Source organism: Coffea arabica, chromosome 7c, assembly GCF_036785885.1.
Source record: "Coffea arabica cultivar ET-39 chromosome 7c, Coffea Arabica ET-39 HiFi, whole genome shotgun sequence".
In the NCBI taxonomy this organism is placed as follows: Eukaryota; Viridiplantae; Streptophyta; class Magnoliopsida; order Gentianales; family Rubiaceae; genus Coffea; species Coffea arabica.
In genome coordinates, this window is record NC_092322.1 from 11,656,839 (window position 1) to 11,801,017 (window position 144,179).

Consider the following 144,179-nt stretch of genomic DNA (forward strand, 5'->3'; position numbering starts at 1 on the left):
AACAAACAAAGACATACAATGGTAACAGTGCAGATATCTCAAGAGGAGTGGATAGAGTACAGTGAAGCATACAAAGATTCGGAGAAGATGAGCACAGAAGAAATAGCAGCTAACCTAACTCAGAGGACAGAAGTGGAGGATGCAGAGTTGATTAAAGTGAGTATTGCTACTCATAGGAGACCGAATACTAATGCGGTTGGCATAGGTGTGACTGCTATGATCGAAGGGGATATCATAGATACAAACTCAAACATTTATAATAGATACAAGTTATGACTTTTCTCCCCAATTCATATCATAGAGTAGGCTTTTGATTTTCTAAAATTTAAAGTTCTTAACTTTAAAAAAAGCATCAAGGTTTTAACTTGATAACTATTAACTACTTTTTAAGTTAGAATATATAATTATTTTTTATTTAATATAATTTTATTAAGAAAAATAGAAACAAGAATAATATTTTTTTGTAGAAAAGGAACTAATTTGTTTTTTTCTTTAAAGCTTTAGTAACAATTAGTTAAATGCAAGAAAAAAAATAAATTATTAAAGGCACTAATTGGCTTTTTCCTTAAAGCTTTAGTAACAATTAGCTAAATGTTAAAAAATTATTATATAGTAAAAAAAAAAGAAATTTTTTATGTAAGGAAATGTTAGTCGGAAACAATTCTAATTTTTAATGAATTCTTCAACCATCCAAACAAAGAATTTGGAATTCCAAATGAATTCTGTATCAATTCTATGCATTTCCCAAACAAAAGAATTCCAATGTTTTAGAATTCCAATTCATAGAATTCTAATTCTATAGAATTCCAATTCCAATTCTGTGGATATTTCACGATTCACATCAAACGCATTCAACCAAACTTCTCATTAATCCTACTTATCCAATAATAATAATAATAATAAAAGCCTCGTTGAATCACAGACACACGATCCCAAAATATAATTCAAAGCTGATTGTTCTCCAAGAATGGTTTCTAAAGAGTATAAATCCCAACTTTGTAGCTTACTAGTGCATTTCCTTCTGTTACTGCTTTCACCTAACACAAGATCTTGCGCTTTAAAAAATGAAGAAGAATATGCTTGACATAGAGGGACGAACCAGGAATTCCAATTTTTGGGGTCGATTTCCAATTTTGATATATTTGGTAATAACAATTGTAAAAGCATCTACTATATTAGCAAAGAATCTTGTTTCTTTCCTTTGCTTCACTTAATCTTGTTTAATCTAACATGGTTCTTTGTGTTACCACACTTAGACATGTCAATGGATAGGATTTGGATTGATCCTTTGATCCAAATTCAGACCCATTAAATTTAGTTAAGCTCAGATACAAACCCAGATCCTTATGGATTTGAAAATTAGGTTGAAACCTAGACGCTCCTGGATCTAGCTATCCAATGTGTATCCATTATATTTTTGTAAACATACTAAAATAAAAATATATAGATTTAAAAAATATATCTATATAAACACCATCCAATTTTTATTTTCAAATAATAAAATTAATATTCAAAAAATTGAATGCAATATTATAGACTCAAAAAACTAATTACTATCGACTTCTTCTATTTATTTTTGAAAATTTTATTGTATCTACATCAAATCTTTCATTTATTTACCTTTATTTTTTCTCCTTTTTCTGAAAAAATTTGTGCTAATTACAATGACAACTAGAATTAGGTTGAAAAAAGAAACAATCATGAAGTCTTATTGTATTTAATCCAATAACCATAGAATATTAGAATATTTTATAAATTTACTAATATATATACATACACGCACATACATATATAATTTAATTATATATACATGGGTCTGGGTAGAGTCTGATATGAATTTTAATTTGGATATGGATCATAAAAAATCAGATCCTATTGAAATCCATGATTTTTTTACAGGATCTGAGTTTGGGCACGATCTAGGTTTCAGAAATTAAATTCAAATCTTACCCAAATAAATTAGATCTGCATTGGATTTGAGTAAGATTTGATTCATTGACATGCCTAGGCGTAATGGTGTGTCTTTCCACGTCATGCACTCGCGCAAAGCACACTAGCACCTCATCCACAGCTCTTCTCCCTCAAAATTTAAAAAAAAAAAAAAAATCATGTTTTTCCAGCAGTCAATTGAACTATTGAGCCCTTGACAAAATGAAAATGTTGGCCATAGTATGGATAGTAAATTTGCAAGCGTTTCGACTGAATTGTGCGATCCTCAATGTTGGTCTTGGTCTCATTTTTTTACAATTTTTTTTTTTTTTTTTTACTTCTTTTGGAGAGTCATCACTCTGTAAGGTGTATTTTGTCACTGTATGTTTGATTTCTTCCTGTCAAAACCTCAACTGATTTTGTCACTGTATGCACTGGGATTGATCACCCACCCGTCTAAAAACTCAAAGATATATATTGGCTTTGTGTTTTAGCACGCTCAAACTAATTTCTTGAATGCCCCGGTAAATGTGAACCCAAGCCAAAACCTCGCACGGCACTAGAAGCGGAGCAGCCAGAGAAGGAACCATAATAAATTGCTGACGTCTTCTTAATGGTCTAATACTTCCAACTAAAACAAATTTTGCTGCTCTCTCCCATCCCGCCCGCTCTCCCTCTCTCGCAATCAATCTTGGCCATTTTTATTTCCTTGAAATACGCAGAAGATCATCAACTTCAACATTAATGGCAGCAGCAACCTCGCTGTACTAATCCTATGCGACAACAAAAGCAGATCGACTATTGCTGTTAATTTGTTGATCCATATGCTTACGTCATCTTTTGCCCCCCTTATCGCTTCGATATCTCAGAGTATAACATCAAGAGTCAAAGATTTAATTTTAAGTTATAATTCTGGGATCAGCAAAGATGGAGGCCGATGAACCTTCAAATCCAAGTATCTTGCATTCGTTACCAGATGACATCATCAGTTTTTGTATCTTGACTTGTCTACCAGTGAAGACCCTCATAAGACTGACTTGCGTCTGTAAGGCATGGCGGAATCTCATAAACTCAGATCCAGAATTCATCAAGTCTCATCTGCAACAATCTCTCCAAAACAAGGCACCCCGCAAAATCTACATGCGCAATTGGATCACCTGTTGCCCCTGCCATCCAACCATGCCTAATTTGGACGCTCCAAGATTCGCGAATCCTGATAATCAACGGACAATTATTCATCAACGCGACGAATTCATGTATCTTGGGATTCAAATGTACGTCGTAGGCAGCTCTAATGGGCTGCTATGTATTCTCCAGGATTGCTGTTGTAGCAGGGACTCGATACTATATCTTTGGAACCGGGCTTTAGGGCAATTCAAGTTGTTACCCAGAAGCATATGCACAGGTTATTGGACTATTGCTGTAGGCTTTGGCTACGACCCAGGAACGGACGATTATATAGTGGCAAAAGCATGCAGGCTGAAAGTAGTACCAGAAGGGTATGTCAGCTACAAGGTTGGGATCTATACCCTAAGAAACCTTTCCTGGAAAACTATAACCTTTGATACTGTTCCCGGAGCGCCCAGACGGATTGAGCGTTATGATCGTGTAGGTGTGATTCATGAAGGATTCCTTTATTGGATAAGCGGGACTGACGAGGAAGGGTGCATTTGGTTGAACGCGTTTGATATGAAACGAGAAATATTTCAAGTGATTACGGTTCCAAGTTACGTTCCCGTTAACTCATACCGGAGGCTTAGATTGTTTAGGGGGTGTGTTTCCGTAAGTGGTTTCACATCAGGAGAATTTGAGCTTTGGGCAATGAAAGAAGAAGGTTCTTGGGTAAAACAATTTGTGATCACAAGAAACTCGGATATGGTTATCTGGCCTCATCTTAGCACAACTGATGTCACATCAGGTGGGAAGATTCTGGCATTTCAAGCACATCATACAGCAGCAATACGTAAAGAATCAGGACGTCTGGTTTTGTATGATCCAGATAGCCAAATGATTGAGGATGCCATCAGTGGGGTGGCTTATCATGATATCAAACCTTCTTGGCTTTGGTTCAAGTACTTTGTAGTGGATAATTATGTGGAGAGTTTAGTTCGTGTTATACCAGATGGTGAACGGAAAATTTCTAAAGAGTCCCAAGAGATCATTGATTCCTATGCCAACGGAGAAGAAGAAAAGACCAAGAAGAATTCAAGAAAATTATTCGGCTGCTTCGTGTGTAGGGATTAGATAATTACAAAATTATGTGTTGCAACAAGTGGTTGTTATGATATTTAGCTTCCTTGCATTATATATTCACCGTTGTTCATAGCGAAGGTCTAGATTTTAATTATCACCGGTTTAATTATATGGCACAATGAAACTGTTGACTACTTGATTGTTTATTTTGCCCAATCCAAGAAGCAGCTTCTTCTGTTGCTTCCGGTCCATGCCATGACTCGACAATCTTGATCTATATAACAACACGATCTTGACCTGTATTTTTTGACGGGTAGAAAGCTCTTTTTTAGGTTATTGGAGATTGGAAATCAGTATGGTTTTCAATTCTTGGGTTGAGTTCTTTGGTATATAATAGCGTTATGTTAAATAACGTATTCAACTTAGTAGGGAAAATACAATATTATTTCCCAATATTTTTGGACTGTGGACTGACTTGGTCCTTAATATATCAGTTCAAATAAATGTAGTCACCAAAGTATTAATTTTGATAAAGCTGGTCTCCAATATTTTGATCAAACAAGCGTAGTTTAATTCAGCCAAATTAGTTTGTATAGATTTTACGATTATACAATTACTCGCAACAATGAAATGGCATAGAAATTTGATGAAAAGCGTTAAAATTTTAGGAAAAAAAAATTGTAAAGAGTAACAAAATTATAAAATAAGTATCCATTCTGTATTCCTAGTAATTCTCATCCAGATTTTGCAACATTTATGCGAGTAATTAGAGGTGACAATTTTCATCCATATCCATTTAACCATCCATATCCGTCTCTCATTCAAATGGTTTTGGATTACTAAAGAAATTTAGATAAATATTGATGAACATCTGCGTAAAACCAATTGGTTTGATGGTTTCAAGTGGATAATCCATCTAAATCCATTTAAGAAAGTAATAAAACAAATCCAGGTACTCGTTGCTCGCCAGAAAACTATCTCAATCACAAATTTTTCCCATCCAAGAATTCAATGAAAGTCAAATATCTCAATAGATTCCGTCTTTCTTCCTTTTTATCACTGAACATTCTCTGGTTCTGAGCCGCGTAGGCAATCTAGCCCAACACCAACATGATTTTAGATTGCCATTGGAAGAATAAATTCTTCTGTTCACTTTGTCCGGCTCTTCGGAGTTACCTCCATTTTCGCTCCTGCATAATTTTCTTTTCTTTTTCTTTTTTGAAAAAAAAGTTTAAATTTTGGCATTTTCTTCACAAAATCCTTCTTAATTTTTCCTAAAATTATCAAATTTAAAGATTATTTTCTTACTAAAATGGAAAGGAGAAGGAGAATTTTGTTCAAATTTAAGGATTAGATACTCTACAAGCTTTAATTCCTCTTTCTTCAGCCAAAAGAGAAAAAGATAGGCAAGAAATAGAAATCAAAAAATAGAGAAAAAATAGAAAAATGAAATGATAGAATTAGTTATGTATTAGTTAAATGGATTTTAATGGACAATTGGATCTCTATTATCCATTTGGATCCAATCCACATACACCATTTATTTTATGGATTTAAGAGGATTGAATCATTGAATCCATGATCCATTTATATGAAATCAATTATGATCCATATATCCATTTTTTATACCTCTACGAGTAATCATTTAGTTCTCTATATTTATCATTCAATGTCCTTGTCACAATATTTTTTAGTAATTCACATCCACATTTTCGCGACAATTATGCAAATGATTTTTTAAGTCTCATTATCATTTTGTCTTAAGTCGATGCAAGCAATATTTGCCTTTCTCGTGATAAAAAGTCATAATTAAGTTGCAACCAAAAATGAAGAGAAACGAAAAGGAAAGCTTAACATGGACCCTATTCAACTAATTTCTTCTCTTGAACTACATTGTTAGATTTAGGCCTTATTTGATAATTCAATTTAACATTTAAATCTAATGAGTTAAGATCTTAACATATTCAAATGCATTTAATAATCAAGAGTAAAATATCTGAGTTAATTAAGTGGCACTGAATTTTTTAGACAAAACTCGCTTCAAAAAATAAGTGATAAGTTATTTACTTATCACTTAATGTGATGATATACAGTCAAATGTATCAGATTTGATACTTAACAATTCAGTAAATCAATAAATTCATATTTCAAATTTTAGATTTTAGATTTCAGATTTTAATTTTTAAATTTCAATTTTATCAAATACACCCTTAGAATCTGCAGCAGCAAACACACAAAATCGCAGAAAGTAAAAGAAAGGAGAAAACATAGTGCCTACGAAGCTAGTATTAACATTTGAGACAGTCAGGCCACAAGGCAGCTGCCTATTGGAATATAGATCAGTCCATATCTATAAATTCGTTCACCAAGATTTGGCTTTGCAGCCAAGTAACACCAAGAATACCAAAAAGATTTATTTTTAAATCTTTATGTAACCTTTGCACTATACAGTAGTTCTATGTAATTCGTGTTTTAAGTGATGAACAAGTAGGCAAGAAATAATTTTCAGAGTGCTTATCAATGATAGCGAGAGAACATATAAACTACAACAAACTAAACATGTAAGCCTTGAAATTGATGCAAGTAATGGAGAGATCCTCATTAAACAGTACGTACTAGCTTTCTCTTTTGTTACTTTTTGCAAATGCTGTTTTCTTTAAGCAGGATGACTAAGCAGAACCATTCACCTAATTAAGCTAATCTAAATTAATTAAGCACCTTATTAGTGCTTTACAACCCCTAATCTACAAGGCCTCCAGAGCAAATCCAAGTGCAAACAAGTCATAATCAAGAGATTGACATCCACCTTCTTTGCAACCACATGAATAATCCCACCTCCTCCTCCTCAACCTGTCATTATTTTGACTCCATTCGTTAGTCATCTCTGGAACTCCAATTTTCACCTCTACCGGCACTGAGGGGGGCTTGACATCTTGATGCAAGCGTGGATTCTTTGAATTCATCCTAGCCCATGTCTCGACTTCAATGTTTGGTGATTCGAAAACATTTTCCAATGGAATTTCAGCTCTCCCCATGATTTTTGATCCACCAGTAAGTCTTTCAAGAACTGATTTAATGCTTCTCAACTCAAAGACAATACTGCCTTGCCTTAATGAGTTGATGGCATCTTCAGTTCCTAGGCACTCTAACGAAAAGAATTCATCCCAAAACAAATCAGATTCGGATGAGATTTTTTTGCTATTGAGTTGGACTCTTCTTGTGTTGTTTCCTGTTGGAAGACAGCATCTGACAAACCAGTCTCCTGAAGACTTGAACTCAAAATTTTTGGCTCTTATGATGCTTACTTCACACACAAGACTTGAGAGACATTGAGAAGAAGCATCCATTTTCACGGTGAGAACTGTATGAGAAGGACAGAGACTGGGTTAGACGATAATGATTAAGGAGTGATGTTTTGATGAAGAGAAGCTTTGGTTTGGTGAACTATTTATAGCTCCCATCATGATTCATGCATGAACTTCATTTCATTATTGGGAGAGGAGAAGGATGGTGGCATGACTTTTTCCTTTTTTTTTTTTTTTTTGTTAAATGTGGTATAAATTTTTTTTTTTTTTAATGAAATTACAACTTGCTTTATCCTCAATAATCGAGAAAGATAGCCACGGGCCCAATAAGATTTAGTTGCAACAAGCAATATGAAGAAATCTGGTGTGTTATTAGATGGCATCAAGTGAATCTACACGTGATTTGGTGAAAGATTAACTGTTGGATTAAATATAAGCTCTTCAGATTCTTGAAAGGCTATATGTTTTTCTCCTCCCATAAACGACTGTTGGATGAAGATTGAGTTAAAACACTTAGATAAATCAATTTAGTGGGTTGATCACTTGACCATTCAGATTTCAGTCCATGCATTAAACATATAAAATATTATTTTAAAAAATGACTTAGAATAATATTATAGTATTTTTTATGATATGATGTATGTGAAATTAAAAAAATAATTAAAAAAAAACTGTGTTTATGATACAAGTAAGATAATATTTGTGATTTTTTTTCCTCAAAATAGACTGTCCAAACGGATCCACTCAACAAACCAGTGCCTCCGAACCTAGGATTAAGATTTGAGACAGTCGGGCCAAAAAGCAACTTATTGGAATATAGATCAGTGCATATCTACGACAAAGAATCCCAACAAACAAACTAGTTCACTAAGATTTGGCTTTACAGCTAAGTACCCACGGGAAACTATAAAGTTTCCTTTTTTAATCTTTATATATGTACCCCCCATTTGTACACTAGAATATATATAGTTCTATAGTTTGTGTCTTTTAAAGTGATGAACAAGTTGGCAGGAAATAATTTTCAGAGTGATAGCTAGAGAACTTATAAAATAGGACAAATTGAACATGCAAGTCTTGAAAACAATGCCCAGTGGAGAGATCCTCATCCAGAAAAAGAATCAGTTTTATACGTTAAGCATTTCAACTGTGCCCAATATAATGCTTATCTGAACTATATATAAGCCTGAGATTAAAGGAATCCCACCACGTACAATTTAAGTATATTTTAGCTCAAAAAATTCAAATATATGTTAATATGTACGTAGGTTTTCCCTTTTGTTAATTTTTGTAAATGCTGTGTTCATTCAGCTTAGAAACTCTTTCCTTCATATCAAATAAGAGTACTAATACTTCCCATTAAATCAGGAAAAAACTTTTAATTAACTACTATATTGTACTGCAATGAATCCTTTATTTATTTATTTATTTTTTTTTTTGCAGCCAAGTTTGATTCACTTATCCTCTTGCTGGTTGTTGAGCCTACATCTCCAGAGCACTACTGATCTAGTTGTCGAGAATTTGAAACAAAATAGTTATTGCGAGTCTTTTTTTTTTTTTTTTGTGCTGTTTTCCATGTAATTTAATTACTAAAAGTGCCTCCAGCTAATATGTAAATTTTTTTTTTTTCATTTTCTACCAAACAAAATGGAACTATATTACGAGTTCTCCAACTATAAACGCTTCTCAGGTCTCGCACCCTTCTTTAGTTTGGCTTGTACTATGGGGATAATTATGAACTTCCACGTTAGTAGATATACCAATCGGAAATAATAATTTAGAAGGGGAAAAAATGGAAAAGGAAAAAAAAAGTAGGGACTAGAACAATTGAAGAAAAGTTGGATTCACAATTTCTTCAAAACGACTTACAAAAGCTGCCTACTGAAAACATACAATTGTCAGCAAAACTCCTGTGCTAAGTAAGTGCACATATTAGTATTATGAATGACTACGTAGAACTAATCCATTAAGCTAATCTAAAATTAATTAAGCACCTTAGTGCTTTACAGCCGTTAATCTACAAGGCCTCTAGAGCAAATCCAAGTGCAAAGTAGTCATAATCAACATAATCAAGAGATTGACATCCACCGTCTTTGCAACCACATGAATGATCCCACCTCCTTTCGTTAGTCATCTCTGGGACTCCAACTTTCACCTTGACCTGCACTGAGGGGGGCTTGACATCTTGATGCAAGCATGGATTCTTTGAATTCATCCGAACCCATGTCTCAATTTCCATGTTTGGTGATTCAAAAACATTTTTCCAGGGAATTTCAGCTCTTCCCAAGATTTTTGATCCACCGATAAGTCTTCCAAGAATTGGTTTAGTGCTTCTCCATCTCAACTCAAAGGCAACGTTCCCTTGCCTCAAGGAGTTGATGGCATCTTCAGTTCCTTGGCACTGCAGTGAAAAAAATTCATCCCAAAACAAATCAGATTTGGATGAGATTTCTTTGGTATTGAGTTGGACTCTTGTGTTGTTTCCTGCTGAAAGATAGCATCTCACAAACAAGTGTCCTGAAGACTTGAACTCAATATTTTTAGCTCTTATGATGCTTAACTCGCATTTAAGGCTAGAGGAACATTGAAAAGAAGCATCCATCATCAGTGTGTGTAGTATGTGTGAGTGACAAAGACAACAAGAGACAAAAATTGAGGATTAAATCTTCGATGAGGAGAAGCAATGTTTTGGTGGGCTATTTATGGTTGCATCATGCATGGACTTTCTTGATCTGGACGGTAGGGTGAACAAGGGAAAGTGATAGATAACCTTTCGATGGAATAATAGAGAAATGTTTCCACAGGCCAATAAGATTTAGTTGCCATAGGCATTATCAAATTTGTTGTATTATATATATGCATGAACCGAATCTACATGTGATTCTGTGAAAGATTAATTAAATATAAGCTCTTCAGATTCTTGAAAGGCTATGTACATATCCTATAAGCGACTAGTGGATGAAGATTGAGTTTGAAATGCTTGGACGGTACAATTTAAAGTACCTACTTGCTAAACCATTTCCATCCCTGCTATCTCACAGGCAGATCCTTTCAAGGAAAAGATACTAATAAAGTAAGAGATGCATTCATAATGCAAGAGATTGGGTCGATCAACAACCCAAAGAAATTCAAGACAAACAATCTGTCTAGAGGTCTAAAATATGCAACAGCTGTAGAACTGTGTGTGTGCATGTCTGTAATGTCCACGTAGATGAGTGTGCCTGGTGGCTACTTGTTTAACTAAGAAAAGTAGCCTAGTTCCTTCAATCAGGCTCAATCTGGAACACTTTTCACGCCTTGCAACCAAAATACAAGAAGATAACTGAGGTTCACGACTCGAGACCAATGGTAACAATCGAAAACTAAAGTATTTCATAGCTAAAATAAAAAAATTAAAGAAATTGGCAAATAGATGACACTTATCTTCCCCATTACTTATATTGATAGGGGCTCATCAAAATGATTAGTCGTCAAATTCAACTAATTTCTTCTCTTGAACTACGTTAGTAGATTTAGGCCTTATTTTATAATTTAATTCAACATTTAAGTCTAATAAGTTAAGATCTTAACATATTCAAATGCGTTTAATAATCAAGAGTAAAATATCTGAATTAATTAAGTGGTACTAAATTTTTTAACCAAAACTCGTTTCAAAAATTAAGTGATAAGTTATTCACTTATCATTTAATGTGATATACAGTCAAATATATCAGATTAGTGCTTAACAATTCAGTAAATCAATAGATTCAAATTTTAAATTTTAATTTTTAAATTTTAATTTTATCAAATACACCCTTAGAATCTGCAGCAGCAAACACACAGAATCGCAAAAAGGAAATGAAAGGAGAAAACATAGTGCCTACGAAGCTAGTATTAACATTTGAGACAGTCAGGCCAAAAGGCAGCTGCCTATTGGAATATAGATCAGCCCATATCTATAAATTCGTTCACTAAGATTTGGCTTTGCAGCCAAGTAACACCAAGATAAATCTTTCTGTAACCTTTGCACTATACAATAGTTCTATTCAATTCGTGTTTAAAGGGATAAACAAGTAGGCAGGAAACAATTTTCAGAGTGCTTATCAATGATAGCGAGAGAACATATAAACTGCAACAAATTAAACATGTATGCCTTGAAATTGATGCAAGTAATGGAGCGATCCTCATCTAGAAAAAGAATTAGTTTTACATGTTAACTAGTGGGAATACCCGTGCTACGCACGGTGCTGGCATTATTGAAAAAAATAAAAATAAAATAATGAACAAATACATTTGTCCTATATTTCGGGGCACTTTCACTATAAATAAAATGTAGTAAGCCCTATATTTGTACTTATTTGTTTGAGAGTACATGACATTAGGCTTTAGGCTTCCCGTTTAATTAGGAAAAAATAATATAGTAAGTTGATTAGAACGGGCATTATGCATGCCAAAAACAAATGTACCGTAAGATGCTTTAGGTCCCATTTTGGGCCTACGGTGTTTTTACTAAAGAAGGACAAAGCCAATCTAATGTGTTTGGTGAACAACATTTTTTGAATTTATTAGGAGTAGAGTTTTTAGCCAATAAAACATTTATAGAATAAACTCAAGATTAGTGTTTTTAGAGCAATTTTTGTGTTGCAATAAATAAAAATTGAAATTTATAAATTATCAAATAAAAAATACTCATATAAGTGTACACCCAAACAATATGATAAATAATTAATAAATACTTGTGATGAAATTTGTATTAATTAAATATTTTTTAATAAAGTACAGCAACCTTAAACGGTCCTTAGCATGCAAGTAGTTGATAGGTGTTTGGCCTACCTACCGGGCTTTCACATGCACACTCTTCCAGTACATGATTCCATTTCAGTTTCCACTATTTGGTCCTTGTTCTTTTTTTCGTTATCTATATGCGCAGACTCTTTGAGAAGCAGCACAAGGTCCTTTGAACTTCCGCTTCAGGTTTAAATCTAATTCCACTTAGTTTGAGATGGCGGTGCTGAATATATTGTGCTCATTCATTTTTCAAATGGTACTAATTGGTTATGCTAATCTGTTGAAGATCCTTGTTGGCTGAAATCATTCAGCTGCAAAACTTGATGGACTTTTGTGAATTATTGATCATAACATCAAAAGCTGTTAATAGCCTTTCAGATCAGTTTCACACATAAATGTTCTTCTATGAGTGGTATGGAAAACTCCAGTTTTACTTCCCTCTCAGGTTGCTTGGTTTTATAAAATGCATTTTCATGATGTCAATCATTCAGTAGGTTTTGAAAGGAATTAAGGTTTTGCGTGGGAATTATTACGGATCTTGCTGTTGCTTTTCCAAAAAAACTTTACTTATATCGTTTGTTTGGCAAAAAAAAGTTATGCATTCATTTAATTAAAAAGCCGTCTTTCTCTGACAGTATTTAAGTTAATGAACTTATCGGTGTTCATCTGCTTGTCAAATCATACTCTGATTCGGAACTTCAACATGATCAAGAGTAGTCGCGATTAATGTTGTGAAAACTTTGGAATTACCTCCTGTTATACTCGAAAGCAATTTTAGACTCACTAACATTGGAGCATTTTCTGTCCTATTTGCACTCATCGTATCTAGACAAAGGAAATCCTCTCGATTTGGAAAACCTGAGTTACGAACAGATGGCGAATAATTCTGCTGCGCAAATGGTGAACAATTTTTTTTCTAAACCACAATTATTGGTAAAGCTTTAAAATCAAAATTTCACCTTTGTTACAGAATTAAGGGAGAAGATCTTGTTTGCATTAAGGATATCTTTTCAAAGAGTCAAAAATGTATGAAATATTGTGCACAAAAAAGAAAGAATGAAACAAAGACCAAAACATAGCCTAACAAACAGTAAAGCGCCAAAATATGAGTCAGGATTATTTCCTTTATGCAGTTAGTTTCCTGATCTCTGGTATTCGATATAATTATGACCCTAGGGTTTTTTTCATGTATTTATCGTTAGGCTTTTGGCATCACTGCTGAACATAATCCAAACTTAGAAGGACACGTTTTTCCTAATCCAGTGGATGCAAGTGGCTATATGGTGATGTTGTGGTATAAGAATGGGTCTTTGACACGTGAAGGTACTAAGATGATTTTGAACTTAGTGGAGCACATTTCAGATATTTAATATCATGATGATAACTTTTGCAAATATTCGAAATTGTTGTGTTGAGAAATCTTGGGAAGTTTTCAATAAACTGCTGCAGCAAACACCACCCAAAAAATAAAGAAAGTAAAACATGAAGGCTGACAAAAACATGAAGGAGAAAAAATAAAGAAAATAAAAGACCAAATCACCTTAAAAGAAAAGCAAAACATGACAAAAAGGAGGGGCAGAGGGGACCGACTCGAAAAATTAAGCTGGCAAGAATATATTTCCAGTTCTCTGCAAGAAGGTTGATTTCCGTTGAAGTCTCTGCACATAATCTCTTCTATAATTGCTAAAAAAAAAAGCAAAATCAATAGATTTACAAAATCAATAGAGAACCAAAAACAAAAAAGAAAGTGAGAGAGAGAGTGGGGGAATTCACTCGATCAATAAAAAGGTTGAAAAAAATTATAGACATATTATAGTATTGGAAATAATCAAAAAACAAATATTATAGTATTGGGAATAATATTTGAAATGCCAAAATTACAATGGAAATGCCAATATTTAAAGAATACACAGTATCGAAATTTTTAATTTGATGTGAACGATGTTTTAATCGGTGTAGCCGGAATTTTGTCCTTCGAATTTCATTTGAAATTTCTCTTTCATCAGCGCAAAATTGTTGAAGCTTTTCCAACTGGTGTGTGGAATCCTTGCGGTGTATATTTCATTTTTTAAGCAAATGTTTCCTCATTTGCAATCTTGCGAGTTTGAAACTTAGTTGTTGTTGAAATGCTTGTAGGCAGGGCATATTCTATGATGAAACTAAGTTAAAGACTAAGATTGACACCACAAGAAAGATGAAAAAGATAATAGGTTCTTGTTTTGGTTAATCAAAAAATATGAATGAACATGCAAGAAAATTGAATGAGAATTCTATGTTTGGATGGAGGAGTTTTAATTGGGGTGCAATTCTTAAATTGCAGTGGACTCTTACTTGGAATGGGAAACATGGGAAGAAACGTGGAGGGAAACGTGGGATGATAATTAGAGGATTTGTAGGAGTGGTTGTAGGATGAGTTAAGAGATAGTGGGAATATTTTAAATTTCAATTTGATAAACGTGGGATGATGATGAGAGGATTTGTAGGAATGGTTGTAGGATGAGTTAAGAGATAGTGGGAATATTTTAAATTTCAATTTGATTGGTAATAGGATTGGTTATCCACTACTTTTTATGTATTAAAATAAATACAAAATTCTAGAAAAAAGAATGAGAAATTTAGAAACCATTGAGATCAAGGGTTTCTGCTAAAAACCCCTTCCTGAATACATATAGATATGGATTATTTCAAGTGGAACCCAACAATTATCTGAACTATAATCTTCAGACTAAAGGAAGCCCAGGTAGTCAGGTACAATATAAGATCTTAGTACGTACTAGCTTTCTCTTTTGTTACTTTTGCAAATGCTGTTTTCTTTCAGATTGCAAAATCTTTCCTTCATATCAATAGAAGTACTAATAGTTCACACTTAAAACCAAAAAACACTATAATGAATTATATTAATTGTGCTGCAATGAACCTTTTTTTTTGCAGCCAGGTTTAATTCGCTTTTTCTTTTGCTAGTTGTTGAGCCCACATCTCCAGAGTCCAGAGTACAATTGTCAAGAATATTAAACAAAATAGTTATTTCAAGTCATTTTGATTGGCTGTTTTTCACGTAATTTACTAAAAGTGATAGATCGCCTGCCTCCAGCTAATGTATAAAATTTCATTTTCTTAACAAACAAAAGTGCACGATCTCATGAGTTCTCCAGCTATAATTAATTCTTAAATCTAGCACCCTTTACTTGGTTTCTATTATTGGGATAATTAGGAACTTCCAATATAGCAATTTGATACGTAATTTGCAAGGGTAAAAGAAAAGAAAAGTAGCAGTACGGATTAGTACAATTGTTTGTATTCCCAATTTCATTGAAAAGGACTTGAGAAGTTGCCTCCTAAAAACATACAATACAATTGTTAGCAAAACTCCTGTGCCAAGTGCACATATTAGTAATACCAGTTTAGCCATAATTTTAAGAAGAATGACTAAGCAGAACCAGTCACCTAAGCTAATTGATAAGAGTATATTTTACGTATTTTTAGTATGCTTTATTGGTTAGTTTTGGTGTGTTTTATTTAGTTTTATAAATAATTAATTAAAATTCTAGTGAAAATATGTATTTTGTGATTAAAATGTGAAAAATGCATTTCTATAAATTTTTATGGTAAAAATTTCATATTTTACAGGTTTAATGATTCAATCATCAAATGGAGACCATTGAGAAGATATTTGGATGATTGATGATGATTTAGAGTGATGAAAATAAAATATGAAGTGTAAAACGAGAGATGCAATTTGAGGACAAAAGAATCAAACAAAAGTCAGCTTTGGTATCTGTTGGTATTTTAACTATATCTTGGGTTACATATATTGGATTGAGATGATCTTTATACCATTTTGAAGCTAAGAGACGTATCTACATTTGGTATGGAGATGTCAAAGTCCAATTCAACCGTTTTCGTAGTCCAAAAGTTGAAATACCGAAATTCAATTCAGCTGTCCAAAGTTGAAAACAAAGCTCTGACCAGTCTTTAGTATTTTGGTCATATCTTGGTTTAGAGAGCCCTAAATGGGATGATTCTTGAGGCATTGGAAAGCTAACTCAAAGGGGTACAACTTCTATGTTTTACACAAGAGCTAGTTCGGCTTTTATCATCAAGTAAATAGCAGTTGAAATAATATTAAATGCACAGAAGCGAAAACGTGGCTCAGTGAAAACGTGGCATGAAGCCGCGTTGCCTCAAGTCGCGTATTCCTTAATTGCGGCTGCAACTTGCTCAGAAATTGTGTTTTATTCGCACAAACTTTTTGGTCCATTTTTCCTGCAAGAATATCGATGGAAACAGCCCAAGACAGTTGCAAAAGAAGCTTTACAACTCATTCTAGCTTGTTTATGGGCTCAGGACATGATTTAACACCTTGTTTCTTGCAAGAAATTTCTCTATAAATAGCTGCCCTGGAGAACCATTTTGATAACTTTGGAAGGCTAGAAAGAACTCCACAAAAATGTAGTCTTCACTAGTTTTTCTTGATTCATTAGTATAGTATAGGTAGAGCAGTTTTTTCTTCTTGCATTTGTATCTAGATTTGGATGAAAATTGAAGGAGCAAATATGGAGAGTTAGAGGTCATGTGACAAGGGTGACATCTTTCCTATCACTTTTTCTTTTGTATTTGATTTCATGATTAGCTATAATACAAGTTTGGCTTTGTTTTTTCTTCATGTTTTTCTAAAGTTCATGCCTAGAGTATGGATGAACTTTAATTTCTATATCTTGTTTATGATGTTTACTTAGTTATTTAGTGATATTATTTTGAACAAGTTATTTATCACTTTTGCTTTTTTAATCATGATTAACTGACCATTAGTTGTGATTATCTAAAGGTGTTAAGTTTGCAATGAAAATTGGAATTTAACACTAGTTCAAAGAAGTGATAAACCTAGGAAGTACACTCACGAGAATAGAGGTACACCTATATGGCTTTAGTGACTTATTTCATGTAATTTTATAGAAGAAATAAGCTTGTAATTAATTTACAACCACGAGAGTAGGTATGATTTAGTTACAAGTATAGTTGATTCACTACGAGAGTAGGTTTCACATACATAAGGAAATTACGCCATAACTAGCAAAGATAATAGCATTCATTTAACCAGTAATCTCATTTGTAAGAGTTGCGAGAAATTCCATATCTCTAGGATCTTTCTAGTGTTAATTTTCATTACTTTTATATTTATGGTAGTTTAGATAATAAAGGAGTTTGAAAATCACCGGCAATTGCAATATTCCTTGTGGGGTCGACCCTTAATACTCTATACTCGATCACGATTCGTATATTTGCTATAAATCGCGTGTGGGGTATTTAGGAGTTTATAAATGTAAAACTTGATTATGAATGAACTAATTGTATATGTATACCCCGTGCACGTCACTAATCTAAATTAATTAAGCACCTTATTAATGCTTTACAACCCCTAATCTACAAGGCCTCCAGAGCAAATCCAAGTGCAAACAAGTCGTAATCAACATAATCAAGAGATTGACATCCACCTTCTTTGCAACCACATGAATAATATCACCTTCTCCTCCTCAACCTGTCATTATTTTGACTCCATTCGTTAATCATCTCTAGAACTCCAATTTTCACCTTTACCTGCACTGAGGGGGCCTGACATCTTGATGCAAGCGTGGATTCTTTGAATTCATCCTAACCCATGTCTCGACTTCCATCTCTGGTGATTCGAAAACATTTTCCTATGGAATTTCAGCTCTCCCCATAATTTTTGGTCCTCCAGTAAGTCTTTCAAGAACTGATTTAATGCTTCTCAACTCAAAGACAATACTGCCTTGCCTTAATGAGTTGATGGCATCTTCAGTTCCTAGGCACTCTAATGAAAAGAATTCATCCCAAAACAAATCAGATTCGGATGAAATTTTTTGCTATTCAGTTGGACTCTTCTTGTGTTGTTTCCTGCTGGAAGATAGCATCTGACAAACAAGTCTCCTAAAGACTTGAACTCTATAATTTTGGCTCTTATGATGCTTACTTCACACACAAGACTTGAGAAACATTGAGAAGAAGCATCCATTTTCATTGTGAGAACTGTATGAGAGAGACAGAGACTGGATTAGACGATAATAATTAAGGAGTGATGTTTTGATGAAGAGAAGCTTTGGTTCGGTGAACTATTTATAGTTCCCATCATGCATGAACTTCATTTCATTATTGGGAGAGGAGAAGGATGGTGACATAACTTTTTCCTTTTTTTTTTGTTAAATGTGGTATATATTTTTTTATGAAATTACAACTTGCTTTATCTTCAATAATCGAGAAAGATAGCCACAGGCCCAATAAGATTTAGTTGCAACAAGCAATATGAAATTTGGGGTGTTATTATATGGCATCAAGTGAATCTACACGTGCTTTTGTGAAAGATTACCTGTTAGATTAAATATAAACTCTTCAAATTCTTGAAAGGCTTTGTTTATCTCCTCCTATAAATGACTGTTGGATGAAGATTGAGTTAAAACACTTAGATAAAACAATTTAGTGGGTTGATCACTTGACCATTCAGATTTCAGTCCATGCATTAAACATATAAAATATGCACTTTTTCATGGGGTTATTTTTCAAAAAAACAAAAAAATTCATGGTTTGTTGCTTGCTTTCCTATCTTTACTCTTTAGTAGTTACTGTGGTACAAGACACACATGTCCCCTGATAATTGGAGCTCATTTAATTGTTTGATTCTCGCACCTTAATCTTATTGCCTGCCTTGGTACATCGGGAATGATTGGAGGGATTAAAAATTAAAGCAAGAATTCCTCTTCACCACTTTTCTTTCTCTTTTTTCTTTTCATCTCAAGATCATAATAGCTAGATTGACAGGATATACCATGATCGTTCAAAGCAGCAATTCACTGTAAATAAATTAATTAATTGCACAGAAGAGAAGAATCAGATTAAGAAACTATAGAACCATGCAAGTATAGGTTATAGATAGTCCCGTTTCACTTGAGAAGAACTTTTGCTAGGAGTTGGGGAGTGGGGGGATATTTGTCGAGGAACGAGAATTTTGATTTCTTGTTAAAGCACTTCACCTGGGCTGAATATTTTGTTTTCTACTTGCTACGCGACAAAATTAGTTAAATTTCACTTTAGACCCTTCAACAATAGACATACTTTTACTTTGGTCCTTTAATTTTATTGTTTAGACACTTTTTTCCCTAGAGAATATTAGCTGCATGCCATTGTAATTTCAAGCTTACTTTAATACACATTGCCCACATACCATGGAATATATATATATAAATAAATAAATAAATATATATATATATATATATATATAGACACACACACAAACACATAGAGGTTTCTTGTGATACCTTTTTTTTAATATAAAACAAGTCAAATTTGAAGACAATTTAAAAAATACAAAAAAAAAAAGAAAATTCTTGAGATAAGAAAATTGCCATTAGCACTAATAGTCTCCAATAATTAGCAATTAGTAAACCACTTAGTACACTAGGGGACAAAGAAACAGGTTAAAAAAAAAAAGTCACTTCGAAACTCATGCAAACGTCGCGAATCCTATCTTTCCTTTTGTCGAACATATGTTCTACTAGATGTTATGATCAAAACTAGAAGGGGAATGCCTACGTATCGTGCGGGTGTTTGGTGCCTGTGGTTAAAAAAGATTTTACGGTAGTTCAAGTGAATATCAAAAAACTCACGCACATTGAATAACACAATGAAATAATAAAAATATCTAATATATACTGGGAGATGGAGAACGAAATCATGCATGCTATCTTGCTCAATTCATATATTTTGAAATAAACACTTGTATATGAGCTTTTCATTAACAAGACTAAACGAACTTTAAATAGATACCCAAACGATTCAGATAATGGCAATAAATAAAGTGATTATCCATTTAAAGATGAATCTACACAACATTCTTGTTGATGAAAGTAGCCAACTATGGTGGAGGCTTTTTTATCATAGTAGCCAACATTCTTGTTGATCGAAACCTATTCCAACAAAACCACACCATTTAAATTATATAGAACAACCAACTTTGTGGGGAAACAATAATATCAACATTAAATTGTGCTAACAGAGTATCCAATTTTGGAATGAAAGCATTTAGCTAACAATAGAAATTGCGATTTTACAAAGCAAATCACACCATTAAAAAAAAGAATGAAACCTCACCTCAAGTTCGACCACCAAGAATAACTTCACCAGAGAACCATATTGAAATCCAGAGTACAATGGCAATACAAATAAGTATTTACCAGAAGACAAAAGGAACATAACAGAAGAATGTGAAGGGGCAGACATTTGAAAAATTGAAGTTGAAATTAATGCTCAATCATAAATTCCTTAATAAACCAAATTGTCCTTGCTTTAATTGAGATGAAAATGACGTTTGAAGTTCTTCAAGTTATAATAGCAAAGTAATAGTAATAATTGATACAAACTAAAATGAATGTCTTTACAAGGACATTTAAGTAATTACACCAATAAAGAAGCTATTATGGGTTGTATCCATTATAGAAAAGATGATCAAATAATCTCACATTCCCAAACTATCCAAACATTTGAACAAATCATCACTACATCGTTTACAATACAAGGACATTTCAGTAAACACAATAATACACATGCTATCTAAAGTAGTACCCAATATTATAACTATTTTCAAAACAACCTCACAATCCGGCACCCCGCACCCGAATCAAGCTCCGTTTCCTGCTCTGCTGCCTGCTAGTTGCAAGCGTATGCTTGGGGTCCGGTTGACGATGGAGCAATGGTTAAAGTGGGATCTCTCTAGGGGAGAGGTGGCTTTTTGGTGGGACAACTGGAGTGGTTTGGGTCCTTTGGCATGGCGGTATCCTGATTTGGCGTCAAATGCGATGGTTTCGGATTTTTTAAAGGACAATGGGAATCCTTGGCTTTAGCGGGGTTTCCCTCGGAGATTATAGAGGCGGTACAGGGGTCTTTCTTTTGTTTTGGATCAGATCCGGATGCTTTGGTCTGGAGCTTGGATCCCTCAGGGGTTTTTACCTTGAGGTCTGCTTATCAGCTTGTTCGTCCGGCTCGGGCTCGCTCCTGGGTGTGTTCGTATATTTGGCAATCGTCCGTTCCACGGAAATTTTCCTTCTTCATGTGGCGTTTACTAAATGGCCATCTGCCAGTGAATGATGTGCTGCAGAAATTCCAGATTCATGGTCCATCTAAGTGTCAATGTTGCTTGCCGGCCCAAGGTGAAACGTTGCAACATGTGTTCTCTACTGGTCTCTTGGCGGGTGAGACTTGGAGGTTCTTTGAGCGCTCCTTAGGAGTGTCTGTATGAGGTGTGTCTGTTAGGTCTCGATGTTCTGATTGGTGGATGTTCCCTGTTAAAGGGAGGGCGCTCCGCTGGGTGTCCCGGATTCTTCCAGTCCTTATTCTATGGTTCTTATGGCGTGCCAGGAATGCATCCAGGTTTGAAGGTGCAAGGTTTCTGGGGTGTAGGTTCGGGTGTCTATCTGTTCCGAATTGTAAAGTTTAGCTCAAATCCACTTTCCAGGGATGGCGCGTTTGCCTTGCCAGTGGGAGGGGTTCCTAGAGGGCTTTTCATTGGCCAGAAGGGTGTTAGTAGCTAAGGTGGTGAGGTGTACTTTCCCTGTGGAGGGTTTTTTTAAGCTTAACACTGACGGTTGTTCTACGGTCGGTGGCAGTGGGGGCGGTGGGGTGATTAGGGATTCGAGGGGAAAACTCATTATTGCTTTTGCGGATTCTTTTGGCTCTCTGAATTCCCTGCAGGCTGAGGCTCGGGCTCTCTTGTTAGGGCTTCAGCTGGGGTGCAGCTTAGGGATTTCGCAGATGTTGGTTGAATCTGATTGCTTGGTCTTAGTCAATTGTTTAAAGGGGGTTTGGGGGGTTCCTGCGGTGATTCGGCCAGTTGTTCGTGCTGTTCGTCTGCTTGCTTCTGCTGGCCATCAGTTTGGTCATTGCTTCCGGGAGGGGAACATGGTGGCGGACTCGTTTGCAACGTTTGGGGTGGAGTGTGGCTCTCGATCTATTTTCACGTCAGCGTCTCAGTTGCCCCTGCGCTCCAGGGGGCTCTTAGCTCTGGACATGCAGAATTTCTATAGTTTTCGTTTTTCTCTTAGGATGTAGGGCTCTGGATGATTCCTTGGCGTTGTGTTCTGGTTTCTTTTTTTGATGAATAAAACAGATTATTACTAAAAAAAAAACAAATAATATACTGGCCATTCCTACTATTAAAAAAAAAAAAAAAAACCTCACAATCCCAAAAAACCCTACTCTTGCGGTTGAAATTCAAATCCATTCTTTGATCCAAACTCATTCTTATATAGTATAAGGATGTCATTGCTGCTTATAAGATTAGTTTATGATCCATTTTCAAATATTTATGCTCTGCTGAATATGTCGCACTCCCCATTTAATGTGCCTTGACATCCTTTGTAGTTTGTACAATTTCAATATATCTACAAAAATCGATTAACCCCTGTCAGACTTACTTCCATTGTCCCTATCACACCATTTTGTTGCAATTCTCCCAAGTACTTTGCACAATTAGGATGCTTCAATCAAAGTTATTTGATACTTCTTTCTCAATCCCTTTGCCACCATCACACTTCTTCCATGGCCCTTGTCTCTCTCTCTCTCTCACACACACACACATATATATATATACAGGTAATTTCACCAATATTTCGCGACAATTATGTGAATAACTTTTTTGAAGTTTCTAAATCGATGCAAGTTTCTAAGGATAAAAATCCAAAATTGCGACCAAGAAAGAAGTGAAACAAGAAGGAAAGCTTAACATGGACCACATGTAAACTAATTTTTTCTCAAGAACTGCATTGCTAGACCTGGAATTTGCAGTAGCACCACACAAAATCACAGAAAATCAAAATAATAGTAGTACTTTTTGTGATGTGATATTATTTGAAAAAAATATTTAGAAAAATATTATAGTATTTTTTATGATATGATGTATGTGAAATTAAAAAATAGTTAAAAAATTGTGTTTATGATACAAATAAGATAATATTTGTAATTTTTTTTCTCAAAATATACTGTCCAAACGGACCCAACAAACTAGTGCCTCCGAACCTAGTACTAAGATTTGAGACAGTCGGGCCAAAAAGCAACTTATTGGAATATAAATCAGTGCATATCTACGACAAAGAATCCCAACAAACTACTTCACTGAGATTTGGCTTTACAGCTAAGTACCCACAGGAAACTGTAAAGTTTCCTTCTTTAATCTTTATATATGTACCCCCATTTGTACACTAGAATATAGTTCTATAGTTTGTCTTTTAAAGTGATGAACAAGTTGGCAGGAAATAATTTCAGACTGATAGCGAGAGAACTTATAAAATAGGACAAATTGAACAAGCAAGTCTTGAAAACAATGCCCAATGGAGAGATCCTCATCCAGAAAAAGAATCAGGGGCTGCTTGGTTAAAAGGTTTGGGAATCAAATAATGGAATGAACCCCTTATTTGTTGCTTGGGTTAAGTCTATTGGAATGCAATTTCTGGAATCATTTCTAAAAAATCGGACTTTCACCATTCCTGAGTAAATTGGGAGGTTTTGGACAAAACCCTAAACTCATTCCCGAGCAAAAACATTTATGACGAACCTACCCTCTTTTTTTCTTCATTACACGCCGCATCTTCTGTTCTTTTTCTTCATCAGATTTTCTACCTCTTCTACTTCACCGGTTGGACAACCATAAAGATCAGTGGCTTTCGACTCTCCTTGGACAACGAATTCTAGAGTTGAAGAGTCTTCTACTAGGGTGAATTCCTTGATCCCAGGTCAGTGGATTACAAACTCCCTTGCCTCTGCAATTTTCTTTTCGTATGCAAGCTTTTCTCTTTCTTCTTCTCTGTTTTTTTCAGACTACTCACTGGGTAGCTGAAAATAAAGAAGAAAAGAAGGGAATCTGATACAATAACACTAACTGGACCAAAATGCTATGCTCTGGACCCATCACCTTCTCACTTTTATTCCACTCACGCTACACAATCTGTCAGTTTTGCAAAAAAATCTTCCTTCCATGAATTCATATTCTTTTGTCACAAAATCCAATAAGAAATTATTTCCATTGGTGAGAATAATACATGTTTTTAATCCATGTATTTTGTTGTAATACATGTATTTTAATTCACTTACTTCAACAAATACATTATTTTGTTTTTTTTTGGTGAGATAAATGTTAATGTCACTAGATTTGTCATTTTTATGTTTTTAATGTGTTTTCTTGGATTACGCATTCAATGGAGGTCAATCAATTCTTGATCTTTTGGTTATTTGATCCGTGAATACTGGTATAGTTTGGGTGGGTTTCTACATGCCCTGTACCTGTTTGTAAAATTGTCTGCTTGAATAGCTTTCAGTTTCATAGTTATTCGTACATATTTCAAGTTTCAACTATCAATTTCGTTTGTTTATGCTTATTTATATCTATACATCATTGTGTTTACGGATGTATGATGCATGTCTAGGCCCTTTTAATAAGATCAATTGATGTTTAATGCATTTGAAGATTTTGATGCCGTAATCTAGTTTGGTGAATACTTACGTTTGGTTGTCATATTGTTATGTAGACAAAGATGCCATGTTTGCCTATTGAAAACAGAAGACGCAAAAAATATCGAGGGCAAAGCCAGATTTTATCAGGAATGATAATGGTTGTTAATGCACTGTTTATGATGTGGTACCAGTTAATATTCATTCATCTCAAAAGTAGAAGACGCCAAATAAAATCAAAAGAAGAAAAAGTCACTGAGCGCATGCAACACTTATTCAATTTGACTAGGGAGAGTGATGCTTATTGTATTAGCGAACTTCGTATGGATAGACGAACATTTGGGATATTATGTGAAATGATTAGAGACACTGGAGGTTTGAAAGCTACAAGAAACATGTCAATAGAAGAAATTGTTGCCATGTTTGTATATGTTTTGGCTCACCACAAGAAAAGTAGAACAATTTGTGGTCTATTTTGGAGAAGTAGAGAAACGGTGAGTCGTCAATTTAATCTTTGCCTCCTAGCAGTTTTGAAATTGCATACTATATTATTTAAGAAGCCTGAGCCTATTACCGAAGATTGCACAGATGAGAGATGGAAATGTTTTAAGGTAATTCAAACATTAAAATACAATCATTTAATAAAATGTATGTTTTCATCTAAACTATCCAATATAGACATTTTAACTCATTTATATTTTTTATTTTTGTTAAAATAGAATTTTTTAGGTGCCTTAGATGGGACATTAATAGATGTGACACCACCCACCGAACAAAAATCAAGATACCGAACAAGAAAAGGAAGTATCGCAACGAATGTATTAGGGATTTGTTCTCCTAATATGCAATTTATCTATGTCTTGCCTGGTTGGGAAGGTTCGACACATGATGGTCGTGTGCTTCGAAATGCTATCTCTAGACCAAATGGTCTTAGAGTCCCACAAGGTAAACATATATTGCAATATTCAATACCATTCAATCAATTTTTTTTCGAAAATAAGGTAGTCTAGTATTAATTTGTATATGATTGAATTTTGAAGGTTGTTATTACTTGGTGGATGCTGGATATTGTAATGCTGATGGATTTCTTGCCCCTTATCGAGGGCAAAGATATCACCTTAATGAATTCAATGGTTATCGACCACAAAGACCAGAGGAATATTTCAACATGAAACATTCTAAAGCTAGAAATATCATAGAAAGATGTTTTGGATTGCAAAAAGGAAGGTGGAAGATTCTAGCATCCCCTTCATTTTTTCCAATTCAAACACAAGTGCGAATAATTATGGCATGTTGTCTGCTGCACAACTTGATAAGGAAGTTCATGACTTTTGATCCACAAGAATTACTGCAAAGTGAAGAAAATGAAAGTGAAGATGAAGACAGTGATGAAGAAGTAGAGTACATATCCACTATTTTGCCAAGTGATCAATGGGCAAATTTTAGAAATAATTTAGCACATGAAATGTTTGACAATTGGAGGGCTGGACTTAGTATTTAGCTATGAATGGATGTTTAGATCTTAGACTCATTAAATTTGGATTGACATTTGATGTACTCTTGTAGTGGATTTGTGAATTAGATTGACACTTGATGTATGTTCTTTTAAATTTAGATTGACTTTTAATTGTATGTTCTTTTATGTGTTTTGTTATATTATAAATTTCAGTTATATGCTATTGTGTATCAAAATTAATTGATATATATGGGTTGACTTCTAAATGATAAGATGGAGAATGATGAAATTGTACGTTGAAGAGGGAAAAATAAATGTTTTTGGACTGGTGAAGAGGTAAAAGTGCTCATAGAATCATTGCAAGAGTTGGCTTGTGATCCAATGTGGAAATCAGATGGAGGATTTAAAAATAATTATATGAGCGAATTGCTTAAAATTATCTTGCGTAAGCAACCTACTTTTACCAAACAAGTCAGCCCACATATTGAATCAAAAGTTAAGTGGCTGAAAAATAGGTTCCATGCAATTGTTGAAATGTGCAAAGAAAGTGGTTGTAGTTGGAATGATGCTGAGAAAAAGATTTCTTGTGAAAAACAGTAGTATGATGATTGGTGCAAGGTAAGAAATTGATTACTTTTTACATTCTGATATGTTCTTTTTCAACCTTTTATTAAGATTATCATTTATCTTTCTATTCTATCTCTAGACTCATAAGGATGCGAAGGGACTTTGCGATGTCAAATTTCCATATTTAGGAGATCTTGAAATTGTATATGGAAGAGACAGAGCCACTGGAAATGTTGCTGAAGATTTTGCACAAGCTGTCCAAGATATGGAAGATGTCCAAAATTTGGAGGAAGGAGATGAAGGGCTTGATGCTATATCAAACTCGGATAATGATAAGGTAGAAGAAGATGAAGTAAATTCTATGGAGCAATCAACTCAACCAAGCTCAACAAGCACAAGAAATTCCAAGAAACAAAAGAAACAATCCCCTCCCATTGCAAATGTGTCAAAAAAAAATGAAATCTGCATCAACAACAAGGGGTGATCTTGATGCATCATTGCAACTTCTCACCAGCAAATTTGGAGATTTCGTGGAGGGAATTCAAGCTAATTTCACAACTATGGCAGCAGCCATGTCAAATGAGGATAAACGTGAGCAATTGGTCTCCGATAGAAGAGATCAAGTTGTTGCTGAGTTAATGAAACTTGCTTTACCGAGTGGAGATGTAATGAATGCAGCCGACATACTTTCGGAGCAGATTTCCAAGCTTCATGTGTTCTACAATCTTCCTGCAGAAATGAAACGACAATATGTAATTAACCTCCTTTATCCTCCATCTACTCGCTGAAGTAAAATTATTGTTAGCTGGAAAGTGATGATTTGATGGCAATTTTTTTTGTTATGGTGATTGTTAGATGGTTATATGATTAGTCTTTTGGAGATTGTGGACATTGAGTGGCACTCTCGACTGGATTAGACAATTGATTTGTATTTGGTATGGTTAGTTTTTGTGATTTGAGTTTCCTTCTTTTGTTCATATATGTAAGGAGAGATCTATTTCATATCATTATCTAATGTAGGAACCACAAACGACTTGTTAATGGAATAAATTTCGAAAAAGAAAGAGTTTTTAAACTAACTTCCTAAAGGCTGGCAATTTTTGAGTCTCTTCCCAAAGGATGAAAAACACATTCAAGAAATGCGTTCTTCCAAATAAAAATGCAACTTTCAAATACGTTATTTTAATTTTCGTAAATTTGTTTAAATATAAAAAATTGGTTAAATAGCGTATTAAATGCAAAACCTGCTAATTTTCCATAAAGAGCTGGTATCTTATGAGTAATTTCTTTTTTTTTTTTAACTTTCACGTATTTAATTTATGTTAAATACGAAACATACTAGTTTTCCTTTGGGCGCTATTTAATCAATTTTTTCCATAAAGAGTTTGTATGTTTTCCATAAAGAGTTGGTACAAAACATACTACAAAACCTGCCAGTTTCCCTTAAAGAGCTGGTATTTTATGGGCAATTTTTTTTTTTTAACTTTCACATATTTAATTTATGTTAAATACAAAACATACTAGTTTTCCTTTGGGCACTATTTAATCAATTTTTCCCATAAAGCTGGTACAAAACCTGCCAGTTTCCTATCAAGAGCTAGTATCTTATGGGCTATTTAACCAATTTTTCATATTTAAAAAAATTTCTAAAACATAAAATAACGTATTTGAAAGTTGCGTTTTTATTTGGAAAAACACATTCCTTGGATGCATTTTTCACCTTTTGGAAAGAGACTCAAAAATCGTCACCTTTTGGGTGATTGTTTAAAAACTCCTTTTTTTGGGAATTTACTCCTTGTTAATGCAGCCACTATATTTAGTTTCTGGTATTAATTTTTTTATTATTTATGATTTTCTTATGTTTTATCAAAAAGTTAATAACTATTGTAGTTACAATTATGAAAATGTTAATTTGTCGTATGTGTAATTCTTTTGTTTTAGAAGAATTGTTATATCAGGGGTAAATTTGGAATTTAATTGCATTTAATTCCGAAACACTCATCAAACCAAGTATCAGGAATTGGAATAATGCTAATTCCAATGTGTGAACCAAGTAAGATATTGGAATGAAAAGTTTTAATTCCAAAACCAGAGTCTATGATTCCAATTACAATTCCAATTCCTAAGCTTGAACCAAGCGCCCCCTCAGTTTTATACGTTAAGTATTTCAACAGTGCCCAATAATGCTTATCTGAACTATATATAAGCCTGAGATTAAAGGAATCCCACATACAATTTAAGTATATGTTAGCTCAAAAAATTGAAATATATGTTAGTATGTAGGTTTTCCCTTTTGTTAATTTTTGTAAATGCTGTGTTCATTCAGCTTAGAAACTCTTTCCTTCATATCAAATAAGAGTACTAATACTTCCCATTAAATCAGGAAAAAAACTTTTAATTAACTACTATATTGTACTGCAATGAATCCTTTATTTATTTATTTTTTGCAACCAAGTTTGATTCACTTATCCTCTTGTTGGTTGTTGAGCCTACATCTCCAGAGTACTACTGATCTAGTTGTTGAAATTTTGAAATAAAGTAGTCATTGCAAGTCTTTTTTTTTTTTTTTTTTGCTGTTTTTCATGTAATTTACTAAAAGTGCCTCCAGCTAATATGTAAATTTTTTTTCCATTTTCTACCGAACAAAATGGAACTATATCAAACGGCAGCCTTGAAAGTTATCTGGAACTATCCACTTATCCCCCTGAGGGAGCACCTGAAGTAGTATTTTCTACCCCACCCAAAAACCAAGAACAATCCATGCCCAAACTCTACGGCAGAAAACATTAGTGGATATAACACTGACTTTTCAAACCCATGTTCTGTTTGTTTTGTTATGAAATCCACGAAAGCATGACAAGTATGAATACTCCAGAAAGCTATCCCCAATATCCGGAGAGCATCACCCCATACAGAACCATCCCCAGCATACCCTAGCGGGATGCATTTGCACCGTCGTCTAAACTCAACTCCTTCACTTCTAGCCAGTAGATGATAGCTAAAGATTGACCAAGCGCATCCTGCCAAAGCTCTCAGGAACCAGGGCTGGTATCCGCCTGTTTTCCCAATACACGGCGAATATTTCTGCTCCTAATCCCAAAGTGGCCAGGCCAAGCTGAAAGACGAAGAAGTATATGTTCAGGCCAGCGATATATATTACTACTAAAAGATAAAAAGAATCTATTATTACTAAAAGAAAAAATGAATCCCCAGCGGTCTTGAAGAAAATCCCAAAAAAGAAGAAAGAAGAAAAAGAACCATGATTCATCAAAGCTTGGATATACTCAAGCCAATTATAGATATTACTACTAAAAGATAAAAAGAAACCTGAGCGGTCTTGAAAGAAAATCCAAAAAAAAAAAGAAAAGAAGAAAAAGAATCAAGAGTTTGTCTTCAAAACAAAAAAGAAAAAAAGACCTGTTAGCTACTAGCCATGTATTTCAAACCCTAAATGACTTGTTAGCTTAAAAGTAAGCTCAACAATATATATATATATATATATATATATATATATATATATATATATATAAACCTATGAAAACACCGGCAAGTCACACCAAGTACCATTGTTCATCAAAGTTTGGAAAAATAGACCATAGTAGCTGCTCCTCGGGTTTAGAACAAACTCTATGTGTTGGAGTTTTTTCAACTTTTAAAATTTTACATTAATTATTTAGAAAAGGTAGTGGTGAAACCTGAGGAAGATGGCGTTTCTTACACTTCATCGCCAAATTTTTTTTTTTTTTGCTCTCTTTTTCTCTTTCACTCCAACTTTCTATGCCTGATTTTTTTTTCTTTTCTTGCTCTTTTTGAAAGCGAGGCCTAGCCTATATGCAATAATAAACTAGACTTAGAGTTGGAACGGTTAGTTTTATAGAACCACTTGGTACGCTGAAATAATTTACTAAAAGGTTTACATGCCAAAAAAAATGTAAATCGTACGTAATACTAATTATAGCCTCCGGCTGCCTGCTCCTAAGTGGTATACACTATTATATAGGCTTAGCATGGTAGTAGAAAATCGTTTTGTTTCATGTTATAACAATAAAAAATAATAATTAAACTCTGCTATATCGTTTCACCCAGAAGAAAGTTCTTATTCTCAAGAGGATATAATCGTTATAAATTTGACATGTAAATACTTGTTTATGCAACTAGTACCTATTTATTATACATGATTACCAAATATAAAGCTGATGCTGATTTTGAAGAAGAAAACCTGAAATACCACATTAACTCGTGTTTTTCTTTTGAATCGTTATGCATATTACATTGCATTGCCTGCATTTATCCGCAATCAAAGCGACAAATAAAGTAGGACAGGGGTTCTTAATGTCACGGGCTACTTGTTTTCCTACAAGCCACCATACCGTATGGCACTAGCATATGTTCAAAACTTAAGCTATGAATGATTGACTAGTTCAGTTTTAACACAAAATGCGCGAAAGTAATGCAGAAGCACAAGAGTAGTAGGCAAAGATGGAAGTATGTGTGGCAAAAAAAATCTTATATTACACAAAGTTTCTTGTACAAGGTTGCCAAGATTACTACAAATGGACAGGACTTTACCCTAAAAACTTTACCCTAAAAACGTGTACACAAGTCTTTACTTATTCACAAAGTCCTAAACTATTTTACAAGGCTCTTGGATAGCCTAAAACGTTTCACAAATTTTTAACATGTACTACATAATTCTAACAATTTGTGGCACAACCTCCATGCCTTAGTCAAGCCTACAAGGCTTGGCACAAAGTTGGGGAATTGAGGTGTGGGTCTACTAATGGTTCCAACTTTTTTGCCATGACTACTTTGTACAGTGTTGCGGAATTTGGCCGACTGGGCATGGTCACTCACGCGCGGATGGGTGCGATCCGTGTCACTAAGATATAGTGATTGTTTTTTTTTTTTCCCTTTTTGTTTCAGCCATTCAGGAGTTAAATATTTCATTGCACCCTGTACATAATTCTGTTTTTTTTTGTCATTTTATGTTCTAAAAGCGTGATCTAACAAGATGGCCTAAACTAAATATAGTATGACTTTAGAAGAGAGCCAACAGATGAAAAAGCAAAAAAAAAAATGAATTTAGTGTCTCACCATTGGCAAACAAACTTAAAAAATTAGCAATAAAGTGATTCCACTTTTGTTTGTATTTGTATTTGTTAAGTATTTCAACTGTGCCCAATAATGCTTATCTGAACTATATATAAGCCTGAGATTAAAGGAATCCCACGTACAATTTAAGTATATGTTAGCTCAAAATATTGAAATATATGTTAGTTTGTAGATTTTCCCTTTTGTTAATTTTTGTAAATGATGTGTTCATTCAGCTTAGAAACTCTTTCCTTCATATCAAATAATAGTACTAATACTTCCCATTAAATCAGGAAAAAATTTTAATTAACTACTATATTGTACTGCAATGAATCCTTTATTTATTTATTTTTTTGCAGCCAAGTTTGATTCACTTATCCTCTTGCTGGTTGTTGAGCCTACATCTCCAGAGTACTACTGATCTAGTTGTCGAGAATTTGAAACAAAATAGTTATTGCTAGTCTTCTTTTTTTTTTTTGCTATTTTCCATGTAATTTAATTACTAAAAGTGCCTCCAGCTAATATGTAAATTTTTTTTTTCATTTTCTACCAAACAAAATGGAACTATATTACGAGTTCTCCAACTATAAACACTTCTCAGGTCTCTCACCCTTCTTTAGTTTGGCTTGTATTATGGGGATAAATATGAACTTCCACGTTAGTAGATATACCAATCGGAAATAATAATTTAGAAGGGGAAAAAATGGAAAAGGGGAAAAAAAAGTAGGGACTAGAAAAATTGAAGAGAAGTTGGATTCGCAATTTCTTCAAAACGACTTACAAAAGCTGCCTACTGAAAACATACAATTGTCAGCAAAACTCCTGTGCTAAGTAAGTGCACATATTAGTATTATGAATGACTACGTAGAACTAATCCATTAAGCTAATCTAAAATTAATTAAGCACCTTAGTGCTTGACAGCCGTTAATCTACAAGGCCTCTAGAGCAAATCCAAGTGCAAAGTAGTCATAATCAACATAATCAAGAGATTGACATCCACCGTCTTTGCAACCACATGAATCATCCCACCTCCTTTCGTTAGTCATCTCTGGAACTCCAACTTTCACCTTGACCTGCACTGAGGGGGGCTTGACATCTTGATGCAAGCATGGATTCTTTGAATTCATCCGAACCCATGTCTCAATTTCCATGTTTGGTGATTCAAAAACATTTTTCCAGGGAATTTCAGCTCTTCCCAAGATTTTTGATCCACCGATAAGTCTTCCAAGAATTGGTTTAGTGCTTCTCCATCTCAACTCAAAGGCAACGTTCCCTTGCCTCAAGGAGTTGATGGCATCTTCAGTTCCTTGGCACTGCAGTGAAAAAAATTCATCCCAAAACAAATCAGATTTGGATGAGATTTCTTTGGTATTGAGTTGGACTCTTGTGTTGTTTCCTGCTGAAAGATAGCATCTCACAAACAAGTGTCCTGAAGACTTGAACTCAATATTTTTAGCTCTTATGATGCTTAACTCGCATTTAAGGCTAGAAGAACATTGAAAAGAAGCATCCATCATCAGTGTGTGTGGTATGTGTGAGGGACAAAGACAACAAGAGACAAAAACTGAGGGTTAAAGCTTCGATGAGGAGAAGCAATGTTTTGGTGGGCTATTTATGGTTGCATCATGCATGGACTTTCTTGATCTGGACAGTAGGGTGAACAAGGGAAAGTGATATATAACCTTTCGATGGAATAATAGAGAAATGTTTCCACAGGCCAATAAGATTTAGTTGCCATAGGCATTATCAAATTTGTTGTATTATTATATGCATGAAGCGAATCTACATGTGATTCTGTGAAAGATTAATTAAATATAAGCTCTTCAGATTCTTGAAAGGCTATGTATATATCCTAAAAGCGACTAGTGGATGAAGATTGAGTTGGAAATGCTTGGACGGTACAGTTTAGTGGATTGATCATTCGATCAATCCACTAGTCGCAAGTTGCAAGTTGCAACTTGAACATTCGATCCACGAATTTAACAAGTAGACAAAACACATTTTCATGGGCTGCTGCTACTTTCTGTCCTGTCGATCTTTGCTAGTTAATATGGTACACGACACATGTCCCCAGATAATTGGAACTTGTTCAATTGTTTGATTGTCCTTCCTTGCTATCTTGCTATTATCCTGAGTACCTCAGGAATGATCAGATTGATTGAGGCAAGAATTGCTCAATTCTTTTCTTTCTACCTCATGGTGTGATGGGGATCCCTGTGGGGGATTGAAAATTTGAACTTCTGCTGGTGCCACAATGATTTGATGCCATTGAATTTCAAAATTAAGCACAATTCAAAGCACCAATTTTTCAAGATAACGAAATTTCAAGCACCATTCGGCAATCGTGCCAGTAACTAGCAACTGGCAAACCACTTGTAATCCAGTGGAACAAAAGAAAGTACAAAAGAGAAACAATCACCTCGAAAGCTTTTGCAGGTATCAGGAATCCTATCTTTTTTTTTTTTTTCCCTTTTGAACATATTATATGGAATAGTTAAAATGTCATTGCAGCTTAGAAAATTAATTCGTAATTGATTCCAAGGATTTATGATATGCTGAATGTGTTGCTAATTATGTATGCGTCTCAACAACCTGGCCCACAATACGCTGGGGCAATTCCAATATTTCAATCAAAGGTAACTATTACTTCCACTTCTTTTATGAGATAATTTCAGAAGCCTCTCCTAAGGTTTTTTATAATATCACTCAACTCTTTTAATTTTTTTTTTTTTTTAAATTTCACTTACTTCCCCTGTCAATTTGAGAAGACTAAATATTCCTATCAAAAGTCACAAATCGATAATATTACCCTTGCTCTTAATAGTTTTTTAACCAAAAAAATTAAATCAAAAAATATAGATTTGAAAAAATAATAAATCGCTATCTAATAATGGTCCATATTTTTCCTTAGTAAGCTACTGCAAGGAAGCCCTGAATATCAAGGTCATCTCAGATAACAATGACCTCAGACTAAAGGAAGCCCAGGTACAATCTAACTAAATCTCAGATTCCTTCCCGTACAAACCTTTTATCTTGCTTACAATTTAAAGTACCTACTTGCTACACCATTTCCATCCCTGCTATCTCACAGGCAGATCCTTTCAAGGAAAAGATACTAATAAAGTAAGAGATGCATTCATAATGCAAGAGATTGGGTCGATCAACAACCCAAAGAAATTCAAGACAAACGATCTGTCTAGAGGTCTAAATTATGCAACAGCTGTAGAACTGTGCGTGTGCATGTCTGTAATGTCCACGTAGATGAGTGTGCCTGGGGGCCACTTGTTTAACAAAGAAAAGTAGCCTAGTTCCTTCAATCAGTCTCAATCTGGAACACTTTTCAAGCCTTGCAACCAAAATACAAGAAGATAACTAAGGTTCACAACTCGAGACCAATTGTAACAATTGAAAACTAAAGTATTTCATAGCTAAAATAAAAAAATAAAAGAAATTGGCAAATATATGACACCTATCTTCCCCATTACTTATATTGATAGGGGCTCATCAGAATGATTAGTCGTCAAATTTTTACAACCAAATGATAGACCAATCATAGCTAGTAGTAAAGCCTATGCATAATTCTTCTATGTTACAATTAATAATGAAATGCTTGTATAATTCTAAACCTAGTTTTCTAAACTCGATATCAACTAATAATACGTGTGCACTTTAAAAAACCTATTTTGCCTCGAACGAATCTGATAGGAGTACCTGTTATCTTCATGTGCACCTTTCGGGTCATCACCATGTTGTAGAAAATTTACCAACTTAGTGGAAGCATTATGAACTTGTACCAACCTCACTGGCCACGTCCATTTACAGCATTTAATCGGAACCGGCAAAGGGCAATGACAGAAAGCAACGTTCCCTCATTGCTCGATGGAACGAAGCTCCCACTTGCCCTCACCATCAATCAAACGTAATTCCCGCGAATGGAATTGTATCAATGCAGGTCGCTGCCAGCACAGAGCAGAGTACATGAAAGAGTAGTCAAAAGGAAAGGATAAAAATGAAGCTTAAAAGGAGAAATAAAAAGATGTCATCCAAAAGCAAGATCAACATATTTCCAATGAAAGTTATTAAAGCGGAATTCTAATTATTATCATAGTTAAAGGCTTATGCTGCAACCCTAGTTTAACTTCTTCAACAAGCTAATACCATTTCTTAGTCTTAGCCTGTTCCATTTGGGTAACTTTAGATCCTTGGGGATTTTCTGTTTATCCACTCTTCATTGAGCGAGGAAAAGAAAAGAATAACCACTACTCACCTGTGATGATGTAACAACTGTGATTCCCATTTCATTTGCAAGCCTATAAAGATGCTCTTCAACGTCAACACTTGTAGCACTGTAATTTGCACAGAAAATTACTATGAGATGATCACAAGTTTCTTTGTCACAAGAAAAGAATATAACAAATTCTTTCAGCTTACTTGGTGCACTCATCAAGTATTCCAAATCGTGGCTTGTGAAAAAATAAGCGTGCCTTGTAACAGAAAAAAGCAATGTCAAAAACAAAGCAATAACCCAAAAACAAGTACAGATAGACGAATCAAAAGAGGGCTTAGTGAACGTTATTAATTATGGATTAGTCCCTGTTTCAGCTCACCATGCCCAATCTCTGCTGTTCACCGAGGGATAAGATGTCTTCCCAATTCTGGTTAGCATCCCAGCCACCTTCCCTTTCCAGAAGATAGACTAGTTTAATGTTTTCGAGTATAGATTTTAAATGTTCATCCAAAATTTTAGCAGTTCCCACGAGCTTTTGACCTGGCATTCAAAATAACTATGTTATCAAGAAGCAAGAATGCAGCACGTAAGAATGAAGCTGATGACTTTAGGAGAATGATGGATAGAAGTGGCTTGAGACTTAGTATACAACATCTGGGAAGGATTTACAGGAAGGAGGTATGCATGCTATCAGCTCTTAATTTCGAGTATCCACAAGCATATTAAATGAAGCCCATCCGTCTCCTTCTGACAAAAACCTCAAGCCTAATCAATTAAAATTTAACTAGTTATGCCAACCCCATATCTAACCACAGATTGTTCTTCCTGACCTTAGTTTAAGAATTTACAAAATATACTCAAAAATAAGATTGTAGTAGCCAACATAATCAGTAAATTAACAATGTATCAGGACTAAGCAACACTAATTATCCTCCTACTTATCCTTTCAAATAAAATTTTCTCAACCCACCTCACAAGTATGGATTTTTTACTATTTGATAAAACAGTTAGAATTCAATGATATGACAGCCTCTACAAAAGCTGGCCCCAATTATTTTCTGCTAATCTAGCTTTAACTAGCACTTTTATACACATTGAACTTCCTATCATGAAATATATGATACCATAACAATACCTTCGACACATTCCTAATTTGTTCCCCACAGCCAAAGTTAATTTCTGAGTATCACATTTGGATAGGACTGTCAGACTACAAATGTATAGCTGGTTTCTGAAAACTTTTACCACCAAAGAAGCAGAAGAAATCGAACCTAAAAATGCAGGTTGGGTGGCAGGTATGGCATAGTGACCTCTGTTAACTATCACTACCAATCATACAGAATACAAGCCAAAAAGATAAGCTACTAATGTGTAGTTCAATAACTCATTCAATCACCTTTATCTATTGAGTATAAAACCCTTCTTTCTGCCTCCTCTTGTGATAGAGGATATATGATTTGATCTCTTAGGGTTCCCAAGCATGTATATGGGCGCTGAGGAACATAGAAGATACTGCAACCAGATCTAGAGTTGACCTGTTGGGTTGGTTTAACCAGCTTTCCACTAACAACCGGCCAAAGACCTCGAAGAACTCTGAAGACAGAACTTTTCCCACTTCCATTTGGACCTTCAAAAATTTTAAGAGATAGCAAGTGAATAAAACCTTCTTGGTATATACATCCAGATGTAATCACAATAGAGCAATCCACCAACCAGTAACAAGAAGGCTTTTGCCCGCCACAATGTCACAGTTCAACTGCCTAGCCATCACTTTTTGTGCTGGAGTAATTATATCTACCCCGGAGAAAGAAATGATATCATCTGACAGAGGTTCTGTCTCTAGAGATGGCAATGAAGAGCTCGAAAAAGATTGCTCTGCATGAAGACCGACTTTGTCATAAAACATTGATAATCCTTTACATAACCCAGAGACAGCAGAAATAGAATAATACAAAAATCGACCAATCCTAAGCACTTGGATTTGACAACTGGCTCATAAACCTGCCACTAAATGCTACAGCCATCTCATGGAAGTCCCTCAGTGGATAATAGCCTGATGTTTCAGACTTAAACAGCAAGGGACATCTGTTTTCAAGACATGCATGTAACAAAATAATGCCAAATAATTCATCTACTTTTATGTCATTTACATACTCAGAGCTAAAAGATTTTTTCCATTTTTTGAGGTAACTAACTTGCTTAAATATTATTCAGGGTAGAAAAAGGCTAGGTGGCATTCAATATTATCAACTGGCAAAATTAAACAAACGAACAACTCTAGCAAGATAGCACAAATGAAAATCACTACACATTTGAGAACAATCATGACAAATTTTCAAATAGTTTGCACCACATGTTCTGAATTCAACTGCTGCACTATGAGCAAGATGATGCCAAGATCATGAAAGCTGACAAAAAGAATAAACACACACCGTCTTGAGCAGTATCTAAAAGCTTTTCCAGCTCAAATATTCGATTGATGCCACCAGAAAGCTCAAGGAACTTCCTATGAAGCTCAAGAATGTCACCAAAAGCTAAAAAGCTCTGAGACACAACTGATGCTAAGAACCGCAATGCATGTGCCAACTCTCCTGTAAAATACATATGATATTATATCAAAATTCCTCCTGCATATCTAATTATAGGATTTCAAGGGTATCACCAAAATATTATCACCTTGGGTCGCAGTCAAGGCTCGGTCACCCTTGTGTTCCAGAGCGTACAACAGGCTTAATCCCCAAGTCACATTATGTGGAAGTTGCTTTGTAATAAAGTCATCCAGTACACCAAACAGCCATTTCTTCCTAAGAAGCAATGCTGAATGGTAAAGAAGTTCCCTGAATCTCGATTCAACCATCTGAGGAGGACAAGGGACATTTAAGGATCAGCAGAGGCTAGGCTACCGTGTCCAGGAAAGAACGCAGCAAGCACATCAGGCAGGAGCACATTGTGGAACAAACAACAAACAACTCTGATAAAAAGCTTTGCAAGTACCTTGAAAATTAGCAAAAAAATGATAATAGGAGGCAAAATTGAAATATTTAAACCAACTTGAGTATTTCTTAAAGGACCCCAAGTCAATAAGATTCGCCAGCTATCTCCAAGCCTACATATAGCTTCTCTAGCCACGGTGCTTCACAAAGGATGAAACTTTGACAGAAAGAAGTCGAAGGAGGCCAAACAAGGTGGTAAAGAGGTCAAAAAAGCTAACAATTAAAGTTTATAATAGCAAGATGGATAAGATGTTTTGAAAGATAACAGTTTACAAGAGAAACAGGATATCACAAAAGAAATGTTCCGTGTAAGAAAGAGAAAGTCTTCAGGTACCACTCTGTAATATAGACAAAAAGTTCTCTCAATTAGATACCCTTCAAGCACATATTCATCATACTAGTATTCACATCACACAATGACCAACTCTCATAGCGCACCAGGGAAATTTAAACTTTTAACCAGTTCTTCCCTCTTAGCATCAGATCGTTTACAGGAATAAATGAAGGAAACTGCATTCATATTAATGAAAAATTAAGCGATCAGCTAAATTTGCAAAGGCAACTCATGCATCAGGGATTCCATATTCTCACCCAAACATAAGTTGGTAAGAGGAGAATTTACATATAATTTAACCATGTTGAAACCACACACTGAACTCCAGAAAAATTAGTCTGATATAATATCAAACAAAGCAATTACCTCCTTTTCTCGAGCACCACCCCCAAAGAAAGCAACAGATTCAGCATGTGTACGAAGTCTCTCATGCATGAACCTAATGAAAAAATTCAAAATTATAATATACCTCACAATTAAAGCTAATTTATGAGAGACATGTATGTGAAAGCAGAAAATAAGTCATCGAGTGACCTGAAGGTTCCTTCCAACTGTTGCTCTTTACTTGCCAGGTCACCAAAATCAGGAGTCACAATCCTTAGGAAACCCAAACCCAATAACATATAAGCATATAGAATAGCAACTCCTCTTCTACCAGTTAATAGCTTCATTCTCCACGTGAACCTGAAACATTTCTTTAATTCATCAAGTTCTTGCAGGAACATTTCATTAATAAAGTACAATGCCTTGCATGTACTTACCACAAAATGTCGACAGTAGGCTTTACCATGCCAGTAACTAAGCCAGACAGGTCAGTCGTTAATTTCTCTAGATCTTGTGTTAATCTTTGATCTGCATCAATGTTCTTGCAGGACATGTGAAACACCTGCAAAGTTTCTTTCGAGTCATTTTCACCCACTTATGGAGCATCAAACTTCTGAACAATAAGACAGAAGCAAGCTATATAATCCCAAGATCTATGATGCATGACAGGGTAGAGACTAGAACCACACGAGCAAAGGAAGATCAGAACCTTCAACAGCTAGATAAAACCTTGACTTTGTAAAAGATCTACTGAAATGAAATATTGTTTCTTGAGCATAACAGAATAATTGCAGGCGGTAAAAAGGTTGATACCAAACTAAAAGCCATCCAACCATCATGTCTAAGTCAAATATCATCAATGATTACAGGCCATGATGTCATAATTGCTCACCCTGGCCCATTCAAAGTTTTAGAAATAGAGATAGACAGGATTGAGTAGACTTGCAGAAATGAGACCATTATGTCACATACTGATGAGTGAGTTGTTGTGTTCAAACTCAAGATGGCTCAATCCCGTAAACATGTTACCGATTAAAAGAAGCACCCCGTACGAACTTCACTCAGATACAACTAAAAGAAGAACACATCATTTTGATAGCAAAGGAAATCTGTGAGATATGTCATAATGGCAAATCAAACAGATGAAAGGGACAGAATCAAAATGCCAGCAACTTCAAAGTTTTGAGCACTGAAACTTGAAGTTTTGGCTATTTACTGAAAGTTTAATGGCGAAAGAACAGAATATGGTTGGATAAAACCTCCAAGTCCAAAAGGACATCAGTAGATGCTGGAAATTTGTTAGATAATTCTAAGTGTTGATTGGCTCAAATGAAACTGATACAGTTAACTTCGTTACCTTATAATATGCATTCTTCCTCAAGTAATTCTTTAACAAATGCTTGGTCAAGCGTATTCTCCACCCAAGAGCCAGCATTGACGTCAAGTGCCTATAGACAAAAGACACAATTCAGAAAGGCCATTACCTCTTTAAAGCTATTGACAAAATAGTTATCTTCTAGAACTCTTTACAAAATGACCAAAAAATATAGTATAAAAGTTTAGACACTGCAATATTTCTCCTTTCAAAGGGTCCCAAGTGAACGGCAAAAAGGATGGCTTGCCAGATCAAATTATTCAGTGGACTCTTCTCATAATTTAAAAAAATATACAGATTTCACCTAATGCAAAATGTGAACTCAGAGAGTAGTCCACTTACTAGAAGAGTGCACTATTGAGCATGGCATTTGTATTTCTCTTCCTCTACCGCAGCAGTACAAATGTTTGTACTATGAGGCTTAACTAAATAGGTTCTTACAGCCATTTTGCACAGATGACAAAGTATTAAAGAAAATGGGAAGCATATTTAAAGACTGAAAGTTAATAGTGTCTGCATATCCTTTCTTCTACCTATTAAAAGAAGGGTCCATTAATCCTAAGCATTTCCAGAAGGATTTCTTCAAAATAAAAATTAAAGAGCTCCCCCACCCTCTCAAGCTATTAAGAGAAAACCAAACATGAATTGCAACAATAGTATCAACATTAACCTATACCGAGCACCAAACAAGCAGGTAGAACTACTGCCCACCAAAACAAAACTAGTCAAGAGTACCAAGCCTCTTTATGTTTTATTTGACCGCCAAAAAAAAAAAAATCGAAGATTGCCCTGTCACCGACTGTAAGTTCAAAATTTACCATGAAATTATCCAGTTTTTCTTAACTAAGAAGAAAAATAGCAATTGCACGATGTGATTAGAAGCCCATAAAGGACGTAAAGATACCTTAGAGATGGTGCAATAAAAGAAGATGCTGCACTTTGGAGGATGCTGACACCAATCAACCGAATGAAGGATGCCTTATCTTGCTCCAACACATACTTGACAGTTGTCCCTGTAAATAACGGTTTCTGAAAGTTAAGTAACATGTCCTAGTCTCCCCTTTTATTGGTGCAATAACACAAAAACAGAAGACACAGAAATAAACATAGCAAAGTAGCAACAGGAGATGTGATGCAGCTAAATAGAACCAAAAAAGGAAATAATAACCATTCAAAGAGGCAATGCGATCAGAAATCCAAGTTCTAGATACCACAAGCACAGCAACTGCAAGAAGCTGTATCCCCTGTTTATCAAGCAACGTGGGAACCTACACCAGGGAAAAATTATAGAAAGATGAAAAACAAGCTGGTCAGCGAAAGCAATTAGAGAAAATATATTCATTTGTAGGATAACAATGAATAAACATATGGGAAGAGTGAATGTAAAGAAAAACTCCTCGTTGATGTCAGGCAAAAACATGCTACCATGTTTTCCAGCAAGTTCATTATAACCATCAGGAGGTCATAAGAACTGCTTGCAAAAGCAGAAAATATGAAATTAGAATAGTACAGCATTACCTAAACCAATTTAAACATTTTACTTTCAAATTTTTTGTTTTCGTTTTATTTTACAGTTCTTTTAGGGGCTAGGATCCTAGTCCGTCATTAAATGACAAGCCACAGAGATTCAGTCATTTTAAAGCAAGCTTTCCAGCTTAGCTATTAAATAAATCCTGACCAATTTCAAATCATGTTTGGAGTTTCAAGAGCTTCTTTCAAAAGAATACACACAGCAAATTTAATATTTTAACAGCATAAAATATGGGCATCCACATCCCACCAAACTCGCTAATCTGCTCTTTCATGTATCTGAGCCGGGAATAATCAATAGCTATCAGTTACACAACTTCTCAGTACATCATTGTTTTTTCCACATCAACATGCTCATCCATGTCAAATGGTGTTAGAAGCCAATATTGATGCCACATGTGCAGAGCACTTGTAGAATCCAAACCTCCAAGTCAACGCCTTTGGAAACTAACTAAATGTCGCTCTCTCCCGCACTTTTCGGATAGAAAATGTGTTTAAAGTAAATTATAGCAACTAATCTAAAGCCTACATATCAGGCTAATAACAAACTGTAGTAGCTAATACAAGGCAAGCATATCAGGCTACCAATCATCACAGCAAAACTTTTCTAACCAAATGCAGTCCATTTCCATGAAAACAATAGGTATTTCAACACGTTAAGAAACTGCAAGAGAGCAAATTCACCACACCCCTCCCCCCAATCACAAGAAAAAATAAAAAGTGAAGACATATTCCAATAACAAAGTAGCACATGATACTTTTTCATGGCAGGCAAAGAAGCTTCACTCACCAGAACTTTAGACATAGCAGCTACTCTACGAGGCAATGCTGTAGGAACAATTTGCAGTTGAGGAAAGAGAGGGAGTGGGCACTTATCCTCAATTGGAGATGCTGCTAACAGCTCAGGAAAATATGATTGAGACTTTGAATCCGAAAATGCTGAATCCTAAAAAGACAAAAAGGAAGTTAACATGGTATAAATTAAAACTCGGACCAGTAAATAATAACATACAAGAGGCTAAAACTCAAAGACCTTTCTTTTGTTGGCAAAAGCACGTTGAACTGTCATTGCATCACTTTGGCGGTCTGTTTCAGAGTGCTTCTCCTTATTGAACTCAGATTCAGCAAGAGCTGGAGAATCTGCCCTGTAGAATTCATTTAACACCGATAAGCAAAATTCTAGAAACTCACAAAACCTTGCATGGAGAAATATTTGTCAACTTTGCTACCTCTTATAGTGAACGCTCCAGCCTCCTTCACCATCCAAAGACAAGACTACATCATGGAATGCAACCAGTGCAGGACGATGTGATATTGTTATACATGATGTTCCCATGTCTTGAACTTTAGCACAGAAGCGTTCTTCCATATCAGTTGTCACAGCACTGGTACACTCATCAAGAATAGCAAATTTGGGTTTATGGTAAAAGAGTCTAGCCATTCCCAACCTTTGTTGCTCCCCTAGAGATAATTCATCACCCCAGTTTACCTCTTTCTCAGGCGGGTATCTATCCAACAGATATTCAAGATCAACCTGAAGAATGAAGAAAGATTGCACTTGATCAAAACCCAAATAAAATTCTTCAAATCAACAATTATCAGATGATTAAATAACCTTACAGAAGATCACCTCACGCATGGTTTAAACAAACTCTTACATTTTTCAGTAGATCAACCATTCCATCACGTGTCAGAGGTTCAACCTCTTGGTCTGCAGTAAGAGGATAGATTAACTGGTCTCGTAAAGTTCCGACAGCTGTGTATGGTCGTTGTGGCACATAGAAGATTTCTTTATTAAGATCAGAACCAACTCCAGGTTTAACAATATGTCCTGACACTAGCGGCCAGAGGCCTCCTAAAACTCGGAAAAGTGAGCTCTTGCCACTACCATTTGGTCCTTCATGTAAAACAATTAGGAGTTATAAATTTTAAACATAAGCAGCTCCAAATGGTAGCATTAAGAATCCCAAAATGCAAATTTTCTAAGAAGGCATGATATCACAACTAAGGAGCAGAGGAAGAAGGGATCCATCTATAACATAGAAAGTGGCTACCAAAGAGATTATCATCAACTCAAATATCCACCTATTAACTGATTCGGAAAGTATAGAAGTACAAAGTATAGAAAAGATATAATTAAAGAGGTCATTCATGTAGAATAACAGTGTGTAAAAGTCAAAATATAAGCAGACTCTAAAGGGTAACATTCAGAAGTCAGAAATGCAACTTCTCAGAAGATGCATGAAATGACGACCAAGTAGCAGAGCAAGAAGGGATCCACATAAGTTAGTAACTCACCAACATATAGAAAACCATTAGCCCAAAATTCCAAATGCTGAACTGATTTCGAGTATATGAATGTACAAATTATATAAAAGCTATCGTTTGAGTGATACAAATAAAGAAAATCCACTATCAAGCGAGCTCTAAAAGACCAATTCATTGGCAGAAAATTCCAGGACTATTCAAGCATTCTGACTGGGAGACTGAGATACCTAACCTTGCTTTTAATTATACTTGTTACAGAAAGAATAGATTTTGAGCCAGCAGTTTTTCAATGTTCATGGAGAGTGATTGAGACTACAATGGATAGGCGACATACTGGGTAATCAAGCAGCCAACAACCTTTCACTAGAAATTAAAAGAACAATCAAGAATGCAGTCTTTGCTGGCCTTCAGCAACGCTCTCTAGGACCCCAGCAGGAAGGCACATTTTAAGGGCCCTAAACCAAGCTTTCTGATACCAAGTGTAAGGAGGACCTCAGTATAAATTCATATGAAACAAAAGGATGTATCAGCATGCATTGACTAGATTTTAACTTGAATCAGACTGAAATATAGATAATTATATATGCATTCAAATGCAGACATCACATATCAAGTTTAAAACATTAAATTACTCCTAAAAATAAATTGAACTACAACGATCAAAGAAGACATAAAGCCTGATTAACATCTAGTAAAATAAGTGAAGCGAAAAGCAACAGTGATGCCTAAACAAAACTCTACAGAACAAATGCATGTTGCCTCTACCATCTAGAAGTGGGACAACAAAAAGGTAAAACATTTAAAGCCAAGGAGTCCTATTCTTTGTACCATTTGAAACATTAGCCAACTACACTATGCTTAAAGAACACAATAAGAGGAAATGCAACAGGCACTTGAAACAAAATAAAACAGTTTCATCACAAGTACCTGTTATCAAAAGATTAGATCCTGTTTCAACCTTTAGAGACAAGTCCTCCACCAACACATTACCCGTTGGAGTAACCACCTGTAAGTTTTTACGATGCTTGAGGACATAGAAAATATGATTCCGAAGCACCCAAAAAAAAGTATGTATGTACCAAAATTACCTTGACATTGTCAAACTCAATATAATTTGCTTCACTAACATAATTCTTGGTCCCATTTGTTTGCGGAGAAGATACATCACGTGGACCAAGTTCTCTAGATATAGCCATCAGTTCATAAATGCGATCTGCATACCCACTGCAAAAATTAGAGGAGCTACTCAGTACATGATTTCTTTTTCCATGATTTCCAAACACCAAAAGCACAAGCTACAACCACACCAAGTAAATAATGCAAAAGTTTCATGTCCATGACAACACTACCACATTCAGTTCCTCCCAGTTTCCCCTTCTAGACTAAAATGCAGAATATTGTACTATTACAACTAGCTTATTGTGCTCTTCAACATAACTACGACACCGTCATCAAATTCCAATTACAAATGTTGCTGGTGCATGGCAACCAATGCAGCATCATTTTGTCCCCCTTTCCCCCTTGTTTCTTTTTTTGCTTTTATTGCAACTAATGTAGTGATTGTTCTTCTATTACTATGAGTCTACCATAGGTCAACAAATGGCACTGTCAATGATAGAAGGGCTATGAGCTCATCTTGAATTTATTATGTAAGAACTTTCATACAAAAAGCAAATTTGAGAGCTGTTTTAGTTATAAAGATTCCCAACTGAGCATAGCAAAAATGCAAAAAACTTAGGCCCCATGCAATCTACAGTCCTGTGCACCCAAACGTAGCAGTAGGCCTATAAAACATGGCTCTTTTTTGAATTTTGTGAAAATGACGCCTACCTTACAAAATTTCAACAAAACATCAAAAACAATTCATTTTATACCTTAAACGGTTCAACCTTCTTGAACTTATGGAAAGAGTGCCAAGGGACTGGAACAGTGATATTATGACACTTGTATGATATCTTAGATTACTTAACATCTCTGCACGACCTAAAGTTGAAGAGTCAGGTCTTAGTTTTCCCGAAAAGAAGGGCTCAATAATCAGGATAACAGCAACAGTAGCACCAAGATACTTCAATAAGAAGTCCTGAATCATGCCAAACCACCAATGATCATGAAGGACAACACTCATATGGCGAACCAGATTCTTAAACTTCTGTTGAATATGAGAATCTTCTCTATTTTCACCACCATAAAATGCAATGCTTTCGGCATGTGTCCTCAATCGTGAATGCAGCTGCCTATACTCCCCTTCCAATTGTTGTTCTTTGGACATTAGTTTCCCAAATGCAGGTGAAAAGTTTCGTATCATCGCTCCTGCACCCAAGACATAAGCCTGGAAAGTAGCACAGAAACAGTAAACTTCTCCACTTTGGTGATAACTACAAGACTGATGTGAAAGAACACAAGCAGATGAGCTACGAAATGGCTTTAGCAGCAAAGGCATGATCAAATTATACAAGCAAAAAGAGTCTAAACATGATAATTACCAGTATCCAGAAGATGTATTTTGGGCTAGCATATGAGCACAATCGCCAAGCATAAAGTAGACCATCAGTAACAGCAATGAGATCCTCCTGTACAAGGTCACTCAACTCTGAGCAGAACCTTGGAACATCACTAGCAATTCTTTGTTCAGGGTTACTTATCCGACCATCAACATGGGATATCTTGTAGTATACCATATCCTGAAACCCACCAACAATCACAGTAAGCAGCAAAGAAATCAACCTAAGAAACTTATAAACAGGAATGTAGAGATTAAGAAATTAACAGTGAAGAACTGCTCCATTGCAGTCTTCTTGATTCAGTAAAAGATATAACTCCATCTCCTTTAGCTGGTTTGAAGGTTTCAGATAGAACCTTATGGGATTGCAAGCAAATAAAAAGAGAAAGATAAAGCAGAAGCAAAATGTAGATTCCCTGATTCTTTAATATATGCAAATACTCCTACCATCCTACATATGGCTGCATCAACAACTTTTTCCAACAAGACACTCAAGTATCTAAACAGACCATGTAAGAAAGACAAAAGTGCACACTTTTTTTTTTTTTGTGGTGAGAAGTAAACAAAACATCAGATGACAGATAGTTTATGGAGGGTGGTTACTTTAGAATGATCTGTCAACAGAACTAAGCCCACCTGAAAATATTGATCATGGATGAGCTTTGTCAGTATCTTTCTGAACCGCAAACTTAAGGTCCCTGTTATGTACTTTGAGGTAGAATGCAAAGTTGACTGAAGGAAACATAGCAAGACATTTTCAAAAATAAGACGGAAAAATGTTGGTACACGTCGAAGAAAAGCAGCACGAAATAGGAATCCTTGCACTCTCGCCAATCTGTTGCTTGCAGCAGTTCGTAAGACCTGAAATAAATTGAAGCATAACTGATGTTAAAACGCATGCACCTTTATCTCTGCTTCTAGAAGCCCAAGCTTAAAAGAGCCAACAGCAAAAATTGGAAATATTCACTTGGGTAAAAAGTTACACGTTCTTAAAGATCCAATTAAAAGTTCATAGAAGTTCCAATATACAGTTTTTCTATCAGAGAGGGAACAGATGTTGATAATGTAAATAAATGCAACCTAATTACAACACAGCCCCACAAATACATAGATGCGAGTGTATTTGCTGGAACAGGATGTTGCTAATACATATACAGGCAACTCAATTACACCAAAGACAGACAAACACATAGATGTGTCTGTATGCCTATACAAACACACATATTATGTTTTGTATTTGGAAAACATATTACTATACATAGTTATATACTGTCCCTCAGTAGAAGAACAACTCCCAGAAATGCCAACAGTGATCCACCCAGAAACAATAACAATAGCATGTTCAAAAGTAGGAAGAAAATAATTTATTGCTGGGAAGAAAAAATATATTCAAAATGCCCAGTGGTGAAATAATGATATACTGATATAGTCAAAATGAAAAGCTCACCACTGTGGTCACCAGTGCAAAAAGATCCCTTGCACCCGCTTGTCCCATGCTGGATAAAAGGATTCTAGCTAGCACATGGAGTGACCTCAATCCTCCTTTCTTTTGCCTACTCTTTTTCACAACACTAGATTTCCCATCCTTTTTCTCTGATTGAACTTCACTGTTAGTCAGTACATCATAATGACCCAAAGAACTATGCTGTTTAGTAGTTCTTCGCAAGTGCATGTATGCGGCAGCAGTCCCACCAGCGGCAACAATACCAGCTGCAACCAGTAGAGATTTCCTGTAAGAAGATGCCAAAAATGTTAAAGTTATGAAGAGCCAAAAAGGTTAAATCTGCAAAATGAATGAGCAAACCAGTAAAGCGAAGACTGCATCAACAGAGGTATTGCTTAGGAGTTACAAAGTCTGTAGTAGGTTAACTCCAGGAAACATCTCAGTGCACAGCGTAAGTTAATAACCACACTAACCATTTGCCATGTTCCTAAAATCTAAGAAGTTTTACCAATATGTCATAATTCTGATCCCATTTCCAATTCTCACAAACTAATAAATAATATTAAGAAAAATTAGTTCATCAGAAACAACAGCCAGAATCGACATTGGATTCTCACTGAACCCAACACACCACTGCTTAAGAAAATAACCATGAAGCATGCAACCAACAAAAGTACAGAAGAAATGGTGCAGTTTGGCTCACATGGAAAGAATCAGAAACAACAGACTGGTGTAGAAACCTCAAAACAACAGAAGAATCTGATTATAACAAAGAATTGCTAGAAACTGGTCAAAAAAGTATGTGACCACCAGTTATAATCTGAAAAGTTAAACTAGGAATTGCTTATTATTTTTATAAAGAGCTTCAATCCAGATGTGGCCATCATCTTTATGAGACATTGCACAACACTCAGAGATTATACAAGTTAAATATGTAAAAATCATCTCTGAAGGTAGTCAATGGTACAATAAAGACTTCCCTTTCGGACCTTTAAATACTTAATTTGACATTGCATCTGATATATGCACTAGCAGCATTTGAGAGCAAAATTACTCATGGAAGCATCTTCAAACTGTTGTGTCTATCAAGTTGCTTTTGCCCTTTCAAGCACTAAATTTTGTTTTTATATAGGGTTGCTCGAGTGCCAAGACATTCTTCCTTTACAGTAAGATGGGAGAGGGAGGATAACGTATTCACAATTGACAGAAAGAGAGTTATCTTCCAATTTCTTGTGTACCGGAAGACCCATTTTAATTCTTTAACCCTCTTCGGTAGGTATATACTTTCAAACATTTCACCTTAAACAAAGGTGCAGCAAGGAATGGTTCTACTAGACAATCCTTAAGACGCACCGTTCAAGTTTTCTTTAAAAGAAAGCTACTCAAAGAAGACCCACTAAAAATTGCGCTACCAGTGGCGAGTATAAAGGTCAAAACCTTGGGAAAAAGTTTCAATTGCCAATACAGAGCCAGTCTTTTAACTGTGAATATACCCAAGTTCAACTTTAACAGACCAATATCTGAATATACAGCTTATAAATCATTAATCCAGGGGAAAGAAATGTGGGCTGCAGTTTAAAACTTATACATCCACAAGCTTTTTATATTTTTAAAAATAATCAGGAGGCACTTAGTGTATACTCGTAAAATTATCCAGGATTTAAATGACATATTCATTTCAAAACTATAGCACCTTATACATGAGCAAACTCCTCCATCACTGCAAAGGACCATTCCAATCTGCTCGTTTGATTGTCAACAAGAAGCGTTAGCACCCTCATTCCACTACTCCTCTCACTTCTCAATTTCTTGTACCTCTTGAAGAGGTCTCTGACATTCTCAAGCTACAATCAACCTTATCTACAACATGCATAACCTAATGCATCTTTGCTCATTATGCATGTAGCCAGATTCTAGAATAACCAATTCCTGGATGCAAATTTACATCTGGCAAACCGTAATCCTCTCCCATCATGCCAAGTTTCAAGACAACCATGTATAAGGATTTAAATGGAAATTGAAACTCAAGGTCTGTGCTTTTTACTAAATGATTTTTTTGGGTAGCTATTTTACAATCAAAGCACAGAAGATGACATGAACTATTAACAGAATACGCAAGTAATTAACTTCAGATTGTTCACTAAATTGATGACGCAGTTATGGAGCAAAGCTAACCAGCGGCAGATTGAATCTGCAGAAACACAAATTATGCGCAGATCTTCATGTCTCACAACCAAACAAACACATAAAATTCTTATATTTTGGGCCTCAAGAGTAAAGTTGTAAATAAACATGTAACATTACCAAGTGGTATGCCAATCAGCACCAGGCTTACACCTCTATCAGTCAAAGTCTACTAAAAGATGTACTAATCAGGAAATTAAAGGAACAATGATGAATATAGAACCAACTTTTGAAGACTTAGAACAAAGCAAAGCTCTTCATTCACACATTCACTACCAGGATCACAAACAGTCAACATTGAATAAGAGTTCTGTGCACTAAAAATGGAATAGCACCATATTCCATACCTTCTTGAGGCCAATAGGCCTCTGCCATGCTCAGTTAACTGTAAAAGCTGAAGAGACGGCATGATTTAGAAATAGACGTTCCTCAACTACAAATTTCAGCAGCAGGGAATAGCAATATGTTGATGCCTTGGGGAATTAAAGCAAACAAAATTGATCAAAATCTGCACAATACGAACTCATGTGAGTAGTCTGGACCTGCAAAAAGAGCAATAAAAATATGTCAAAAGTTGAAGTCAGTAATTCAAGGGAACAAACATACTGGCCAAAAGAATCGATACTGACAGCAAAGAAATACATCAGCTGATACTCTAATAACAGGACTCCCAGATGACGGGTTCTGCAAGTAAATGGTGCGTGCATAATAGTGCTAATACCTACCTTTCAGAGGCCAATGATGCAAGCTGTGCTCCATCAGCTTTAGAGATTAAAGTGTATTCTTCTTAATTTCGAGCATTAAACTGGCTACCCTCTATCATAAATGTCTAAAAGCTGTCCTCAATATAAACTCTGCAAAAGCAATACAGCATTAGAACTCTCTAATTATCATTTTGAAATATTTTGATAGCTGGCATAAATCAAAAGAGAAACTGAGAACTGACAGCAATGCCGACGTACACTTCAAGGGAACAGAATATAGATGGTACACCAAGTTTATCTGATTAATTTGCTCTCAGAAAATCCAAAGTGGCGCTAATTTGTGAAAACAAGTTCAACAAAGACCTCACCCAACCAATTCAGTTAATTGGAATTCAAAATCTGAAAAAATGAGCCAGGCGAACTAAGCAGCAAAACTAAATTCAACATCTGGTTTCTTCTTCACCCAATACACGACCGTTTAGAAGAAAGAAGGAATATCTTGCAAGAAAAGTTTAATCGGCAATGCAATGTTCTACAATAATCTTACATGTTTCACGAGACAATATTTGTAGATTTAGGCACCATCTGTTTTGAAAGAATAGGAGGAAAGGAATGGAAAGGAAAAAGAGGGATAAACTTTTTGTGCTTGGAATGATTTTTGAGGAGTGAAAGCAAGGGATAAGATTACACCATTACTCAAGTTTCATTCCTGTTCAAGACTGGACAGAAATGAACGTATGTGTAACCATTTTGTTGATTAGCCTATAGTATTAATTCCTTTCCTTTCCTATCTGTCCTTTTTCCAAACAACATAGTTAGGTTTCCTTTCTTTTCCTTCCATATCCAATCCAAACAGATATACAGACACTACTTTTTTCACTTCTCTTTCCTTTTTGTTTTTGTGCTAGTATCTTTTTCTTTCCTTTCCTGGTGCCTTGACAAATTAGGGTCAATAGAGATGAAGCAGGCTCCAGACATACAATATTGGAATCCCAAAGATGCCTAGGTTTCATATCGAAACCTGAAATATGCCCTAGCTAGTTAGTGCTACCAAATTCTGAAAAATAGAGTTTATGACACAAGAACTGCTCAGCTTTCTCATGAGAGACAAGAATAGAACAGAATTCCTTAATCACAATTTGAGAGAGTCAGCAGGCAAGATTAAGCCGATTCTCTTATTAAAGTGGTAACGGGAAACGGACAAAAAATGAGGCAGGATATTTACATATCCCAGCTGATTAATTTACCCTAGAACACAAGTTGCAGGCTAAACTCATATTTCCCGAAATTTGACTTTTATTCTGAAATCTACAAGAACCCCTGTATTTGGTAGAGGCTGAAAAGCATAGAACAGTGAACCTCAACATACAGGGGTGAACACAGCATGATTAGCAGGTACATATCTCCAAAAAAATTAGACGCGTCATGTCAATACTTCATAACCAGGTAAGCTAGGTGGACGCTATACTGCTAATCGACATGATCTGACAACAACTACCACCTATTCAGTTCCAGGAGCAACTAACGGATGAAAAGGACGAAACCCACTGAATCATACACTCTTCTGTTGGAGAAGAAAACAACAGAAAGGACAGGAATACCTGAAAATTCATAGACAAGACAAACTCTATTGGGATTTTTTAGGAGATATAACCATTTTTATTGGCACTACAACAAGAACTTTGAGTAATCTCACCCAGAAGAAAATATCAAGGAAAAAGAAGACCTAAAAAGATGCATGATAAGGCGCTGGCAATTGAAAGCCTCAGAAAGTGAACCTACGTGTAACCTTCTTCACACGTTAACACATCTTGCTTGGACCTAAAAATTTCCATGGAGACAATTTATGTTTGCCAAGTTAATATTCCTATTTTACACTTGCTAAATAATTCCATACATCTGTGAAAAGTACTCCTATTTTAGCATCACAAAGGGCAGAAAAGTACCACTATGCTTGACTAGGAAAAGGGAAGAACAACTGTAGAAGTATTAGAATCTTGAACATACACGTCAGTCGATAAGATGACTAATCAAAAACCCAAAAGGCAAAAACAAAAACGGAATCAAAGATACACTGCCTGCAATTCCCACGAGCTTCTAACGTATTAAAATTCTTGAAAGCACAAAACATTTGGCATAACTGTCGGAAAACATAACAAGAAAGTCCACGAGGCGCAATAAATATGCATCCCCTCAATAAAATGAAACTTAGTCATAAATAATTCCTCCATTCTCAGAAGGCCGCTGGACGCCACGACAAAAGGGAACTTTACTACAAAATTCGTGACATAAAGTACCTATTCGCCAAGTTCTATCTGAATTTTGAGTGGTGATCATAATTTATGCTGGGCCCATATTTTTCCTTAAACCTCCAATTCCATGTGGCCAATAGTAATGAAAGTAAACAAAAATAATACTAATGAATTAGCCAGTAAGCTTCTCAAACCACTTCCCTGCCTTGCTACAAACAATTAAAACAAATTAATCAAATTCACAAAAAAAAAAGCATAAATTATTCATAAATGACAAAATTAATCAAATTCACGGATCCAAAAAATGCATCATGTAATCCTATAACGATCCTGTCCTCATATTATCTACCTTAAAAGAGCTCGTTTCAAAACTAAAAACCTGAAATTTCAATCGCCTAATCCAAAATTTAACTAAACTCCAACCCAGATTTCTCTTCAATTATTCCCGTAAATCAGTATATAAATGTCTTTCACCAAGAAAAAAAAAAAAAAACACAAATCACCCACAAAAAAATCCACAACCAAGGAAAAGGGGAAAAAAACTCACTTTTCTTAAATTTCTTGAGTTTTCTAAGCAGCAATTATTACTGTATTTAACTAGAGGCATTAATAAACACATACAAACAGATGAAGGAGCAAGAAATTCAGCTAACCTGGTGATCAATGAAGAAGCTTGGAAACGACTGCGTTTCAGCTGAGGAAGAGTAATCAATAATCATATAAGCTGCCAGGAAAACTTCCAATCAGGCAAGCAAGTGAATTGAAGATCTGCTAAGAGTTAAAATTAGAGTCCAAGGAGGAACAGTTGAGCCCTAGAATCTCATATTCCGGTTTTCATAATCTTCATACTATAGTTAATTCTAAGTAATAATGATAATAATATAATTGACTCTGCAAGAATATTTTATTTTAGTTTGTTTATTAAAATCATGAATCAAAATCGTGTGATTTGAACCGGCAGCAGGAGAAAAGGAGGAAAGAAAGAGTACCGGAATAAAATATAAACAAACTTCCCAAGAAAAATGTGGGGCAAGTCGAGAATGAAGCCAGCTAGGCTACTCGTCAAGACGGTGCAGATATTTGATGAGAAGACGGAAATGACGAATTGGGTAAAGATTTAATTAATTTTGGGGGGAGAGATTAGACAATATACTAGCAGCACGTGTCATTTTCGTTCATCTTATGTTTGACTTTTCTAAAAGTTCAACTTTGAAAAGTAAACATTTAGCATTTTCCTCGTCATTTCAATTTAATCAGCAAGTTTTTTTTTCTTTTTTTTTTTACCTTTAAACCTTTCCATTCCTACTCGAAACTCGGCGAGCAATCGGATAAAAGATTTGAATCCCGGATTTGATAGTGGAGAAGACTCTGAAAATATGATAAAATACTAATGCTGAGTAATAATAAAGATTTAACCACGCTAATGCTGAGTAATTTTTTTTTTTGCGTTGAATATTTAGTACACTTATTCTAACTGATAATGGTAAAATAGGATTTATTCTGAATGTTTTGGATTTGTTCTAAATGTTTAATTATTATAACCTGTTAAGATTGATTAGGCCAAATATTTGAAGGGTATATTTGCATAATGGAATGAGGGAGAAATTTAACACTTATGAGATGTGCAGATTTTAAGCCATCTCTCTTTTCTAGTATAAGGTTTATTTGTGATGAATGCTAGTTTTTTCACTACCAAAATAAAAGTTTCGTGTTACTATTTGATGATATTGATAAATTTTTGTAAATGTAGATGCCAAATTGAAAAGTGGTGCAAAGGCAGGACCGTCATTTTAATTTTGCTACTTCAAGGTACTTCTTTAATTTTGACATATATCTGTCCTTTTTGTGAATGATAATTGGAAAAACACTTGTTTGCCAAAATTTAACTAAGTAGTTGATTTTTCAACCCCTTTTGTTAATATTTTCAACAACTCCAAATTACGGTGTAAATATCATGATAGTTGACAAGTTATGTGGTGAATTTGGATTAATTATTTTTGACAAATTATAGGCGATTCACATCAAAGACCTCCATGATTAGGCTTCCCCTCACACTCAAAAACAATGGTTATAATAAGTACCTTGATTGCTTATTCCACAAAGGGTAATAACAAAACATTTCTTAAATTATGTCATTATCATATCAAATTCATATATTTTACCCAAAAATATCAAGTTAACTTTGTGTTAAGTTTCATAATGTAACATCTAATACCTCACCTAATGTCACTAACAATGAATGCTTTATAAAGTTTCATGCATACACTTCTATGGATAGGGATTACCATACGAAAGAAATTCTATTTATAGTAAAACTTGAAAGATGTAATAGATTACTTACTCCACGTATCTTACAATGCACATAAATCTTGTAAAATATAGTTTTGCTTTGAAATTACTTGTCAAGAGATAATTGAATTATATATTTTTTTGTTGAATAAATACAATATCATTTTATTGTTATGCATGCTAACAAAATTGCTTTAAAAGCAACAATTATATCAAGAGTAATTTGATTCTTCTGAGGGCAAAGAGGCGTACATCCTACATGTTCGGCTTGGTCGTCATTTTTTTCAAAAAACTATTCTTTTGCGTTACGAATACTTTTATTTAGTTTGTTTTATCTGCCCGATCCATATTTCTTACGCATGTCATATTACAAAAATACTATAGTAATTATTCCAAAATTTTCAAATAATCTTCTATTCAAACACGCATAAATTAAATTCTCATGATTTGTTATGAAAGAATTATGTGCCATTAGCCTGGACTTAATTGTGGAACAAAACATTTGTTTAGTAAAATGAAAAACCACCAATTGGAGCAAATAAGAATTAAGAACAGTCGGTTCTGCCGTTTTCGTTTGGTTTTGACCGTTTTTGGCATTACGGATATTCTACAGTGTTCGTCCACCTATAGAAACAAAACGAGTATCCGAGTCACCAATTTACACGTGGACAGCTTGACTCGTTTAGCGTGACGATTCGATAAAGTCAGTGACGTCGGATGCTTATGATTGGGTGAAACGGCAAAAAAGGTCTGAACGGTCCGTTAGTTACCACATCTCTGAATAACAAAAGATGTACGCAATGGGTGGTGGAATGGCGGGTGGCCCCTTTAATGCTGTCTTTTGATTACTGAAGATGATAAGAAAGAAGCTTGATTATATTAGGCAGATAGCACTAATGGCAGCTTAATATTCAACTAATTATAGAAAGTGTTTATTGTAGCTATTGATCCACCATTAATCAATACTATATCTGGACAATTAACTTTTGCCCTTCCATTCTAACAAAAAATAAAGGAACTCTTTCCCCGACAAAATTGCAAAAAATATATCTAGAAATGCTATGACATTTCCTAGTATAGTAGTTGGTATGAGTGTGTTTGGTGCCAAACCAATTTTTTGCCTAATTTTCCTCCTACAAGATTTTTAATAACTTTAACTACAATAATATTAAAAAAAAATTAAAACATACGCTTCAAAATATCAAAAAACACAAAAAAAAAATTTCCCTTTTTTCCCTTCTTCTTCTTTCTCTTCCACCTCAACTCACTATCACCTCCGCTGCCGCCCATCTCTTTTTTTTTTTCCCTTTCTTTTCTCCCTCTCTGTCCCCCTCTCCTCCTTCCTTCTCCCTCCCTCTCCTCCTCCCCTCCCCTTACGTGATATTTAGTCACGCGACCAGATCGTGTATGCAAGGAGAGAGGAGGAGAGCGGAGAGAGGGGAAAAAAAATTAAGCTGCTGCCATTGCCCTTGGCCAGCATGTGGTGAGATGAGAGAGAAGAGGAGGAGAGAAAAGAAAAAAGTTTTACATCTTAAAAAGTTTTTCTACAAATTCTACAATAAGTTACAATAAAATTTTAGACAAACACCAAAAAAACTCATTTGCCAAACGGGACCATTAATATTATTTTCAAATATAATTTTACTTAATCAAAATTATAATTATTAATTAATTTTGTATTTTTTTCATCAATATTTTTATCTTACATATATCACATCATAAAAAGTGCTAATATAATTATTTTGATTAATCTCCTTTCCAAATATTTTTTGGTCGACATGGTTTTATTGATCATTAATTTGATTCACAACTTTGAAGTATTGACGAGTTTGCACAACTGGTCACAAAACTTGTTGAAATTGTGAATTTTTGAATAGATGAAAGGTAAAAATCCAAATTGGCCAGGAGCAATGCATTTCCAATACATAAAACCTGATACACGCACACACACACGTGTGTGATTAAGGAGACTTAAAGGTTAAGTTTGTGCCTTTGGTTGTTGGACGGAGTCGTAAAACTCGTTGAAATGGTGAATTTTTTAATAGAAGAATGGTAAAAGTCCAAATTGGCCAAGAGCAATGCGTTTCCAGTACATAAAATCTGATATACATGTCTCGCCAAGGAGACTTTAAAAGTTTTTGCCTTTTTGGTAGTTAGTTGGATGGAGTCGTGAAGCCAAAGGCTCGAGAAGATATTCCCAAAGCTTTGGTCCTCATACCTTCTAGTTAGCAACTTTTTTGTAGGGTATATGGCTATGAACATTTTGCAAACTTTCGGTCATATAATCTTTAACATATTATTTTCCAGCAAAAAAAGAATTGTTGAGATGTCTTTAGGTTCTTGCAGCCTTCAAGTGCAAGTAAGTAATCTGCTGATAAAGATTGAAATGTAAGTAACTAATATGCTGATAAAGATTCCTGTCGCAATTGACCTATTAAGTGATCAGACATCTGCCAAGTAATAGTAGCGTCGTGAGGAAAATTGAAAGATACTGTAGTACAACTTAGTAGAAATTATAAATGTTTTTGTATAGCATGAAAGTAACTAATATATAATTACTACTTAATTAATGAAGAGGTGATTTCTGGCTTGAAGAGCTGTACCGGGTAACTGGAGTACTCTCCTAGGTGAGGTGCGGCTGCGCGGATATCACCTGCTCAGTTTATCGGAGACGGGGCTAAATCCCCCGATTTTTCTTCGATAATCGAGTTAGTTTAGATAATAGGAAATGAAATAATGTTCATTGGAGAAAATAGGCTCTTACCAGATCTCCCCCTTTCTTAGTGGGACATGTTGATATTTGTATGGGACAATGTGGGGGGAAGGACGGTGGGGTTTGAGTCCCTAGAAATCTGATTGAAACTGCGTATTAGTCTGACTAGACAACTCTGGGCAGTTGGACAATGTAGGGGGAAGGACGGTTGGGTCCGAGTCCTTAAAAATCTAATTGAGATAACAACGTATCATCTGACTAGACAACTCTGGGCAATGTGCAGAGTGTGCCAGAGGCTGTGTCCACTATGCAGGTGTCAGAACAATGGACAGGACCTCAGTTGTCATGTCACACACAGCACCACTTCGAGACAGTGGGTGTGGTGATCATCTCAGTCATTTGTAGGCGGTGCGTATCCGAGGTGATCAGGTCGGATAGAAGTCCTGGCTCGGTGAGACGAAGTCGAGGTGACCATTATCAGACGGATAGGCGGTAAATGGGGCTCGGCCGGATCAAGCCGAGTTGGAATGACCATCCTCAATTAACATTCTTTTGATACATATGAATCACTAGACTAGTAGCAGTATGAACAACTTTGATTTAGCATAAATATTAACTAGGACTTAATACGCAGACTATTTTCACAAGAGAAAAAAAAAGACCCAAAAAAATGAAAATATGAGAAAAAAAACCTATTCTGTTACTGATACGAATGCAAGAAGAACTTTGATAAATTATGACAGATTGGGAATCTCTTCTAATGTTTAAAGGAATCATTTTTTACCTTATATAAATCAAATCACTACAGTACATTATTCTACAAAATTTTTAAAAATAGCAATTCAAATAGGCCGATATGTATTTCGATTTGAAAGGCTAAATCATTTTTTTATTAAAATTTCATCACTATTTAATTTCGAATTAAAAAATATTTAATTTGAAATATGTCTAAAATGTTTGTTAGAGGAGGTGATCAATAAAAAAAAATTATTTTTAGGGGTCAATGTAGAATGAGGAGTGAATTTATAGATATTAAAAGAATAATTTATGTATAGAAAGAAAAAGCGCTCTTGCTTGTATCAGTAACTGTTCCATTTTCCTTTCCTGGTAAGGTTCTAGCGTTAAAAATTACAAAAGGTTCTTCCCGAAGTGTTTAATTCTCAAAATGACTATATACCAAACATAAGTATGACACCAATAATAAATTGTGATCATAAAGAATTCTAATTATCCATCTCAAGCCTTAAAAGCTTTTTACGAGATCAATGTATCACTTCCAATGATGGAACCTAAATATGTAATTTGTGGGGACGAACTTCATACAAATTTATACTTTGTAATTAATATAAAAAATTTTAAAATTTTTTTGGGGCGTGGGGGGGTGCAAAAATATTTTTGCTAAAAAAAATAGTACTCAAAACTTTTAAAATATTACAAAAAATAAAAACCTAATTTCTATGGGTCCCGGCCACTTCCATTGGTATTTGAGGAAAGACAACACTTCCATTGGCATCTAAGGAAGTTGCAAGATCGAATGTAGATCAATGTATCTTTCTTTGCAATTTTTTGAAATTTTTATAGAAAATATACAGTAGCGATTTGATATATATATATAAGTTTAAAGATGATTGAAAAATATATTTATAAAAAATATAGAGATTTTTTTGACAAAAAACCTCTTTCCAAACAAGGCAAAGGTTAGGAACAATAGAAAAATATACCATGACATCTTTAGTCATTGGCCACTAGTCTCTCTCCTTAAATGCCGTAAGCCGCCTCAACAAGGTGGCGTAGCAATACAACTTTCGACTTGTATTTTTAAGCCAGAGTCAAAGACGCGAAAAAGCTATCAAGAAAAGCATCTAATCCGAACTTGTGAGATGTCGTCGTTTCTTTGGTTTTTTTAATGAAAATTTTAACTTTTGCTTGACCACTCTCGTAGAGTTACGATTCTTTTTGCCTCATGCTAATCAAAACAAGCTGCGTAAAAAATGCCCAAATTCTTACGCAATTTGTTAGGAATAGGTATCGGGGGCTTGCCAATATTTGTGTAATTATGTTTTTAGTAAACGGCTAATAATTTTTGGGATAATTTCAGAAACCTCCTTTTGAAGGGTTTTCAATAGTTACACCACCGCGACCGGCCTTTTTTGAAATTTTCAAAATATCAAAATTATTTCTCCTAAAACTATTTATCTTGTAACAAGTTAGCCCAATTTAAAAATAAATGATTTTAGAAGAGAGAAAATGTTGCGAGAGTGCCCCTCATATATTGCATTAGTTAGATAATTTGGCATGAAAGGTAAATATTCACTTTAACAAAATCAAAGTTGGAGGGAGGGAGGGGGGGTTTGCGGGGTTATAAGTGAAGTTGATGGAAATTATAAGGCATCAACTTCATGAAACAGCAACAATTTGCAACCGTTACTTTGCATGAAACTGTACTTAATAGCAGAAACAAATAATTGGAAAGGAAAATTTGGTAGTTTATTTTCAAGAATTAGGGTGGAATCTCCGAAGTTATGGCTGGAAATCGAACGAGTGTCAATAAGAACTGGAAACACAAAATATAATAGCCCCTTCAAGCCTTAGAGGTAAATCTAGAAATTCACCAATATCGTTCAACATTAGGAACGTTATTCTCAAACTCTAGAAAATGCTACCCTAGAAAAACTGTACACCAGTAGAGAGATTTTAATAGATTTACTCAACAAATATCAGACAATTGGCTCTTTAGCGGGGTAGCCTCCTCTTGTTACCACCCCATCCTTTATAAGGAATACATCATCTCGCCAGTACTGAATATATATTTGGGGATGCATGCTCATGGTTGATGGTGGTTTCTGATCGTGAAGTAGGGAAGTTACTGGTTTGACCATTCTTTCCAAAAACATACCCAGGTGGAACGGACTAAGAAAAAGAAATTCTATTAGCTTGCTGAAAGAGGTTAAACAAGGCCAGCACAATAGACCTCTAGCTAATGATAATCAGAATTTCTTTAATAAGGTTTGGTATGTTCATCTTTATTTGGGATATGACGTTTCTTCTTCTTAAATTTTTTTGTTTGAGCTGCATTTTCATCTTTTCCTGTCAAGTACTCATTCATCTACCCTTCTACAGAGAGGGCAAGTGGGAGCTCCATTCCATTGAGAGTGAGATAACTTGAATATTGTACTATTTTGTCATTGCCCCTTGCTGGTTCTCTGATTAAATGCTGTAAATGTGCCTGAGCCAGTGCAGTTGGAACGAGTTCAAATCACTTCCATTAAGTTGGTAAACTTCCTGCAAAGGAAAAATCACCTAAATACTCTCTCACATTTTTGAAAACTCTCTTTTTGGTCCTTTACATGCAAAATAAAACAAAATGATCCCTCACATTCAAAGTGTACCATTTTGGTCCCAAATCATCATATTTCTAGCCAGTTTATTGACTAAAAAAGCATACCCCCCATCCACACGCCAATGGACGTAGGTGCAGAACGAGAATAGTAACAAGAAAACTCACATGGCGCTCATGCAGTAGTGTAATCAACTTCTTATTCTCAACTGGCGGTTATCTCATCTTTGGAGGCAAAATTACTCACAAATCGCCAAGAATTTTCCAAAACAGAAACTTTGTTCAAAAATAACATTGTATACTTCATTATTCATTCCACTGTGCAGATATCCCTTGTTAATTTCACTAATTGCAGAAGCTGTCGAAGATGGACCACTAAAGAAATCCAATGGTTGATTCGCATTTCCATAAGAATTATTCTATGTAGCATTTTTATCCTTTTTCCCCTTCTCGTTTCCAATCTATGATGACAATCGCAGGGTCGTTCATTGTGTTATTGACATCATTATTAGTCCCCTGCTGCTGCTGTTGCCATTTGAAGCTGCGAGGAGGTGAAAGATTCACTGTCAAGTTTATGAGGATACTTGGAATACCAGTTGGGGTCACAGTTGGATTGTATACTTCATTATCTCTAACCTTGTCCGCAGTAGTTAAAACAACAAGGTCTGTGTTTTTCTTCTGTTTTGTATCTTCACTGTCTTTTCGTTTTTTGTGTATGCAAGTCTTTCAATACAGTGAATCCAAAGTGAAGTATTTCCAGAAGACTTGACTTGCTACAAGAAAATCTCTAGTCTCTTGTTTATAGATCTTTCCTCGAAAAGAGAAAGAATGGTACTAGAAATAGTAATGGTAGAGTTTATGGTATTCTAAACTAGTCATTACGTATGGCACCGGCCGCCCAAAAAAAAAAAAAAACCTCCTACCCCTCTCCACATCCTTTCCATCCCAAGTGCCAAATACTCCCCTGATCACTAGGACGACCCGAGCGGTATAACAAACTGAATCTGGTTTTTCCTTAATGTGGAATAGGGCTAATCGTAGAAAACTGCCCTGCAATTAGAAACCTAATTATTGCCTAGTCGTTTGCTAACACAAGGCATGACTGTTTAAACTTCAGGACAGAAAACAGGCAAGTGCTTGGGGGACAAAAGTTGCATTTTGTAAGCTATGTATTTAGAAATGGTAAGGATTTGTGGTTAACGAAACATAATCAGTCAACATTTTATCGTTTTATAATGGATAAAACCATTAAAGCTCATGGTTAACAAAAATAGAAAGTCTAGCTATTAAAATGTGCATATGATTGCTGGTGCTAAATTATAGGACCTGGAGGTTTATCATACTTGTCTGTCCTCTCAAAATCATCCTTCCATTCAAAGTAATCCTCATCCATTTCATCCCTTCCATCATTTCTCATGTCACTTGCACTTGCTGTCTCCCACTTAAAATCATCTGACTCTTGGCCACATAATTCTCCATCTGCAGTATCACAATGCACACTCTAGATTCGATAAGTCGAGTTTAGCTCCATCTTTCTGTTTAGGTTATCAAGTTTAGTTTACTTTTTTTTTTAAATTTAAATGTTTAATTGATCTCAATTCCTGCTTATTTTTAATTTTTTTCACTTTTGTATTCAACCTTTTTCACTAAACTTGATTTCCAAGAATATATCGAGCTTAGTTTTTTCTTGTATTGTGTTTAAATCTTTCGCAAACTTGATTTCCTAAAAATGGTAGAAAGTTTTTAACATAAGCCATAATAGTAAAGTTTTTGAAAAATCACAGGCATCATATTCGGGCAACAATAAATTTGCAAACTGATACATTTGTCTTTCATTTAGGTGATTCAGTTAGCTGGAAGATAGTTACATGTCAGTAGGGTAGGCACTTAGTTACTGATGTAGTAAACGGGGAAGAACGAAAGAAACGTATATATAGCAGAAAGGTATCATGATTTGGGCAACAATAGATTTGTAAACTGATGCAATTTTTCATTTAGCTGGTTCAGCAGTTAGCTGGAAAGTAGTTACATGTCAGTAGGGTAGGCACTTAGATACTGATGTACTCGAAAGGGAAGAAAGAGAGACGTTTATAAAAGAGAGGGAGAGAACTGAGAAGAGAGCACAACAGTTTTGGCCTTCGTATTAGTTCCATTTCATCTCTCTACTTTCTTGATCTTCCTGCAGTAAAACTTCATCCTCTACTCTTGGATTGCATTCTTCAATTCTTGCAATTCCTGATTCCATCCTCCAATTCTTGCAATTCCTGAGGGAGGAACTTGAGATTCTCAACTGCCTTAAGCCACAAGAATTACAACTTAAACGGGCTCTAAAATCAGATTTCAAGGGGAGCACGGATTAATAAGCAGACTTGTATATTTATTATTATAGCGGGTTGTAACGTCAGAGAATTTAGGGTGAGTACAGAAATTTTATGACAGGCCTGCCTGGCAGTTTTCATGCATGTAGTGTTCGTGTGCAATAGCTGATTTGAGTCGGCAAAATTCCTAAAATTCATACCAACTTACTAACTTACCAAATAAAAAAAGAAGTACCTAAGTTACCAACTATTGATAGAGGAATGGAGATGGCTTCTGTAACTGCTGGTGATGGACAAAGCACTTGCATGCAATCATGTTACAACATGATTGCTGCATTTTTAGGTAATTATGTATTGCTTTAGTCAGTTTGATTTTGTTAATGACATCTCTCAGCTATATTTATTTGTTGTCGTTTGTTTTCGGTCATAACATAATTCATTTTTTCAACATCTTACGTATGTACTAAGTTCTCTTTTTTGTAGGGGTTGGCATTTTAACACTGCCATATGCACTGTCCATCGCTGGTTGGCTTGGCTTATTACTATTTATTGCGGTTGCAATGGTATGCTGTCGGACAGCTCTCCTGCTTGAGCGTTGCATGCGCGGTAATGAATCAGATGTTCAGAGCTATGGTGACATGGGTTATAAAGCATTTGGAAGGTCAGGGAAAATAGTGGCCTCACTAATAGGGAGCACAGAACTCTATCTGAGTTCTATCAGCCTACTGCTGTTGGTGTCTGAGAATCTAAATTATTTGTTTCCCCACACAGTCTTCTACCTTGGACACCTAAAACTTGGGGAAAAGAAGTTGTTCACAGTTTGCACTGCTTTAGTGATGCTTCCAACTTTATTCTCAACAAATGTTACAAAATTATCATTCATAAGTGGTTTGGGGACACTAGGGATTTTTGTAATAATATTGGCTATGCTTTGGGTTGGAGGTACTAGTGGATATGGATTTCAAGACCGAGCAAAAGTTGTTTCATGGAAGGGTATCTCAATATCGACCAGTTTGTTCCTAACTTGCTTCGGAGGACATTCAGTCCTCCCTACACTGTATAACTCCATGCAAAATAAGCAACAATTTACTAAGGTGAACACCTGCTGCTATCTTGTATTAGTTATGATGATTTATTTTAGTTGACAATTTAACTTATCATTTTGATTTCTCATTTGAATCACAAACTAAATTGTCCATTACATCTATCTATTGCAGGTATTGCTGCTCAGTTTTTCATGCAATAGTATAGTCTACCTCATAGTTGCAGTTGGTGGCTATCTCATCTTTGGAGGCCAAACCTGCCCACAAATCACCCTGAATTTTCCAAAACAAGAGCTTGGTTCAAAAATAGCATTGTATACTTCATTAGTCATACCACTGTCTAGGTATCCTTTGTTGATTTCACCTGTTGCAGATGCTATCGAGGATGGACTACCAAAGCAATATAAGAAACAGTTAATTTGTATTGTCATAAGATTTATTCTCCTAATTATCACAACCCTGATTGCTTGTTTTTTCCCTTATTTCGAGTCTCTGATGGCGATCGTGGGGTCATTTTCTGTGGTTTTGACATCATTATTGTTCCCCTGCTGCTGCTATTTGAAGCTAAGAGGAGGTGAAAAATTCAATGTCAAGTTTATAGAGATACTTGGAATAATAGTGTTTGGTATAATGACTGGGGTTACAGGATTATACTTTGTTGTCTTTGATCTTGTCCACGGTGCTGGTTAAAAAGATATACCTTGGTCTAGGTTTATGCATGGATTCAATCAGCAAAAGCCCCTCCAACTCAATAAATAGCAACAACATTTAAGTCTTTGCCCAGTTCTTCCAGCTTCTTCCATTAAAAAGAGAGAGAATGAGATCACTTCAACAAAGCTAAGGGACATTGCTCATCTTTCATTTCTTGCATGTGCAAGTGATTTTCTTATGATGTCTTTCGGGCCTTTTTTTTTGGCAAGTCTTGGTTATGCATTCAGGGAATCAAGAAAAGAGTATTTCCACAAGATTTGACTTGCTACAAGAAAATTTCTAATCTCTTGTTTATAGGTTTTTTTTTTCCTTATAAAAGAAAAAATGGTATTATTATGCCATAAAAAGCTTGTAATGTGCTAGTGAATTAACAAACAATGGTAGAGTTTTAAGGTACTCTGCTGTAAGCTAGGAATTATATTTGGCACAGACAAATTGGTAAAAACTGAAACTGGTATTTGACTACGTTTCTTGATATGCAGAAAGATTCATGAATTAGTAATACGCAGAGCATGTATTAAAAAGATTCATGAATTAGTAATATGCAGAGCAGAGAATAGTATTGGAATTGCTGATGAATTTACAACAAGCACTAGTGATTATCAACAAGTATAAAAATATGAATAATGCTAAGAGAGGTAATTGTCTGATCAAAAAATCCAAAAGATACAACTTACATTTACAAAAGCTTCTTGAACGATAGCAGTTACAGTGCAGATCAATTAATGAAACCAAAATCATAACGATCAAACTTTTACATGCTCATAATTTGGGATTGGAAAAAGGACAAATCAAACAATAATCTACACAAGACAAAGTTTAACTGCTAAACAAAACTTACAAAAATATGCTTCTTCACCAGTTCCTGATGAAATTTAAGGTGATGCATTTGATGCTATATGTTTCATTCTTGAAGAGCGGTGATCATTTTGGTATCCACATTGATATATGCTTTACAGAGAAGGCCAGACAACAGAGTAGAACTACTCTTCATCTTCAGTAAGCTGCACATTGTACCCATGCTTCATGTCTGCGTGCGTTTACAGGTAAATTATGTTAAACAAGTATTGAGAGAAAATAAAGAGCAGGTCTGTGTATGTTCCAAGGACCAAGTAAGTTAGGAGAATGAAATAAATGGCCCAATTTCTATTTGACAACATCTCACAAAAATATCATAACGGCAAATCACCATAACAAATTTTTGCACAAGGGCTATAATCAACTACATTTCACCAGGAAAGTTGCAAGTGTCACCATGTCAATATGCAAGACAAAGGAGAAAGTAAGTAAATAACCTAAAAGAGGATTCTTATACACAAGTTCTGACTGTTTAAACTTCAGGACAGAAAACATGCAAGTGCTTGTGGGACAAAAGTTGCATTTAGTAACACTGCTATCTGCTACTTGCTATCTGCTACTTGCAAGCTATATTTAGAACTGGTAAAGATTTGTGGTTACCGAAACATAATCAATCAACACTTTATCATTTTATAATAGACAAAACCATTAAAGCTCATGGTTAACAAAAGTAGAAATTCTAACTATTAAAATTATGATTGCTGGTGCTAAATTTTTTAGTACCTTTAACCGGAGCTTTATCATATTTGTCTTTCCTCTCAAAATCATTCTTCCATTCAAAGTCATCCTCACCCATTTCATCCCTTCCATCATTTCCCATTTCACTTTCACTTGCTGTCTCCCACTCAGAATCATCAGACTCTTGGCCACACAATTCTCCATCTGCACCCTCACAATGCACACCCCCATGTTTACTAGCAGCCTCCCTAAATAACCAAGCAGCACGCATTTGCTTCTTAACTAATCGCTCAGCATAGTCAGGAACCTTGTTTTGCCTCAATGATAGATCTGGATCCGTTGACTGAGAGCACTCATTTATGAACAGAATAGCATCTAACAAACTCTCCTTAGCTAACCCGAGCATGTCATAAGCTTGTGCTCTCCTCCAAAGGCTTTTCGCATGACGATTCACAGGGTTATGTAGACAGAGTGCACGTGTTGCATCACTTATAGCCGCCAAGGGTTGTTGCAATAGAAGATGACACTGAGCTCGATTACTGTAAAGTACCACTCTCTCTTTCTTGGATCTCATTGGGCACAATGCCAATGCTTCTGAGTACTTAGATGCAGCCCCAGAAATATTTCCTGAAGAAAATAGTGAATTTCCTTCAAGTTTGACAACTAGTGCTGCTGCCTGTTTAATATGAAGATCCTCTTTTGGCATATTCTTTTCCCATTTTAATCTCTGTCTGGAGCTGAGTAGTTCCTCAACCTCTTCTTGTATGCGACTACTAATAGAATTCCGTCCTGTTCCTTGTGACTGAACACACTCCTGAAGAGCATTGACAATGGATTCTCCTAGTTTTTTGTGATCACCAAGACTTGATATCTCTGCAAGGTCCACCAAAGCAGGTACTGCCTTATCCATGACCTACAAAAGCACAAATTTTTGGATCATAAAAGGCACTCAGAAGATTAACAAGAAAGGTTGCATGCATCTCCCTGAATTGGAAAAAGGGCATGTATTAACACACTTTTTGTACATATGGATGACCAGAAGACTGAAACTGCAGACACAATCCCAGACATAACTTGCCTCCCAAGTTTATAGGTAGAAAATTTCCTTGTAATCTTCCTAGACTTTTATCTTCATTAATATTTCTTGAATATAAAGTACATTGAAGCACATTGTAGCATAGTGGAAGCCTAAAAGAAAGAGAACCTTTTACCACTATTCCTCCTTTTCCTATCATACCAAACAATGCACTACTAATCATATTGTTTTTGGCCTCCCTGAAGCCAGAGGTTTAGAATCTCACAGAAAAAGAGCAAGCCACGGACAATTGTTTTTCAATTTAAAGGAGACATCATGGGTTCAAAACACATTAAGAACTAACCTCTGTCAGGTAAGGGGTGTATCAGCAACCTTGCTGGACATGCCAACCGAGATTATTGTGTAGTTAGTTTGTCCTAAATGGTAATTTTAATCAAGATTCAAAACACTATTCCTTCTCTGTAGACAAGGAATTGAAAAACAATATCTCGGTAAAATTACTCAAGGTATGGAGGCATCTGTAAAAAGTAAAATTACAGATGATGATATTACGCTAACAACCAGCAAAAACATGTAAGACAAGCATGGATGTATACATCGTATTGAATGTCTAATTCAGTCTATGGAAATGACTCATTAGCATGGTCTTGTAGTTGCAAAAATTTCCAGGAGGAAAACAAGTTCATGTACTTCCCAAAATCTTGGATCCATCTATCCAGCTAATTGTCCAAAAGAAAAGATCATGACCTAGTTAGGGTGGCTGTGGTCTATCAAGCACTTTACCTTGTGAGATGTACTTGGATCTTGAAGCAACCATAGAAGACAATCAATGGCCATATACTGCCAGTCATCTGATGAACGGGCTATATTACATAATGCCTCCACAATACCAGGGCAACTAGCTACAGGCCCCCTACCATGCTTGTGATGGCAGATCGTCCGCAATAAGCCAATTCCAGCAGGAGAGTTCTCATTTACCAGCCCACCCCACATCCCTGGAAGTTTTATGAGAAATTCTGGTTTGCATATTGTTGGCAGGAACTCAGGTTTAAAAGCAAAGCAATTAATTAGTTGAAGAGACCAGCACTGTAATTGACTAGCCCACTCCTCTGCCTTCCTGGACTCCATTTCAACACCACCCATGCCACGAGTAAGAAGATCACAGTGATAACTGAGCCTTCTGTCAACATACTGGTAAAAATGAGAGTAAACGATTTCAAGTGAACTCATCGCTAGTTGGATGGAAAGCTCAAGGATCTCACCATGACTTGCTACTGCAGCAAAAGTGCTGGCATAGGTAGCCAAATGGCCTAGAGCCCGTACTGCCACCCTCTGTTCAACCCAGGTTAACCTCCCTCTCAGAAGTTCAACCAAGGGTGGAATAACCCCAGCATGAACAGCTCTTTCAGCAAATTCTTCCATATTCATGGTGTAGGATCCTATTATGTGGGCTGCATAATAAGGTATATAAATATTTTGATCATGTGTTAGCCAGCGACGATTCTTTAAACCCTTCCATATAAGTGCTGCCATGCATTCAAATATCCCCAATTCAATGAACTCAGGATCATTAGGGTGTGCCATAGCTGTATTCCATAGGCCACTAATAGGGAGAACCTGACCATCATCATCCTGTGAGGGAAGTTCCTGAAAGAACTTTAAGATACTTGCTCTACGCTTGCTTGGGTTCCCTTCCTTCATCACACAGAAAAAGCATCCTGGGTAGGGGCAGTCAGCAGACACTTTACCCATGTCATAAGCTTACTTGCTTACCAATCCTGGAATTAAGTTCTCATCAGGCTCTCAACATCATATGCAAAATCAAAGAAAGTATAATGTCCATTACTACTCATGCAAAAAGCAAATTGGTACACACTTTCCCCTTTAAAAAAAACAGCTCAAATTTTAGCATCAGCAGATATGAAATTTATCTAGGCTTGGTTTTTGCATGATCTGACAGCCATTAGTTGGCACAATGATTTGCTCACCGGTAACAATCATGGAAGCCTTAAAAGACCACAACTTAAACAAAGACAGCTTATAATGTGCTGTCTTCTTAAAGTTTTTAGCTTTTATCTTTTGTAAGGCCTGCAACATATCTAACATGGGAAGTGAGAATTCTCCAGATACATCTCAAGACCTTGCTAGCAAATTGAACCATTCCTAAATGATCTGGTTTAGCAATGACAACTAATAAATCTTTACCATAGCCAAGGTGACACTTTCACTTCGGTTCAATTCATCACTACCAAAGTGCAATTTAGACATAGGTAAAAGCAGGCAATATGTTACTTCATTAAGGCACCAGACACCAAACACTCAATGAACACTGGAGGTTATGTTACATTCCAACTGAGTTTTTTACTTAAAGCACTAATAAGATTATGTTACAGGTCACATCAAAGTCACCACAGAACAGGTAAAAAGGGAGTCAACCAGGCCAAACCTCTCCACTGGAATCCTATGGCAATAAAGACACCAGTCAACCAGCTGCTCCTCATCCTACATTACCCAAGATACACAAGGTCCAAATATGGGGCATTCTAAATGCTTAACTTCTTCTTCTTTTTTCTGTTGCTTTTCTTAGGGAAATACACCTTGTGATAGTTTTTTTCCCCACAGCGGTGGGGAGCATGGCACTACATGGTTAACTTCTATTCAATGCAAAGCTAAGCATCAAAGGGTCCAACAGCAAGAACAATTTGATGTAACAGCACCTCATGCATATACGTCCTTCATCAACTCAACCTGATCATTAACCAATCACCGATTCATTCTCATCCTATGTCAAATTCTCAGCTTTAACTACCTTAGGGCACCAACTTACAGAAGCTAGGAATTCATAGTAAGCAAGTGCACAGTGACATCTTATAACTGAACCAGAATATCTTCACACAGTTAAATACTCAGGCAATTAACTAAAATACTGGTTAACAAGATGTGATGACCATAAGGAGAAAAAGAATTGCATATTATGGCATCCATCCAATGAATCATATTGACTTCATGAACATAAAATGAAATTGCAAGCACAGATAACCACATGCCTAATTAGCAAACAAACCCCCAGGGGAACACTCAGCAACAACAAAAGCATCGAAAACAATCTGTTTTTTGTCAAGTAAAATGTGAAATCGAAGAACTAATTTCAGATTGAAAAAAAAAAACGCTGACTAACTGTAGGTTTAAAAAACTTTTTTTCGCCTTATAACATACATACTTTGTAAATCGTGCTTAGGCTCTTCCTATGAGTTCAAGTACAAGCACAAGAAGACGATGAAAGACTAAACGAGCAAATTAAACCTGTAGAACTAGTAATTATGAATAACTTCATCACTATAAAAGACAGGAAGCAAATAAGTCTAACCCAAAACAAACAGCAAAATCAAAGCATAAAGCAGACCATCATCCCACCCAAAGACAAATCTCTAATCATTTTCACATAAAGCAGACACATTTCAAACTCCCAATAGATCTAGATAAACTCTAAGGCAACTCCAGCTAAAATTGACAAGCTACTAGGTTCTGACCAAAATGTCCAGAGACCGAAAGAACCCAAACCAAAACAAGCAAAAAGAAGAGTAGATACAGCAATCCAACTTGACCCCATGATCAAATGAAGAAAAAGATTCAAACTTGGAAATAGCCCTGAACCCACATTTTTCTTTGCACACAAAACTGAAATTCGACCAAGAAATCAGACCAAAAAAAACAAACTTTAAGCCAAAAATATGGAATAAAACAGAAGAAAAAGAAGAGTGGAGCAAGATACCTTGAATAAGCTAAGACTGAAGGGGGTTGAATTCAAAGATTTTGAGAGGCTGGTCTAAAACACAACAAAAAGAAAGAATGGTTTCTTTTTCTTTTCTTTTCTGGTTGCAGAAAGTAAATAAACCTCTTTTGGTAAGAGTCTAAAGTGGGCTGATTTGCAATAGCATTCGAGGCTTTTTGAGAAGTTTGAAAAGAATGATAACTGAGTAAAAACTACTGTAGGCAGAAGGCTTTTTTTTTTTTTTTTTTTTAAATTAGACTAGGGACTGGACTCACTGGAGGATTCAGACAGCAACGAAAATCCTGTAGCAATGGGAAAGAATTTAGGTGTATTTAAAATTTTTTGCCGTTTTTTGGGAAGGTACACTTGCACCGGACAGTATTGAAATTTGATTTTGATGGCTAATATCAAGCTACCTCACTTACACTTTACTTGCACGCGCTGTATGACACTAAGCTGTGGTTTGCAAAAGAGGGGTTTAATCACGCCCCCGAAATTACGAAAGTATGGAGTATCCACACTTTACCACCTAAGCCTTTAAAAATATTACATTTTACCCCTCTCTTGACAGAGTCAAAATTTTAAAAACTTAAACACCAACGTATTGAAGAGACTTAAATATCCTTGATTTGTTGGTGAAGGTACAGTTCTACTCTTCCATTAGAGGGAAAACTAGCAGAAATATACCGTGCGCAAGAATTTATGTAATGCCCGCAATGAGCATTGAAGTACTATAATTCATATTTGCAATATAATGTGTATAAATCATGTGGTGTAGGGGAGATAATTATAAAGATGAGAAAAAGGATAAACTAACCATCATCTCAAACGACACCACAATCCGAATCAAGAATCCAAAGGTCAGTCGAAACCAATTCTTTACCATGTAACATGAAATTTGGTAACCAGCGGATTGCAAAATAATTTGGAGAACATTTGCAGGCAAAATAATTTGGTGTAATTAATGGAATTAAAGAACATTTATTACAATTAATATATTTACACATTATTTGGCTTTCTACAGGTGAGAACTTTTTTGAATTTGGATATGATTTCATAGTGATAAAGATCACGTTTCAAAGTCATGAAATTGCATAGGCTCGATTCCTCACGCTATCAGTTAACAATTTGGTCAACATGTATGGAAATGCACGAAAGGTATGTCAACCCTTTATTTACTGCTTGATAGAGAAACCATGAAATGAAATTAAACAAAATAGGTTAATTGACGAAAATAGTCCTGCCATAGGTTAATTGAGGATCTTTTTTATGCTTGTTGATTTTAATGTATTTCATGTTTTGGTGTGTGTCATGTAATTGAGAGCATCTATTGGAACAGCTTAACTTAATTTTTTTGTTAACGCATTTTTTTATTTGATAGCTTTCTTGGTTTATGCTACAATATATTTGAATTGTATCACAGTCATATTAAGTATACCGTTCTTAATAAAAGGCATAAGTTTAAAGATAAGATGTTATTTTGGTTTTTTTAAAAAGGCTCATAAAGTTGCATATTATATGAGAATAATGAAGCGTTGAGAGTTGAAGTTGTAGATTTATTCAAAGCTTTTTACAAAAATCAAGCATGGTCCTGAATGGTTGAAAATAATTCTGCAGCACGTTGTCGATAAATTGCTAAGTTAAATTGACATGGAAAAAGAATGGACAATAAAAGCTGGCATTCATATGTTTATTGAACATATAAGAAGAACAACGTTTCTTGCAAAATAAATTTAAAAGAAAGGTCTATGTTCTACCGGTTGGTGTATCGGAGAAGATGTAGAACTTATTGTGCCAAGGGAACGGTTTTTCAACTCCGTGTTTTTTGAAGATTAGGACAGTATAGCAGGACTTTGATTCAGGGATAAATACTAAAGCGTCGCCAAATTGTAGTTGATGCTCAAACTTAAACTTATTCCAATTATTTGTAAATTGTCTCTGACGCATTCCAAGAGTGACTGTTTTGTTTCCAATTCTCAGGGTGATCAAAGAAGTTTTGTCACTATGCATGAAGAAGGATACAAACTTGGGCACTTTCTGTTGTTCATCGACAAAAAAATTATTAGTGGGAAAGAAAGTAATAACTGATAAAATAAAACAGGATATAGCTAGAGCTCACAAAATTATGCTGGTTTTGCTAAGTAAAGATCCCATAGAATGATAGCCCCTCAGAAATGTCCTGAATGAAATTCGATTTCATTGCAAGTGCTACTTTCTGGCATAGCATTCTTTCTTCTGTATTTCATCAGAACAAAGTTAAGTGTATGAAGGTGAGAAATAAAACAAGAAAAAGTTTTTGAAGTGTTTAAGCATGAGAAAACAAGCTTTTTAGGATAATATGCCCTGTATATAGGATACCAAAATAGTCAGCCAAACCAATTAAAATATTAGTTTTATATGCAATTGAGACTGAAAATTATAAGAGTGAAACCAGTTCTTAAGTCTCATTGGTTGTCAAACAAATAGACAAAGTATAAGCTTTATAAGCAAAATTATAAGAACAGAACCAGTTCTTGAGTTCCCTTGCTTCTTGGACAGGTGGATTTACAAGGATTGCTAAATCAAACCAGATAAAAAGAGCTACTCCTATGAAAAAAAAAAGGGGGAAGCAATATGTGATTTCTAAAAGGCACAAATAGAAAAGGTTAGATGTTCAAAACATATAAGTGTCAACTGTTATACTTACCATTATAATTTTGAACCTTTAGCCTTCTTCCAATAAGAACAGGATAGTTCTGAATGTCTGAAATAATCTTGGAGCCTTCATTATCAATAAAAGCATTCCACATGGACAACATAAGTGTCTGCAATCTGACATATTTGAACCAGTTCTACTGCTTTATAATTTCTTGCAAAAAGGCTTCAATTTGTAAAAGCATATTGTCCCAGTAAGCAAAAATTTAGGCTTCTTACACTTCATTACCAATGACAAGCTTCTGGACTCATGATTCCTTTGAATTTTTCGTGACAATTTTTTCATCCAACGCAGCAATAACAATTCCCATAATATCTAGTGAGAGGAAGTTTAAATATAAGCATAATAGCATATAATAACAATGTACATCAGTTATGGTTGAAAAGAAAGATAGTTACCAATAGAAATGTCCTTTCGATCCATATACTGTGCCAAGTCCTTAAACTTGGTATACGTAAACTTTGCAGCTATAACATCCTCTTCATCTACAATCTCTTCAATAATTGTTCGACTAGTGATTATCCATTGCTTTGCAATCTCAGTGGTTCTAAAGTCATCAGGGATCTTTTTCACCTGAGCATTAGAGATGAGGTACTTTTTGTAAACCTCTATTTTGGGGCTCATTGTAGGAATATTGGCATTGAAGACGATTCATTCAACCTTTGAGCCATAGAAAATAATTATCATGCCGGTGGACAAATGAGTACTATATACACTTCTAAGTTTAGCATATAGCATTTTGAATATAAAAAAGTTGAATTGCAATAAACACCTCATAATCAATGAAGATAAATTTTTGTTTCTTAGTTGGTGTGCTAATTGATGAGGTAACTTGCTATTTTCTTGGACAGTGACTTTTGCTGTCCACTTCTCCATTCCAACCTCAACATCATTGATAGGTAATATAGTGGCCATCCTATACTCATTAGTAATAATAAAACTATATAAGCAAGAAATTTCTGTTTGCAAGGCAAAAGAAAGGTATAAACTTTGAAAACAAGATATAACAACATTTAAATGGCAAGATACCTATGAAGAGTCCAAATGATCAATTAGATAATTGCAATATTTCATCAAACACAATATTTCTTGTTTTGCAGTCAGTTTTAACTTTAACAGAAGTTCCTAGAAGTATGATAACTTTAACTGCAGCAGCAGTTTTTACTCTAGAGAGTACAGCGTATAATTGTCCATGAAAAAAAACCTACACCAACATAGTCAAGAGTGTGGCCCTGAGCCTTGTTAATCATCATTGCAAAACAAAGGCGAACTGGAAGTTGTGTTCTGATGAAGGGAACTGGAAATTGTCATTGCAAGAGTTTCGCATTTTTATCCTTCGCATTTTTATCCATGGTATGATATGACACAAGACTTGTGAGAGAACTACATAAATGGCTCACGGATATTTCCAACTGCAAAGTAAGCACATTAGACAGGAATTAAAAACAGAAGAAGATAACGCGTCACATACATAAAATGGAGAATAAAGTAGCTAATAATTGTTTGATCAAAGGAGAAGAACAGATGAATGAACTATTAAAGATTATGTTTCAATTTAAATAAAAAAAATTAAGTACCTTTTGCTGCAGCAAGAAAAAAATAAGCAGAAGCCCGTAGCAAGCAAAACCTGGAGAAAATTAAGAGGGCCATGCAAAAATGGATAATAGGAAAATGTCATTTTCAGATAGGAATATAAAAAAAGAAAAGCAATAAATGACACTAAACTTCAAAGGGTATATACATAAACTGAAGAACAAAGTAGCTAATAATTGTTTGATCAAAGGAGAAGAGCAGAGATCGATGAATGAAATATTAAAGTTAATGCTTCAATTCCAATAAGAAAAGCAAGTACCTTTTCTCGCAGCAAGAAAAATAAACAGCAGCTCGTAGCCAGCAAAACCTGGGGGAAATAAAGAGGGCCATGCAAAAATGGATAATAGGAAAATGTCATTTTTAGATAGGAATAAAAATAAAAAAGGAATAGCAATAAATGTCACTAAACTACAAAATGTAGAAACAACAGTATTAAATAATGAATATGACCAAGAAAGCACACGAAGCATACAAACGCGAGAGAAAAACAGGAGAAAAAAGTCTCTAACAAAAGCAAAAGCAATATGTCAGCAAGAAATCTGATAAAAACAACAGAGGCAACAAAAGATTCGGGCAAAAGGAAAGTAAAAAATCGAACTTCAAACAATAAGAGACAACAATGCAATGAAAATGGAAAATGATAGAACAAAGAGAATCATAAAACAAAAAAATTGCAAAAGGAATATTAATAATAGTAACAGGTAGAAAAAAACAGTAAGCATGGGAAGTAGAAGAAGAATATGAAAAACAAAGTAATCGCAAAGGGGAAAAATATAAAAACTATTACAAGAATAGGGGGAGGGAAAATAGAGCATCACTTACAGTAGATGTAATAGCAGACAGTAGAAAACACCAATAACAGTGATTGAAGAAAGATGCACAACGAAACAAAGGGGAGGAAAAACTCGAGGAAAAAGAAGTGGAAGCATACATAAAACGAAGCAAAAGAAGAAAAGCAAGCTGAAATGCAAGGGAAAGAAATTTACATGATTACCTGGCTTTTATTCGGCGCATGAAAACCAGGGAAAGCATGTTTAAAGATGTGCAAATCCGGCATGGAGACGCCATCTCGCATGGAGACGTCAACATTTAATGAATTACAGATTGTGTAGGGTAAGAGGTGAATCCACCGACCAATAGAAAGAATGGGCAAGGTGTCTGCTTATATTTTGTATAGCTTGATGATGATGATGAAAGAAGCAAATAGTGGATAGTGACCAATCTAAATTGAGGAGGGGGGAAGATTAGAAGATGGGCGGTGCAGGGGTATGATAATGACGATAGAGCAAAAGGCAGCAACCCACTTAAGATGTCATTTCCAACAAACAGCCCCACGTGATTTCCACATGAGGAGGACGAAAGACCAGTAAGCAATTTAAGTACCATTCCCATTGTATATATAAAGTTCTTTAGTATACAATACTTCCAAAGTTAGTTAATAATAAGGCATGCCACACATATGATATAGGGGGAAAAAAGGGTATTGCTAAGTGGAAAATGGACAGTCAATAGTAAGTAGGGCAAAACCACCTAAAAATGCCTTAAAGCCTTTTGAGAGAAACTAGAAAATTTTACCAAATCTTCTTAAATCCACTTTGTTTTCACTTGATTAAACAGTTCAATTGGTTGATGAAAATGACAAATTAGGCAATTTAAGAATCATCGAAGTATTTATGTTAAGTATTAAGCTACTTATGGAGCAATTGCTATGATTCATTCGTTGAAGTTAGACCGTTGAAATTTTACAGTTTGGGTTCATTACTGAAGTTAAAGGGTGTTAAAAATTTGGCTTGACTTTTATTTTGTATTACACCTTCTGATGAATATATTAATGCAACGATCAGAATTTTGAGCATTAGACTATAAGAGGTTAAGAATAATTTCAAAAGGGAAATGGTCAAGTGGAATGACACGAATTAAAAAGCACTAGTAGCGATGTTAACTTGAGATGATGAAGTGTACATTTTTAGGATAACCACCACAAATCTTAGGGGAAGAGAACAAAGTGTTATTAACGTGCAGAGGGATCTGGATACATTGGTACTTTTGGTTTGTACTCGTCCGTATTTAAAATACTTAATTGGTTTTTAAGTTAGTAAGAAAGTAAAATATTAGAAAAAGGTCTTAATAAGTAGTAGGATACTTGTAGTTTCTAATTTGATTGCTTGACACAAAATTCACAACATTATACTATGTTACATTTTGTATTTCCACCTTTTTTTTAAGTGTATTATATCTCATATGTAAAAATAAAATTTGAAAGAGAATTTATGACGAGTTAATAATTTCTGGTTCAATATAACTGGCCAGATCTTGACGGGAAGAAATTGTAATGCTTTCCAATCTTGTTTCACTGGAAGGCCATTGGTTGAAAGATGGTGCTCAACAAGATTTTAAACATTCAATCATTTATAACTAAAAGAATAAAGAGATGGTTAACATATTATCTTGTTTAATCCAGTTCTTCCACAATCTTGTGCAAAACAAATACAACGTATTATTTTTTTTATGGGAAATTTGCCAAATTGGTCCCTAACATTTGCACAAAAAACTTTTTTAGTCTCTAACATTTAAAATCAGTCAGAATAGTTTCTAACGTGTAAATTATGAGTCAATTTGGTCCTAATGCTCGTATTTGCTCTTTTTTCCTGCTAAAAATAGCAAACCGGCATAATTTCAAGGGCAAAATTCGAAACATTCGTTAATCCTTAATTTTCCACCATTCTCTTTCCTTCTCATGGCAGATCCCTCCGCTGATTAGGAATTTGGCAAAGTTTCGAACTTTGGCCCTCTCTTATAAGAGTGTGTGTGTGTGTGTGTGTGTGTGTGTGTGTGTGTGTGTAGGCTTGAGTAGGGAAGAAGAGATTACAAATCAGAAATCGCAGAAAGGATGAAGTTTCTATTATTAATGTGTCTGAAATCGCCATTGCCATAAGAAATTACAGAAATCGCAGAGGATGGAGTTTCTATTATTAATGTGTCTGAAATCACAAAAATGTTTAGCTGCTCGGGGGGAGAGGGAGAGGGAGAGAGAGAGAGAGAGAGAGGCAGTGCGTGTGATGTTGGAGCTAATAAAAACTGAGATTTTGTTGTTTCTTGTTTTTTTTAGGGAATCAATCAGTTATTGAGTCGATAGAGGAGTCAGAGGGAGAAGAGATGAGACAGCATTCCATTCAAGAATCAAGACCAAACCTCCATTGCAGCAACAGCAGGTAACCAATCCTCCACCGCGGGCGATATGTATCTTGCAGGAAAGGAAATGAAGAACTTAACTGACAAACAAAATAAACTAAACGACGCCGTGAGTGAGCGGTGGACGCCGTGAGCGAGCGGTTAGCACCTCACCTATCAATATCATCTCTCCTTCGTCTAGCCTCTACTGGGGACTATCACTATAACAATCTGCCCCCAACCCAACCACCATCCACTCTACTACTAGTAGAAAATGGGATCTGCCATGAGAAAGAAAGAGAACGGTGGAAGATTAGGAATTAACGAATGTTTTCAATTTTGCCCTTGAAATTATGCCGATGTACTATTTTTAGTCGGAAAAAAGAGTAAATACGAGCATTAGAACCAAATTGGCTCATAATTTATATGTTACGAACTATTCTAGCTGATTTTAAATGTTAGGGACTAAAAAAGTTTTTTGTTCAAATCTTAAGGACCAACTTGACAAATTTCCCTTTTTTCATTGCTTAATTGTTCTATGCTCTATTTGTAAAGAATTTCAGCACATCACATTTTTAAAAAAAAATTAAAAGAACGCAATAAACACATTGAAGAAAAGTAATAATTGAAAAATAACAAAGACATGGTTAACATGAATAAAGTGTATTCAATTATTTTCTATTCATGGTTACTACTGAGTTTCATTCACTTAAAGTCCAATGACTAAGAAGGACTATTTAAGTTTAAAAAAAAAAAGGGACAATTAATCTCGGACTATGTCTTGAAGAAACTCCTAAATAAATTAATAAAGGCATTAGGATTGGGAGAAATTGAAAACGAAAAGGCAGGTTTTGGTTTTGGCCACAAATAATTTCGAACACAATAATTGTCCTTGTACGGTTGTACTAACCATGACAATACTATGCGAAATGAAGTCGAAGAGCGGCGCGTGGAGGAACGTCAGTTTGAGAAATTTGAGGCTTTAGAGCCCAACCTGGGCTGGAGAGTGGGGCCACGCACTAAGTCTCCATTATTAGAACCCACGTACTACTCAATCCGTGGCCATCAACAGTTATTTGATTTTCCTTCCGATTTTATTTCTCAATTAAAAGTAATGTTTGAATTTGGTTTGTGTTTAATAATTTTTTGAAAGACATATCGAGTTAGTTTGAAATTTCATATGTATATTCACAAAAAGTTTAACTTGACTTCTCAAAATATCTAGTTCAAATATATACAATCAAAGTTTGGCTTGGCTTGAAATTTCATGTTGTATTATATAGAGATTTTCATTCTAATTAGTTGTTTTTTTCCCTTAATTTTTGCTCTATGATATTCAAGAAATCTATTAATGATGAATTAGGAATGTGGTTAAAATCAATTATACCTGTTCAAAAGATGAGAGTATTATACGCTTGCTATTTTATAAGATAAACAATATACATAAAGGAAATTAGTGAAGTTAAAAAAGGAAACTATGAAATTTACTCACTTTATATGTTCTTGAACCTATCAAGTCGAAAATCTTAATTAATTTGTTAATATTTTCAAATTTGAAATCACTTTCAAACTTGATTTGATACTTGAGCAAATAAGGTTGAATGAACATGATTTGAATTGAGTTCAAGTCAAATACCAAAACTGCTTGGTTCGATTTACAGTTCTACTCAATTTTGGCCATTTTCTTAAAAGCCATTCATGGCCCCTTCAATTTGGCTTTGAATGAAAAGAAAAAAAAAAAAAAAAAGACTCTAATGCTACCGTTGCCATAAATAGGGGAATGACTATGCAATCGTTCCTAAATTATGCAATAATTATTGGGCTTTGTAATAGCCATAATATTCTTTTTTAGCCCCATTTAAATTGTAAATTTTTACAAAAAATAAAATTTGACATATTTTTAATCATTCTTTTACCCCATATATATCAGATCTATAATATATTTTTCATCAAAAATTCAAAAACTTGCAATCTAAACGAGGCTTTAGCATGTGCATGTATCAGAGTTATCTAGTGTACTTTGAATTGTAAAAAGTAATGGCTAATATAGTAGGTTTACATTGCACAAGAAAATTTCATACTACTAAGAATTTCATATTTGCAAAAGATAAATCTACCAAAAAAAAAAATCGACCAAAAATATTTCATTAAACTCGCTTTGATTACAAACAACAAACGTTTGGGTTATTTGAAGCCATCACATCTCCAGCTCAGAATTTCGTTTTCTTCTCCTTTGGTGTTCATGGAATCTTACTTGATACGTGCATCCGGATGCATGCATCCGCCTGCTTTTACTTTCCCATAATCACGTTTATATCCAAATTTACTCAATCTAATGATTTTCACTTGCACGTCCAAAGACTTTGAGTCCATTTCTTTAATCGTGGTAAAGCAATGATTACTCTTAATCTCTGTTTTTTTTTTTTTTTTTGGCAACTTTTCACAAAAAAAGGTTTTGTTCCATAATCTTAATCTTCGATTTTTTCTTTTACACAAGGAAAAAAAGTTCTGCCTCAAATTGATCGATGGAAAAGCTACTGCAGATAATGGGAACAAACGCATTAGCAATATTTTTTATTAAATTACCTTAACTAATTTTGGTTAACTAGTGATACAAGATTTTTTAGAATGATACTAAAGCACTTTGTGAAGTATAATATATGTGAAATAAAAAGATAGTTAAAAATATATTAAAAAATTAATCAGAAAGAATTTTAGTATTTGAACTCAATGATTTGGTAAATACTCGAATGGACATGTTGAATTTTGTCTTACTGTTCAAAAGATCTTTAAGATCCTTGGATCCTGAAACTTTAAATACAAACGCATGCACAAAACTGTATCAAGAACAGAAAATTGTTGTCCTCCAATAATGCAAATAAAAAGTGGGTTTGGGGGACCCTGTCTTCACTAACAAGTAGACAAAACAACAAGAACCCTCCATGCTCTAAATCTCTAATACTCTTCCTGTCTAGTTCTTTCATCTGTTGAGATTCAGGTCAGTGGGTTTTCTACAACCAGGCATACAGGGCGAGTCTGCACAGGAAGGAGGGTGATGTGCTAGTACTGTTAAATACGTCATGAAATCATCTAGACAAAATGTCTGTCAACTGCTGATATATAGTTGATATCCTCTAGGCAGCATGCTCATTAGTGTCAACAAATTTGGGGCTGCATAATATGTAGTTTTACAAGTAATGGAAAGAATTTTTAGCTCCTAAAAAAAAACATGCAAGAAACTTACATGCAACGTAGAGACTTGATCGAACATGCACGAATATTAATGAAGTGCCTAGGACAGCTTATGATCATCAATAGGTGTGGTAATGGTACACATTTAATAATATATTTTTCTATCACTTGTTGCCTTGTTACGATCCACTTGTTGCCTTGTTACGTTTGGATCGCTGTTTTTAAGAGTTTTCATAGAAAATTATACTGTTGTAACTTAATATATGTAAAGTAAAAAATTAATTAAAAAATATGTTCATGAAAAATGTAAAAGTTTTCTATAAAAAAATGCAAACAAGGGCGATTGCAAAAATTCTCTCCATCATGTTATCACTATTTCTCTCTAAAAGGAACAGCTGGTGACTTAAATATCTCGAGTTCGACCCCAATTCCACCATTGTCTTTTGTTTGAGGGCAGAGTTTGTGTGTGCCAACAAAACTTTGAAATTCAATATTGATCATTGACCATGTGGTATTCCAATAATGCTAGCTTGGGAACTGAGATGAGTCGATCCAGAAGAAAGAAGCAGTTATTAGTGGTGGGGAGAATAAGAGGGAGAAGATCAACTAACCGAGCAAATTGAGTTAGAATAAAGATATTTCATCATAGAAGTTTAGATGCAATTTCCTTCTGCGTCAAATTGGATTGAATTTTTTGCCTGCCTAGTACTTAATTTCTTACTGCTAACTTGGATCACTAGCAATCCTATCTTTTGTCATGTGATTTTTCCCTCTACCAATGTACATAGATGACACATCGCCGGGCAAAAGAAATCGTAAATTAATCATATTATTTGAACTCAATATTTTCTTTTTTGTTATACTTTCATAGTAAATAAATAAGGAAAATCATTCAAAACCCTCCTCAAATTTCATCAAATAAACCTTTTCATTTTTCACTTTTAAAATGGTAATTTTACGTTCCTTATAAAATTAAGTCGGTAAAATGTAATTCCAACATAAGTTTTCGACAATTTTTTACCATGAATCTATCACGTGACTAAACGTAGTCTTTTTTTTAAATGACGAAAAGGTTATATACCATTTATAGTTAAACAAATGATTTGATTCAAATTTAATTTTGTCCTTCAAAAAAAGTAGGTTGTGACTCGAACCACATTCTTTTTTTGCTAAAATAGTGGGATTCGATCCAATTCAAATTCATTTTTGCTACTAAAAAAGTGGGATATAATCTTTTGTATAAAAAAAAATGACTATATGAGAGTCATGTGGTGATTTCAGATTAAACTGTAGTTAAAAACTTAGGTTTCGACCAAATTTTACTCATTTGAATTTGTAAGAAATATAAAATTAATATTTTAAAAGTGAAGGATGAAAAATTTCATTTGAGAAAACGTGATGAACGTTTTGAATATTTTCCAATAAATTAAGTTTGACAAACAGTTTGAACAAGAGTCCTATTTGACTTAATTACATCTAAGAGGAACTACAGTTCATTTATAGTCATCTCCTAAATACAGGTAAGAGGCCCTAATAATGCCTTAGAGAATTGACCAGATCCAATAATGGACCACTATTTATCTCTATTCACATGATGCACTAGAAACCTTAAAAAATATTCTACCACCTGAGGATAATGACTCATGATCCAATAAGCATGGTGTTAAGAGACACTGACTTTCGAAACCATTCCCCTGACTATTCAAGGCTTCAAGCCCTTTATTCATGCATGCTAATCATTTCTCTAATTTGGATTCTCAAAAAAAAAAAAAAAAAAATCCAATGAAAATTTCTTGTCAACTTCTGAAGCTGTTTTGTCATGATATTGGATTGGACAGTGACACAATGCATGAGCACATTTCATTGGCCCATTAAAAGACAGCACTTCAGTTTCAAGCGACTGGACAATATATATATATATATATATATGTGTTTTTTTGTTGAGCCCAAGAAAGGACGCGACAATCCTAAGGCCCAAAACTGATAAATTGGATCGCGAAGTAGCCTTTTTATAATTTTATAGTATCTACTAGGGGGAAGTACCCGCGCATCGCGCGGGTGTTTGATGCCTGTAACTAAAGAGAATTTTTTAATGGTTGAAGTGAATATTATTTTCATATTGACCAAGTTATTTTTTATCAAGTACCTATCAGTACATATCATCAATATTTTTGCCAGGTGAGCAAGTGATTGAAGATAAGAGTATAATAACAACGCATATTAAGTAATATTAACAAAATTGTTATAGATAATAATGTATATTAGTCGAATCCTACTTAATATAAGTTGAAGGAAATGCATGGATAATGGAGTAGTTTAGAGGGCATTAAACCTAATCCTGAAAGCCGAAAAGGGAAAAACGGAAGAATGTGAAAGAGGAGACATCGGAATAACCATAACCGATACTTAGACATTAAATCATCAACATACCTATGTTTTTGGCTGTTTAATTGAGATGTAAATAGTGATATATTGCTAGTGTGGAAGCTATTTCAAAGTTAGGGGATTCAGACATGAGAACTCATGCATTTGTATTATTATGAGTTGTTTCAGACATTTGAATGAATAGCTGCAACATCTCTTTATTTTAATTGCACTATGACACCATTTCAATAATTACACCAACACATATGCTCATATAAGTTGTACCCAATGCACTAACGATTGCAAAATAATCCCTCATTCCAAAAATATCTAGATGTCCTTATATAATATAAGAATGAGTTTTGGTCAATTTTGTCAAATGCTACTATATGATAACATCTAACAATCATTTCATTTGGTGCAATATCTAATAAATTAAGTAGGCAAAGATTTTACAAATTCTTAGAAATTGAAGTTATTAACTTGTATAAATTAAGATCCTTTTTAAACTACTTTGGGAGCTTTGTTTTTGTTAAAATTGTAATAAAGTATTTACAAGAATCTTCAAATGATAAAAATATGTTTGTCCATATAATTTTTTGGTAGTACTAAATTTGCTATAGTTTCAATCAATTGGTGATAAAACAACTCAAACTTCAATCAAATTTTGGAACTATTTATGTGGCATAATTTGTGGTGCAATACTGATAAAGTATGTATCTAAATTTAGGTTGAATTCTAATGTTTTGTTAAGGAAGTTAGGAATGAAAGTTTTAACGAATTCTATTCAACCACTATAGACTACTCGATTACTATAAGTTTAGCAGAATATAAGAGAAAATAAAGATATTATCAAACATAAGATTAAGACAAACTATAAGTTTTATAGTAGGAGATCAAACTACCAAAATCAATTATCACATGATCTCATAAATGAATCAACTTTATCACCATAGCAAATCAGCAGTACAAAAGTAATCAAATATTCCTAGAAATCAGACAATCATATATATAACCAAATACATAAATGAATGAACTTTATCACCAAACCAAATCAATATCACTAAATACGTACTAACACCAAAATCATTTCCAGAACTAATGACATGTATATCAAAAGAATTTAAAATATTCAACAGAAAGGATAAATTTTTGGTTACCTTATTTCAAATGTTCCCTGCAAAACTTTTCCTCACACACATGAGGTTGACATTGTTAATGCATTAGTATTACCTAATTAAATATATTAACATGTGCACAAAAAGCAGTTATACATGTATCACAGGTTATTTGCAAATTATGACAAATTTCAATGTAAAAAATACAGCTTCAACATACCTTGGTTTGGAGATTTTGATTAGGAGATGTAACACACTTCCAATGAATCATGTTCCTACCACAAATACAAGTAAATCAAAAAAAAATTCAAAAAGCTAAGTCAATTGATTGTTATGATTTGTCTTCAAATGGATGAAAGATGGTTCCAGATACCTTTGTTGAGTAAACCCAAAAACTAAGAAAATGGGGTGAACTGATGGCCAACACTTGATGCTATAAATTTTTTAATAATTAGCATTAATTTTGTCTTAACCATCCTGGTTCTAGAATGGTTGGAAATGGTAAAGATAGCTAAAAAGACAATCTTTTAACTTAGACCTTAAACCAAAATACATGAAGTTGAATCAGCAGAATTTGAATAGTAACATCTATCTAGCCAACTTCGTGCAATTATCCCTAATAATTGTGTCTAATAAATCATTTGTAGTAAACCTTTGCAGTGAATGGAATTTAGCTAGCCGAGAAGTCTAGAAGTCTAATCAGTTACATCAGATCAATGTTCTCCAACCTTTAATTTGCAACTCACTAAAAAGACCAGTACAACAAACTCACATTCCTAAAATACCCCATCCTCATTAATTTCTTTCACTAATTACCTACTAAACCACATTCTCCCCAATTTAATTAGAGACTAAGAACGTTTAAGTAATTACAACCACACAAAAGCTATTATCACTTATACCCACAACTAAAAAGACAACCAAAATAATCATACATTTCCAAAATACCCATAAAAAGATACAACCCCATTTTTGGAAATGTATGACAAAAGAATTCACCATAAGTTGTATTTTGTGTTGTACATACCATATAAACTTTAAATGTACAAATATGAGGATATCTCTGTAAACATACCTAAACACATGCTGCTATGAGTTGTACCAAAAGCTTTAAAAAAACTACATATTATTTCATATTTTCAAAATGCCCCTGCCTATATGGTTGAAATTCAAAGCCCTCTTTGACTAAAACTCATTCGTATATAGTATAAGGAAATTGGTAGCTAAGGGATATTCCGGTAATTACACCAACACACAAGCATACATGGGTTGTACAAAATGCAAAAAACGGTTGCACACTCATAATACATTCTATCAATACCTAGGTGGCTCATCAATGACAACTTTAAATGTATTAAAATGGGGAATTATTAGTAACTAAGGGATATTCCGGTAATTACACCAACACACAAGCATATGTAGGTTGTACAACATACAAAAATAGTTGCACACTCATAACACATTCCATCAATATCCAGATGGATCATCAATGAGAACTTTAAATGTATTAAAATGGGGTCATTTCAGTAAACATATCCAAATACAAGCTTCGTTAAGTTGTACATAAAGCTTTTAAGCTAATGCATAATATTAAGGATTCCCAAAATAAGCCCACCCTTGCGGTTGAAATCTTTGCCCTAAACTCATTCTTATATAGTATAAGGATATTTTTCCCTTCTTATTTGGTATGGTTATATGACGAGATTATAGCAATTAAGAAAGTTAAACTTCTTATTTAATCCACAAATTTTGTTCCATAAAAAACCAGTTATTGTAGAAGCAACAATTGCAGCTTAAACTATGTTAGATTGAACAGCGAATAACCATTTTTGTGGTAGAGTTGTTATTTTTGCTACCAAATGATTAGAGTACCCCTTTTTTTAAATTTCTTTCTTCATTTTTTTGGCTGAAAATTAAGTTAACAATTCTACGCCTTTATAATTTTGTCCTCATTATCACGTCTAATTTGTATTTTGGATTCTGCAAGGATTGAAAAATAAAAGAAGAATTGAGGATTTCTATTACAATTGCATTTTTTGATAATTTTGGTTCCGATTTATCGTTTTACGTTATTTTAAATCATTTAATAAAAAACTCCTTTCTTGTTTTTTCCTAAAACAATTGTTGCCTAGCAATTACCACAATCTCAAACTGTTGCTTGTACCACCGATATGCCAAAAGGGCAAAAGATAACATCATTTTGTGCTGTTTGATATTAAATCAATAAACAAAAGAAAGTAACCATACACTAGGAACAATATAAAACAAAATTGCTTAATTACTTGTCATTTATAAAAAAAAAAAAAAACAAGATTCAATCAACAGTAGATCGTACAAATTAAACTTTATTTTCAAGTCCCAGTAACATTTTTATTTCTTTTCAATTGTTTTGGGTAAATAAATATTTTTTTAATCAAAACAAATCTTAATTATGTTCCCTTTTTCCTTTTCACTTTTTTTGCGTGAATAGATAATACTGGGTTTGTTTGGATAGAGTATTATTTGAAGTATTATTTGAAATATTTACTATAATACTTTTTATGATGTGATGTACATGAGATTAAAAAGTAATTAAAAATATAAACAAGTAATTTGAGAAAATATCTCACTATCCAAACAAACCCGTGTTTCCGTTTATAGCAAAACATGTGTCGGTTGATATGAAAACCCATTCAGCGGTACACTGAGAGTCGCGTTTTTCTAAGGCCTTTTTCCCAATATAGCCCACCGACACCTCAACAGAGTTGTCGGTAGCCTTAAATTTTTAGCGTATTAAAATTAACCTCGGAGACCTTAATGGCAGACGACAAAATTTTTCTAGTAAAATGCGCTCCTAAATTAATTCCCTTTATAGAGGGCGATTTTTTTTTCTTCAAAGGAAGTAGTATTAACAAAAAAAAAAATAAAAAAAATGGTCTAGCCGTCTACAGGTTGTTCTCCAGCTCAGGGTGTTGTTGGTTTGCTACTAGAAATAACAAAATATTAACTCTGGTGTAAACGAGTCGAATCAAGTTGAATATTAGTGTTCAAATTTATATGATTATTTTAAACGATTTTGAAATTTTAGTCGAGTTTAACTTATTTATTTTGCAAACCAAACTTGAACGAAATTTTTATTAAGTTTAAAAATTATCAAATATAAAATATTATTTAAATTTAATTTAATTAGTCGGTGAACTAAATTCGAACAAGCTCTTAACAATTTGAATTCGATTCGACTATCGATTAATTTGATTTATCTTTTAATCCTGTTATCTTATGCATTTTAAATTGCAATGTATGTCAATTGGTGCTGGACGATTTCGACATGTTTATTACTAAAATCTCTTCTTAAAAAAGAATAATAATATTGCATGGTTGATGAAAAAGGAACCAATAATAATTGGTTCCATCCACTTGATCCGAAGTTTGAACTTTGAAAAAGGAGCACAAGGCATTTCAATGAGCTATATGTTACAATTTTTAAGAGTACCAAAGCTAGAGAAGACTCAATTTATTCTTGTCATACCTGTTTGGAACTAAGTATTTGTTTTCACGGGGCTTTATGGGACAAGGACAAAGATGTGTTTCAGGTGTTTTTTTTTAAGAAAGTAAAATTAAATTATACAATTCTTTAAATGCAAATGGGATGATAAAATATTAGTAAGTATGAAGTTTTTAAAAACAAGAGGAGTCGCTAGGATTTCCTAATACTAAAATCCTCGTGGACCCGATTATTGAATAACAAGAAGCCAAATATGCTTCATCCGCAAAAAAAAAAAAATCTAGGCAAGGACAAAAAAATGTATAATAGAGCAGCATGCATAAAGGAAAAGAAGTGGTAATTGCAACTCTTTATTGATAAATCTTAATAAATTACAATTGTGAAAAAAAAAGCGAATTCTTTTTCTTCGCTTTTTTTTTAAGTACACCTATAGGCATAAGAAAAAAAATAAAAAAGTGAAACTAAAAATTTAACTAAGAAAATGTATTTTTTTGTTAAATTATAAAGTTCGACTCCGATCATCTCCACAGGTCAGGATATGACTTCGGAACCCCCGGATCACTTTTACCAATTCTTACAGATTACCCAATACGATTAAGAAAATGTATTAACTCAACTTTCCCTCTGCCCCACCTTCTAAGTAAGCTTTCTTCCTCCGATCAGCCCTAGTTAACAGACAAATCAAGAGAAAACACGTGGCGTAAACTGCATGGACCTTCCAAGTAGTCTTGGGCGGCTGATGCAGCACAGCCCTGTGAAACACCATCATGTAATAATGCAGCCCAATGGCAAAACCAACAAAAGTCTGACCCAAGCCCAACAGCTTTGTAGCCAGCCCAGTCTCAGTGGAGAAAACTAAGATCAAGTACATCAAAAGCAGCAGCAGGTACAACACATAACCAAGTGTTTGAAGCACCTGTAAACACACATAGGTGGACTGGGAAGTGGCATAGAAAAACCTCAACGGTTCAAGGCCGGTGACCAATGAAGAGAGGCACAAAATTGAGAAGTATATGGACATATAAATTTGGATGAAAATTAAAATTTTTTGAAGAGAAAAATAGGCTTTGAATTTGTTGAAAACGAGAGAGACGAGAATTAGAGGGATCAGAAGGAAGGCAAATGAGGTAAATGAAGCTATAGTTGGTGCATATTTGTTACCAACTATTGGTTTGAACCCTCTAGTGATTTCTTTATTGGCTTTGTTCAAGTAAACTTTGGAGGTTTTGGATATCCTCTCCAAATCTGGTATCAATGTTTCCTGAAATTTGGATGGTAAATCTCTGAATCCAGAAACCAAGTCATCATCATCATCTTGATCAATCCACCTTGGTAAGGTTTGTTTTGGTGACTTTTCTGACTTGGGTTTTGTGCCTGAAGGCTTTTCTGTATCTGAAGTGGTGGTGGTCTTGGATTTGGACTTGGGCTCATTGCTGAGATTCTTATCCAAGAGGGTTTTGGAATCTTTTGAGGTAGTGGTTGTGGCTTTAGCTGTTTTATTCTTGGATGAGCTTGTTGTGGTTAGATCTGAGGATTTCTTGGAAAAAAATGTGCTGGTTTTGGTTGAATTTGAGGATTTTGAAGAAGTGGAGTTGAGCTTCTTGACTGGGATTTTGATGGTGGGATTTTTCCCTCCAAGAGTAGAAGGAACTGATACAGGCTTGATGAGCATGGTCTTGTTGCTCTTCTTGGTTGATTCAGATGGGAATTCAAGGAGCTTGGTCTGGTTTTTGGCAGCAACAGAGCCAGTTTTGATGAGCTTGGTTTGGTTCTTGGATGAGCTGCTTGTGGTAGCCTTGGCTAATTTGGTCTGGTTTTTACCTTTGGTGGACAATAAAGAAGTAGTTGCTGTTGTTGCAGAGCTTTTCTTCTTGATAATTGGCTGCTCATCTTCATCTTGTAGCTCAAGCATTCTTCTCCTCCCAAAGAACAACCCATTTTTCTCCGCTTGTACTTCAGTACTATAGGCACAAATGAATACTGAACTCACAAAAACCAAGGCAAGACAAAGTACAAGTACCTTTTTGGGACTGGAATCTTGTAGTGGAGCCATGTGTATAGCAGGAGTAGTACTGAAATCTATGTGCCTGCCCTGCTGTTTACCGAAAGATCTTTCCAACCCAATCAGGCTTCTCAAGATTTTGAAGCCTCAGAAAAATCAAGTATTTTTATGGAGATGGGAGAGAGTTAAAGAAGGAAGAGAGAAGGGTGAGAAACAACATTAATGTGGGGATTTATAGTTGTGATTAGTGAGGTTGCAAGAGTGTGAAAAGGAGTGATGACTCTGATGAACTGAAGAACAGGGGAAGACTTTAATGCGAAACTACAAGAAGAAGAGGAGATGAGAATGAGATCAGATGGTCTCAGATCAGTCACATGTTGCCACAAGAAGACAGGCTATTGTGTTCCTACGCGGTTTTACCTCAATTCTCAGCCTAATAAAAACACACACAGCACACTCTGACTGACGGTGGTCTGGTCTTTGGAGCAATTTGACACATTACTACTAGTAGTGGAGTATTAACTATTCGAGTAATGAATCGGTTGGATGGGAGGTAAGTAAGGTCTACTGCTGCTGAGTAAACTAGTTGGAATTTTGAAGTCTTGAGGGTGATGAATGCGAGTATTGAATGATTAGTTTTGTGTGAAAAAAATCTGGGATGTTTCGCAATCAAGATCCAGTGCTTGAAAATGACCTCATTGTCATCAGTGATAATGATGAGAGCAAAACCATAATTTGATTTCAAGAATTTGATGGAGGAAATTCATTGAATTCTCCTTTAAATTATTGGTACTTGCTTTCCTAAGAATGAATGGAATCCAACCTATGATATCTGCCATAGGTCAAAATAAAAGAGAAAATGAACCAGTAAGCATTAGAGTCCAATAAATTCAGCAATTTATCCAACTGGTCAATTTTAGGCTTTGCCAGTTGTGTATTCCACTTTTTCTAAGAGTGCAATACAATCTGCTTTTGATTGACCTATTATTGGTAGCCCGGATCATGAATTGCCATTAAAATTGCGGTTAATTATAATTTCTGCGAACATATTTGTCAATCATATTTTTTACATGATTAAAACCCTACAATATATTTTTCTCTATAAACTTCTGAAAATAGCAATCCAAACGGTGTCATATCAGCCGAGCATATGCTACATTGTTCCAATCATGTACACATTTGTTGGACCAAACCAAAGCTATTCTCATACTGAAAATGCAAAGGAAACCATCCTAGCAAGAAAAGATGCAGGGAAATAAGGGAAGAAGTTTCACTCATCCAGCCAAGTTGGAACGTTTTAAAGAGAGTCGCATTCTTTCCAAGCAATGTCCCAACTAAATTATAGAATTCAAGAACTTGTAAAGTATAAACTGCAATATATAATTTTCAATGCTACCCGGAAATTATGAAACTTTGACTCGAGTTGGCAAATTTTATTTGACTTCGAGGCCATAGAATGTCGTGCAGGGATATGTTTTATACTATACTACTTAAATTCCAGCAACAACTTCATACTGCATTTGACTAAATGTTGTCACAGTTTAATGCAACCCCGGAATTTTGGGAAGGCTTCAACCTTTGCCTTTCTCCTCCTCGTTTGGATTTGGGGCAGGGACACGGTTAATGGTCAAGATTTGCCCTCAAAATTTTGTGCGGCTGAGATTACACCATGTAACTCGATTTCTGTGCCAAGTGTGGGGCCCACCACTATCTGTTCTGAAAATACATCCTGTAAAAAAAAAGTTACATCGTGTTTAACCAATATTACGCACAGTGCAAAATGAGGACAACCGACACAAACGGTTGCAACCGTTTGTGCCCCGTATCCTCCTCGTTTCGGTGTAACTTAGGTGAGCAAAGTATCAGGTAGTTATAGAAATGATCATAAAAGACAAATCCCTTTCGTCTACCCTTTTGGTTTTAAAAAAAAGTTTTGAAGAACAAAAATCTTTATCAAGTCAATAATATTTAGTAACCAAAATGAGAAAAAGAGGAAGAATTGAAGAAATAGAAAAGGAGAGATTGTATCATAAAACAGCAATATATAGGAAAATCTTTAGGATAACTACATACTGAAATAGTAAACATTCTCACTATGCTAGCTCTTGCAGGAGACAAATAGTTGGAAATTGAAATAGTTGACTTCCTTGCAACCAAGTCGTACTCTTTTGACATGCCTGCTTGCCAATTTGATCTGGATCAACCCTTGAGTGGATTTTTCTGTAAATATTCTTCATTTTCCTTTTTTTCTACTTTGAGAACATGCCCAACTGGTTTTGGGGGCTTAGGTGGTTAGCTACTTGACAGTTGAGCAACAGTCGCATTCCAGATTTGGACCAGCAATTTGGATGGTAAACTAGCTTTTGTTCAGACGATTATCGAATCAATCAAAATGAAATAAGTAAAAAGGATTTTTCTAACGAGCCATTGAATCACTAGTTCAAAACACAACTCTTTAATCTATAGTTCAATACCAACATGTGTGTTCCCTCGTATATGGACGCTTTTTTTTTAAATTTAATTTAATTTTTTTTAAAAAAAAAATTTAACACCTAGAACCTCATGGTGCATGAAAATGGTGTATATAGTAGTAGAATAAATATTTAATTCTGCGTTTGATTAATGACTGTTCTCGTTAGTGATTATTAAACAAATAACCTTTCTGAAATTTTGTTAGCCTATCGATAATAAATCAAGAAAATCTTGTTGGAAGCAATACATCCCAAAATACTTCTTCAATTATTCGAGACATAAAAGTTTTACTCGGCATGAAACCCTAGTATGCAAAATGAAATTGTGAACGAGATGAACGTACAATCGAACCAAATGCCTAGTAATAAACGAATTATAATGGACAAATTGCATCTCGTTCACCTTTATATGTTTTGGCTGATAATGTTTCAAATTTGACATTTTTGGTTAATGATGTGTTGGACTCAATTCCATTTCAGTCCTTCACAGCTTTTTTTTTTATTTTTTTATTTAATGATTTTTACATGCTGTGGCTTTTCTATATTTTGCATATTTTGTCCATATTTGTTTCAATCAATATGCTCCATTAGGTGCTTTATCTAGTTCTGTCATTTAGAAATACCGAGAATCAATTGAGTTAAACAATTTTAGGGAATTAGTCTGATCGAAAGACTGGAATACCCTCAGTAAAAAAAAAATTGAGCTAAACCAAAACATGAGGCATAAAATTGATAGATGTCCAGCACTTAAGTGACTAATCTAATAAAACTAGTTGACAACAAGGTACTTGTAGGTTTTCCTTGAAAATTTTGATTATTAGCTGAAGAAAATCTATCCAAAGTACATGACTCTTGATAGTTTTGAAGACCCTTATCAATTGGAATCTTAAATGCTGCGTCCTCACTCCATGACCCAGAAGAAGCCAAGGCACGTTAATTCCATACACAACAGAAGTCCAAAATTGCATCTTAATTAAATGAAGAGAAAAATGGCTACTGTGGAGTGGAAAATTGCTGAAGCATTTCCTTTAGGATATAATACATGTTGCCAAATTGGACCCCACGTGCTTCATTGGATCCTTTTTATTTATTTATGTTCTTGGCAGATTGGATCCCTCATTTCATTTATGTGATTTTAATAGGATGTTGGATGATGTGGAAATTTTGGAGTATCCAATTAGTGAATGAAGTTCACTGATTTTGTCATAATTTGAGAGAGAAAGGGTGGGGGGTGTGTGATTTTAAGACCTTCCATCCATTACAACGGACAATTGGGAGCCCCATCAAATTATGAGCTAGTCCCACTAAGAACCAAAATGTTTGAAATCATCTTCCGATTGTTGGATTTTGCCAAGATGCTAGCATGTCTTATGCGAAGCATATAGGAATATGGAAACTTTTAGTTCAGTTCCCAGTACAAGCCATGAAAGCCAACTTTTATCCAGTTGGAGATAGCGCAAGGTATTCTTTAGCTCACAAGAACTTCTCAGTTGAAAAATGATGAACAGCCTGTAGCCCTTGTTTGGATTGTTGTTTTCGGCTGAAAAATTTTTACGTTTCTGTGAATACATTTTTCAGTCACTTTTTCTATCTCACCTGTATCAAATCATAACAGTACATTTTTCTACAAAAACTCCAGAACACAGCATCCCAACAAGTTAGTTAAAAATATGAACATATATCTCTTGGTTTTTGACAATTTAAAGCATATGCAGTACAATGACTTCTAATATTTAAAACCTTTGAATGAACCTACATCAAAACTGGAACACAACACTCTACCTTAACTACATATGTATGCAAATTTTCCTTCATTGTTCTGTCGAATGTGAGAGTAGGTGATGGCAAACATAGGTATGCAAATCTACCTACAACATTCCTTTTTTTTCCTTTTTTTTGGGATTATATATATAGACACACACATATTTGCTGAACACCCAACTGTGTGGAGGAAAAGCAAAATGGCAAGAAATTGTGGTCTAGGTTCAGCAGTGTGAACAATACATAGTGATGCCAACAATTTATTTTTATAATATTTTATAGGCAGTGCAAGAATTACAACTTACTAAAACTTTGAAAAAGACCTATTCTTTTACTTTTTGGGGACACATGAAAGAAAGCCAAAATTAATTACATTGACAAGTCATCTAGTTAATAATTGTCCATTTTCTGAATAATTAAATTCAATAATACAGTAAGTCCTAACAAACTTGAATCCCCATGCACATGATCATGCCTCATGTTATCTTTCTTCAAGGATGCTCTCTTTTGAATATTTTCTTTCCTTGAAGCTTTGATTAACTATTTCAGAAACTTGTAGCTTCTGTTTTGTTCTTCATCCATGTGAAGACGAAATCTGACATATACATAAATAAATGAAGAAGAAAAAAAATCCAATCCATGATCCAAATGTGAAACATTACCTCCCCAGTCACAGACTGATGTTTGACCTTGCATTTTATACACTTTGGCCAGCATATCACATGGAGCTTCAAGGCTGCCATAATCCTAGATCTCGCTTCCCATTATTAATTCACCAAGTGTGGAAAATTTTCTTTTTCTCTTTTGAGTTTCATTAACTTAATCAGGAAATGAAAGACTAATGATCATATGCATGCAAATTATAGATAGTTCTTGGGAGGATAATGCAAGAAACAGTCATTGAGAGATGTTATAAAAAAAAAAAAAAAAGATTGATGTGTAGTATTAATTTGTTAGTGTGAGCCCATATAAACACCACAAGAATAAACCGACCAAAACACCTTCCTAAAGCCACAAAGTTGAAGGGGTGGGGCTATTTTGCCCTGTCTTGTGATTGCATTTGTGTAGCACAAAGATGTGCACATGAAACAATCTGGAAAGAATAAAGATGGAGAAAGGAATAGGGTGACAAGCTTTACAGAGGCCTTTATTAAAGCCATGCATAATTGATAATTGTTGGATCTACAAATTGCCCCTTCTCTAACAATTATGGGTATTAGGATCAGCTAATAAGGCTGCAATTGCAGCAAAGGAAAAGACTCCTCTTCGTAGGTACAAAGTGGATTCAGACTAAATGATGAAGGGCTTGTAAGTGCAAAGTTTAGACCGAAAAAAAAAAGAAGTGCATAAAACATCTAGGCCTGGTTAGGAAAAAATTGAGTCAACTGATCCCATGTCCATAAACCAAACTAGAATCTGCAGGGATTCTTCTGATGTTGTTTTATTTTCTCTAAGTTGCACTTAAAAATTTATTATTAGGAGAGCTGTTGAGAAACTGAAAGTTTGTTCTTTTACAATTTTTAAAAAGTTAGAAGTAGCTCTGAAAATGCCTTAGCATTGCTTGTCATAATCAATCTTTTTCAGTTCAAATGGACTAAAAAGACGGATGTTAGAAGCAAAAATGAGTAGCTAGAAATAGTTTTCAGCTTAAGCCATGATCAACTAGTTATAGAAAGTAACAAGGTACAATCTTGATCTACATGTCTGAAAATTGCATAAAGCAGGCACTCTCTTCATCTGGTACAAGTCAATTCTATACAGTGAAGATAATCATGGCAACCGTCATATATGTGCCATATATAATGAACAATTTGAACTTTCTTGCAAGTATATTCAGTCATTTTTTCAGGAAATAAACCAACCTAAGACGTGTTATATAAACATTACTGACATTGTCTAGCAAAAAATGTCTTGATATGCTAATTTTCTACATTAAAATAAACTAAAAGTTCAATATTCGCACTTACATGAGTTAAATTAAAGTTTTTTTTTTTTTTTTTTTGCAATGCACCTCTGAAGTTCTAGTCAGTAAAATCAAAGTTTTATGAGAAAAATGAAAAGCATAACATGATGATTACCAAGCTCCTCTTTTTGTCGAGACTGATTTATTATTGAGAAGGAGGATGTATTTTGATGAATTCCATCCAGAGCTGCCTCAGTAAAATCGAAGAAAATTAGCAAAAATCTGTGACTCCTCTGATTTGCTCTTGTTAGAGAAAGCCTAATGTGAAAGAAGCCTCTTCTTATCATTCTCATCAAACTCGAGGCTTTCATAGGATTCATGATCTATGTCAATTACACAGCTTTTCTTTGCCTGGAGTTCATCAGACTGCAAAACAAAAGTTTGAATGTATTCTTCTTCCTGAGGGTGTGTATCTGTATCTATCTGTTGCATCTCTGCTTCAATCAGTGCTTGCATTCTTGCTCTGTCCCTGTCTCTTGGATATGTGCAATAGAGAAAGGAATAGATAGAAATACAGATTGCCATTGGAATCCCTATCGCTGTGTAAAGGGCCTTCGCAAGTGCTGCAGCATTCTCTCTATCCATTTCAATTTCTTCGGAATTTGTTGATCCCTTTGGAAATGGCTTGTAACCATAAACATGCTGAGCCAAAATCCCAACAATAGGAGGAGCAAATGATCCTAGAATGGACTCAAATGATCGATCTAATGCATAGATGCTAGTTCGAGCTCTCTCAGGGACTATCTCAGCAAATATAGGACTGCACACAATTCAAGAGTGAATTTTTGTAGCAGATGAAATAGGGAAACTATGAACAAAGTGCATCACACACCCTCGAAATAATCATACATCCAGAAGTAACTAAATGCATTCACTACCAGCTTGTTATTCCCAGTACAGGACGCAGAACATATTGTATAAGCTAGTTTGATTCATCTTCAATTCACAAAACCTTCTCTTTTTTCTGGCATTCCTTCTTTGGCGAGGACATAATTGCATGTGTGCATGTATGAGCGAGCAAAATCAAACCTCAAGGAGAATTATCAAATAAAGACTCTTACAAAGGATATTAAATGTAGTTGACTGGATTTTCAGAAGATATCTAATTGGACACTGTCACACTATTAAGAAACCTTACTTACCTTCTCCTTGCAACAGAATTAAGGAATAGGTCTGGGATAGTAACCCAAGACAAGGACTTTAATGCCCAAAGGAACTTCAGTGTGCAGTATCTCCAATTAACTAGTGAAATAATAATGTTTTTCTTACACATTTCCTATAGACAATCAATTCTTATATCTAAAGCATAAGCTCTCACTGTCCAACAGAGTCACAATTCGGTTAGATTTAAATTTTCCTGTCGCCCTATCAGATGACTATGGTCACACTCTGATATGTTTTCTGGCAAACAAGTTATAATTGTCTTAAATTCTTTAGAGGAAAATTTAACAGATTTAAACTTTCTTTACTTAATGTAGGAGATGCCTGACTCTTATACAGTCCCATCCACCAAAAGATGGTGCTAAGTAGGGGGCTCAATCTTAGGCAATTTTAAAACTTAAAAGAAAAAGGACAACATGTAATCATTCTCAAGTAGAATACTGAGAGATCTCCTAAGAACATACTTGTTTGTTGCTGGAGCATTCCAACTCATCATTAATCCCATGATGAACAAAACGAGGCCGTGTGATAGTGCTGAAGAAGGATCATCTGGCAATGCCAGAAGCAAAATTGCTGCTAAAGGAATACGTGAACCAGCACTTATTTGTGCAAGTATAATTCTCCCGGTATTGGGTAACCGTTGGGCGAGTACATCCCCCATCTTTCCACCAAATAATGACCCCAATGATTCAGCCAAAGAGAACAGCGTCCAAAGGAATGCTGTAGTCTTGTGGGAAAAGCCAATAAGCTCTAACCACATTGTGGCAAATGAAAGACTCGGCCGAGAAAATGAACCAAAGACGCCCTGAGCGATCAATATTTGGAAGGATGGTATACTTATGACAGCTTTTGCTTCTTTGATGAGGTCCTTAATCTCAGAGCAAAAGGGTTTATGAGGGGCTTGTTCTTTTGCATTCCCATTGCAGTCAAAATAGTGGGGATCTTTGGCAAAGAGGCCAACTAAAATACCAACTACAATACTCAGCAATCCAACTAGATAAAAAGCTATTCTCCAGCCAGGGATTCCCAGGAATGATGTAGAGGCTATCAGTACTGATAGAAGTCCACCAATGATGGAGCCAAAGTTTCCAGTCAGTTGTAACCAGCCAAAAGCTGTACCGCGGTTGGTTTCATCAGTTGAGTCAGCAACGAGGGACTGAATAGCAGGTAAAACTATGGCAAGTCCTATGCCATTCAGACCTCTTGAAACTGCAAGCTAACAAAGATCAGATGATAAAATATTAAGTATGGCGTATTGCACAAAAGAAAACGCTATTTTCGGCACAAAAAGTCAGTAGTTAAGTTCTGCAAAATGATAAAAATTTACACATATAAACCTAGGTTGCAAGAGCATGCATGACTCCTGATTGGCATCATTAAAACTAGGACTAACCGCAAAAGTTTGATAACTCTTTCCTATTTGTCTTATATGAATTCTTTACTGGTGTTAGTTTGTCTCTAAAATTTATGGTTCATACTCAAGCGTTTAACTTTTTTTCAGGAACATTCACAGGTGGTATTAATACAACTGGCATTGAAATGATATACATTATCACAAAACAGTTGAATGTGCGATAGATAATATTGGTCAGCTGTGAGTGGAGATGTCTAGTTTCTTTAAACTTAAAAGAGTAGCTCCAGAACTTTAATATAACAGAACTTGAAACACTAACTCCTGTTGGTTCTAAAGAAAAGCTCACACATTGGTGATGCTTACACCCCCAAGCTTTACTTTTTATTCCTACACCTTGCTTTTACCACTAACTCAGGTAAATCAAACACGGTTATTTTATACACATTTTTACCATCCACTGTTATAATACGAACTTCATCAATTAGCAAGCAAGCAAAGTAGGTGCATTTCAACCAGGAGATTTATGGCGTAAATACCTTAATAATGTGACATGTCAGTCAAGAGATACAATTCAATCATATTCTGCCAATTCACCCTTCTTATGAATCATTTGTCCTACCCTCTGTTGTGAAACACTGACGTCCCACTATAGATGATTTGTCAGAATTTGTTTGGATTCATTTTTTGCCACCGAAGTTGATGGTGCTTGCACCAATGAACTTTTCCAAACAAGGCCTATTTTTCCTCGCAATCTTGCGTTGCACTTATTAATTAAACTTATGCAACTATCACAATACAACTAATGAAAGAACACAGGTAGTTCAAATGAAGCAATACCCGTATCAATTCATTTCCTCTAATACACAGTTCATCTGTGATAAAAAAAAAAAAGAGCAAAATCAAGGCCATTCTACAGGACCCTTTTCAGTTTACCTCTGAACTCATTATATTCTGGCCTCTCCGTGAGAGACACTTTTTGCTTTGAATATAATATTATGATTCACTTGGAAGAAATTAACCACGACCCACAAACTGAAAACACTAAAAACACACAGAACCATCATCAAACAAGGACTTAATCCAAATGAACATAAATCAGAACACTCAAGAATTTAGTAGCCACCTGAACAAATGTGGAAGAGCAGCCTACTAGAAAAGTGGCGGCAGCCCAGAGAAAAGCCCCGAGAGCAATGACGTGGGTTCGGTTATGGCGGACGGCCAAGTAGGTGGCAAGCGGGTAGCAAGCAGTCTGAACAATGGATCTAAAGAGCGTTAATGATCCCAGTCCAGTTGGGTCAGTATGCAAAGCAGCCCCAACTTCGTTATAGACTCCTGGTAGTAAAGATTCATCAGCTCTTTCCATTATTCCTGCAAGATTCACTAGAATAAGTGTGAATGTTTCTGATTTTATGCCTTTTACTCTTTTGAACAACCCCATCGTCATGGTTTGATTGATTTCCAAGAAGTCGGGATGGTACGGGGCGTTGACTCGGACGGGGGAGATCTGAGGATTCTTGAAAGCTAGTCTTACGTTTGTTAGACTTGACCATGGGGGTTTTGTCGGAAGATGCTAACAGCTGGGGAGATTTGTGTGGCCTTAGGGGAGGAGTGGGTCCCACAGGATGATGACTAGGATTAGAAATCTACTCCCAAAGTAAGGCACCATTTGGATTGGGGCAATGCGAGGGAAAGGAAAAGAGAGCAATTTGAGGGATTTGATTTTTTATTGTTTCGATTGATTTTTAATGAGGGAAAGAAAAGGATAGGAAGAGAAAGGGAGTTTTATTGAATTATTGTTTTTGCTTAATAGCTAGTTTGTGAGTTGAGGATAGAAAAGAAAAGAAAGGTTAAGTCACGAGAGAAAAGAAAGGATAAGAAAAGAAGAAAAGAAATTTTAATGTTGTTTGAGAGTTCTAAAAAGAAGTGAATTGATTTTGGATATATATATCAATAAAATTTTATTCAATGCCTTTGTGAGGATAAAATGGGCAATTTGAAAAAATTTTGTAAGCTTCCGTCACTTTTCCTTCGCTTTCCGTCCGTTTTGGTCAGAAAAAATTTTGCACTTAGCAGTGCTTGGCTTCCCTTCAAGATCTGTTCGTTTCTTTTCTTTCCCCTCTCACTTAAATGTTTCAAACGAACGAAAGTCCACCTTTCCCTTCCTTTCTTTTCTATTCCTTTGAAACCTAAACTCCCTGACTAGGCATTAGAGGTGAGCAAAAATGGAGGAAAACAAAACTAAATTAATTGAAATAATTTTAAATTTTTTAAAAAGATCATTTTCCCCATCCTTTTCAGTAAATTAACATTTGATCTTTTCTTTTCATTTTTTTCTTCTTCAATTCAAACTAAAATTCAGTATTTTCTTTGTTTTTTCTTCCACACTTGATCGAAACAAGATGGATGTAATCCACATTCCTCTACTCTCCTTTCCTATCTTTTTTGTTTTTTGTTTTTTGAGTATCCATTCCTTTCCCTTGCTTTCCTGGAATCGAAACGTTGCCTAAGAGTTTAGACGAATCAGAACTTGCTGTCGCTGCCACGATTTTAGGACCATCCGAATTGAATGAAGAGGCGGTGGGGCTAGAGCACATTCTGGTCCTAATTAGTAGATCATTTTGCCCGCTTTCCTTTGATCCCAGTACTTTCGAGGCCCCGCCTGTGGGAAGGGCGGCGGCTAAATTAAAGGGAAAATTTGGACAAAGGATGTCAAAATTCATAAGAAGGAGGTAAGTTTTGAAGAAATTTGTGAATGGTGGATTGGCTACTATTTGTTAATTATTAAAAAATAGATTTTAACCCATATATATATATATATGTATAGTTTTGTACACAATAACATTTATTTAGTAAATGGTAGTGGTATTATTGGTACCCAAAATTGTTTATGTCAATTAAATATTTTTTAATTTAAACATTCTAGTTTTGTATTTGTATGTATATATATTTGTGTTGTAAGCAAAATCATGAAATTATCTTTAGGTTTCTATGTGCATACATCATTAGTGTACGTACATCATAAGTGTACAATCAAACATTCATATGTACACGTGTACATATTTCAGTTTAAATGTACGCGTTCGAAAGTACATTTATATTAATCAATGTGTACAATTATATTCATCAAATGCACATTTCCATTTGATAAATCCTACATTCGTAATAAGGTTATTTTGTCATTTAATATTTACTAGTTATTATAATTTGTGAAGAGTAATCTATACCTCGTTTATAGATTTCTCAAAATTTAGTACTATTTCGTGAATCTCGAATCTTTCTATTTCCTTTTTTTTTTAAATGAAGTGTTAGTTTTTTTAAAAAAATTAAAATTAAATCGCTAAAGGATTTAGCTAGATTGGTGGAGCATAGCACGAGTTGAATGCAAAAGGATTGCTAACTTTCCTATTGGTATTTGGAGAAGAACAGTCAATAGTAAGGGAAGGGTTTTATAGCGGATTGGGGTTACTAGAGGATTTAGGAAAGCGGAGAGGGGGGGATGTTAAAATAATGAGGTTTTAGTTTGATTGAAATTTTAGGTAAGTGCAATGGAAAATTTTGGTGTTATGAACCATAAGTCTCTTACATTTGTTTGAATTATGCCTTGAAAATAGATAATTAACAATGTAATAGTGTAGCATTTTTTGAGATTTGTTGCATGTAAAATATGTGGGATTTCGAAAAACTATCCTCAACTCCATGTTGTCAAGGAGCTTTTCCTATGGCTTTCTCTCTCTCTTGAAGTTCGAAAAGTTCAAATTCCACTCGAAATATGACATGAGAAGATTGATGGGATAAAAGTTGATTGATATGATTTGTTGATAGGCCTATTTGACACTCACTACCTCTTAAGGATTGATCGACTCGCATAGACGTCTCCGACAGCAATAGACCATACCATTTTTCCTTCTATAAATACCCCTCCATCCCCTCTTAAGAAGGCAAGAGAAATTGACCTAGAACCTCCTACTTACTCATTCTCAAATTCTTCTTTGGCTCTAGTTACTAATTTAGTATCAGAGTTACAACAGGGTACATCTCCGCATCGCAAGTTATTTGTTGCTGGCAGGATAGCGCTTGCAACGTCTCGAAAAAGGATCCGTGTCCACACAAGATAGAAAAGTTATTTCAAATGTAATTAGACTATATGTTTTCATTAAAATTTTTAGAGAATGGCCAATCTAAACAGGCCTTCAAATTGAAACCGACGATGGTTAATGAAGAAAAAAAGACTGCATGACTGACGAGCTCCCAACCCGGAGTAGGGCTTCACGATGTACCGTCGATGAGTAATTTTGAGGATTGGGCTTCTTAAGTTTCACATTACCTTTCACTTGGAAATCGGCCTACATGGTCTTTTCCGCCTCGACAAAGAATGGGCTGCTCAAGTTTTGCATCATCTTTGGTTGATATTTGTTTATGGGCCTCCAATTTCATCCTTGATTACAGGAATAGCTTCCTATCCTGATGGAGGAGGAAGAATTATCTAATAAATCAGTTTTGACAAATAAAATCATAGAGATCGGGAGTTAATTAGCAAATTTGGTAGCTAGAAACATGCACGTATGCCATTGGAACTTCAATATTTCATCTAACCTTTTGCTATGTTTGGAGCTTCACGGTTCAAGTTATTTATAACTTTTTAGATAAATAGGATCTGTTGTTTTTCATACGTGTCATGTCAGTATATTTTTGATGTAATTTCTGTTATTAGTACATATTTTATTATTGCATCAAATTATGATATGTTTCGTGTATGATACTCCAAAATAGTAAATTTTTTTTTTTGGTTTTCTCAGATATCCTGTGAATTCGATTATCCAAAAAATCAAAGGAAATTGTTATTGGAACTTTAATGATTACAAATGATAGTGCCGTTGAATTTCTACTCATTTTTATGCAAATTTCTTCTATTTTATTTTCATTACAATTTAGCAACACACGAAAGGTTGTCAATGAATGGATTGACAGGATTGTTTGTGTAATTGAGATGGTGAAAAAACTCAAAAGCTGCTATTTATTTACAAGTAAGGGAGTTTCAATAACTATTTCACTTTCAGAGCCTATTCATCTGGTTTAAGACAATACATGTTGATGAACACAATTATTACCCAATTAATCGAAGTTCAGAGATTTCAAATTTCTCACCCCAAGTTGCCACTTGCCACTGGGCTGGGAAAATTGGGTGGAGCCCACAGAGCAGTGACTGGCGAGTAGTGAGTACCATCACAGGCCCAAGTCGGTGCTTGTCGTGATTACATCCGTACATATGAGGTTGGCCGGTGAATGGGCCATCGGGCCCATTGACGACACTGTGGGATCCACAAGTGATGGAGACAAAGCTGTGTAATGATGACACGCCAATCGTCCATGTCATGGCCCACGAGGACCAATGCATGGGGTACTTTCCCGCCTTAGGACTCGGCTGGCTTTTAATACGCTCAATTGGATTGAATGATCTCAATGCTCATGTAAGCATGAGGTGGTATGACACAAGATGTAAACAAATACTACATGTTCTTCAAGTACGTTTGAGTTAGCTATTTTTGGGATATTTTTGAAAAATTTTATTATAACAGAGTTTTTATAATATATTTTAGAAAATATTTTGGGATATTTAAGAGTAAAAGAGTTTTTAGAATATATTTTGAAATTTTTTTAAAGATTTAAAAAAATTTAGGCTACTTTTTAAAAATTTTAATAGTATTTGAAAATTTCTTGAATCCAAACAAAGCTTTGAGTTAATCATATATATACACACACACACACACACACACACATTGATGTTGTATATATTTTCACGATTGGATATATGATACATATTTAAAATTTGGTTTTGAAATTCAAATTCAGATTATTTGTCAAGCATCCAACGATGAAATATATATACACTGATGTTGTATATATTTTCATGATTGGATATATGATACCTATCTAGAATTTGGTTTTAAAATTCAAATTCAGATTATTTGTCAAGCGTCCAGCAATGAAAGCGTATACATTGTTAGTACATAGAAAATTAATCCCAATTTCTTTAACTTTATATTGTACCAATAGTAACACAACAACTGGTACACCTTTTCATTTTTCTCTTCTTTTTTTTTTTAAAAAAATTTCTAATTTATTTGTATTTGATTTGGTAAATGTAATGTGATTGCGATATATGCCCTCATCATTCTAGTATATACGAGTAATTGTAGATTTTTCCTTTTTTTATTTTATTCTTTTCTTAAACACACTACTGAATTATAAGATGCATTCCTCAAATTGTCAATTTAATAGGCTTCACGTTAATTTCTAGAAGTGCATATTTTACCAGGGACATGCTCAACTCTTGGCTTTACTTTCAATTCTTCCACATTTTTACTTACTGGCTTTAGGGCGTGGACATATCAATCCTTTTGTTCCACTGCATGCATATGTCAAACGTTGTACATATAGATAGTCCACCACGATCAACCAAAATTTGAAAGAAAGAAACAAGGAGCTGTCGAAATGGAGTTCCCAAAATTATCCAAAGAGCGTAGGACTCCTATGGTGCCATGATGTCAACAGTAGTTTAGTGGAGCTGCTATAACCAGATACCAACAACCATCCATGAGATGATGATGAGAGACAAGGATGGCCTCTCTGCTTTGATAGTGAGGTCCCATGCATGCGATGGATGGACTTGCAATATCAAACACAAACACAAACCCCCCCTCCCCCAACACCTTCACCAACTCCCCTTATCTAGTTCTCTTCCCCATTGGGCGTTGGGCAAAATCTGCTCTCCCTACCATATCCGTCTCGTTTTGACAGAAGCATTTTAATTACATTGTCAAAAGGGTTCCATTCACAAGTCACAGCTCACAAAACTGTTGTTTGGGGGCAGGGAGGCAAGAAACCTAATCAACTAATCAATTGCTCCTTCCACTTTACACCCCAACCAACTACTCCTACAGTACTGTGTTCATTCATTTCTTTTCCAATTTTAGCAGAATTAACTTTTTTGTCCTATTTTACCAATGTATATTACTAGCTAATGGAGTAGAAAAGATGTTCAAAGTTACAGTTCTACACACCTAGGCGGTGGCGGATTTACACTGGGGGCACTGGGCCCTTAAATTTCTATAATACCTATAAAAATTTGATATAATTTTAAGTGTGCCTCCTGAAGTTTTGTGTATCTATTGGTTTATATGCTTTTAAAGTTGCTTTTGATTTTACCTATTGTTACAGCTACTGAAAAAAGGGTTTTTTCAATTATGAGTATAGTGAAGAATCGATTACAAAATAAAATGGAAGACACTTGGAAGAATAATTGTTTAGTTAATTATATTGAGAAAAATATACTTCGTGAAGTTCAAAATGAAGAAGTTGTAAACCGTTATCAAAATATGAAAACTCGTCATGAGCAATTGTAAATGGTTTAGTTTGTTTTTTGAAATAAAATTATTATTACATTAATAATTTTGAGTTTGTCTTTTCATGTTTTTCATGAAATATATGCATCATTTGTATTTGTTAGTTAATATTTTTTTTCCTTAAAAAACTAGAAAAGTAAAAAATTTTAGAGTTACTTTTGCTTCCACTGAAATTTTTTTTCTGGCTCCGCCGCTGCACCTAGGGCAGAAATAATCTTCTTGCATGTCATCACCAAGAACTAGGAAAATTTGAGGCAAGCAAACAGTGAAGCAGCATTCTCGTGTACAAATTACGTACATACTTGAAATGCACCTTTCGGCCGGCGAAGGGGGAATGAATTTGAGCATGGACTTGCTGATGGAGGAGCATTTAACTCGTCTTTTGTTGATTGAACTTACTCATTTGTTTTACATCATACTGACATGAACTTTTACTCATTTGTTTTACGTCATAGTAAGCAGCGAGTGCCTAAGTACCCGTCCTGAATTTTAAATAACTCCTCCTCATGTTGATTGACGTGAAGAATAGTAGTGAAAGGTTTATACGCAAAATTTCTGGTGAAGTGTTCATTTTTAGAAGAAAAAAAAAACAATAAGATTCACTTGCTCTTGGAGAATTCTAATGCTTTTTCTGTTTTTTTGTAACTCATGGCTAGTGGGATGTTGTGTGAATTATTGTTCAATTGCTCGTATATAATTCGTTTGTGTTAAATTATCTCATTGTTATGGGTTTTTTATTCTAATCATGTACTCTTGTAAAAAAAAAAAATTTATTGCATTAGTGGGCTTAAAAATCAATAGCTGACTGTTTTCTAATAGCTGGCCAAACTTGATTTATTTTCATGTTCTGTTAAATACATATCTCCTCCTAATGCGTAAAATTATTTGGGGGATGTAAGAGGAGGAGGGTAGGGGCGACCACACCCAAGATTCTAAATAACCTTCTATATCTCTTTAAAAAAATAAATGTTTTTAATTTTATATATATATATTTGTAGAAATTGGATTTTGCATCCCAAAATTTTAGAAATGCTTTTATATCCCCTTAAAATGTTAAAAATTATCATTTATATCGTTATAAGCTATAGGCTTTGCCCCCCAAGTCCCAAGCTTTTTACAAAAGTGTGAGGGTGTCCACTTAGTATGTATCTTTACTATAGTTTTGCTTCCCAAATGTAAACCTCTGTTTTTTTTTTTTTTTGTTTTCCAAATTGACCAAATGTGTTCAAGGTTTTGATATTACCAAACATACTTTTCTCTCTTTTACTGTAAATGAGAGACTTTTTTTTGGGGGGGGGGGGGGGAGCTGTAATTGAGAGATTGAATGCAGAGTAAATAATTTATGAATGAAAATGCTAGGTGCTAGAGGACTACATCAAAAGACAAATAAAAAGAATTAAGGACAGAGCAAATGCGGCCATCATTACTCTAGGCCCACGCGTTATTAACCATCATGGGCCACAATGATTCCAGATCCAAAATATGTCACATGCAGCAAAGCCTTTTCACGAAAGGCCTCCTGGCCCTAAAATGCAAATGCAATCCAAGTGAAAAGAGACAAGAAAAATAGTAAATAAAAATCACGTAGAAAGAACTTATTTAAAAAAAAAAAAGAAATGAAAAATATGATGCTTTTTCTGGCTTTCGTCGAAACTTGAAAGCCCTTTTTTCTGAAAGCTATTCCCCAAATCCAAGGGAATCATAGGTCCCCATCATCATTCAAATGATTCAAATTAAAATTGAGATGATACTCTACTAGCCAGTGTGTCTTTCTCTCTTTTTGATAATTTCAAATTTTAAACAAAAAGGGATGGAGGGGGGATCTGAGATCTCTAACAGCTAAAAACCAAAAAAGTTGATGATATATCAATCAATCAATGATACCAAAAAGATTACCGCCTTTGAGATAAAAAATGACAATGATGCAAAGTTAGATTGCGCACTTCTTAATTGATCTTTCCCGCCTTTTGTTTATATAACTTTTGTCGTCCCCCCTTTTTCTTTTTTCTAGGGCTGGCTGCCCTAATTGACATGTTAGATGAATAGTTTCACTACATGCATGCATGTGAGCGACAATTCAAAGCTGTACAAAAACCCTTGTTACGGGGCGTTACAGGAACATATTACTCAATCACTTTTTTACTTTGCATACATCAAATCGATATAGTAGTACATTTTTTAACAAGAACTCCTAAAAATAACAATCCATACAGGTTCGTCCCCGAAAACTATTACGTTGTTCTGATTTATTTTTGCCCTCACCCTTGCTCGCCTTGAAATATTTTGGATTAGCTTAGTGGTGTTTGCTTTGCTTGATTTCAAACACAAGCTTTTTAGTGCTAATGTATGGTGTAAATATTCATAGCTTATGGCAGAAATGATACATGTGATGCAACATTGTGATTTGATCTTTAATCTCTTTTGAATTGATCCGTGATTTTGCAAGAGACGCAACCACATCAAACCTAATAAAGAAGATTCTTCGTTTTTTGCTTGCGAATTCATCTAAGAGATTCAACCCAATTCTTGTCTTTTGCAGTACGAAGTCATATTTTCCTGTAGAAATGGTTTGATGGTTCTGCATCATACATTCAGGAGACGGGTAAACACTGCTGTAAATCTAATAACTCTATGAATAGAATAAAATTCATTGTACGTTATTTATATATAGTTTTGTAATAGCCATGTTAACTATTTATGTAAGCATCTATTACTTACGCTAGAATTACACGACATTCTTTGAACCGTAGATTTTTTAATATTAGCCCTGTTGGCAAAATTTGAGCCGCCCAACCCCCTTTTTTCCCCCCTTTATTCGTACCTTCTTTTCTTTTTGTTTAGAAAATTTTTTTGGGAGCATTCACAATCTCTTAAAGCAGAATTAGATCAAATTTTAATCCTCATTAATTATCCCTCTTTTTGACTAATCATTTCCACTTTGCTGTGAAAAACAAAAATGAAACGTGGTATGGTATCCTCACTCCAACATGCAACATCACCCCCTTCAATCCTGTCTGACACCAAGAAAATGAAAAGCAAAACCAGAAATTGGTGGCTTACCATGCATGCATCTGGCTCCATTGCCACACAGACAAGTTACACCAGAAATCTCAGTTAGGGGCCAAGAAGGAAGGGAATGGGGTCCGAAAGTTGCCTAGAAAAAAGAGAAATGTTCTCTTGCCCATGCCCACATTGCAAGCAAAATAGGAGACGCCAACTTTGTTATCTTGACTAAGATGCCGACTTGTAAGTTGCTAATGTTGTGTAACTTGCGCAGCCATCCCCCGAAATTGTACTATCATTTTTGGACTTTTCAATGTTCTATGTTGATTTTTGCAACCATACAGAAACTGTACTGATCAGATCACCACCATACATGAGTAACAAGTTATGGTATGGCTGTGGATGATGATGATGATGATGATGGATACATCCATATATCCATCTTTATTGATACATGGATCCATAATGGTAGTAGTAGTAGCACCTTTTTTGTAGCAGGAAAAAATAATAATAATAACAATACATTAGTAGTAGTACTTTCAAACCAAACAAAAAGAGAAAAAGAAAAAAAAAAAAAACAAATAGTAGTACTTGCCACATTTCTGATCTCACAGTATTTGTTCTGCGCCATCCCAACGCAACCTTAAACCTTAATATGTTGTCGGGAAAGCCGAAAAGGTAGAAATAAGGAGAGATGGACGAACGAAGAATACAACATTCGTACAACTGCCAATTGAGAGGATCAACCAAAGCCAAAGCTTCGACGGAAGGATCACAATAATATCTCTCCATAAGAACCTCCTCCTCTTCTTTTTTTTTTTTTCCTTCCTCTAACCAGGTATGCGCAATTAATCCTGTACATTTATTATTATATGTTTTGCTCTCAAGCCATAAATTTATTTGATCCCTAATCATGATCAATACTTTTCATGTCATAAACAACTAAACCATGTAAATTAAATTTTTTTTTTTACAGCCAAACATCATCAAGAAAAGGTATATTATATCTAGCATGAAACTTGAAAGCTTGAAGGGATGAGCGATAACCCTACTTTCAGAAGTCAACTTAAAAAGACTTACACCCCACTTCAAAGCAAGTTTCTGTCATCCTCAAACTACTATGGTTTCCAGCATGTTAATCAGATCCACTATAATTCCTTCAGCCTTCCTTCTTCTTCCACCTTTTGCTTTTCAAAGAGAACTAAAGAGCACCACCAAGCAAGAAGCTGTTAATTGTGATGCAAGTTGTATGGTGGAGTTCTTTAAAACCCATGCTTTTTCTTAAAAAGATAACAAAAGTTTTTTTTTTTTTCTAAACACGTTTTCTAATAATTTTTTACTCAAAAAGTGCTACAGTAAAAATTTACGTAAAAGCACCCGCCCTAACTTAGATGAACCAAACGAAGCCTTAACTCGTATTTAAGGTCAAAAAAGGCGACTACTCGTGTATAGTAGTTATTTAGGCGACTTTGTAGTTTTTTGAACCTTGGGTGAAGATTCTTTTTCTTAATGACAAAGGCCAACGTCTTTTGGAGCAGATGAATAATCATACTTATGGTCTAAAAGTGATCTTCTTTCCTGATCAGGAAATCTTCTGTTCACTAATCAACAGTTGTCCTAAGCCACTATATTCATTCATTAATAAATTTGGCTCACTTCGTACTAGCATGTAATAGTGTAATAACATTGGGGTTAGGAATTAATTGTCCAGTTGCGTGGTCAATGGTCTATCTTTAAAAGTCTTGATACCTACAACCTGAACAAAAAAAAAAAAGAAAGAAAAAGGACAAGGCCAAAGACACGAGCTGGAATTAATAATCATGCTTTAATAATTTACAAAATTAGTGCTTTTTATCTATGGAAAATTAAATTCTACTATAAGTTTCTAACATGAGATGGCGGCGCCTAACGATTCCCCAAATCTCGCCATCAATCACTCCTACGTATCTCCCAACATATTTTTTAGGTCCATAAGAAAACAAAAACCGGATAAAAGTAATACTAGTAATCTCTTTTCAAAGCATATGTCAAGCTAGTACAAGAAACATGCCGGACAAAAAAAAAACACTCAAGAGGCCACTGGCCTCATTCTCAACATATAGCAGTAATTTGTAGCCAATTTCACATCTCCCAGGTCCATGTACATAATGTGGAAGATAGAAAAAGTGTATATAAACACGATAAGAGAATAGAAGGTACGAGGAAGAAATTTATGGCACATATTCACACAGTTCAATGGGGTTTGATTATTTTCTTTCCTCACTCTTGCTGTAGCACATATTCACACATTTCCCATTGAAGCAGTCAAACCCCCCCCCGCCACCCAACCCCCCACCCCGCGGGGGGTATGAAAGCAAGGAAAGGAAAGCCCAATCCAGAACAATAGTTTAGTAGGAGTAGTAGAGGATTTTACTATGGGAAGAAATTAAAAATCAACCGACATTAACAAGAATACAAACAAAATAAGGGTCCATGATCAAGATCATAATCAACAACATCATCAGCTCTACCTATCCCTACTACTATTTATGTATAATGTATGGTCAGTGATTGATATATACTATATACCATCATCAAGGACCGAAAAAGGAAAACTATTATTTACACATAATTTAGACCAAACTACACTGCTCTAAGCTTTGGTGAAAGTCATGGTTAAGATCATTGAAGACAACACTAGTAGTAGTACTAATTAATCTCTTTTCCCATGTCTTGTCTCTTTTTTTTTTTTTTTTTTCTTTATCCTCCTTATCATCATAGTAATGGTCATCATCAAACTAATCACCATCATTATCTCCAAACTTTCTAACACTGTAATCATTTCTAGTCTGAAGAACATATCCAAGATTCCATCATACCTTCCCCTCTTGCTGGTGGTGGTGCAACAGCCACAGCTACATTTTCCGACGACCCTTTCTCCCCGTGAAAACCGGAGGAAGAACCGGAGTAACTCAGCTTCCCATTTCCAGCACCGTTAACACTTCTTGACAAACTAAAGTTTCCATTTCCAGACCTGCTCTGATGACCTTGATCACCTCCTCCATCGTTCGAACCGACCCCAGCACTCGAACTTCCCCAGTTAACCGGATTGTTACCATTCCTCGACGTCGTTTGATCGGAAGAAATGAGCCCCGGAAGCCCACTTAAAGAACTTGTGTTGACATGACCCTGGCCTAAGCCAAATTCATCTAAACTTTGGGCTGTTTTTGATCCGATAACAGGGCAATTGGAAGGCTGATACTTGACATGGTTAGATTGAAGAAGTGAAGTGAGAATTGGGGTTGGCAAGTTGAAAAGATTTGCGCTTTGGAGAGGGAGTTGGAAAGTAGGATTAGTGGAAGTACTAATGTTTAATCCAGAAGTGTTGTTGTTGTTGTTGTTAGTACTAGTACTATTTGGTGAAGCTATTGCAGCATGATCAACTAAGGATGAATTCAACAGAGAAGAACATGATGAAGCCGATGAAGCCATAAAAGGAGGAGGCAGTTGAACTTTTTGAGGAAAAGGCCTACGAAGATAAGGTGGCTGTAGTTGCGATGAATCTATAAGGTTATTAGATCTCATGCTAGAAGGACTGGTACCATAAAGATCAAGTCTTGGTCTTTGAAACGGTGAAGAAGATGTGAAGGGTGGAGCTGGGATGCCTGTAAATTCTTGGACCATGGCTCTGAAGTTGGAGGTATCAGTGGTGAGTACAGTTGTTGGCGCCCGCCTCGATGCTCTTGATCGCTTCTTTGGATTACGTACCACTTGGGCTAGATTATTTTGCTCTGGTGCTGCTTGTTGTCTAGGTGTATTTGTAGCACTGGTATTCTCTTGCACAGATGAAGGGATTGACACAGATGGGGTAGTAGTGGCGAAAGAACCTTGTTGCTGTTGGTTTGAGCCAAAAAGGGATTGGATTGAAGATGCAGAAACCATGTTGGGATTGATATCAGACAAATTTGGGTTGGATCTTAGGGCTGTAGACCAGGACATCTCCAGATTGAGGAGGGATGAGTCAGGATTCTGTGGTGGCCGTGAAATGGGGTCGAAATAGTTAGACAGAGAGTCAAAGATGGAGGAAGTGTTTGTTGGGTTCAGTGGTGGTGCCGCTGGTGGCGGAGTAGGGTGGTTGTGGTGGTGGGAAGTCATGAGAGCTGCCGAGATGGAATCGGCGCGTGAATCGTACTCTTCATCACCACTTGATGACTGAAGACTTCCACTGTTTCCAGAATCCATTTTGTCTCTCTGCAGAGAGAGTTCTGAATTCTAGAAACAAGAACCAAAAAAAGGAAAGGAGAGGAAAAGGAGAAGAAGCAACGAAACAATGAACAAACCAAAAAAGAATCTAACGTAGGGGGGGTGGGGGGAGACAGGGACAGAGATATGGAGAGAGATTTTTTTGGGCAGACTTATAACTTCCTTACAAGTTATACTACAAGTTACAACCAACTCATATTTAAGAGTAGCTATAGCTGCTGCAGCAAGGAAGAAATAAAGAGATCAAGATTTCTTTGTCGAAGAGAGATATTATTTTGTTCAGAAAGTACCAACCATGTCTTTAAAGCTCTGATCTGCAGCACACGAGCCAGGCCTTTTGAACATACTTTTTTTTTTCTCTCGTCTTTGAACCAAGAACCAACCATAAATCAAGAAATTAACTGTTGCTGACGAAAAAGAAAAGATCTCTGCTCAACTTTGAACCTTCAACCCGTCATGTATTGGCGGTAGAATTAGGGTTAGAGAGTTGGAGAGAGAGAGAGAGAGAGAGAGAGCAAAGGAAGAAAAGGGCAGAGAGAAAGGAGGGAGAAGAGAAAAGGGTTGGTCTCTTTATCGATGCATCTCTAAAAGAGAGGCGGCTTCAGCTCACGTTTCCACTAAAAAGATCAGCGTGGGGTAGCCATGGGAGAGGGACTGCTGAGTTTTGAGAGAAGAGAAAGAGATAGAGTGAGTGAGTGAGAAAAGGGCCAAAAAAGTTAGTATTGTGGATGGATAGCGGTCAAAATTTGAGATTTTTGTGGTTAAGATTTAGGATTAATGTGAAACGTTGGAAGAAAAAAAATCTAAGGGGATATTAATAAGTATGTTCAAGAATGTAATAGTGGTATTAAAGATTTGAGAAAATATATAATAATACTCCATTGATGATGTAAAAAAATATCATACTATTATGATACTAGTACTAAATTCACAAAATAAATTTACTTGTACGAATAATGAGGTGGGCAAGAAGCCAAACTTTAAAGAAGATGGTAGTTGAAAGGTATGAGGTGAAACAGTGCAAACAGAGGCACCGTCACTAGCTATGATATGACCACTTTTCAAAAAGTCCCAGTTAATGCCTAAAAAATTTGTACGTGTGTATAAAAGCGATATGAAACGGACAAGTCAATAATGTATATCATTATGCTTTACTTCAAACTTAATTCATTGTTTTCTTAAATTAAAAGGGCTACTTTTTTTTTCTTTTTCTTTTTTGATACTTCATTTCAAATACTACTACTAGATACTAATTTCTTTATTTATTAAAGTACTACTCTAATGCAATTGGAACCTACGTAGCATTTTACAGCACTTTGTAATTTTTATTGTTTACAATAATAATATTTCAGTTCAGTAATACACAAATAAAAATAATTAAAAAAAGTCTCATCTACACAGTACATTAAATATTTCAAAAAAAATTTACATTAAAATTTTTTCATACGCACCGTTTCATATAGTAAAATATTTCAAAAACAGTTAATTCAATATTTCGATCCTCTTACTCTCATTTACTATTCCCCTCTCCTCTAGTCTTCTAGTTAATATAAGTGAGGATATTATTATTATTGAGCACGTCCAGCTAAGAACTACGAGAATCTTTACTTCACTGTAGCTTTCATTAATAACAAGAAGTTGCAGAAGCAAAGTGAAAACAACTTAACAAGCTTTGACCAAGTCAGAGAAAACTTGATAAAAACTTCAGAAAAAAGAAAGAATAAACTCTAGTGTTATTATTGAGAACCAACAGGGAATTCAGAGAATCTCATGCAGTCGTCCTCCTCCACTGATTTGTAGGTGGAGAAAATGATTATGCATCTCTTGGAATTACCTTGCATTATTATTAATTCTCTATTTCCTTTTCCTAAAACTTTTTATACGAAGTACTCCACTACGACTACAGCATTCATCTAACTTCCTTCTGTTCCATCTCATTCGTAACACACACTTTTCTTCTTCTATACTAAAAAAAAGAAATGGAAAGCTCATAAATTATGGATGGATGGATGGATCAGCTCAACAAAAACACCTAAAGTTCGCTGCAACTATCAGAACTAAAAAAGGTCATTGTTAAAGTTTTCTGTGTATTATTATATTTTAGCCTTTAGGTGGCATTGAATGTTATTTAATGACACTTTAATTACTCACAAGTTGCTTGTATTATATAGAATCGGGTGGAACAGACTTCTTCAATCTTCATCATTCCTGCTTCGTTTTAATATGATTTTACTAGCAATCTTTCTTTGTACTACGTATATTTTACGTACTTAATTAAAGATTTTGCTGGTTTTTTGTTTGTATTCAGCCTACTAATACCGAACCACAAAACCCTAATCCTACACAGCCTCACAAACTAGACAATTCTAATCCCATATGCTGCCATAATTCAGGTCTACCATGACTACACGCAAATGTTGCCCATTGGGAGGTGGCAAGCTGCTGAACCCTACATTCCTAACCCTCCAAATTCAAAGGAATTTACAGTTCTTGATGGTTACACACAGGGACTGCTAATGCACAAAAACCCGCATATCTGCGTCTTTCTTGAGCCGTGCTATATCTCCATCACGACCTATATTTGTACAGATACTTTAGAATTCTTTTCTGCAGGAAAAGAATCCAAAATTAACGAAACATGCCTCGAGTTTATGTTGCTTGCTGCTCTCAAACTACTCCAGAGGTGTATAAATTAATTATATACTGTCACCACATTCGCGGCGCTATTTTTATTTTTTTTTTTATATGCAGCCATTATATTCATTCATAATTGAGAGAATTTTTTTCATTATATCGTAAATATAATTTTTAATTAAATTTTATATTTTATCTCATATATATATATATCACATTATAGAAAGTGCTATAATACAGTCTATTTTAAAGCATTTCTCCGTGTAATTTTCAATCCAAACAGACTGAAAAACCTGTCCTGGTCAAAATTGGTAGTTTATTTTTCTAAGTTATACTTTAGTGCTATAATTTTCTCATTGAAATATCTGAGGTTAGATATGTAGGGATCAGAGAATTTTCCACGTATACGTATACAACAGTGCATGTAGGTAAGTGTGGATTGATTGGACGTCCATCGGTTTCAATGATTCTGTACCTCACATGCACATAATTAGAGCGTGCACGTTTTGATCTTGATCGTTCGATTGATGGGATTCCATACCACCCCTTTTGATGAGTTGCAGGCCATAATATCAGCTCATAGATATTCTCCCTTTTCAAGTAAGTACTCTTTGAAAATTGAAGCCGTGATAGTTATTGTAGCAGTCTACACAGTCTATACGAGAATAAAGGAACATGGAAGCCAAAAGAATTCTAAAAAATATAATGATGACGAAGTGGATAACGCATGATAAAACTTAATAAAATAAATCAGTTCAGTCTTATATATATATATATATATATATATATATATATATATATATATATATATTGCTTTTGGATTTCGGCCTTAGAACAGATTAGCAGACCTTCGTACAAAATTTCATCTGATCAATGCATTACTTTGGAGATGCAATTAATGCAAGGATGTGCTTGATAAAACTGAAATTTGAATTCGTTAAGTTGTTGAATTATTAAGTATTAAATCTAATACATTTGAATGCATATCACATTCAGTGATAAATGAATAGCTTATCACATAATTTTGAGAACAAGTTTCGTCTAGAAAATTCAGTGCCACTTAATTAATTCAAATGTTCAATTTTTGCTTATCAAACGGTTTGAATATATTAAAATCTGATCCATTAAGTTTAAGTATTGAATTGAGGTATCAAACATGACCTAAGTTTTCCTTTCCCTACTCAATAATTTTCATTTTTTTCTAAATTTAAATGTGCTTATTCGAATTTTCAAACAAGAAAGATGTGTAACATCATTTTCAAATGATAATAACAATTTAAAACGACTGAAGAACAAAATGATAGGCTACTCATTTTCTTCGTTGGTGTTATCCAGTCAATTGTCCATTGGATTAGTTATGATTTTGAATTTTTTTTGCAATGTGTTACCGTATTTTTCTTTGACTTGTACGAGATACAAAGAAAATCAAACAAAATGTGTTCAAAAGAAAAAAAATTTCCCCGTTCTAGATGGTCAGTCAAGAAGTTTTTCATTAGGCTCCCAAGTCCCAACCACAAAAATACTTATAAATTGCCAAAACGTTCTCAATGGATGAAATTACTTTAGACATATGCATGAGACATCCCTTTCACTTTCCTTTATTGGCTATTAATACCATGCATGTTCTATGTCTTTCATATGATACCAATATTCTTGGTTTTTTTTTTACACAAGTATTTTGTGAACGAAAGCTAGGAATTCTTGGAGTGGAAAGCAGTTATCAAAGAAAGTAGTGGCGCAAGAATAGAATTTTTATTCTGCAATTACCACGCACAATTTATATATAGTTTATACTAACATAAAGATATGCTTCTTCAGCATAAGATCAGAAAAGTAATGTGAATCGACGAGGAGGAGAAAAGGTAGGTAGAGAAAGAAAACAAATAGCTGGTTTTCAAGGTTTTTTTTTTCCCTTCTTTTTTTTTTTTATTTTTTTTGGTTCGAAGCAAGCTGTTGCTTGTTTGGATTACCAGTTTGTCTTGGGTTGATTCTCTTGACACGTACTCACAACCATCTTTCTAGTTTTCATATATCATATCACAAAAAATATTACATAATTTTTTGTTTAAAAATTTTTTTAAAAACACAGTATAGTAACTTTTACAAGAGGAAGCAAGAAAAGATACTTAAGAGTAGGAACCATAATTCTCATGATCGCTGGATTAACATTTGAAAATCTTTAAAGAGTTTGTTTGGATAGTGTATTATTTGAAATATTATTTGGAATAATTACTGTAGCACTTTTTGTGATGTGATGTATGTGAGATAAAAAGGTGGTTGGAAATATAAAAAGGTGTGTTGGAAAATGTATTTATGATGCAAGCGAAATATTATTTGGGATAATTAGGTATCCAAACACACTCTAAGTATCAAATCGTTATAGTATATTTTTCTACAAAAACTTATAAAAATAGCAATCCAAGCGGGAATGTTTCCATCTTCCATACACGAGACCTTGGTGTTGCAGAACGAAGAAGAGAAGGCGTTTGTTCCTCGGGGTTCTTGTATGGCCGTAGTTGGCAGGTGCAATGCGTATTTTGCAGTTGTCGAAGCAAATTGTCAATGGTCTGCGTTTGTTGGCGGGCCCGATTTGTTCGATCTGGAATTCTGGATAACGGTGTATGATATTCCGACCCAGCTGCCACGCTGATGGAAAAATAATCTCTCAAAAACATGCCATGACAAAATGTAGGATTCAGAAACAGCTAAAATGACTGGGGCTATGTCTGGCAATAAAAACACACCAAAGTTGAAATTTCCCTGTTGTGAGCAGTTATCGTGTAACATTTCTGTAAATTTTTGTTATCAGTTTGCAAATTAAAATCATCTTATGTTGAGTACGTAAACTTGAAGCATAATATAGAGCCAAAAAAAAAATGAGACCCTTAACATGCTCCAATTCCTAATTCTGCTCACAACTCCAGAATGAAATAATACCTCTATCAGACCAGCACCAGATGATCTCAAACATTCAACAAGAGCAGATGCCGCTTTCTGCATCAAGGAAAGAGTGAATTCAAGTGGCATTTGGTTTAGAATTCAAAACCTCTAAATTGTGAAGCAATTGAATTGCAGCCAATACCGTCAATAGGGTTGCATTATTTCTAATTCTTGAACAAGAAGCAATTCTTCAGAACTTTTCCCTGGCTATCAAACAAAGGTCCTTCTATTTTGAGACGCAAAATAAAAGGTGGGCTCGATGTTATTTTTTTTGTGAGAGTTTAAATTTTATAACTATAGTCTAGGCCATTCAGGAGATTAGTTATAACTTTAGAACTTTGTAGTGTGTTCACTCCCTTTTTTTGGTGTGCCTATGTATAGAGTAAAAAATCATGAAAAAGTAAGAATATGCTATAGATAAAACTTCCCACGAATATGTAGTGAACAGACAAATAGAGAACGAGGATGCACATCTCATTTGGGCAAACCATTGGCTAATTCGTGTGAGATACTCAAAGATTTTACGATGAAATGGAAATTTCTACTGAATTTTACGGTTGAGACTTAAAATTTGATATGTCCGACATGTATCCAAATTTTTTTGTTACTATTACATATGCTATTTTTTGTTATTTCCAAAAGAAAATATTAGGGCCCTGTTTGGTAACGCAATTCAGCACTTAAATTTAATATTTTTTATTAATGTGTTCAAACGTGTTTGATAACAAAAAAAAAAAAAACTTCTTAATTAATTAAGTGGTTTTGGATTGGTTAGCCAAAACTTACTCTAAAAAAATAAGTGATAAGCTTTTTTACTTATCGCTTAATGAAAAACATGCTTAAATGTTAAGATTTTACTACTTAACAATTGAGTAATTTAACATATTTAAATTTCAGATTTTAGATTTCAGATATCAATTTTATCAAATGTGTGTAGATGTGGTTAATTTGTTAAGTAGAGAGTTATATGTATAGTCTCATCATATATATCAATGGAACAGGAAGCAGTAAGGGTATTGTGATGTAGTAGGTGAACAAGTCACCAAGAAGATAAAAATTTCTAACTCAAAGCTTTTTCTTGAGTGAAATCTTTTTTTGTATTCAGATTCAGACTAAGTATAAAAGGTCATGATCTAATACAATGGTGTGCTTTGAACGAAATGCACTGACGGATAAGAACCTCTGCGTCATAGTTGTTTGAATTTAACTATTTTTTTAGCTTCAATTTCTTGTCCAAGCTTTTGCCATTGAAAAATTATGGATGTTATATTATTAGGGTTTGACTAAACAACCAACGGGTCATTATTATGAGAAATAGATAAATTTAATCGTTTGAAAAAACCATCTGCCACGTATCAGTAAATCCTTTGCCGTATCTAAACAATTTAGTTTAATTATTGGTTTCATTTTGCTCAAAAATACCACGGTGATGAACGTCTTATAGTTCTGTCCTATAGTTCAGTCATTTTGGGCTATATCAACGAACGAAAAAAGGCAAAAGATGATGATGACCTTATTTTCGGTTGTTTTAGATTCTGCAAAATCTGATTATAGAGAATAATCAGAATCAACAAACGTTACTCTTTGGATGATTATGGATTTTAACTTTTTTTACTCCCTCCGTCCCACTTTGATAGTCATGTTTCTTTTTTCACACAGTTTAAGAAAAAGTAGTTAATTTTGTTGGAAAAGTAAATTTAGATTGCTATTCTCCTAAAATACCCTCACATTAAATAGAGTACAATTTTATGAGAACTTGAATTGATGGTTAAAAAAGAATCAACTCTCATTAAATGGGGTAGGCTTATAGTAACAACAACTTATATTAAATAAGGGTATTTTAGGAAAATTAAAATACAACTACATTCTTCAATTGGAAAGTGGACTACAATTTGGGACAGACGAAAAAGGAAAACAGGACTATCAAAGTGGGACGGAGAGAGTACAACTTTTATTAAAAAAATTTATAATCAGAATATACAAGCAATCAGGAACATTGCAAAAACTAATTATCCAAAATCAGAATTTATAATCAATTAAAAAAATCAGCTGAGAACGGATCCAAAATCATTTTTCAACTATACTTTTCTTTGCTATCTAGTCATCAACTTTTTACGTCAATAGTGCATAACACGTATTTTCATTTCTAAACATGGTTAAATGAATCCATCCCTTACTCTGAGACAAATCTACCGAGAATAATGCAATTCTATGAATCATGTCATCTGAAAATCCGTCAATTTTGGAATATATTTTAACTATTCAAGAGTCTGAAGACGTGTTTGAACATGATAAGCTAACCGGTTTTGAAGCACAAAGCATAAGCATGTGGTTAAAATGCTTATGATGGTATAATTACAAAGCAGCAATCATTTGTGGATACTATGTCTTGTTTTTCAGAAAAAAAGAAAAAAAAAATGAATGTGGGGTGACAACCGGCCCAAAAAGAAATTCTCATGTTCCAATAAAAATATTCTCCATATCAGAATTTCTCGAAGAAAAAACCACGATAAGGAATATTTTCACTGTACTTCGTCTTTTTCTTTTCCCACCTTTTCTGGTGGTTTCCCCTCTGGTGTCATATTCCATGCCAGCCAAACATGGGGCAAATCAAGCACTAAAGGAAAAATAAATTGTAAAAAATATAAGAAAATAAAAGCACACTTTTCTTTTATAAGTTTACCAGGAACTACAATAGTTGAGTATCACATAGGAATTACAATTCAATAATATTAACACAAATTAAGTCACAAATGGAGGGATGAATATTAGCATACGGTTAATCCTAGAGCTTCTAATCTTTTAGACCTTAAAATTAACAGAAATAAACCGTAACAGCCATAATCTTTTTCTCATAATTGATGAAATTAACAAAAAAATTTATTCAGCAATATTTACTTCTTAGAATTTTTTTTTTATTTTTATTGAACTAGAAGTAAGCTCCAGCAAAAGGACAATTCTTTCATTTTAGTAGTGCTAAGCTAGACAAAACTTCAAAAAGAAAAAGGTTCCCAATTGAATCCAGTCCTCTAGTTTAAATCATACAGCTGCCAATAAATTAAACTACCGCTCCCAGCCAATAAGTTAGAACTGATTGCAGACACACGCAACCATAAAAAGCTAAAAATGATTGAGACTATGAAACTTCTGGCATATTTCCTTGCAGCTGTAACTTATAATAGGAAAAGAAAAGGTTTGTTTGAATTGATGGGATTTGGAGGGATTTTCCGGATGGTCTTCTTGTGTCCAAATCTAGAACACGTCAAGATGGTTTTCTTGATCAAGCATTTACCTAACCCCAATAAGCCAATTTAAATTTTACTACATCTTTTGGAGGGTTGATTGGACACCACTAATTAGCTTTTTATCGTTTTCATTTTTCCTTACTTTTGACTCTACATAGACATTTGCCCCAAAAATTTTCTGCATATACGTTGGGTCCGTTTGGATTAGCTGTTTTTGGGGTTGTTTTTCAAAAACAATACTGTAGCATTTCGTTTTTGAAATACAAGTCCGTTTGGATTAGTTGTTTTTGGGGTTGTTTTTCAAAAACTATATGACAAACTTTTACTGTAGATGTTTTTTGGATTATTTTTAGAGGTATTTTTAAAACATATTTTTGAGTATTTTATAATTTATAATTTATATATTTTTATATTTATATACATTTATGCATTTATAATACATTTATAAATAAATATATTTATATATTTATATAAAAATATATCAATATATTATAAATGTATTATATTATACATAATACATAATATAAATATATAAATGTATATTATTATAAATGTATAAATTATAAATGAATATTATATAAATGTAAAAATTATAAATTATAAATTTTATATAAATATATATTTATGCATTTATAATACATTTATAAATATTTATAATTAAATATATTTATATATTTATATAAAAATATATAAATGTATTATATTATATCTAATACATAATATAAATATATTTAGAAATGTATAAGTGTATATTATTATAAATATATAAATTATAAATGAATATTATATAAATGTATAAATTAATATATCATAAATATATATTAATATTATGTATAAATGTATTAATATAATTAATATAAATATATAAATGTATTAATATTATGTATAAATGTAAAATTAATATAATGTATATTAATATAAATGTGTAAATGTATTATATTATATATAATACATAATATAAATGTAAATTATAAATATACATAAATATATATATTATGTATAAATGTACATTTATATAAATGTATAATCTATATAATATATATTATATTATATTATATATAATTTTGTAATATATATTTTTTGTATAAATATATTATAAATATATAAACATATACATTAAATAAATAAATTATATATAATTTGAATATATAAATATATTATTTATAAATATTTAATATATATAATATACATTAATATTAATTATAAATATTTGAATATTAATAAATATGGTGTTTATATAATATTTCAATTTGTAATATTTATTGTATATTTCATTATATAAATATTTATATAATATATAAATATATAATATAAAATTTTGCAATTTGTATAATATACATAATATTGTATATATATAATATAATATACATAATATACATTTATACATTATTACATATTATGTATATTATATATTATACATAACTTTATTATACATTATTATACACAATAATGTACATAATAATGAAAGTACATTAATAATATATATATTATAATATAATGTACATAATATATTATGTATAAATATTTATACATTTATGTATACAATATTACATATTATGTATATTATATTATATTATGTATAATATTAATGTATGTAAATATTTATATAATATATAATATATAACATATATAACATATAAATATATAATTTTCAATTTGTATATTTCAATTTATATATTCAATTTACATATTTCAATTTATATATTTCAATTTATATTATATTAATATAAATTGAAATATACATATTAAATTTGTATATTTGGAGTTGTTTTTGATATAATGTTTGGATATGGGTGTTTTTGGAATTATTTTTGAAATACACATTTACTGTAGCATTTGGAATGTGAAAAACAGTTTTTCAAAAACAGGTGCAAAAACAAGGAATCCAAACGAACCCGTTATTATTACTGATAAAAGTCAACGGGAATAGGATATAATATTCACGGGTTGTTTGGTAAAAGATTAATTAATAAAAGAAATCCAACTGGGTAACGAGTCAAATTGACATCAGAGCATGTAATGCTCTTTCCTTGAGCCATTCAAACCAGACAAATCACATTCTTTTGTTATTCCCGTGAAAGAAGATAATGATGTCGATAAAATAAAAAAAAAAAAAAAAAAACCATCTGCGAGTATGAAAATTACTTTTCATTCCCTTCAGACATTATTGTTTTAACGTTTACAGATAGATTGTAATTTCTGTTCCTGGAAATAAATAATAGCACCGCCAACAAACAATTAATGAAAAAAAAATTAAAATCTTTTTTTCATAAAAAGCTAAGCTCATCACTCTTACTTATCTACAGAACCTTCTGTTTGGGATTATGCGGCAAGCCAAGCGGTCCAATTCAATTCAAAGACGTATTTTATATTTCCACTTTTTTTTTTTTTTTTTGGTTGAAAAGTAAGAACTGTAGTAGTTAGAGCTCATACGATTGCCGTCCAAATTGAAGTGATAACAAATTCTTTCGAAGGCTACAACCTAAAAGTCGTCTCCTTGATGAAATGTGTCATTGATTGCATAAGTATTACATAACTTAATTGGTTTCTCTATTTGTACAGGATAGGATACGTGAATTCATTAATTTTGAAGTTATCATTCACCTCTGAATGGCCACGTTTTCACAACATACCATCTATTCTTGTTTGAAAAAGTGATACTTGACCAACTTCTTTTTTTTTTTTTTTTTAAACATTTAGGTGGATTCGATTCTAATCATCATTATGGTTCATAAGGCAGATATGCATTTGAAACCATAGGTCACTTTTAAGATTTCTTATAGATTGCCCACCAACACATTTCTCGTATGGATAGCGAAATTCATACATACGATATTTTATAAGAAAATAATTTGTCCATAACTTGTACCGGCACTTAACCAACTTTTAGACATGCAACAAAATAACCCTTGTATCGTTATGCTGGACTCCCAAAAGGTAAAAGAGAATGTGAAATTCACATTCTTGAGCATATCCATCTACAAAGCGGATACATGGTATTACGTGGTTTTGATAATTGCAACAAGCAATGTAATACTTCAACTGAGTTGAACTTCACATGATGTAATTTCCCATTTTGGCTGGATATGCTCCAATTGCAGACGGATTCAAATTTGTTCTTTGTTTAGAAAAAAATAAAGAAGTAATTAGTACCCTATTCAACAGTCAAGAACCCAATGATATCAACTTGCTACACTACAGCATACCAGGACATTTTTTTTTTCTTTTTTTGTAGGAAATGGAGACTTTTACTTGTGAAGAAATGAAGTCCTTTTCCAATTTTCCTGAAAACCATGAAAAAGTGAAGCATAAAGTACTACTGTATAAAATATCGTATTGGACCTACATGGAATCAAAAAGCTTTGGAAACAGTAATGATCAAATTGTTCAGAAAAGAAAAATGAAGTAATTCGATAATAGCATAATCAAGATTTCGAATAAAATTTGGTGGTCGTTGAATTATTCACATGGAGAACATCTGAATCAATAACGACCTAATCAAATCTTGCAAAAAAAAAAAAAAACAAAAAAAAAGAACCTTGGCAAAACAATCATGTAGGAGATTTACTACTTGAATCTTTGTAAAAAATCCACTTTTCGTCCTTAAACTTTGACCTAATGACACATTTCGTCCCCAAACTTTTAGACGCACCACATTTAGTACATGAATTAATTATTTTGGGCACATTTAGTTCAAAAACGGTAAAATATTCAATTTTGATGGAGAAAGCTGACGTGGCCGTTGATTTTGATTGAGAAATTATTTTTACTTAACGGCCACATGCCAAACACGTAACTTTCTCCATCCAAATTAAGCAATTTATCATTTTTGGACTAAATGTGGCAAAAAATAATTAATTCATGTACTAAATGCGGTGCATCTAAAAGTTTGGGAATGAAATGTATCCTTAACTCAAAGTTTAGGGACGAAAAGTGAAGCATAGTGTGAAAATTTTATGGAAAAGAAATGCTTTCTTTGTGCTAAGCTGGTCGTAGTAAAGCATAGTGTTACTTATCTGCATTAATTAAAGATAGAGAGTCCCAAATAGTTTGTAAGAGCAAAAAAAAAAAAAAATATATATATATATATATATTTGGAGCATATTTTGGCTTAATAGACAACATTAACCCTTTGTCAATACTATTTTCACTAAGTTTTTGGGATTAAAATTGTGGGGAAATTTCACTTTTCATTCTCAAACTTTAGATTAAAGATACATTTTGTTCCCAAACTTTGTGGTGCAACATATTTAGTACATGAATTATCAATTTTTGAACACATTTAGTCTAGAAACGACAAATTAATCAATTTAAACGAGAAAGGATCACATGGCCAACACGCAGCCGTTAAGGAAAAAAATCCAAAAAAAAAAACTACCGACTTTTATTGGCTTCATTAGAAAAATATTACAAAAAATATTTTTTGCCTATATTAAATTTATGTTAAAAAATTACAAAAAAATTTCTTTCATGAGCATATTAAAAAAATTACAAAAATAAATTTTACCTATACATAGAGAAAAGCCATAAACTAAACTACTATTAGTTTATGGAAAATAAAAGAAACCTACAAAGAATCCCATGCACAACAGGTATTTTTTCCATTCTTGGAGAACATAAAAAAGAAACTATAAAGAGGTAATAATCCTGGACAAAATAGAAGAAAAGTAATAAATAGGTGATAGTTTTTGAACAAGATAAAGAAACAAAAAATACTAACTATTTATGACTTTCCACTATTTTATCAAAAAATCAACCCTACTACTGCTAAATTTGGATTGCATTTTCCATCATTTTTCATGGAAAAATTACTGTAACGATTTGATATATGTGAGGGAAAAATGTGATCACGGAAAACGACAATATTTTCCGACGGAAATAAGCAATCCAAACAAGGCTTTGGTAATTTACTTGTGTATGCAAAAGGATAGCTCAATTAGTCACAAAAGGCACTGTAAAGGTAAAGAACTATATTAACAAGCCAATCATGATCGTGCTGGTCACGTTACCCTTTTCTATCTAAATTGATCAATTTGTCATTTTTGGACTAAATGTATCTAGAAATTGATAATTCATGTACTAAATGTGTTACACCACAAAGTTGGGAAATGAAATGTGTCCCTAGTCCGAAGTTTGGGGATAAAGTGTGGAATTTTCTCTAAAAATGTCCATTAAATTAAAATTTGCTTAATTCTTATTTTTTATTTAAATTTTGACAATACGACTGGCTTACGTGATACCTTCCAATATTGTGTTCTACTTAAAAGGCTAACATATAAAATTAGAGAAAAAAAAAAAGGTATAAAAGTCAAATTACGCCTGACATCAAGAAAACAACAAGAGGATTTTGTCAAAGTTTCTGGCACTCTTGCAGAGATTGGCATGGTCAAACAATTGCCGTTGTCCATGGGACTACACAGATAATCAAATCTTGGATGCTTGTAATTATTAGCCAAAATGCATGCACAACATTTTATGAAACTATTGACCGTGAAGGTTGACCAGGTTGGAATATACCCTTACAACCAAAACCGGATCCTAAGCTCTCTGTCTCTCAGTGTCCATTGATCTTCATACATCCACCTGTAGTTAGACTTTTGGAGGGTTGACTAATACAGCTGCTCAGGTCACGGCCCTGAAACTAACCACTGCGATGACTGTGGTTGGATCTCGGATGCAGATGAAAAGTCATTTTGGGGGACTAAAGATAAAGTCCTTCTAGATGATCTATTTCTTGATCTTCAAAGGGTTGTGCATGGGGATGTCATAAGAGAAAATATCCAAATCCAGACCTGCAGTTCTGATGGATGGATGGATGGATTTTACCACCAGTTTTACATACCTGGAAATTGCAAAAGAAGACACAAGCCACATAAAACATGATACAAACTTCTTGTTCAATGGAAGAAATATACCATCACGATTCTGAATAAAGACATGAGCCAAGATCAATGCTGATAATTTCAACGATTATGCATTCGACAAGATGTTACGGAAAGATTTAATTCAATGCTCTCTAAAAAATCCTATACATTTTCTCACCTCGAAATTATTAGTTTTTTTTTTTTTTTCTAGTATAACAATTGCGTATGCTTTAATCATAGCACAAATCAAGAAAATGTCAAGTACAATTTACAAAACGTGTAACTATGTGCTCCATTTGGATTGGGTCTAGATGTGGACCTATCGGTTAAAGAAATACATCGATCGAGACATGCGATGCCCTTTGACAAGTCTATGTCCATAAAGTTAGATAAACCTCAAAGCACAGAATAGTCTTTTTCATGACCGGCCCATTTATAGTCCATGCTTTTGAAGAAAACTTTTGAAGTTAAGACCCTTGTCCAGTGGCTCAGCCTTGTACTATTATTGTACTAGTCATTGGTTATGGGCTGCACAAGTCTCTCGAATATGATAAATGGCACCTAGGGGACCCTTTATTACTGCAATTTTATGGTGCTAATGTTGTAAATCAATTTGGGAGTCAATTACATGGTAGATTTGCTCCAGTCATTAACGATTCTTGACGAAAATTCTAAAAGAGCTTCCAGCTGAAGAGCATCAAGATACTACTACTTAATATTGATGATTCAGCCAAATCGTTAGTTGCATATTTAGTCAAGTCTATAGTTGAATCGTGGATTGGCGTTCTTTTGTATGGTCTAAAAGTGTATTCCTAGGCATTCAATTGCTTCTTCAAATGTTATGTAGGCATAGATTGAGCACAAAAGATGTGTTTTTTTTTTTTATTTTTCCGCCTCAAAAAGTTAAAAGATTTTATTAATCAACTGTAACTTTATGATATTTGGACAAAAGCCCAGCTTTCCTAGATAGAGTGCTTCTACACTAGAAGATAGGAATGATTCTCTTCTCATCACAAACTATAGTTAATGCATAATGACTGAGATTTATCCATAAATTCATATTGTTCATATTATATAGACAAAAAGAAACACATATGAAATAGATTATCAAAGGAAGGGTTAGCAAGATGGGGATTTGTGATTGATACATAGTGTAAATAAAAGCATTATTAGCAAACACTTGGGCATACCTGATCTATATCGATTATGCGCCTCAAATTTTGTCACGCCATCTCACTTATTCAATAATTGAGGATGTGGCAATATTTGGACTACATGATTTACAAAATCAGATCTACCCAACTTTTTACGGAGTCTAAATCGTGTGATGCATTTGTTCTCTTAAACTTATGCATTGGTGTTCGTAGTACTCCTGAAGAAGGTGTTTATTTATTTCTTCTTCTTCTGGTTCAATTAGATACTTTGAATATCATAAATTAGTTGATTTTAAGAAAAAAGAAAAACACAAACAACATATTGATATGAAAACAACAATGGGCCCATGTATTGTGAGCCCGATATCTCGCCAATGTGGATTTGTCCACTGACAGTAGTGCTATACTGGAACCAACTAGCTATCAGGCTCTAAGGTGTTGTCATGCTATAGGGGAATTATTTACAAACTGCCAATCAAAACTGGGCTCAAATGGATTTGAACCACTGAAGGCCCTTCTGGAAAATCCAATAAAGAGCTTTGCCGATTTCCGACCCTCGACACGTCACTTGAACGCGTTTGAGCCATGCAAATTGCCAACGAATTTCATTTTTTGCTTCTCAAATTTACTAGAGGTACCTCGGCAGTTGCACAGCCAGGCCTTCTAGAACATTAGTTAAATACATAGTAACAAATGTTTTAGTACATGATGAATAAAAATATAAGAAAAAAATTAAATATAAAAACAATTAAAATTTACTGTGAAAATAAAGTTCATATATAAAGTTAACCCCAATTTATTATGATTTGGAAAAAAAATTTTTAACCAATATTATGTGTACGTAATGATACCAAAAAAGAAAAGAAAGCAAATCTATTATGAGTGCATTATCGGTTTAATAGCAGCATAGTTTTAGTTGTAATTAAATAAAGAGTAGTCATAATATTTCTAACATATTAATAATTAGAAAAAATATAGAAAGCCACAAAAACCTGTCACTATCTTCAACATCAATAAAAAAAAAATACAAACTTGCATATTTTTCTTTTTTTTTTTTTGAGAGAAAGAGCGAGTTAATCTATCCATTTAAATCATGTCTAATAGCATTACAAATAGATGAAAACATTATCTAACCAAATAGTTATAGAATACGTATAGCAAGTTAAAATAAAAACATGAATTGCCATATTTGTAAATCTACATATGCAAATTCAAACCCAACAATTTGTTTGATTGCAAATATGTCTTCTTAATCAAAATAGAATTTTCTAATAATATTTTGTAGAGTGACACTCTAAGCTAAAAGCCTCAATACTAACTTCCCACCAAATGCATTCCTTTGAAAACTGCAATTGTTTTAGCTAGTCAGATCGACAAAATATTATTAACTTCTTTAGTCAAATAGTAATGATATGTCCAGTTCTATGCCTAACAATCATCTTAAACTCTAATTACATTATCTATCATTATGGGCAATAGAAAGGGATAAGAGTACAAAGTCATATAGAACCAGTTTAAGTAAAAGATTCTGAAATCTAATTTTGCACTTTTTTTTTTATTTCCAAGCTATCATTTGCTAAAATTAAAACCATGAAAATAAACTATCTATTATGGATACAAGCTAGTCATTCAAAATGTTGAATGAAGAGATATAAAATATTATCTTCACATTCTAAATTGCTAGCCCAACAATTATTTTACCCGTCATCCACCTTATCCAGTTTATAAGCACTTTTCACAATTAATAAACTTTATATAAATTAAAATATAATTACCTATCCATAAATTAAGAGATTATGGTTAATTTTTAATTTAATAGGCATCATTTTTTTTTCTTCCTGATCATCGTTTATCTTGGATTTTCATTTATTAGATTTTTTTCTCCTCTACTGTAGTACTATCACCCTATTATCAAATAACAATTTTAATAAATAAAAAATTAGAATTAGAATGAATCTGCATAATGGTGTTATTTATTTTATGAGGGAAAACTAGTTACAATTCTTTCATTGTTAGCCTAAAAATTCTTCATGTAATCACCACCCGTCTTGTTGTCAGCCTTTTCCAAAAATAAAAAGATCAAAAAGTAGTTTCAGAATAAATAAAATATAAAAAACTAAAAAAAATGTTTCTTTAGATTTGGGGAAAAATATTCACAGCATCACATACCTATTTTGGGTAGAAAAGAAAGTTAGATGAAGAAGAAATAGGTGAGAAAAGCAATAAGCAAAGGTTGCTGATCAAGACGCAAAAAATGACAAAAAAAATCAAATAGTATATACCAAAAAGAGACATTAAAAGTAGAAGATCATGAATCATATTTATTGGACTATGGAAGAAAGGAAATATCAAACCCATTCTTGACCTCCGATAATGAAATCATTCATTTAGTTAATTATGGACAAAAATGAAAGAAAATGCATCAACTAATCCAATAGAGAAAAAATAGAATCAATAATTAATTAGGATGATACGGGAAAAAATAGAGTACAAAGTGAAAACTAAATAACAAACCTGCAGTGTACATGGGAATTTGTTTAATTATCTTTAATCAAAAAGGAGAAAGGAAATAAAGTGAACAAAAGAAAAAACAAAGCAAAATGAAGAAAAGAAAAGGAATGAGCCATGTGTCAAAATGAGAGGGATCCACTTGGCAATCATTGAGGTTGCTATAGTAACTCCACTTTCTTCTTATATAATAGGTAGATTTATCGATTTGGAATAAAATTCCAATCTTCAATTGCAAAATTTTGTTTATTGTGGAGACTAATTAAGCTGATTCAAGAGAACATTTATCAAGTGAAATTAAAGAAGACAAAGCAAGATGGGAAAAGGTTCGTTAAAAGATGGACTGAAAAAAGGTGGGTGGTTTGTTTAGTAAAATGGAGCAAAGGAGGAATACTTTTCCCACATTAGAAGATCATCAGACTGCACAAAAACATGCAGAGGAAGCTGTGGAATCCCATGCCAAACTCAGGGAAAATACCAAAGCTGTAATGAAGGAGTTCAAGATGATCCCACCAAGAAGCCATTTCTCCAATCTTTTTTTGTTTTTGTTTTTCGATCTATCCACCTGTGGCCAAATGGTCAGCCTATACATGCAAACTGAAATTTGCATTTCCCTTTTATTTATTTCTTAGATTAGCTAAACTGCTGCACTTGTAAGATTACATTTCGATATGATTTTGCTCATTATGTCAAAGCTCTGTGTTCTTTTTTTGTGATGTTGAAATTGACTTTATGAATCTTGAATAGAAAAATGCTTTTCTCTTCCCTGCTCTGTTTGTCATGTTGGATGAAAACCTTCGTGTTGTGTAGCAATGATCTTTTGCGTATATGTATATGTATGAGAAATGTTAACAAAGTAATAGTAGTTATTATGTTTGGAAGATGAACAATTTTAAGACATGCTTAATGTATAGAATACAGAGAGCCAAAAAGGTTTACAATGGGATCTGTGGAATCGGGTACTATAAAAAAAATTACATTGACAACCAATTAAGGATAGCCTTTTTTCTTGGAAAAGTTAGAAAGAGATATAATTATATTTCTCCACATACAACAAAAAATTTTCGTTAATACTGACGGACTTGAGGGGGTTGAATGCAATTTTTTCTTGAATTTTTTGCAACTATGAATAATTACCCTAAGATTTTTTTTTTTGGGTTATTAAGTATGGATTGTTACATTGGCCCAGTGGGTCAATCCTCACTTGCAGTAGGGGTGGGCAAAAAAACCCGCCGATCCGAAAACCCGATGAATCCGATCCGATCCGATCCGAAAAATAGGATACCCGATCCGATTTTTCTCAGCGGGGCAGATGAGGGTCGGGTACCCGAAAAATCGGGTACGGATACGGATCAGAAAAATAAAAACCCGCGGATACCCGACCCGCAGGGTATATTTTATAAATATTAAAAAAGTAGGGATCATTTTATAATTTTGTAATTTTTAATTCTAAGTGCAAGTGAAGTGGCTCGCAGCCTCATATTCTAATCCTATATGATCTACTCTTCTCATTTTTTTTGAAGAAAGCGAATATTCTCGGTGAAACATGAACAAAATGAAAAAAAAAATTTGTGAAACTCTGTTATAAAAATTGTTCATCCCTTTCATCTTTTTTATTTTTATTCTACCTCCATCGATCTTTCCTGCAAATCTTGCATCAATTCAATCAAAGATTTTTGTTTGGAGTTTCAATTTTCTGTTAGCTAGATAATTAAAATATTTGTGTCATTCATTTGCAATTATATCTCTTTAATTTGTCTCTTTTTATTTAGTGTAAGAAATTTATTTTTCTTTTTCATCACCTTAATACCATAAGGTCTATTCCAAAGATGTAAAGAAGTTGGGGAAGATTTTTAACATTATTTTTTGTTATATTTTTTTCAAAAATAATTAGTTCTATTCAATTCTTTTCCGAACTTGATTTCACAATTGACTTATTTGAGATGCGGTCTTGTACCATATTATCCTTGGGGAAGTTACGAAATACTTATTATCCTTGTGTTTGTTGTGTTGTAGAAGTTTGAAATGTGTGAAAATGGTGATGTACTCAAAATTATTATGAAACTTCGTTTTGTCTATTAGATATTCTAATATGTACTAAATTTATGAGATCGATTTGATTATTGGATGAAATGTGTGAGAATGGTGATGTATGGACTTTAATTACAATATCTCTACCAATATTAATTGGAAAAGCATGTTTTTTTATTGAAAAACATGTTGATATTAAGTAGAAAATAAATTTTTTTTATTGAAAAATAGTTTTTTTTAGGGGCGGGTACCCTATGACCCGCCCCTTTTTTTCGGGTACCCGCTATTCGGGTACCCGAAAATATTAGGAGCGGGTTAGGGTCGCAAAATGGCTGATCCGATATATTAGGGTCGGGTCAGCCAAATCATGTTAGGGACGGGTACCCGACCCGTGCCCACCCCTAACTTGCAGCGAAAAAAATCTAAGGGTTGTACTACAGCATTCCCTTAGTTTAATTGGGTCTGTATACCCACTAGTCTCCTACCACAGCCTCCTTAGGCTCCCCTTCTCCCTAGATTAGGATAGAATAGATTATACAAATGTATCATTGCTGATAGAAAAAAAAAAAAGTATGGATTGTTACAGTAACGCCCCAGGTTTGGGTGCAGGTCGATTGAACCGTGGCTAAAAACTAAAAGGCAATAGCGCCCCAAGATGGTCGAGAATATAGGCAAACTCCAGCTGAAGGAGCTAGGCTGGATGGATTGTATGAGTGCATTCTCTGCGCTTGCTGCAGTGCATCACGTCCTTCTTATTGGTGGAACCCTGAAGAGTTTCTTGGACCAGCTTCATTGCTCCATGCTTATAGATGGATCTGTGACAGGTTGTACACAGAAATTTATTAAATACAAATGTGCCAGAGACCTATATAAGGAGTTATAATTAGATAAAGAATGATGTAGTATACAATTAATGTGACACCTGTGACCAAATTTATGTGATGGAAATTTATGGCATCGCCTGTTTTGACATCATTTAGATCAGAGATTTGATCTGTCGTGAATTCATGATTGATTGTTTTTATAAATCAAAGGACATCAAAATGTGCATGTCCTGTAACAATTATGACCTCAATTGTTGTATGTATAACCTTTTTTTGGCATCTTAATTATAAATTTTTGTACGGCATTTTTGAATGAACTCTTGAGATAAACGATTGTTCTTAAAATTCTAGCACAATATAATTTTTTTTTAAAAAATGATCAACAGTGATTCCTCACTCATTTCTCTTGATAACTTGAACCTGTTACCGGTCAATCTGTTACAGGTGAAGTGTTCTATCAACTAGTCGTTGTCAATTCTAGCGCAATGCTGAATTGTGTTCTTTCCTCTTGCAGTGGAGACGATTATGCAGATGAGGGGCTGCAGGCATTGACAGAGAATCACAAGCGTTTATACCGGTGCAGGACTATTGAGAACTGCACAGCAAGGTGCCCTAAAAGTCTGAATCCAGCAAATGCCATTAACAGGATGAAGATTGAAAACCAGACATCTGCTAGATATACCAGTTGAAGAAGGTGAAGATAAACCTCAGCCTTCCCCTATTCTACAGGCCTAATCATGCGTCTTCTCAACCATAGAAGCTCAAATGAAAAATATGTGTTATGCTAATCAACTACAAACTACAAAGTAGGTGGTATCAGTCTACACTTGATGATCTAGTTCTGGAAATAGTTGGGTTGGAATAAGCTTTGACTTAATTGACTTCTGTCCCATTGAACATGCACGTGAAGGGGAGTTTGACTTTGACCTCTGTCAGCCAAATACCAAAAGACTAACCAAAAAAGAAAGAAAGAAAAATCAATCAATTTAGTCGAATGTTAATAATCAAAATAACTCATAAAGTCCAACAATGAACGCTAAGGGTCTTTCTATGTAATACAGTCTGAATTATGGGTTCTCAATATTCCCATTTACATTGTCATGGAAGGGATAATGCAAAACAAGTTTTCTTTTTTTTTTTTTTCTCGTTAATATTTTTCCACGTAACAAAAAAAAAGAAGTTAAATCTACTGCACGCTATTAAAGTTGGATGCATGAATACATGTAAAATTTATATTTCAAATTAGTTGTCATCCAACGATAATAGTATAAGCTGTATATACATTGTCAGTATACATAAAATTAACTCTAAAAATGATGCTAATTTAGATTGTCAGCATCCAACGATCATTCAACTGCTGTATTAGGCAAATATTCTAGGACCCAAAATAATAAATAGGCATCACCTCCTCTTCTAAGATAATAACTATCTATCTAAAGTTCATTAAAGTTTCTAAATCTTTTTGTCCTTAACAAACTATATATAGATATTTTTCTTAACCTGAAAATCAGGGCACATTTTCTACTAGAGGATTATCCACAATGTACTCTTCTAATAAAATTGATGTGGAAACGAATATACTACTCTCTTTCAACCCGCAAGCATGACCCGGCCTAGTACCAGGCTCAGAGAGGGAAACGAGCTTGGACAAAAAGAAACTAAAACGACGTCGTCAAGGAGCGATACCTTCTTCACATGCCCATGAACCCCGTCTTTTCACTCATGATAAAACCCACTTCAAATTCATCTCTCTGTCTCACAAAATTTACTGCAAAATAAAGAAAACGCCACTTACCCATGTGCCAAATTTGTAAAAGAAAGTAGAAAATTGAGAGGAAAAAGGTCAATGTCAATGTCAAGGGTTATCTTCCCCTCCTTAAGAAATCGCTCTGCAGCATCCTTTAATACTCTGAAAAGGTATAACCATCACGTATCTATGTTGTTTTTTGGCATATTTGGATAGATTTTTTTTTTGCGGGCATAGTTTATTTTCATGTTTAAGCATGTGGGCTTTGTTTAGTAATTTATTTCAGGTGATTATTTTTGTTTGTTTGATTACTCTGCAATTCAACTCTTTAGTTTTCTTCTGGGTTGAGTTTAATTTTCAAGCTTTTCTGAAATTTCCTTAATGCATTATGGCCAAGGAGGAGTTTGCAAAGTCTCGTTGGAGATGGGCTCATTTAGATTTTTAGTCGATTTTTCTTGGCTTGTGCTGTTGGAAATGTGAAATGGTAAATCTGAAATAATGGAGGCTTTGAACATACTAAATAGCATGTATATTATGAGGTTTGTTTGTTTGATTTAGAAGAGTATGAGATTCCAAAGCAGTATTCTGCATGACTTGTTGGTCAATGTGATTTTTCTGCATGACTTCATTGTTCTGCCAATCCTTGAACGTTTGCTATATTTACTGATCGAATCAACATAAGAGATTTACAATCGATTATGTAAAAATATTCATTACCCTTATTCTCTCTGTGTAGATTATAGATATCAAAGTTTTATGGTCTGTGCGGTAAGATTGAGAGACATGAAAGCATATTTCATTTCAATGATAATGAATGCGTTTAAGGAGGGTATCCAGTACTTATCATGTTAGGCATTTTGGCAGTGATTTTTTTTTTTTTAATTATCTCTCTGGTGATGTATCACAGAGGAGGTGGATTATTGTCAAGATATGTAGAAATAAACTGATGATGAATTTAGTGTTAGTGGACTTGAATAAGAAATGGAGTATTCTATTACTGGTCAGGTTGTCAGCTTTAAGAGCTATCGTGCTGAAGGATGTCAGATGGATGGTTAGAAATTGCCATTTCCTGTTTAAGTTGCTGATGAAGGTTCTTTGTGGAGGCAGAGACCAACTTGGTTTTTCTGGGATATCATCAGAAATTTCATTTTGCCAGTAATTTAACTAAATGTTTGCATGACCTGGATGAGCAAGTTTCTTATAGTTCAATCGGAACATTTCAAAACACGTTGAACTACTATGGGAGACTTCTGCAGGATATTGAAGAGAGAATACAAATCTCTGGGTAGAGATGTCCCTCTGATTCACCATTGTTCCTGTTCTTGTGATTTAGTACGCACAAATTTTCATCTATATATAAGGCTTGAATGTTTTAAGACTTGGACTTGAGGCTTTTGGTTTTAATGAGGAACCTATGCATTGTTTTTTGTGTATGTACGTGACTACTTTTTCACTGTACAATCTTGCTTCTGACATTTATGGCGTGTCAATTTGTTGATGCATGTTCATGCATATATTCAAATTGAGTTCAATTGACTTTTGTTTATACAGTTGGGGCTCTGTATGTGCAAGAAAAGTGAAATAGTCTAATCTTGAGGATGTTTGTTAGAGTTATTCAAATGAGACAAAATGTTGTGGCAGAATGAAGTTGTAAAACATAAATCCTCATCTAAGCTTGCAATTCTTCTTTTCCTTCCTGGGATCTCTCCCTCTCTCTCTCTCTTTCACACACACACACACATACAGACACACTTGCCATTTCGCACACACAGTCTGACCAACCCTGAACCTCCTTGGCACATTAAAGCTAATGATATTGTTTCTTTTTATACTGCTGCAGGTTTATTCCCTGTAAGAGTTTCCACTCTGGCAGATGTTTGCAATCAGCAAAGAGCGCAAACTCTCCTCCTTTATTGCCTCCAAAAACCACGACCTCTCATTCCTGGAGACCTTATATAGTTGTATGCTAATTAACTTGCTCTTTGCTTTGAAAACCTTTTATGACTGAACTTTCTTGCTTTCTTTTAATTCTCCAGCTCACACATCTTTTTATTAGTTTGTTTCTTCCCTGCCATGTTATTCACTTAGTCTTAGTTTGTCTTTTGCAGCCTGGTGCTGTTTTGGCTGGAGTTGGTGGTCTGGCATTTTTTCTTCACTACAATGACGAGAGGAGGGCCATCCCTAAAGGTTATATTACTTCCACATTGTAATCACTTAGAAGTCTGAAACTGAAGTTCTTCTCGTGCATTTTATGAAATACTTGCCAAAGGATTTGTATAGCTCGCTAGGTGTTAGTATTGAAGTTGTAACTGTTGACCAAAAAAGGTATACATTTGTTTGTGTGTGTGCGTGAGAGAGTGTGTGTGAGAGAGAGAGAGAGAGAGAGAGAGGCACAGATTGTGTATGCTCGCTCTCTCTCTCTCTCTCTATTGGTTGTTTACCCATCTTTGCACGGTGTACAACACATTCACAAACTCTCTCTCTCTCTCTCATAGTTTATTTCTTCTATTTGCATAGTTGAACTCTGAGGGCTGTGATGAACGTGTCAAATTTCTATTTGTTATTTAGGTTGTAAGCTAGTTTAGTGATGAGTTATGGTTATGGGGAATCTTTGGGAAGTTTCTTGATGATGACCTGCAACTGGGACAAGTGATGATTTGGCCGGTATCTGTTGGCTTTTCTGAAGGGAGGCTTTAGGTATGTTGCAATCTGTTTTAACAATAGGTGATCTGGAGATTGGGACTGATCTGACTTTTGCACCTGTAATTTTTTTCTAAATTTTCAATTTGCTCCCTCAATATTTCAAATGCATTGGCCTTGCTGTTATTATAAAGTTTCATGGACCATAAGATCATCATACAATTTCATTATTCTGAACTTTTGATGGAACTGAGTAAGTTGGAAACGAAATTATCAAGTAAACAAATTGGTTGGAAATCAATCTTGACCCATAGATGGGATGGTAAACTAGCTCAGGACAGGCTCATAATGCTTCTTACCGTTATTTATACTATCTGTTCACATATCAGTTGGAGTTTAGAATTTGTCTCCCATTCATGAGAAACTTTGGTTGCTGGGGATCTAACTTATAAATCACATATTGTGGTATTATATCAGTTCGAGCACATATTTCCAGGTTATGTAGATAAACATCAGATCCTTATGCATAAGCAGTTGATGCAGATATTTATCAAAATCGTCTTTCCGTTTGTTTGAATCAGGCCAGGGTGAAAAGTTTGAAAGAAGTTCCATTGAAGGGCCAATAATTGGTGGTCCTTTCAGTCTAATTGATACTGAAGGTCGGGTGGTCACAGAAAAGAAGCTTCTGGGTAACTGGGTTCTTCTCTACTTCGGTTATACTTCTTCTCCTGATGTTGGGCCAGCGGAAGTTCAAAAGATGGCCAAGGCTATTGACATTCTAGGTTGTATTCTTTAGCTTGTACTTCTATTGAATTATTATATTTTGAAAGACGTTAACAGCTAAACTTTTGTATTCTTGTTGTTACAAGATTCTAAACAGAATCTCAGGGTTCTACCCATATTTGTTACACTGGATCCTCAACGTGATACCCCTTCCCAACTGCATGCTTATCTTAGAGGTGAGCTTTTCCTGTTTGTATTTTTTTTTTTTTGCTGTTGCTATATTCCATTCCTTGAGCTTGATAAAGTTGTTTGTATTCTGCCATGAAGGTCTATTAATATGCTGTTAATGATTAAGCTCCATGTATTCTACTTGTGTTAAAACTCAATTGCAGAGTTTGACCAAAGAATTGTGGGACTGACGGGACCAGTTGCAGCTATTAGGCAGATGGCACAAGAATACAGAGTGTATTTCAGGAAAGTTGATGAAGAAGCAGACGATTATCTTGTTGAGTCTTCCCACAACATGTATGCATCGGGGTTTCCTTCCTCTTTCCTGACCATCTGTGTTGTTTGTCTATTGTTTTCTTTTCAGTCTTTATGACGTTCTTAATGAGTCCAAAAGTTCGACAAAGTTAACATCAATAAACCTCAAACAGGTACTTGTTGAATCCAAAAATGCAAGTAGTAAAATGCTGTGGAGTGGAATACAATGCAGAGGAATTGTCAGAAGCCATAGTCAAGGAGCTGAAGAAAACTATAACATAGTCATTCTGCTGCATTCTTTTTGTGTAGGAGGAACATCTGACTTGGATAGCAATCTACTTGTCTTCTCTTGCTCAGTTGAAGGGCTGCTTACTCTTCCCAAGTTTCATTGTATTAGCGTTAGAAATGATGGATGTCTCAAACAGAGCTCCATCTACAGGAGTGCTAGCGAATCATTTACTAACCATTCCCTTCAAGTTTTTTTTTTTTTATGAGGTTACACTTCAACTGGCACAGACAGAAAGAAATGATCTGAGATGGAAAGCTTATTTTTGCTATTTTATTAGCGGAAAGAGTGTTTTTGGTCAGATCTCAGCTCTGCCTTGGTTGTGTTTGCATTGTTATTGTTGGTATTATTTTTTGGGTGCGAAAGTGGATAATTAATGTTAAACAAGTAGCTGAATCTTTGCAGTCTGGAACATCCGTAAGCCCCTACAGGCATATACATCCATCCTCGTAATGGCAGCATCCGGGATCGTACCAAAAATTTCATGTAGTTGACAAATCAAATTGGCATCAAGAAGTACAATTTGTATGTATATATATTTGTTGTGGCTATGCTAATAATTGCTACGATGAATATGTGGAGTGTGGAAAGCATGCCTTCCCCAGCTTCAAGGAGGATGTAGGGTTGGTATGCTACGCCAAAGCTTTGTTGACAAATTTTGAGAAAACAAATGACCTTTGCCTCTAGCAATCATCCGGATCTCCAGACATTGCTGTCAGAAATGCCATTTACTACTCCAATGAGTAATGCACTGCGGTTTGCTATTGCATCCCCCTCGCGAGATTTGGAGAGTTCTCGGTCACAGAATTAGTATAAGCTGAGTTGTTTAGCATCTATCAGAAAGTGTAACTTGTTGGTGTAATTATGAATTTAATTACGTCGGAAAATCCTATTCTAAACCACGGTCCAACTCATACAGATACAAACCTAATGATAATCCACCTATTTGATTTTAGATTGTTTAAAAATATTGGAATGAATTATCTTGATTTTCAATCGTTTTCACACACCCAGATATTTGACAAGGGAGTTATTTTTTAATTGATAATTTGGGTTTTCCCGATGAGAAAGCCTTCCTTTGTTGGTCTTGGGCATAAAGAACCAATTGGCTTTAGCTGGAGTCCATACGTGAGAGATGATATACGTTCAGTTCTTTGTACGTGAAACAAGAAAGGTTTTTTAAACAATTTGATTAACTAATAACCTTTCGTTTTCTTTCTTTTCTGCCATGCAACTCATCTCTTTAAATACAACCGTGGAAATCTAGCCGAGCGTATCCACAATGCATTAGGCCTAAGGAACCAACAACAGAAGTCTTTGATTGGTACGAAATATCCTCTTTTTGAGTTGCATTCGTCCTCATCCTCTGTTGTCTTCTCTTCGAGTCTGGACTCTTATTTGTTACTTTAGGTTATGCTAC

The 144,179-nt window shown here is 34.5% G+C and overlaps 11 protein-coding genes and 1 pseudogene across 16 annotated transcripts; 4 read left to right on the forward strand and 8 right to left on the reverse strand.

Annotated features, from left to right (window-relative positions):
* Positions 1-2,856: 2,856 nt before the first annotated feature.
* Positions 2,857-4,173, forward strand: LOC113699540 (F-box/kelch-repeat protein At3g23880-like). The gene has a single exon (XM_027219908.2). The coding sequence runs from the start codon at positions 2,857-2,859 to the stop codon at positions 4,171-4,173; it is 1,317 nt and encodes a 438-aa protein (XP_027075709.2).
* Positions 4,174-6,866: 2,693 nt separating this feature from the next.
* Positions 6,867-7,469, reverse strand: LOC113699541 (uncharacterized). Its single transcript, XM_072057816.1, has one exon. The coding sequence runs from the start codon at positions 7,467-7,469 to the stop codon at positions 6,867-6,869; it is 603 nt and encodes a 200-aa protein (XP_071913917.1).
* Positions 7,470-9,441: 1,972 nt separating this feature from the next.
* On the reverse strand, positions 9,442-10,026 carry LOC140010531 (uncharacterized). The gene has a single exon (XM_072057817.1). It carries the CDS (start codon positions 10,024-10,026, stop codon positions 9,442-9,444), a length of 585 nt encoding a protein of 194 aa, XP_071913918.1.
* A 22,715-nt stretch (positions 10,027-32,741) lies between these two features.
* Positions 32,742-33,326, reverse strand: LOC140010532 (uncharacterized). The gene has a single exon (XM_072057818.1). It carries the CDS (start codon positions 33,324-33,326, stop codon positions 32,742-32,744), a length of 585 nt encoding a protein of 194 aa, XP_071913919.1.
* Positions 33,327-34,744: 1,418 nt separating this feature from the next.
* Positions 34,745-55,055, reverse strand: LOC113699542 (ABC transporter D family member 1-like). 2 transcript variants are annotated; one of them, XR_011817800.1, is made up of 29 exons: positions 54,938-55,055; positions 54,602-54,672; positions 51,718-51,846; positions 51,340-51,534; positions 48,812-49,094; positions 48,001-48,225; positions 47,348-47,545; positions 46,739-47,193; positions 45,953-46,088; positions 45,792-45,870; positions 44,255-44,493; positions 43,826-44,130; positions 43,630-43,741; positions 43,387-43,542; positions 42,235-42,334; positions 41,971-42,079; positions 41,049-41,139; positions 40,129-40,253; positions 39,902-40,051; positions 39,734-39,806; positions 38,717-38,897; positions 38,473-38,631; positions 37,754-37,915; positions 37,437-37,667; positions 36,420-36,580; positions 36,244-36,296; positions 36,080-36,158; positions 35,524-35,768; positions 34,745-35,158 (listed from the first exon to the last, which is right to left on the reverse strand). XR_011817800.1 is itself a non-coding variant. In XM_072057787.1 (28 exons), the coding sequence occupies exons 4-28, from the start codon at positions 51,399-51,401 to the stop codon at positions 35,682-35,684; spliced, it is 4,011 nt and encodes a 1,336-aa protein (XP_071913888.1). In that variant the 5' UTR covers positions 51,402-51,534; positions 51,718-51,846; positions 54,602-54,672; positions 54,938-55,055; the 3' UTR covers positions 35,264-35,681. The 2 variants fall into 2 exon arrangements, 1 of the variants encoding a protein (XP_071913888.1); XM_072057787.1 differs by lacking the exon at positions 34,745-35,158 and having other exon boundaries at positions 35,264-35,768.
* Positions 55,056-61,325: 6,270 nt separating this feature from the next.
* Positions 61,326-66,362, forward strand: LOC113699543 (amino acid transporter AVT1I-like). Of its 2 annotated transcripts, XM_072057640.1 has the most exons (5): positions 61,326-61,961; positions 62,071-62,678; positions 62,767-62,950; positions 65,089-65,699; positions 65,823-66,362. In XM_072057640.1, exons 4-5 carry the CDS (start codon positions 65,166-65,168, stop codon positions 66,336-66,338), a joined length of 1,050 nt encoding a protein of 349 aa, XP_071913741.1. In that variant the 5' UTR covers positions 61,326-61,961; positions 62,071-62,678; positions 62,767-62,950; positions 65,089-65,165; the 3' UTR covers positions 66,339-66,362. The 2 variants fall into 2 exon arrangements, with proteins under 2 accessions (XP_071913741.1, XP_071913740.1); XM_072057639.1 differs by having other exon boundaries at positions 62,071-62,950.
* Positions 66,363-66,955: 593 nt separating this feature from the next.
* On the reverse strand, positions 66,956-73,017 carry LOC113699947 (uncharacterized). 3 transcript variants are annotated; one of them, XM_027220297.2, is made up of 4 exons: positions 72,704-73,017; positions 69,715-70,709; positions 67,941-68,808; positions 66,956-67,389 (listed from the first exon to the last, which is right to left on the reverse strand). In XM_027220297.2, the coding sequence occupies exons 2-4, from the start codon at positions 70,681-70,683 to the stop codon at positions 67,343-67,345; spliced, it is 1,884 nt and encodes a 627-aa protein (XP_027076098.1). In that variant the 5' UTR covers positions 70,684-70,709; positions 72,704-73,017; the 3' UTR covers positions 66,956-67,342. The 3 variants fall into 3 exon arrangements, with proteins under 3 accessions (XP_027076098.1, XP_071913889.1, XP_027076099.1); XM_072057788.1 differs by lacking the exon at positions 72,704-73,017 and adding an exon at positions 72,590-72,610; XM_027220298.2 differs by lacking the exon at positions 72,704-73,017 and adding an exon at positions 71,378-72,519.
* Positions 73,018-90,654: 17,637 nt separating this feature from the next.
* On the reverse strand, positions 90,655-92,926 carry LOC113699090 (uncharacterized). Its single transcript, XM_027219182.2, has one exon. It carries the CDS (start codon positions 92,371-92,373, stop codon positions 90,928-90,930), a length of 1,446 nt encoding a protein of 481 aa, XP_027074983.1. The 5' UTR covers positions 92,374-92,926; the 3' UTR covers positions 90,655-90,927.
* Positions 92,927-98,292: 5,366 nt separating this feature from the next.
* LOC113698734 (uncharacterized) lies at positions 98,293-102,573 on the reverse strand. The gene is made up of 3 exons (XM_027218656.2): positions 102,156-102,573; positions 100,143-100,894; positions 98,293-99,277 (listed from the first exon to the last, which is right to left on the reverse strand). Exons 1-3 carry the CDS (start codon positions 102,474-102,476, stop codon positions 98,776-98,778), a joined length of 1,575 nt encoding a protein of 524 aa, XP_027074457.1. The 5' UTR covers positions 102,477-102,573; the 3' UTR covers positions 98,293-98,775.
* Positions 102,574-113,824: 11,251 nt separating this feature from the next.
* On the reverse strand, positions 113,825-116,357 carry LOC113697848 (uncharacterized). Its single transcript, XM_027217445.2, has one exon. It carries the CDS (start codon positions 115,657-115,659, stop codon positions 114,262-114,264), a length of 1,398 nt encoding a protein of 465 aa, XP_027073246.1. The 5' UTR covers positions 115,660-116,357; the 3' UTR covers positions 113,825-114,261.
* Positions 116,358-134,399: 18,042 nt separating this feature from the next.
* Positions 134,400-137,615, forward strand: LOC140010533 (succinate dehydrogenase [ubiquinone] iron-sulfur subunit 3, mitochondrial-like; annotated as a pseudogene).
* A 962-nt stretch (positions 137,616-138,577) lies between these two features.
* Positions 138,578-142,879, forward strand: LOC113698180 (protein SCO1 homolog 2, mitochondrial-like). 2 transcript variants are annotated; one of them, XM_027217892.2, is made up of 7 exons: positions 138,578-138,797; positions 140,468-140,588; positions 140,736-140,814; positions 141,849-142,049; positions 142,137-142,226; positions 142,383-142,515; positions 142,647-142,879. In XM_027217892.2, exons 1-7 carry the CDS (start codon positions 138,727-138,729, stop codon positions 142,753-142,755), a joined length of 804 nt encoding a protein of 267 aa, XP_027073693.1. In that variant the 5' UTR covers positions 138,578-138,726; the 3' UTR covers positions 142,756-142,879. The 2 variants fall into 2 exon arrangements, with proteins under 2 accessions (XP_027073693.1, XP_027073694.1); XM_027217893.2 differs by having other exon boundaries at positions 138,658-138,797; positions 140,722-140,814.
* The last annotated feature ends 1,300 nt before the right edge of the window (positions 142,880-144,179 follow it).

Bases quoted from the DNA above. Each gene is read 5' to 3' on its own strand.
- LOC113699947 (XM_027220297.2), bottom strand. From the start codon at position 70,683: ATGGGTAAAGTGTCTGCTGACTGCCCCTACCCAGGATGCTTTTTCTGT. The intron at 68,809-69,714 runs GTAAAGTGCTTG...GTGCTTTTGTAG, and splicing joins ATCCAAGTACATCTCACAAG to GTCATGGATAAGGCAGTACC. The intron at 67,390-67,940 runs GTACTAAAAAAT...AAACGCACGCAG, and splicing joins TGATAAAGCTCCGGTTAAAG to ACATGAAGCATGGGTACAAT.
- LOC113698180 (XM_027217892.2), top strand. From the start codon at position 138,727: ATGTCAATGTCAAGGGTTATCTTCCCCTCCTTAAGAAATCGCTCTGCA. The intron at 140,589-140,735 runs GTATGCTAATTA...TGTCTTTTGCAG, and splicing joins CCTGGAGACCTTATATAGTT to CCTGGTGCTGTTTTGGCTGG. The intron at 142,050-142,136 runs GTTGTATTCTTT...TGTTGTTACAAG, and splicing joins CAAGGCTATTGACATTCTAG to ATTCTAAACAGAATCTCAGG.
- LOC113699541 (XM_072057816.1), bottom strand. From the start codon at position 7,469: ATGGATGCTTCTTCTCAATGTCTCTCAAGTCTTGTGTGTGAAGTAAGC.
- LOC113699542 (XM_072057787.1), bottom strand. From the start codon at position 51,401: ATGCCGTCTCTTCAGCTTTTACAGTTAACTGAGCATGGCAGAGGCCTA. The intron at 45,871-45,952 runs GTAATTTTGGTA...AAAAACTTACAG, and splicing joins TTGAGTTTGACAATGTCAAG to GTGGTTACTCCAACGGGTAA. The intron at 36,581-37,436 runs GTGATTGAATGA...TTTGAATGCCAG, and splicing joins TTTATACTCAATAGATAAAG to GTCAAAAGCTCGTGGGAACT.
- LOC113699090 (XM_027219182.2), bottom strand. From the start codon at position 92,373: ATGGCTCCACTACAAGATTCCAGTCCCAAAAAGGTACTTGTACTTTGT.
- LOC113699540 (XM_027219908.2), top strand. From the start codon at position 2,857: ATGGAGGCCGATGAACCTTCAAATCCAAGTATCTTGCATTCGTTACCA.
- LOC113698734 (XM_027218656.2), bottom strand. From the start codon at position 102,476: ATGACGATGGGGTTGTTCAAAAGAGTAAAAGGCATAAAATCAGAAACA. The intron at 100,895-102,155 runs GTGGCTACTAAA...GATCTTTGTTAG, and splicing joins GCTCTTCCACATTTGTTCAG to CTTGCAGTTTCAAGAGGTCT. The intron at 99,278-100,142 runs GTATGTTCTTAG...AATTGTGTGCAG, and splicing joins AATGCTCCAGCAACAAACAA to TCCTATATTTGCTGAGATAG.
- LOC113697848 (XM_027217445.2), bottom strand. From the start codon at position 115,659: ATGGATTCTGGAAACAGTGGAAGTCTTCAGTCATCAAGTGGTGATGAA.
- LOC140010532 (XM_072057818.1), bottom strand. From the start codon at position 33,326: ATGGATGCTTCTTTTCAATGTTCTTCTAGCCTTAAATGCGAGTTAAGC.
- LOC113699543 (XM_072057639.1), top strand. From the start codon at position 65,166: ATGGTATGCTGTCGGACAGCTCTCCTGCTTGAGCGTTGCATGCGCGGT. The intron at 65,700-65,822 runs GTGAACACCTGC...TATCTATTGCAG, and splicing joins ATAAGCAACAATTTACTAAG to GTATTGCTGCTCAGTTTTTC.
- LOC140010531 (XM_072057817.1), bottom strand. From the start codon at position 10,026: ATGGATGCTTCTTTTCAATGTTCCTCTAGCCTTAAATGCGAGTTAAGC.